The sequence below is a fragment of the Centropristis striata genome, chromosome 2, assembly GCF_030273125.1.
Source record: "Centropristis striata isolate RG_2023a ecotype Rhode Island chromosome 2, C.striata_1.0, whole genome shotgun sequence".
NCBI classification, from domain to species: domain Eukaryota; kingdom Metazoa; phylum Chordata; class Actinopteri; order Perciformes; family Serranidae; genus Centropristis; species Centropristis striata.
In genome coordinates, this window is record NC_081518.1 from 12404174 (window position 1) to 12526069 (window position 121896).

At 37.3% G+C, this 121896-nt stretch overlaps 9 protein-coding genes across 11 annotated transcripts; all 9 read right to left on the reverse strand.

The window, feature by feature from the left end:
* Window positions 1-569: 569 nt before the first annotated feature.
* On the reverse strand, window positions 570-15198 carry LOC131992696 (AFG3-like protein 1). The gene is made up of 17 exons (XM_059358366.1): window positions 15051-15198; window positions 12717-12807; window positions 12516-12575; window positions 12311-12429; window positions 11763-11912; window positions 11575-11649; window positions 11094-11215; window positions 10725-10998; window positions 10104-10241; window positions 9731-9884; window positions 9519-9626; window positions 7149-7274; window positions 6892-7002; window positions 6421-6536; window positions 6085-6285; window positions 4833-5027; window positions 570-2395 (listed from the first exon to the last, which is right to left on the reverse strand). Exons 1-17 carry the CDS (start codon window positions 15168-15170, stop codon window positions 2168-2170), a joined length of 2388 nt encoding a protein of 795 aa, XP_059214349.1. The 5' UTR covers window positions 15171-15198; the 3' UTR covers window positions 570-2167.
* A 2662-nt stretch (window positions 15199-17860) lies between these two features.
* On the reverse strand, window positions 17861-29314 carry def8 (differentially expressed in FDCP 8 homolog). 2 transcript variants are annotated; one of them, XM_059357676.1, is made up of 12 exons: window positions 29169-29314; window positions 27424-27546; window positions 24250-24341; window positions 23974-24123; window positions 22488-22629; window positions 21344-21508; window positions 21097-21224; window positions 20432-20545; window positions 20033-20113; window positions 19365-19505; window positions 19037-19146; window positions 17861-18394 (listed from the first exon to the last, which is right to left on the reverse strand). In XM_059357676.1, the coding sequence occupies exons 2-12, from the start codon at window positions 27530-27532 to the stop codon at window positions 18301-18303; spliced, it is 1326 nt and encodes a 441-aa protein (XP_059213659.1). In that variant the 5' UTR covers window positions 27533-27546; window positions 29169-29314; the 3' UTR covers window positions 17861-18300. The 2 variants fall into 2 exon arrangements, with proteins under 2 accessions (XP_059213659.1, XP_059213651.1); XM_059357668.1 differs by having other exon boundaries at window positions 24250-24344.
* Window positions 29315-34162: 4848 nt separating this feature from the next.
* Window positions 34163-37463, reverse strand: mc1r (melanocortin 1 receptor). Its single transcript, XM_059352901.1, has one exon. It carries the CDS (start codon window positions 37461-37463, stop codon window positions 36486-36488), a length of 978 nt encoding a protein of 325 aa, XP_059208884.1. The 3' UTR covers window positions 34163-36485.
* Window positions 37464-39754: 2291 nt separating this feature from the next.
* On the reverse strand, window positions 39755-63166 carry tcf25 (transcription factor 25 (basic helix-loop-helix)). Its single transcript, XM_059355650.1, has 18 exons — window positions 62827-63166; window positions 61682-61828; window positions 61479-61550; window positions 61115-61239; window positions 60461-60526; window positions 59174-59256; window positions 58037-58167; window positions 56889-56988; window positions 55468-55561; window positions 55245-55337; window positions 53760-53865; window positions 53163-53322; window positions 52893-52980; window positions 51178-51336; window positions 51002-51092; window positions 48876-48955; window positions 48671-48746; window positions 39755-43555 (listed from the first exon to the last, which is right to left on the reverse strand). Exons 1-18 carry the CDS (start codon window positions 63046-63048, stop codon window positions 43385-43387), a joined length of 2064 nt encoding a protein of 687 aa, XP_059211633.1. The 5' UTR covers window positions 63049-63166; the 3' UTR covers window positions 39755-43384.
* Window positions 63167-65360: 2194 nt separating this feature from the next.
* Window positions 65361-68218, reverse strand: LOC131988079 (cytochrome b-245 light chain). Its single transcript, XM_059353090.1, has 6 exons — window positions 68017-68218; window positions 67704-67773; window positions 67008-67082; window positions 66803-66886; window positions 66615-66696; window positions 65361-66183 (listed from the first exon to the last, which is right to left on the reverse strand). The coding sequence occupies exons 1-6, from the start codon at window positions 68072-68074 to the stop codon at window positions 65998-66000; spliced, it is 555 nt and encodes a 184-aa protein (XP_059209073.1). The 5' UTR covers window positions 68075-68218; the 3' UTR covers window positions 65361-65997.
* Window positions 68219-69191: 973 nt separating this feature from the next.
* mvda (mevalonate (diphospho) decarboxylase a) lies at window positions 69192-75901 on the reverse strand. Its single transcript, XM_059352473.1, has 10 exons — window positions 75717-75901; window positions 75462-75532; window positions 73697-73811; window positions 72483-72629; window positions 71801-72000; window positions 71527-71601; window positions 71172-71390; window positions 70467-70582; window positions 70131-70239; window positions 69192-69684 (listed from the first exon to the last, which is right to left on the reverse strand). Exons 1-10 carry the CDS (start codon window positions 75790-75792, stop codon window positions 69607-69609), a joined length of 1206 nt encoding a protein of 401 aa, XP_059208456.1. The 5' UTR covers window positions 75793-75901; the 3' UTR covers window positions 69192-69606.
* Window positions 75902-77132: 1231 nt separating this feature from the next.
* On the reverse strand, window positions 77133-81039 carry pdcd5 (programmed cell death 5). Its single transcript, XM_059352498.1, has 6 exons — window positions 80832-81039; window positions 80125-80168; window positions 79729-79790; window positions 77981-78072; window positions 77815-77886; window positions 77133-77731 (listed from the first exon to the last, which is right to left on the reverse strand). Exons 1-6 carry the CDS (start codon window positions 80895-80897, stop codon window positions 77684-77686), a joined length of 384 nt encoding a protein of 127 aa, XP_059208481.1. The 5' UTR covers window positions 80898-81039; the 3' UTR covers window positions 77133-77683.
* A 1173-nt stretch (window positions 81040-82212) lies between these two features.
* On the reverse strand, window positions 82213-83922 carry LOC131989946 (5-hydroxyisourate hydrolase-like). Its single transcript, XM_059355331.1, has 4 exons — window positions 83713-83922; window positions 83068-83204; window positions 82802-82937; window positions 82213-82629 (listed from the first exon to the last, which is right to left on the reverse strand). Exons 1-4 carry the CDS (start codon window positions 83764-83766, stop codon window positions 82540-82542), a joined length of 417 nt encoding a protein of 138 aa, XP_059211314.1. The 5' UTR covers window positions 83767-83922; the 3' UTR covers window positions 82213-82539.
* Window positions 83923-86062: 2140 nt separating this feature from the next.
* LOC131993679 (neuronal acetylcholine receptor subunit alpha-7-like) lies at window positions 86063-118360 on the reverse strand. 2 transcript variants are annotated; one of them, XM_059359675.1, is made up of 10 exons: window positions 117941-118360; window positions 112022-112161; window positions 111444-111488; window positions 109811-109920; window positions 106101-106180; window positions 96591-96758; window positions 96268-96462; window positions 91565-91651; window positions 88431-88540; window positions 86063-87308 (listed from the first exon to the last, which is right to left on the reverse strand). In XM_059359675.1, the coding sequence occupies exons 1-10, from the start codon at window positions 117996-117998 to the stop codon at window positions 86766-86768; spliced, it is 1536 nt and encodes a 511-aa protein (XP_059215658.1). In that variant the 5' UTR covers window positions 117999-118360; the 3' UTR covers window positions 86063-86765. The 2 variants fall into 2 exon arrangements, with proteins under 2 accessions (XP_059215658.1, XP_059215665.1); XM_059359682.1 differs by lacking the exon at window positions 117941-118360 and adding an exon at window positions 117753-117903.
* Window positions 118361-121896: the final 3536 nt, after the last annotated feature.

Genomic DNA, 121896 nt, shown 5'->3' on the forward strand with positions numbered 1-121896 from the left:
TAATTTTGTTTTCATGACAATTTAAATTAAAACAAAGAGAAAACATGCTCAAAAACTATTTCAGACACAAGTATGGCTTGAGCACAGAGTTTATATATATTCTGCACATCACATATTTAATATATTTGAACTTGATATAAATAAACCCTCTTTCCCCCCAATTAGTGCAATAAGACAAATACTTGGATCTCAGAAGAAAATACTCTAATACAGATAGTATGTTATTTGAAAGCACCACTGATACTTGAATAAAAATATTGTTTAAACAGTAGCAATAGAATTCTATTATTTTAAGAATTTGTATATAATAAGAGAAACCTGATTAAAAAAAAGACAGAACAGTGGGGTATAAAAGGTGTTTAATATTGTTGTGAGCCACAACAGCTTCACACTTCAGTCGTCACATTACAATGAAAAATCCATAATCCTAACCGATACATAAAAAGAAATATTCAACAACAAGAAAGAACAAGAACAGTGCATTGTCAAGCAGGCACAAAACACACAGTTTATTCATTTACACTGATATACAACCAGCCTGCTTATAATGTTTTGTTGTCTTTTTCTGGATGACAAAACATGTCCAGTGTCGTTCTGGTCGGGGTCCTTTAACAATCTCTTGGAAAACTTGATTTTTTTTTTTTAATTTAAAAAGGGCCCACATGTTGCATACTGCAAGGCATTTAGTTCACGTATTTTTTTATTCATATTAAACCTGTTAGCTCAGCTCAGGAACTACTAGGTTTGGTTCTCAAATACATAAGATGAGAATGCTACATTTATACCTTAACATTCAAAATAAGCCACAGTTGAGTGAAAATATGACTTCTTGAATAACAGCAATTCACTGTCATGTTAATAATAATTGTAGGAGGGTTTAAAAGTATTGAGATGGAAACAGTTACCAGATCCTTCCATGGAAAAGCCAATTAATCCTCTCTTTACTCTGAGCCCCTTTGTGTTATCCACATGAACTACAGTAAAGCACAGAAAGCATCAACCTGGATGTCATTTCACGTGATTCACAAAAAAAAGGAGAAAACAGGATTGTAGCATATAGAATTAAATATGTCCAGAGGATGTGATTTTGAGAGGTAAATAGAATACAGAAACTATGAGGTAGTGGGTGTGAGTGAGTAAAAAGTGTGTGATATACCATTTTGCTAGCTTATATTTAACTCTCACTCAGCTCAGTTTTTCCCACTTCTTAAGTAACCGTCAACCTAATGTTATAGATGTCTACATCACTGTTGACTCTTGTTACTAGGGGACACTGAGGAGGAGATATTAATAATAATAACCTACAGTACATACTGTATGATCTAATGACATCTGTAATAGCGATCATAGTGCACAAAGCAAATTAACAGACACTTCAAGTTCAGCTGCCTTACTGATAAATGAATGAGAACCAGGTGAAGGCCACGTGTTTGGTCTTATAGGAAAGTTGTTCTATATATTACGTTCTATATAAATGTTGCTCTACATACTGCAAGTCTTGAAAAGTAGGTTGAGGGAGTCTTCTGCAAGACTATAATGGTGATAAAAAAGTTTTTAAGTTGAGAAACAACCTCCTGAAAGTGTCTTGACTGTACAACGAAGTGAAAAAAAGTTTTAAACCAGTCAAAAGTACAGTCACAGTACCTTTGAAACATCTTAGGAACAAGAGAAGAAAGCTGGTTTTCCCACTCAAGGGAAACACATTTTAAATATTTATCCATCAATATAATGAATTGGTGGCCAAGACTGAAACATTCTTATTAGATTAATAGATGTAAGGCTGGATCAGGGTAATAAGCCTTACAAACATTTCACTCATATGATACCTGTGATGTAACTAATGTCCCCGGGCAGCCACATGATGTCAGCTGATTCTGAATGTTATATAGCATTTCTCATTTCATTTCTGTTTTCCTGATAATTTTTTTCCTGACTACAGACTTTATTGTCAACTGATGAGGATATTTTTGCACTACCCCCTGGAATATAAAAACTACAATTGAAGAAAACTGCATTCAATAGGCCATTTAAGGCCTGTGCAACACAAAAGCATCCCTTTGCAGCTATCCTTGAGGTGAACATGGGATTTCAGTCTGGACCAGATGGTACTAAGCAGAAATATTCACCTGAATCCAGTGGAATATTTGCCTTGAGGCGGCGAGTCCTCCTACAGGTAAAGGGCTGATTTGTTTTGCCGATTCTGCGGCTGATTTTCTTCCCCTTTGTTTTTGTTCCAGTTCCTTAGCCCTTTGGGTAGAGAGGTGTCCTCCTCATATTCCCCCAGCCCGTCAACAAACTCCTCATACGATGACTTCTCATGAAAGGGACGAGTTCCCAACAGCTCCAACATGTCGGCTTTGTCTAGGATCTCCTTTTCTAGAAGACGTTTTGCCACCTGGAACACATGACCAACAGTAGTTACGAGTTAACATCTATAAAAATGCAAGTGTATTACTGATTGCTGACTTTAAGTACAGATTAGCAGTAGTCAGTGGTGGAATGTAACTAAGTACATTTACTCACGTACTGTACATTAGTACAATTTTGAAGTACTTGTACTTTAATTGAGTATTTTCATTTCATGTAACTATATACTTCTACTTCAATACATTTTGAGGCAAATGTACTTTTTACTCCACGACATTTAGATGTCAGCTTTAGTTCCTTTTAAGGTCGAGATTTAACATAAAAATGATCAACATGATCAATCTGAAGTGATTGGACATTTTTTTAAATTAAACCACATAAAAGTCTATTAGGTCGTTAAAATGAGCCCTGTCATTACATGCTGCTTACATAAATGCATCAGTACACATAATCTAATTATTTAGAATATATAAAACAATCTGAGTGGGTCCATTCTGCATAACGAGTACTTTTACTTTTGATACTTTAAGTACATTTTGATGCAGATACTTTTGTACTTCTACTTAGGTAGGTTTTGAATGCAGTACTTTTACTTGCACTGGAGTAATTTCACAGTGTGGTATTAATACTTTTACTTAAGTAAGGGATCTGAATAATTTTTCCACCACTGGTATTAGTTACAACTAATAGTAAAAGTAATTGTCACTATTACCAGACCAGAGGGCGGGAGCACATTACACCGGTTTTAAAATCACTGCATTGGCTCCCCGTGTGTTTCAGGATTGATTTTAAGGTTCTTTTATTAGTTTTTAAATGTCTTAACGGTCTTGGGCCATCTTATCTATCTGATATGCTTTTATCATATCAACCCTCGCGGGTCCTGAGGTCCTCTGGCACCGGCCTTTTAATCATTCCAAGAGTAAAAACTAAAACCTACGGGGAGGCTGCATTCAGCCATTATGGCCCGCGCCTATGCAACAGCCTGCCAGAGGACATCAGGACCGCAGAGACTGTTGATGTTTTTAAAAGGAGGCTCAAGACCCACCTGTTTGGTCTAGCTTTTAACTGATTATTTTACTACTTATTTATTTATTTATTTATTCCCATTGTATTTTAGTTTTTATCTTTTATTTTCTATCCCGTTGTCTTTTAGTCTTTTAGTTTTTATCCTATCCTGTTGTCTTTTAGTCCTTTAGTTTTTATCCTGTCCTGTTGTCTTTTAGTTTTTATCCTGTTGTCTTTTAGTCTTTTAGTTTTTATCCTGTCCTGTTGTCTTTTAGTCTTTTAGTTTTTAGCTCCAGTGTTCCCTCATGGGGGCCTCCTCACTGGGGGGGGTGTTGGGTCTGCCTGTGGGGATGTGGTCTTGGGGACTCCCTGGGCCCGGGGGACTGGGCGGCTCTGCACCATGTGTGGAGTCCGCCCTGGTCTACCCGGGTCCTGGTGGTCTCTGTGACGGCGTCCTCTATGGCTGTGGGCTCTGCCGCCTCTCAGTGTGGATGCTCCCACAGGTTGCTTTTTCCTCATCTGGATCCTCGGTGCCTTGCCATGTCTCTACACTGTCTATCAATATGTGCTGTGTGTGATTCTGAGTCTGTTTGTGTGCGTGCATGACTAAATGCGTGTGTGCATGTTTGTGTATGTATACTTACAGATGTGTATGTGGGGGAGGGAGGGGTGGGTTTTGTCATTTTTATTGTTTTTTTTTTTTTGTAAAGCACTTTGTGTTGCATTTTTATGTATGAAAAGCGCTATATAAATAAAGTTTGATTTGATTTGATTTGATATTTAAAAATAAATCCTGTTACAATACTGTAACTACTACAACTCCTGTTACTACTCTTTTATGCTATGTTGAATTTTATGACAAACACGAGACTGAACATGATTGACTGGGATCATGTTTATATCATGTTCATGTATTATTGTGTTGATCCATGATACTAACTAGCTTGCTGTTTGCAAATTTATCAGCTAATGTTCAAAGCAGTCAACGCCAGATCAACGTAGCCATATAGCTAATTAATATAGATCGCTAACATGAGCTTAGCTTAAGTAAGACTTAGCTAGTTTACCCTATCTATTGAAGGGTTTAATAGACAAACTTTTTCAGGGCTTTCGTGGACTTTTTGTTGGACACTGTGTTGTGGTTTGCGTTGGTCGTTTATTGACGTTAGCGAAATATATTTCTAAACTAATTAGCTACTGTTGCACACTGTTGGTGCTGAAAAGAGTCAAGGCACTCAGGAGTGCACATAAACACCACATCCCTTGAATTATTCTTTAAAATCAACTGTTATGATAAACCAAGGATCCCTGGGAAGGTCTCAGCTTCAAAGTTACATTTAATAAAAATCACGTAGTACCTTTAAAGTAATCATTAGTACTGTTCAGTGATGTGCTTTGGAGTAAGAGACTCTTCATCTCTACTTCTTTCCGAGCTTGTCGTCAGTGATAATGGCTCTTACCTTCTCCACCATTTCTTTCTTGTCAGTGACAAGCTTAAATGTTCGCTGGAAGGCAGCATCTATAAGCTGGCGGACCTCCTGGTCTATGAGCTGGGCTGTAGTTTCACTATAGGGCTTCTCAGTTACGATGAAACTCTGCTGAGGGAGGTCAAAGGACACCTGCCCCACTGCCTCATTCATTCCAAACTGTACAACCTAAAATATGAAGAGAAATGAGCAGTTACTCAAAACACAAACCACTTCTTATGTGCCTTTGGTTACAACATCTTTCTCTGACTTACAAAAAGTGCCAATTGAATTCTAATTGTGCACATACAGAAATAGGCTGGGCAGTTTTTTTTCTTTTCAAATTGTTACTGTTACAGTTTGTCTGCAGGAAGATATTTGTCAGCGTGACTCAACTGAAATAATAATATTGGTGTAAAGTGAGACCAGAGCTGCTGTTTCACATTTCTTAAGAAAATAAATCTAGAAACCCATAGTACACAGAATGAAATCCCTCATTTTGTAACTAGTGTAGCAGTTAATTTCCTTTTTTCAATGGATTCAATTTAAAACACTTTATTTGTCCCTGGCAGGCAATTTGCAGAAGCATAAAAGTAAAGTAAAACAGGTACACACAAAAGAACACAATATGAGAAAAAAAGACATCATAATATTAGTATAATATCTAAAGCAAAAATGAGCCGCGCACATTATAATCATAATGACAATGATATGAGAATGATGATCTTAGAGCAAGCATTTCAGCATAGTGAGAGTGTATGACTTGAATCACATCAAATTAAATTACAGCAGATATTTTGTATCACATACAGGTGCATCGAAATAAATTAGAATATCATAGAAATGTTTATTTATCAGTAATTCAGTAGTCAGTAGTCAGTAGTCAGTAGTCATTAGTCAGTAATTCAATTCAAAATGTGGAAATAAGACATTATATAGGTCCATTACACACAGAATGAAACATTTCATGTCTGAATGTATGTAATTTCTTCTAATTATAATGATCATGGCTTACATTTAATGAAGACCTAAAATTCAGTGTGTCAAAAAAAATTGAATATCACAAAAGACCAATTTAAAAAGAATGTTTATTATGGAAATGTTGGCCTCTGAAAAGAATGTCCATCTACACGCACTCAATACTTGGTTGGGGCTATTTGACTTGAACTACTTCCCGTGATATTCTTATGTATTGAGATGCACCTGTACAGTGGTGTGTATCTGTTAACATGCAGGTGGTGATTACCTGTGCATACGCAGACTGCGTGACCTTCCTGAGGTCATCCTGCGCCCCCGTGGTGATTCGCTTGAAGAAAACCTGCTCCGCCACTCGACCCCCCAGCATCATGCACATTCTGTCAAACAGCTGCTCCTGAGTGAACAGGTACTGTTCCTTAGGCAGATACTGTGCATAACCCAAACCCTTCCCTCTGGGGACAATGGACACCTGAGGGAGTATTTCAGAATATTATTATATAAAATTATTTGTTTGTAGAGGGTAAAAATAAGATCATACAAAGTTGCAGAAGAACTGAGATAGTCAAAAAGCGAGAGAAAAGGTGGAAGGAAAGGGTGTGACTACCTTAAGTAAGGGGTCTGCGTGTTCTAGGAACCAGCCCACCACAGCATGTCCAGCCTCATGGTACGCCACAGTAGTCTTCTCTGGGAGCTGCAGTACCTGACTCTTTTTCTCCAGACCTGAGAGCAAGAAGCAAATCTTACCAATCTGCACTGTGTGTGTTTTTACAAGCGGGAAGTTATTTAGGTCAATGTGCCCTTGAAGAATACAGTAGCTGGGGGGTGTCTTTCTGTTGGTGCATGAGCTGATGGCTTTATCTCTGAGTACTGTACAATAGAATCAAATCCTTATGGGGAAGTCTCAATGAGGTGTGTATTAGGATATACTGTAACTTAGTTCAAAGAAGGTTGTATATCGGATTAAAGCACTAACTAAATTTATGGAGTAGTATAACTTGAATTAATATAAACCAACGGTATATAATTATTTAAAATTAAATATAATAATTATAATATCAAGTACACGCCAACTTACCTCCAATAACTCTGTCGACTGCCTGCTCAAAGTGCTTAGTATTGACATGTTGGTTGAGGTGACGTGCAGCTATTAGAGCAGCTTCATTACACACATTAGCAATATCCGCCCCTGAGACACAGAAGGAGCCACAACAATCAAGTTAGACAGTGATGTGATGAGAAAATACAGCAAGAGATGCAGAAGACACAGTGTATGATCCTTGTGGATTAATCTGAAGACTGAGCTGTGTGAACACACATCTCTATTGTTCTTACCAGTAAAACCTGGAGTTAGTGCAGCCAGCTTCCTGGCCAAAGCCTCTACTTCTATACTAGTGTCCAACTTCAGAGGTCGTAAATGCACCTTAAAGATGGACGCCCTGCCTTTAATATCTGGTGGGCCTGTAGAAAAAAAAGAGACAAAACAAATCTATCATGAATTTTATGTTTCAGGACATTCTCTTTTTTCAAACATAAGAACGATAAACAGTGAGCAAAATACGATTAGAAGAAGGCTAAGCAGATAAATAACAGACAATGCAGAAATAACTCTTCATGTGATAATGTTAGTGATACAGAGACAACATTACTGTTAGGAACCTCATGAGGATGTCACATTTACAGATGATATTACAGAAGATTTTTCAATTGGTCCTGACAACTACTGCTCTTTCCCTGCATGTCATACAGCTCCTTCTTTAAAGACTGTAGCTACAGACACCAGGGTTGTCTATGTACTTTGGATTACTTCATGTCAAACTACAGCTACATAAAAGAGGAAGTAAAGGACACCAGCTACAGAAAGTTTAATTTTCAAATGTTGGTGCCAACAACTATGACATTAAATTGATTTTATACAGCTGCACATCAAATCCTGTCAATATAACTGGGCAGTAAAGAAAACATGGAAAGACAAACAGCGTACTGTCGTGGAACTCCCAGTACAGCAGCGTTAGCTCTTACAAGGGAACAATTGTTTTCATGGGCAAGCAAAGTCATAAGGTCAATGACACTAATCTTGAAAACAGCCTCTCAAAAATGTGATTATTCTGGAGGTCAGTTCTTAAAGTGGGAGCTGAGAGTGACACAAAGGTAGTTGAAGGTGTGTACGGGGCTTTGAATGACCCATAAAATCTGAGTTTTTAAGTAGTAGTAAGGCCTAATTAGACCAGAGCACAATACATTATTCATGCACCCTAAACTCGCTTATTATTATTATTATTATTATTATTTTCAAAGTTATGCAACTTATTACTGACTAAATATTAATTAGGAATGTGGGTGTTTTTAAGCAACACTTTACATAGGTAATAACAGAAGGAGTAAAGGAGAGGGAACAGATAGACAGATAGCAAGGAGCAGTGTGTCCCGTCCCTTATGCTGGCCTCCACTCATCTAATCCTTCTTTTATAGAAAGCCAGCTCTCTTGTTTTGACCCAGTTTTCTTTGTCAGAGAGAAAACTGCCCTGCCCACCATTGTCCAGCACTGCTGGCGTAAAGCAAATTAGATCTTAGCAGGCAGAAAAAGATCAACCTTTTTAACCACAAACATAAAAGTGCACAGTATGTATCACATGCTTTTAATAACATAACAAGAGAACAGGCGCAAATAAAGAACAGAGGCTAATCTAATAGGTTTGCCCCTGATTTTTATGAAACCATACAGTGTGTGTCAGTAAGGTCAAGCTCAGCAACTCATCTGAAGCAGGCGAAAGAAAAAAAAACTAACAAAGTTAAATCTGCATGCACATTAGTGCCACTGAATTGCATTTGTTGCATAATGCCTTCTGTGAAGGAGTAGATAAAAAACAAGTTTCCCAGTTTGAGCATTAGATATCTTGTCTTTACTGTATTCGGTTGAATGTAGGTTGCAAAGGACTTGGAAATCACTGTATTCCGTTTGTTTGTTTTTTTTATCCTTTGATTTGATCCTCAATTGTGAGAACTTTGTTAAGTCAGTTTCAACACAAGCACTGTGAATGAATCATTGATCATCCTTCCGATGTTTAATAAAAATGATGATTGAGACCAAAATTTAACTTCTTCTTTACCATATTTGTGGCACTTCTGATGTCAATTTTCAATAAGGAAATGCAGTTTACAGTTGCTTCTATATCAATTTATGGAAAATTGTAGGTGTGGAAATGAGGCGTGAGTACTTTACTTGAGTATTTCCATTTCATGTAACCATATACTTCTACCTCCACAATGATAGAAATTTATAAAACAGGAACAGGCGTACATGCATCTTTATATAAGACATTTCTGTCTTTGAGCATACACACTGTTTTAGCCGTTAATTTACAGATTTTTATGCAGTGTGCTTCTAAGACTAAGTGAGGAAACTGAGACGCTCCAAATGAACGAAAACTGCATTACAGAATTCCAGAGGAGAAGATGTATAGGAAAACCCAAAGGTAACTCTTCACTTGCAAAGGATTAAGTGACATTTTGAATCTATCTTAACATATTTAGAAATGATAATAGCTTTGATACACACAAGACTGTTGGAAGCAAAGCCAGAGAGAAATGAGGATAGAGAAAATATTTAGAGTATGCATAAAGCCAGTCCTCAGGCATCCAGGGGAGAACAGGAAATTAAAAAGCTTGACACTTGGCCGACCTCAGACATGTGCCACACTTTACCTATGTAAATATGTCGATCAAAGCGTCCTGGCCTCATCAGAGCTGGATCAAGAATATCAGCTCGATTGGTGCCAGCTAAAACGACCACATTAGTGCTACTGTTGAACCCTGTAATGACAAAAACAAACAGCATACAAACATATTGAGATATAACGTTGCACCAGGAACAGAAAAAAGACTTGAACACTGACAGAGATGACATAACAGCCTACCGTCCATTTCCACAAGCAACTGGTTGAGGGTGTTTTCCTGCTCGCTCTGGTTGCCAAAGTTCCCGTTGCCCCTCTTCCTGCCCACCGCATCGATCTCGTCAATGAATAGGATGCAGGGGGCATTTTTTTTAGCTGTGGCAAACGTATCCCTTATCTATTATAGAACAGAGCAAAGAAAAAGCATTAATCTTATAAATACAGAATTCATTACTACTGTGTTTGAATAAGTTCCTGTTATTATCAACAAATACAGTGAAAAACCAAGATGCTCTGCCCTCTATAATTATTTATCCAACATAACACTCAAAAAAAATTGTGTTTACAGTCGACGGGGCCAAACAGCAGCATGAACTGCATGTGACCCAGTACTGACCCTCGCTGCGCCCACGCCAACAAACATCTCCTGGAACTCCGAGCCATTGACGGTGATGAAGGGGACGTTGGCCTCTCCTGCAGTTGCCTTAGCTAGCAGTGTCTTGCCAGTACCGGGTGGGCCTGACAGCACGGCACCCTGAAAACAAAGATCTTGCTTAATGAACAAAACCAATAAATATTTCACCAGCTGGAGAAATGTCTCACTTTGAAACTTCATTCTCAGTCCATATTGTTATTCTATTAAGATATTCATATTCTATTCTATTCTATTCTTCCTTACTAGAGTTTGTCATAGTTTAGTTCATTCTTTTCTCATATAACATATTAATTTCGGTAAAAGATTGGCCTATTTTATTTCATAGGCTATTTTTATTTAAGATATTTTTTTATTTAAATGTGCACTTTTTAAAAAAGGTACTCCTATTGTTATACAGTATTTATGTTCACTTAAAAAATGTTTCAATAAAAGTACTTGTGACATGTCAAATTTGGCTTTGACTGAACATTTGCTCTCACTTTGCGCTAAAAATATTGGGATATATATCGTATATCGATATTCAGCCTAAATGTATCGGGATGTGACTTTTGGTCCATATCGCCCAGCTCTAGTATGGCACACCTTTGGGATCTTGGCTCCGAGGTCTTGGTACTGCCGAGGGTTCTTCAAGAAGTTGACAAACTCCAGAATCTCCAGTTTGGCCTCCTCACAGCCTGCCACATCCTTGAACCGGACGCTGATGTTGTCTTTTATTAACTTGGCTTTGGATTCACCCATGCTGAAGGGGTTTCCTCGCCCCTTACCCCCACGACCTCCTGCCAGTGGTCCCTGCCGCATGGCAAAAAGTAGAACGCCAACCAGCAGTACGGTTGGGAGGACGCTGAAAAGGAGTGTCCTATAGTGAGAGAGAAAGAAGCTCCATTAGTCTCACATCAACATGAACAAATCCAATACTGAAAAACAGTTTACATTAAAGTTTCAGGTACTTACCCGTCACTTTCACTGTTGTAGTATACAGGTATTTTCTGTGAGTCGAAACCCGATTCTTGCTGGGCCATCTCCAGGTTACGCTCAAATGAGTCAACACTGCCAATGTTGAACCACAAATAGTTCTGGAACACAAAACACAAAACATGCAGTATACAGTATAATCTCTACATATGCCTATTTACTTTCAATTTCAGAGCAAGAATAAATATATTTTTAAAGAAGAAAAAGACAAGGTTCAAACAGCTTTTTTAAAAGTAAAATTCAAGTCCTTTTCAAGCACTTTCAAAGTACCTAAAAAAAATTCAAGACTCTCGAAACCCTTATCATCACATTTCAATGGTTACGAGAAATGCCACTGTGAAATTAAATTTACAATTGGAACAAAACAATTAAACAATACAAGTAACCAGTGGATTGTACTTGTATGGAGTCTGCTTATGCATATACATACACAGTTCAAAATACCAACAGAGTAACTAACCACTTCTGATGTGTTCACTCCGTGGGCAGGAATTACTTTGACATATTGTTTATTGACAACCTCCAGGTGATCCACCTATGAGAGAGCACGACAACAACCAATTTGTTTTGATGGTTACAAAAACAAAATAGACAAAACACTCAAGATATTCAGAAGACACCAAAACTGGAAATCTCTCCGCCTCTTACCAAGCCTCGGTTCAAGTAATGATGCACAAAGTCCTTCCAGGAGATCTCCATCCCCGTCTCCCGGAAATAAAAGTACACAAAGGCTGAGGCCATGCCGGCAGCACCGATGGCAAAGTATCGAACAGTTTTTTCATCATAGGGAAAATCATCCTGTGAGAAAAAGAAATGATGTAAGAGAGAGGAGATTAAAGGAAAGGCTAAAACTAAATAAGTTACTATATGTTTTAGGGAAAATGTATCATCTGAAACATTTTTGTATCAAGAATCAATAAAATGTCACTACTAAAGAAATGTGAGCAAAATATTAAGTTAGTGAGACATTTTACAGTGGAAATGAGTGAAAATAAAATTGATTATAAGAGGACTACAGACCTTAATTGATGCTAAATTATAGAAAATGCAACTTAAACTTCCACTTATGAGTAAAATTAGGGTTATATTTGACTTAAACAGCATTTTAGTGAATATCATTAGTGTTTGTGTGTCGTGCACTTAAATAATTATTATGATAATATAGTAATCTGTAAAGTTCTGGCCATGATTCTCACCTGAAGGCGTGTCCACCAGTGCGACTCTTTCTTTTTTCCTCCTCCTCGTCTTTCGCCGCCATCATCTTTTGCGTCCTGCTCTTCCCTCACAAGAGATTCTGGTTCTTTGGTATTTTCATCTAAATAGCAACAGGAACATCAGTCATATACTGCAGAAGAAATGAGAACAGAGGCGGCTTGTGATGATGACTCAAACCTCCCTCACCTTCAGCTGATTTGTTGACTCCAGTGCTTTCTTCACTCTTTGGGAAAAACTTTTCAAAACCTAAACCAATTCAAAAACACACAACAACAAAATTGAGCGCAAATGGCCTCAAATGTGCCATTGACCTAAAAAGATTTAGGTCATTTTGTTCACTCTTTTTAGCTACATTACATGGTGCAACAGCATCAGGAGGCACATTACCTCTGGGTGGTTTGTTTGAGCTAAGTAACCTAGCGAGTGGGAAACTGTGTTGATACAATCCTCCACATCTCCTCTGGATCAGTGACGCTTTCTGAAATATGAGAAACATCATGATGAATATTATAGTAGTGAAGGCAGGGCCACAGAAACACATGTGGAAAAGAAATACACAGCAGGAAGGTATTAATTCAACATGCTACACTTCAGCGATTATGGATCAGTGAGGGAGATTAGCTATTAAGTAATATGAGCAATGTTTCCTGCAACACGTTCCTTTGTAAACAACATTATTAACAGGATTAGTGAAATCTCATTATGACATGGGTATACTGGAGTATGTCAGTTAACCTAATTTCATTACAACTCTGTTGCAGATAACTCACTTATAGTTAAATACACGGAAAAGCTGCTTCAAAGCTCACATGGTGTTTTCTCACATATTTGTCGCCTATTAATATCAAAACAGATTAAATTATACTTAAAGGGTAACACCAATTGAATTAAGAAAAGCTGCATGCACGTCAAACTCAAGAACTTTCCAATAATTTTTAAGCTTTTCCAGCTTCCTACAGATGTGTATACATTAATATACAGTGCATACACACAGTGGCCAATGTATTAGGTACACCTATACACTCCAATAGAACTCCTCTCCTGTTAAGTTTTAAATCAATATTTATGAACAAGAAATGCTCCCTCAAAGCCAGAAAACCAGAAAGGTACGCCTCAAACTGTGATGTTTTGTTTAGTTGTTTCCTACACCCAAATGAGCTTTAATCAAATGTAGTTTTCTTATTTCTGAGACAGAAACTGTGCCAATATATTCAGAACAGTACCCTGGTGCTGTCAGTGTCATCTACAACATCTTTCCCAATTCATTGTTTATGGAGCACTCCAGGCTTCATACTTTAGGACTTTATAAATCTCAGTTTTAGCACTTATTCATGTTTACTAATATGTTTCCCTTTAAATGTTATAAACTGCTAAAATTTGCATTTCTTTCAACTGCAAAACCTTTGATTGTATTCTTCATTAGAGCACGAATGATGCTGGATTTTTTTGCACTTATTGATGCCTGAGAGTAAAAATCTGGCAGTGTTTTAGTTGAATTTATTGTTACATTAACACAAATATTTTGTTTACATATCAGGATATATCTGAGTAACAGTATGTGTGTTGTAACAGTGTTGAATGAATTTACCTGCCAGAAGCAGTTAATTCAAATTATGAATATGAATAACTATGAATAAAAACAAAATTTAATTAAACCTTAAATTAAGATTTTAGTTAAATAAACATAAAAATGCAATAAAAACATGTACTGCAATTCCAGCCCATATTATCTGCTCACATACACACCAATATACGTGTAATAACACAGCTGTTGTGTGGGTTGGGCTCAAATTATAACTGAAACTTAATCTATAATTTAATCTGTAATCTAAAAAATGCAGAGTCCACCGGATAGAAGAAATTAAGGAGAACTCAGTGAACTCAATTGTCATACTCCAGTGTAAAATACTCCTCATGTGACATCTATATAGTGTATCTGAAATACATTTGTTATTTATTTATATAAACATGGTTTGGAACAGAATGTTCAGTGTTGATGTGCAGCTGTTTATCTGGTGATGCACAGACAAAAAAAAACAGTCTGAATTTAGCGTTTATCTCGTTTGATTGTCATACTTCTACTGAATAGTCTACTACAGCAGGTCAGTGGCGTGTCAAATACCGATTCAACCTCTATTGCATCTTATTTTGAAGGGAAAACAATGAAAAAAAACACCTTATATTCAAAAGTTTCAATGTTTTTTGTTTTTGTTTTTACCAACTAACGCATACAAACAAGTTTGATTACTATTCAATGACTTGCATGTCTGCTTACATCTGTTCAACCCATTTTTAAAATAATACGCACCTGAATTAATGCATAAGAGTGAACCTGCATGGGCTAAAGGCCCCCCTCCCCACCACAGTTACAGAGACACACCCCCTTCAAACAAACATTATAAAACTGAGGAAGCCGACTCCTAAACTAAACATTATCTCACGGAAAATCGTGACAGTACAAACAGCTGAGGAATGATCCATAAACAGTGCAGTAGTTTGTTTGTTTACAGATTTCGGGGGGTATGCAGCATGCACCGAGGAACATTATGTTCTTTCCCACGACAAAACCTAACATACAGTCTCACAGGGCTCCAGATCCTGAAGCAAACACTTATATAACGCATGTGGCAAGCTGTTGCAAAACCAAAAGTTTGCATTCACCAGCACAAAGTAGCGACTTCACTTATCTAACAAGAAGATTGAAAGGCAATATCACCGTACCGGTGGGAGAGCGCAGCCGGTGCGAAAAGTAGCAGAAATAGTGGACAGGTCTCGGCTCCAGGTCCGAACCGCCCGCACCCGGTTCCGAAAGGGCCCGACACCCACAGAGATCAGCCCCATCGTGTCAGCTACCTTGCTTCCCTCTGGAGGAGTGATCTCCACCAGAGTCAACAAAAGTATGGTAGGCTGCACGCACACAATGGCCAACACACATCTCGCGAGACTTCGTATACAAACTAACACCACGAGCTTTCAGATGTGGGACTTTTTTTATTCTATTTTGTCTCAAAGGCAGATTTTACTTATTTATAAATTTTAGGATAAATATTAGACAAAAGCCAACACAAGCTCAAAAATCGAGTACAAAGCATGGGCTCTGGCAAGAGAAAAAAAAATGTTATATGAGGGTTTTTAAGCCGCAGCCCTATGACGATGCGTTCACTGGGGTTATTCTGTACTCCTGCAGCAAAGTCATTCACACTCGTGTATGCATCCGTCTGTTTGCAATCAAACAGTTTATATTAATGCTATAGCTAATTCACCTACCATTAGCTATATATGCTGTATTTGAATTCCAACATTGCACAATGACTTTTGGATTTGTTCAAGTACAGGACATGCTGTACTGTACTTTTACATAATGACTGGCTGAAATCCAAATCCTCGACCTCTCTTCATGCACCATATGCTTTCCCATTTGGAGGCGAGACCGCTTCAAATGTCATCATAACTCATATATTTGACTTTATCTTTCAAGGTATATAGGTCAATAAAAATCTTAGGTGTTTGTTTACATACAATATGTAGGTCTATAGTAAAGAAAAGGAAGAATATCAAACAAATAAAAACAAATTTATAATAAAAATATAAAGTAGTGCAAGTTGAAATAAGGGATGAATATTTATAAATTGACGTAGTATGAATTAGGCAGTAAATACAAAGATAAACTGTGAACACGTTTAAAAATAATTATGTCTAAATGTAAATCACAGGTATAAATTAGTTAGAAAGGAGGTACTGCTTTTTCTTTAACTCTATGATAAGATATTTTTTTCCATGAAAACTTTTCTCAGAATTCATAGATAATTATCTTGTTCAACAAGAACAAAAAAAAGGTAAAATATTTTTGTTTTTCTCAAGTAAATCCAATACACTTCCATATTTACTCTCACCTGTACTTGGATTGTAGGCTATGCACATTTTGTTTTTAATAAAAATCAGTGTTTCACATCCAGTTGTATTACTATGTTTACAAATATTACAAATATAAATAAGCATAAACAGCAAAACAAACTGGTCAATATGAGAGTAATAGCATGGGCCAATCTTGCATTTGGGGGCTACTTTTGCCAACAGCTGAAAACCCTTTGTAGTATTTCACATAATAGTTACATGGATGGATTACCAAAAAGGCCGACCAGGCAGAAGTGCCGGGGCCAAATGGTCAGGTCAGAGGTCCAGGGAGCCCCTGAGTATTAAAGTGATGGCATCAACATGTCCTGGAAGGTCAAAGGGCTCAGTCAAAACAAGGGATGTCACAGTGACAATTTATTATAATTTAGTAGCTGCAAGAGGAATTTTACACATCTGTGTCACTGGGGCCCAGGCTGTCATAATTCATCCATGAAAATGTGAAAGTTTATCTGGAGTCGACAAAGAGCTGGCTGCAGTTTTTAATGCATTTCTTTACTTTATTCATGCACTAATCCACATTTTACAACAGGGCATGGCTTTTACCAACACAATGTATTTCCATTAGTTTGAAATAAATAAAAAAAACAGTACATCATGCTGAAAGATAACACAGCCAAAAGTCATTATTTTAAAACAAATACATTAGGTCAACATTTACACATTACCAATGGTGTCACTTAACATCTCTGGACAGCATGTGCTATAGGTACTTTAAGACTGAAACCATTAACATGACGGTACATGAATTAAGACGTTTGGATAACAGCTGTATGTAACCTGACTATCTTAGGCACACGATGTTCATGAGTATTCACATCTATTTGCTACACATGGCACTAAACTGAACCAGATTTAACACAGATCAAACGGTCTAAAATGAGTTCACAGTTTTGAATAAAAGGAAAGCACACTTAACTTCCAGTTTCATTTTCAGCTGAACAATTCTCCTTACAAGAACATGCATGCTTTGATTATATATATCTGTTGGCAATATATGTATTCATATTTTAAAGTATGTTTTTAGTTATGGTATAGACACAACTTTTCTAGTCAAAGAATTGCAAGCAACACTTTTTTTCCTCCCAGTATCCAGGGTGGCAGTTAACTCAAAGTTGGCCTATGCTAAAAAGATATATTCCTAGAAATATATTTAGTTTAGGACCTTGTGAAATGTTAAACAGATCAACAGATTATGACTCTGAAAAGGAAACAGGCATAATATAAGCATAGGACAAGAATGGACTGCTTTGTACTTGTGCGATAAACAGTGTTGGGACTGGTGATGTAATAAGTGTAAAAAAAGGGGAAGAAAGCAGGATGTTATGATTACATAGTCTAACAGATTTAATTGCTTTATAATTACGGCTTTTCTCATACTTACTTAAGTACACTAACAATGGGATACTTGGAAATGTTAGGGCAAAGACTTGGCTTTCAAAAGGATGTTTACAAGTTTTTGTTATTAAAATAAAAACATACAATTGGACGCTGAAAGGCAAATTTCTGGTTAATAATGTTTTGATTTAGTCTTTGGAAGCTGGAGTTATAATCCTTAAAATTCAAAACTATTTTTTTAATATATGGCAACCTTAAAGTTTAGTATTCAGCAAAGTTGGCAGTATAGGTTAACGCAGTTGAGGCTTGTAACAGTTATTATACAACAACTCCTGCATGCATAATCATCTTCAGTTGAGGTGTCTGTTCTCTATAGGGCATTTATTTTGTACATTTATACAAGCAGACGCACACACTGATGTGAATCACTCACACAAACACACGTACACAGTGTTCAGTACATCCAATTTCAGTTTGAATTAAAAAGTGGGATAAAAAATATATATATATATTAATTTCCAGATGGGTTTCTAAGTACCCTGCTTCATTATGTAGTACACATGAAGATAAAGACACTACAGTACAAACATACGCACAAAACAACAACAAAAAAAGGACAAAGACAAAAAAGCGAGTCTTCTGTTCGACTCTCTTGATCGATTAGAGCATAACATGAGGCAAAGTGCAACATCCAGTAACATCGGGGGGGTCTCCTGCAGATTTAGGCATTTTTTACATCCGGCTCGTCGTCCTGCTTGCGTTCAGTCATCCGGGCACATCGCGGACAAGTTGTGGAGTTGTCATAGTAACAATCTCTAAAGAGACACATAACACACACCAACAATTTGTTACATAATAATAGGTCATAATAATGTCACAATATCAGATGATAACTACATGATTATTGTGGCCAAAAGAATTCCCAATAACAATGTAGAAATTGGAAAATAATGCCATCAGTCAAATTCACCTAGATCAGGCATGTCCAAACTATTCCACAAAGGGCCGTGTGGCTGCAGGTTTTCTTTCCAACCAAGCAGCAGCACACCAGACTTGACTCAGTTAATCAACTGATCTCAGTCTTCAGACAGTTGATTGGTCAAACTGTGTGCTTTTGCTTGGTTGAAATGAAAACCTGCAGCCACACGGCCCTTTGTGGAATAGTTTGGACATGCCTGACCTAGATAGATCAATGGCCAATAGTTGTTAGCTGATTTGAAGGTCTTTTGAGGGATTTCTTGAAGTTTGAGAGTGAGAATATGTATATTATGAACATGGTATCAATATTTCATTTCTTAAATATCACAGTTATTATCAATACGTTTTATCACAACACCCAGACTGTCCTGTTTTGCTATCTACGGTATATTGAGTGGGACAAACTTTGTTAAATGTTGAAAATATAGCTTCACATTATTTGCTGTATTTTTCAGTCAGACTGGTTGGTGGTGACTAACCTGTGGAAGACAGCAGAGCAGTCGTGGCAAACTGAAGTGTGACTGTCAAAAGGAAACAGTATGTCTCCTTCCTTACACAGCTCACACACAAATCCTTTGGCCTGACAACGCTGCAGACACACACACAAAATAGGACAGAAAGTCAGAGTTTCAAGGAGGTTACATGTTCTCTACTCCTTATTGTCTTCTTTTAACACTGTTGTAATAAAGTACCTATTACCTAACAGAAGATACTGTAAGATGAACGTGTGACACACAAACAGGAAATGAGAGTACTAACACAACAGAAGTAATTTGTTTTGTCTTTGTGCTGCTTGTGTGAGCTCACCTCACAGTCTAGTTTGATGTGCTTAGCAAACGTGGTGTGGATCTCTGTGAGGGAGCAGCTGAGTCTGCCACTGGAGATGTCAATCAAATCCTGTAGCGAGTACATATCATCATTCTCCACAAAGTGCTGCCGGTCTTGAAGCTGCGGAATACAAACACATAAGAAAAATTATTTGTGAAATTGTTAAAAATGCTTTCCAACAGAGAAAATAACCTTCATTTTCATAAATATCAAACCATTAATGATTGTTTTTTGTACACTGAACCAAAAAACAGTACCATAATGCAGCCCCAGTGTGTGATTTTAGAAAGCATGCCAGCATCCTGGGAGTAAAGGAGGCGAGACGTGTAACAAAACAGCATCTGCGTCTAGTGTGTCTCTCTCTGTGTGTGTGTGTGTGTGTGTGTATCAATTCAGCTTTGTTGCTATCACTGTTGCCAGCTTAACCACAGAACAACTCTCTCCCCCATTCTACGTCTGTACATTGTACAGCGCAACATTCCTGCCTTAGACAGTCTGTGTGAAAGCGGCTTCAAATACATTGTCTCAATCTAGCAACAGGAACCTTTCCAGATGCAGCCCAATGTATCTTATTCCACCACACGATGGCGCTGTTGCAACATATTACTTATTGGTGACATATCGTGCCAGTGTCCAGAGACGCTCACCTGTAGTAATAGCCGAGCCTCCATGGCCTCCTTACAGGTAATAAAATAGGGTTTCATCAACAGAATATCTTGACGGAGTTTCTGTAAAAGCAAAACCAACACACACAGTGCTGTCACTCTCACCTAATGCAGGTTACAGAGTTGATTCTCCAACTCGCAGTTTCAGCATAATAGTGTCCGACATAGAACATTGTGTGACAAAGGGCCTTGGATGGGTCGGCTGACAAAACAACTGTAAAATTAACTTTAATGGAGGTGTAAAGCTACAGTTATTTTAGAGAAGAATCAAAGCTTAAACTGAGAATAGAGAGATGTGAAAGATATTGCAAAATGTAGATTATACAGTATTTTATCTACACTGAGAAAAAAACGTGCCTCCAACAAAGTGAAGCCACCCACCCTGATCTCCACAAGTTCCTCCACAAAGTTAAATAGCAGCGGGTTGATTTCTTTCAGCTTCAGCACAGGTCGCGCTATCATCAGGGCCAGGTAGCGCATTGAAGAGCGACAGACCTGAAACAGAACAGATAATACGCGAAATGGATTAAACCTGTATCTCACCCTCTGACCCTAAACCTGAGAGTGGGGATGTAAGTTAATGTTACTGATGGTTAAACAACATCAAACTGACTCCCCTTTAGTCATTCTTTTAGACTTCTCTAGAACCACAGACGTCACAGTGAGACTGTTTTTTCTGGCTGTGTAGTACTTCCAATGACTGGTAAATTGACTTTGACATGTAAAATTGGTGCAGAGCACTCTAAAGTGTATTTGATGCTTCTGTAATACATTCTTGTGTTTTATTCTGATGTACAGCAGGAACATTTCAGAAGAGTACAGTTGCAGATTTGAGTCTCAACATAAAGAATGTAAGCAGTCTCATCAAATCACTCAAATGCTGCTTTATTTGTAATGTATTCAGTATTTAGTTGACCCACATCATACAATCACTTGTTTCAAAGGGGAAAAGCCTAAAGTTACTTATACTTCAATAGATTCATAGATTGCTAAGAAGGCATGTTTTATTTTATGTGTTGAATTTTGTGGCAGCTGTTTGAGGGTACCTTTCGTGTTTCAAACTCCCAGTTATGGATGACCCGAGCTGGGACGATGGCAGAGTCGTTCCAGTGGCATGTGCTGCAGTAATACTGGCCTGTGTAGTCACATTGTCTGGCTTCAGTCGGCACGCCCCCTACATGATGAATATTGCACAGTACAGTTAAACTATGACACAAAATAAAGCAAAATGTATGTGAACATATTTTACATTTGGGGATCCCTATTTCAACCCTATTGCCACTTTGTACTCACTCAGTGAAATAGGTGTGCGACATTCTGCACAGCGGTAGTCTTGCCGGTCTAGTCCTATCTCAGGGCAGATGCTAAGCTCGTACTCCGACTGGTGGCTGACCTTTGACCTGACACAGGGCTTGGTAATCAGGTTCATACACTTACTATGGCAGCGATAATAGCAACCTGAAACAAGAAATGGATAATCAAATGGCATGAAATAGCATTAACACTATACTAATCTCTACACGGATCTGAATATAGAATTTGTGGGCGACAGGATTTTGGTATCAGAAGTGTTCTGGTTTTCCATTTGTAGTGCAAATAGTATTGACCAATCCCCTTGAGTGTGTTTTGGATGGCCCATGGGAGATCAAAAGAGGCAGAAAGCATTGGTTGAAATGCAATCTTGGACCACATCAGCTAACTTCTGAGGACAAATGAGCCTTTTTGTTGTTGTTGTTTTTTTTTAAATGTATTTGCATTCATATATCTGTCATAAACTGGCTAGTTAAGAAACAGTCCAGTCATAAACGCCGTCTCTCAACTCATAATCCCTGTTCACGTCTCAGGTTGCTACTTGGACTGTGTCTCTGTCTGACACATGTGACAGACACATGTATGAGGAAGTCCTGGCCCGCATATCTCTTTTCCAGATTTCCACTGGCTAAACCAGAAATATTGGCCACTGCATCCAGAGTGTTCCAGGATTGACACTTCAGCCAATGGGTTTGATATAAATAGCTGTTTAATTAATTCAGAGAGCTGTAAAAACATGCTAGCACCAAGTCGAGCATATAGCAATTAAATCTGGTTCTATTAGCACTCCTATTACAAGGACAGTCAGTTAAATAACTTCCCCATCTCTGATTGTTTCAGATATTTTGAAACGACAGTATGCATGTGGAGCTTTGAGAGAAGAGATGGTGATTGGACAGTGGGAGTGGACATAAATCTCTGATTAAGCATCACATAATGAGACTGTACATGAAGCTATGAGAGAACAAAAATTATATTCAGATAGAGATAGTATGATCTTGCATGGACGCCTGACTTTTGAACAATGTATGCCCTTAAAACTATTCTATGCATAACTGGGATGTTTTGCAATTTTGGTACTAAAATATCTCCACAATGCCAGATAAGAATGTAAACTGTGTCTCACCTGTGCAGGTATACCAAGTCTGGATAAGGCCCCAGATGATTGTGCTACACTTGTCACAGGTCTGTTTAACACTCTTGCTCTTTTCCTTGGAAAATCGGTGCTCCAGCAGGATTCTCAGATTAGGCTCATCCTCCTCTGGGTCCTTTTAAGGGACAAAGTGTAAAAACAAAAGTCACTAAGGCCACCAAGACCACTACCATAGCAGTAACAGATACAGCTGTAACAGATGATGATTAAATTTGAACCTTGTCAAAGACTAAAATATGATTTACATATAAGAGTTATCACGTGTGTTTTGGCCAAAAGCTGGATACGATACTGTACACACTCAATAAATTAAATCAAAATGCAGCATTTGCACTTTTTGTACTATTTTTATGTATTTTTATAGTCCTTCAGTTCCTCAACTTGTATGACCCTTCAAGAAGCACCAGATAAATATGTATTCTCTACGTCAAAGGACTTGCATCACATGCAATTTAAAGTTAACAACTGTGTACATGACATTCAGCTGCTTGTAATGATATGGTTCATGGTTTTCACTGTAAAGGTTGTTCAGCCCAGCAATAATGTTACTAACTTCATACTAACCCCCACATGCTCTCGCTCTCTCCCACTCTCTGTCTCAACAACATTGTAGTTTAAAAAAAACATCTTAAAATACATGTTCTTAAAATAAGTCACTAATGCAAAGATGTTTTGGATGCTACGAAACAAGCTAAGTGATTGAAGTTTGAGGTAAAGTATGGTTAGAGACATCGTTCAACCACTGCAGCCTAATTCATAAGAAAGTTTGTTTTAATGATCTAACTTTTTTTTTGTAATTTTAAAGAAACTTTAATCTGTGATACCAGAGGGCTTGAATGAACAATTCAACATGGAGAGATGCCCCTAGAGAAAAATATATCCTACGGGCACGTAAAAGCTTAGGCTGGGCCTTTTAATATCAAACGGATTCAAAATCCAAACTGGACTAGCAGACTGATTAACAGATTTGTTTATTTGAGTGTTCTGCAAGACACTATAATTGTAAGTAATTATGTACTTTCTGTTATTTAAAGAAAATCTCAAGAAAAAGATATTGTGCCACTTGAAACATGAGAAGTCCAGGAAGCTGCTGATGTTGTTGATCTCCACCTATGATCATTATTCTCAACTACAGGCCAATAGCCATATAATTTAAATGTTCTTCGACACAATTGCTTGATTATTCTTCGGCCCTAAATTCCATATTTTGCAAATGCACCTGAATGCGGCATGAGTTTCAGGAAATGCCTCTCCAGATATATAGTGACAAGCTGTGCTTCTCAGAATACATTCTCTCTGCAAACAATTGTTTACAGCTTTGCATTCCACAAGACTGAAAACATGCAAGTGAAATTGGTCAATCATGAATATCTTGAAGTGTGACTGACTGTCCCTTTGAATCGGCATCGGCAACCACAATCGTGTTATCCACTTGTCCCTTCAACCCCTCAGTTCCAACCTTAAGTTCCTGGAGTTTGAGACGAAGGTGGATAAGTTTCACCACCGTGTCCTTCTGTCTCTCCGAGTGTTCGGGCAGCTCCAGGATCAGCTTTTTACACTCCTCTATGGCCATTTTTAGCTGTTCAATGTCGGAAGCCACAAACGAACCCTGAGACAGGTGAGCAAGAGCAAAAGCATGTACAGTCAAAACAAATGGAAGCACTGTTTTAAGTTTCATTTGGTTTGACAACTTATTTGGAGTTGAGGCAGACAGCAGACGGAATGCTTTACTTACCATCGGCCTTGAGAAGTGGTCCTCAGCTAGACCAAGGTCCATGGTCCTGTCTGAACTGTGGGTTCTGGTCTCAGAGAACAGGTCAGGCCTTGCTTCTAAAAAGAAGACAACGTGGCATAAAGCACCATTCTTCTAGTAGGCATTAACACTGTGCTCTGGTAAGTGCACCCAGTGATGCATGCTAAATTCACTCACATGACTGTGTCCACTCCAGTCAATCCCTACACTCCGATTCACCACTCAAGACGTCTACAAGGACTCAAAATGGACAACTGAAGGAATCCTATGCATGCGTCTTATCAGATCTGGTAATGTGTAACTGAGTCTGGTGACAAGACAGACTCCTGCTGTCATTAAAACTGCAGCTCAACTCGCTCAATGAACTTTGAAGTATAAATGACTTTTGCTCTGAAGTGTTTACATCAATCTGTTGCAAAATCACACAGGCATACATGGCATGAAATCTTAAATGACATCTTAAATGATCCGTATAGTCACATGACTTTAACCGCAGGCCTGACTTTGATTATAGTATAATAAGTGAAATAACAACATTTTTGTTTGGGCTTGTGTCCAATTATTCACAAATATAACTATGACATAAAGGAAAAATGATTTACATAATATGATTATACGACTAAATTAATATTACTTGAGTTTTTATGGGATACAATGAGTGGTTACTAAATAGGGATGAGCATTTGCTTTCTGATCCATGTGTCTGTTTTGGGCGAATTATTATATAATGGCTATCAGTGAATGACTGAGGAAAGCAAAGGCATAGAGAAAAAGCGGAGGAAACATTAAGAGCAGGCATACTGTCACGTCATACTCGATTAATTAGGGTCTTACTTAGGTGAAAGAGAGAAAAGGGACTAGAGCCTGACCGATATTGGATTTTTGAGGGGAAAACGGTGGCCGATATAGTCATTTTTTGAGCTGGAAAGAAAATAGCCCTTTTTTATGTGGATTTTTCACCACTCAGCAAAGGTACCCAGAGGGCTACTTTCTCACACATAAAACTTTCTTAAATAGTGTTTCGCATTGTTACACATTACACAAACTATGTATTACATTGTCAGCCAATTCTATAAATGATAAGTGAGAAAATAAAGAATAAATAGGCATAAAATAAATAGCAATACAGACATTATTACTGCTCAGTGTCAGTCAATTGCCTACAATTATATCACGCCAAGCAATCGTTTTGCTGCATTATATATTGTGTAAAATTTTTTTATGACAGCGCATATCAGACAACATATACACAGATTCCGCTATGCCTTTGATGGGCCAATATCGGCCAATAATATCTGTCGGGGTCTAAAAAAGACACAGTGGTGTCTTATTTTAACACACTGGAAGTGTTTAAAAATTTTTAGCTTTTGTTTATTTAGGGAAGATTCGCTGTGAGCAATGCTCTTTTTTTCCTGATGTCTTGTTCACATTCACATCTGGAAGCTGCCCAGTAAAACATTCCACGCAATGCAAACATGGAAATTTTCTGTATGTGTGATGCAGCCTTGAAATATCAGCCAGGCCACGCCAAGAAATGTCCCGAACGCAGTGAAAAGAAAAGCAGAGAAACTACAGACAGGCTGCAGGCTCTCTGCAGATACGGACACTGCCACACACTCCTCGTGGTTAATGACCTACTCATTGTTCCTTTAAATATGACGACTGACATTACGATTTTGAAAATAAGAAAAATGCAAAAAAAATTCAATCTAAAAGTGAAATGAAACAAAAATGCCTTTGATTTATAATCTTTCAAATAGTACATGGTCAAATACTTGACAGACTTACTCTCCATTTTACTGAAAAGGTGCAGACAAAAGCTGTTGTTACCTGCGTAGACCTCAGAATAAAACATGTTGAGTGAATTCAGCTTCTCAGTGCCAGACAGAAAGAGACAATACAGCAGAAAAACGCATTTGACACCAGAGAAATCAGCTCAGTGTGTGAGGCTCGCATGTCAAAATGGCTGTACTTGAACAAAAACAACTTAAATTCCAAAATCCTAAAATAGAGAAGTATTACTAAAGCACTGCTTGCACTTATGCTTTTCATTTCCTCTGGTTTAGCTGTCGTTTTTCCAACTTCCTTTTCCATCAGCTTAGAGAAACTCACAGTAACCCAGTGTGCTTGTTCTAAACTAGATGAAAACTGGTGAAACAGTGTAAATATTTCAGGGAATTAATTTGTCAATATGAGTTTCACGAGGGAGTCACTGCTTCAAACAGTCAGCCATGGTGACATGATCAGAGCACATAGTAGCCACTGTGTTTGGCTTTGTGAGGAAAGAAAGTCTTCATCTGCAAGAACGTGACATTTAAAAAGTAGAAACCATGACCTCAAAAAACACCTCCCACTGTAGCACCCATCTCCTCATGACAGCCCACAGGCAAGGAAAATGTGTTATTTTTACATAACCATGGCTAATAAGATCCTAAATTATTTGGCCTCTTTTCACTGTCTGCCAAACTAGACATATTTTCAGAGCACAATAAAATACTGAAACAAGGGCTGGATGTCTGCCAAAGTGGACTAGACATACACTTCATAACCAAGGTCAAAATTAGCATCATTAAATTAGCATCATCCAGATAGAGGCTGGAAGTCATCATTTTCGGCTGCACTTATGCATGCTGGCACACATTTTCTGGGATTTTCCCGGTCCCATCAGGAACAGAAACAGGGGTAAATAAGACTTGTTAAGTGCTTGAGCCCTCCACCATGTATCTTGGCCTTTCCCTACAGTGAAATGTAACATACCACAGATAAGGTCCAGTTGCATTCTAAACTACTACTTCATGATGTCTCTACTGTAGCAAGTAAGAAAAAAATATAAACCCATAAGGTGCAGCGAAGTATGAGTTGGTGTCAGTCACCAGCAAAAACTTATTTTTTTATGTGGATCAGTGTAGCACTGATGACACCAAACAACAGTCGCCAAAACTGTCCAATAAATGATGATTATATGACTTCATGTTTACATCTTTTGTTCACTGATAAAAAAGTTAGTGTACATGGAACAAATATAAACTTGAAGCATCAATATAATTTTTCTTGAACTGAAGTACAGGTGTTACAGTGACCTTAAAGTGAGGTTATGTTCCACACTTGAGATGGCTGTGTTATGATTTTCCTGTGACAAACTTTGACAGACTTTACCATGCAGTGGGGGCGTCTTGCCTCCTTGGGGATCATCTTCTTCCTCTCCACGATCAAAGGGATTGAGGCGGGTTTGGCGGAAAAGTGCAAGTCTCTCATCATACTCCATTTCATCGGCTACATCTAAAGAAGAGAAAATATGTGGAATATTTTAAATATCATGGAAATCAGATACCTTATGTGTCAGAATTGTTATTAATGGCTGTGCAGTGTGCTCCCATTGAGATAGCAAAACCAGAAAACACATCTTTCAACCTGGCAAGGTTGAAAGCTTGCTAGCTGCCTAGCTGAGGTAAGACTTTACAAAGCCACATAGGACAATATCAACCATTTTGACTAGGGAAGAGTAAAACTCCCTTTGACTAGTAAAGTTGACTCTTATTTGCTAGATGTTCAAATTGAATATTGTACTGCTAAGTCAAGAGGTTTAGAAGCTTGTCCATAGTTGTTTTAAAAGCAAATTGTTCATGACTCAAAGGTGGACCCAGGACAGCTTTCCATAACCGCAACAAGGAATTAAGGCCTTTTAAAGAGCCATCAATGGCAAGCAGCCTGTAATAGATCTGAAGTAGCTAAATGATAACAGGAAACATCAACATTGAAGTGAATACCTCAGCTTCAACGGTTCCCTCTTCCTGTATTCCTGTTTTCCTCTTACCCAAAGACTGTGGTGTATACAAATAAAAACTGTTATTTACATTATGAAACTATTTTGAGGATGCATGTGGGTAAAAAATGGCATTAACCCTCTCGAGTCCATCTATTTATTGTACACATATTTTATTTACATTAATAACTTTATTTATATACGATATGTAGACAAGCTGAGAAAGCCAGTTGAAAGTGCAATCATAGGAGCTTCAGTGTGTCATTTATGTTTCTAGACCATTTTTAAAATGTGAATTCTCTTTCTATAATGAAAACTATTACTATTTTTAAGTCACATGCAAATAGACTGTTTTAGTTTTATTATTTCTGCTGTTTTTGTGTGTATAAATCAGACTGTATAAAATATAAAATGTATATAATATAATGTATAAACTGTTAAAAAATGGTACATTTCCATAGACACCTGTGTCTTTTGTTTGTTTTTTAGGTTCCTGGCAGCTTTATACGCCTGTTAATTCAAATAAAATAAAAAATCTGACTGATAGCCAAGTTTGTGTCGAGAAAAAGGAGCCATGCATGTGATGTAAAGACAGACTGAAATATGCTAAACAGAGACAGAAACGAAGGCATAGGAAGTTCATACATTTGAACCAAAATCTCCTGGACTTCAGAGGTTTAAAATTAAAACCAGAGCACTCATGTGAAAATCATGTGCCCTAGATGGACAATAACAACACTTTCACTCTGATGCACGTTATCAGGACGCAATTAGTATAAAACAAAATAAAACGACCCGTTAAGAACATTTAATCCACTATTAATCAGATCTGTATCAGGCATTTTTTCCTGAACATGAGGTCAAACATGAGTTTGAAGCTTCACCAACCAATCAGGGCTGTTGTTGACAGTCCTCCCCATAGCGGTATCTTTTTCTCTCTCGCGTATTAACGCTAAACATACTGAATATAGATGTTCAAAACTATACCTTCAAAAGTAAAAGGGCATTATCAACATCAATGCACAGATGTCAACTAACAGCTAACGTTAGCAAGCTAACTAGTTAGCTTTATAAACAAAACAATCGTCTACTTAGATGCTAATGCTAATTCAACTGGTCGGTTTGGTCAGAAGCTTACCACGTTGTCGACCTTATTTATCATTAAGGACTCGGCACCGGTAAATATGATTTATTGTCGACGCTTGTGGTTCTCCCTGTTTTGTTTCGTCTCTGTCATCAGCAACATCACAAGGCAAAAAGCGTCAAGTCATCCATTGTTTAAAAGCCCATTTCCTGTTGCTACTTTCAAAATAAAATCCTTCATAGCTACCATGCAGTAGCATTCTTGATTAATACAATAGAGTAAAGAATACTTTCGATGAAATATCTATATTTAATAAAAAACAATAAATAAAGACAACACTCCCCTACCTCTCGTATTAATGTGGTCTATTAGGCTACACTGAAAACATATTTGATGCTTTTACTTTGAAAATTAAACCTACTTTCCATTACCATTACTATTGCCATTCATTAAAAATTAGATTTTACCCTCAAAGTAACTGGTCCTGTAAGATTTTCTGGGTTCAAGCTTCACTATATTTAACCACCAATTACTTGGAAAACTATCGGATTACTTTAATGTAACAATAAATATCAAATTACTACTTTATGTTACTGCTGTATCATATATTTCAATCATTGATAGTGACATTTTAAGTCATGAAGTAAACCTTGGGTGTTTGCTGTCCCAGTGGATAGGATGAGGATTTACATGATACTAGTGTCTCAGTATTACATGTCCTTAAGGTTAGTGTTAGAAACAACAGTTACAGGGAATTTGGGGATATGTCCCTGACCTGGACTGTAAGTAAGATAGAATATCACTACATATCAGCTCAATACTGCAAAAACAGTATGTATGATTTATGGAAATTTAGTTAATTTACACGTTTGTCATGTTGTATCTTCAGTATAAACAAACTGCAATGACCACTTGAAATGAACTGAAAATTGTTATCTCAGTGTATGTAATGCATTAGGTCTGGTGTAATTTAAATGTGTGTGGAGCCACGGCTTATGTGAATGTCAACAACCAGGGACTATTTTTCAGCATTTCAGTGGAATATGTGTAAATAACTCAAATAATTTGAAGTTAAAAAAGAAAACAAATTGTGAAGTCTTGAGGCTATGTAATTTCATGCATATTAAGTTTAATTATCCTTAGCAGCAGCTGACAGTCTTTTGATTACTGGATTCCAAAAACACTATTCAATAATACGTTTTCATAAATAGTATGTTTTTAAAACCAATGTGGTCAGTGATTATTTAAAAAAAGAAAAATACCATCAAACATAATTAACAACAGTTTGGCAATTCCTGGAGGCTGTGCTCATGTGAGGTTTTCATCAGAGTTTTGAGCATTAGAGCAAGGAACTAGGTCTATAGTACTGTATATCTACAACATATGGAGCCTCTGAAACAAGTCAAGTCAAGTCAAAGTTTATTTATAGAGCACATTTAAAAACAATATCAGTTAACCAAAGTGCTGTACAGTACAGAAACAAGATCAATCAATGTCAAGATCAAAAGCGCAATGTAAAACCAGACGAAAAACAAATCCCCTTTGCTAAAGGGTCATCTTTGAAGAATAGGCAGCCATGAAAAATGATTATGTTTCAAATGTAAGGACAAAAAAACAAACTGATGAACTTGTTGCCTGAAGAAAAGTCAGTATTTGAAAGATTTCACAGAATCTGCACAACAAACACTACCACCGCCACTCTTGATTGCTTTCATCAATAATAAATAAATAAAGCCTTATCTTATCTTATTTTAATTTTAAAAAAACATGTATACATGTCTATAAATTAAAATAAAAGAAAAACATTTTTTTTAATTATGTGATATAATTTAAAAAAAATACAGATTCATTTCTATTAAAATTTTATTTTATCATTCATTTTTTCCATAATTAGGCTGGGTTTGGTTGTCCCAAACAAAAATCAGCACAACTCATATTTATGGTAAATGTATACAAAACAATTATTATTAATACCATTGCATTTATCATTTTATTATTTTTTATTTATGATTTTATCAAAATGCTAAATTTCTGAAATATATATACACATATTATTAAAATTTCTTGTTTTTGTGTGTGTGTGTGTGTGTGTGTGTGTGTGTGTTTAACATATCTAACTGTTGGTACTCTACTAATTAATCTGTTGGCTGTTACTAAATGAGAAATTAGCGTTATTTAGTAATATTATTACTCTTCACAAGTCTACCATACTTTGCCACTTATTGTCTCAAATATGATTTTTTTTGTCCCGTCTCATCCTCCTCTCACTCTGTGTGTTATAGAATAAAAGTATTATAAATAAAAGCTGTCTAGAATGATTTTGCTTAGCCTGGATGGATATGGATGGATGGATGGATGGATGGATGGATGGATGGATGGATGGATGGATGGATGGATGGATGGATGGATAAAAGCTTGCATATGATCTGCAAAATGAAATCTGTTTTTGATCTGTGCCAGAATTATTTTTTTCTGAAGCATTTTCGGACAGCAGTGTCACTCTATGTTAGATGTAAAGACAGCCGGCCTTTTGGCTGATAGACCTGTTTGTTAGATTTGCCAAACAACTATGCCAATGACTTACGAAATGGTAATATGCTGCATAGAGCAGCTGTAACACTGAAGCCATCTAGGTATCTGGCATCTTGAATGAGGTCTAGTGTGATCTGATGGAAACTCAAGCAAGTAAAGGTCAATCAGTAAAGCTGGCTTAACCTCTGTGACAGGGTGCATTAAAAATGTATAATTCTTTTCATTAAAAAAAAAAAAACTTTCTTTGGCCTTTGTCTTCACTCAGTATTTTGACATAATATATTTGGAGTATGGCAAATGCAACAAAATGGTGAAAATACAGTCACTCTCTATTTTTTATAAAGAGCACTCAATGAGCGAACTGGACACACACTCCATCTCTGTACATCTGCTAAAGGTATTAAACAATATTTTCCACTGCACTCTGAATTACAAATTATAGCTATATATTATATCATCTGATGTCGCAACCTGATATGCATGAAATTCAATATCTGAAGTCATCATTCATAAACAATTACATTATGCAGCGTGGCAGCCCAGTTCTGTGTTTTATTAAGTCAACTGTTACAGTAATGTATCAAAATGCAAGTAAATACTGTCAATATATTGGAGTTCAGTGCTCGCTGACGTGCAGAGGAAAGAGAAATCTGTGTGATCTGAGCTCATTTACGCACAGCCAAGCTGGTTCTCATGTGCGGTGAGATTGAAATGAGTGCCCATGATTAATTGATCAATTATGTATGTATTATTGTATGATTCTGACTGCACAATCTGGTTATACAGGTAACAGTTCACCAGGTGTGTTTTGGGGCATAGTTAGAGCGTGAGCTAAAGATGTCTCTCCGAACAGTTGAGGCAGAAAGCACTGGTAAATATCATAACACAAGTAAGTCACTGTCAGTAGTTAAATTCACCGCGCAGGAGAGAGGGTTAACGGCTGTAAACTGTGTGGCACGCGCTCTCACGCTGCGCCATCGCTAAACTCTGGTTTTACGCACAAGGGAATTTAGTTTAACGCTTAAAATGATGCGTGTAAACCCGGTGGCCTTGTATCTCTGCTACATTTAGGCTAACTGTGAGAGAACAGATGATTGCACTTTTACCAACAGTGGTTTTAAAATTAAGCTCAGATGGAGGTCATCCGGATGCGGCGTTTTTATTCCAAAACACTTGACTGGATAATTTGGAATCTTTGCATTACAGTTCACCTGTCTGATGCGTTAGAAAAGTAAGGAATTTCTTTAGATCATACGTGATCCTCCGTAATGTTATAATTAACAATAATATACAATTAATTAGGTTGCAGCCGCGTAAGAATCGTGCGTAAAAAAGGTTAATTCTTAATTTGGAGACGCTCGTATCGTTCCTGCTGCAGCGAAGGGCACGCTTGAGTAAATTGGGGGTTTTTTTCAGCGACATATAAACATGATGGTCAATATTTAGAGCAAAGTGAAAAAGACTGAACTCAACTTACATGAAGGATAGAACCTCCCGGGTATCTTACACAAAATAAATCAATAAATTTAATTAAATTGAAAATTAGTAACAGCAAAAAAATAGTTATGGGGCAACTACCATCAAGAAATTATCATTTGGTCAGAGTGAACTTATACTTTAAGCCACATATCACCAATCAGTACAGTGAAGGGCTCTTCATTCATTCTTGGCTTTATGTTTGTTGATTCCTAATTATCTGCAGCGACATAAGTTGTGCCAAGAAGTCCAAATAATACAATCATGGTAATAAAATATGCTTACCATCAGAGTGAATGAAAAAAAAGTAAAGTGAGTGAGTGCTCCTAAGCATGGTGTGTTCACTGGTGTCTCAAAAGGATGGGTAAAATGCAGAGGTTGAATTTTCCCATTGTGGGATTAATGAAGTAATCTTATTTTATGTTGGTATATTATAATCAACCTAGTTATTCGTGGAATATTTAAAAACAATTAAGACTTGTAATTTCTTCCTTGAGGACAGGATGAGGATTCATATTTATCTCTGTTGGAAATCCCCTTCTCTTCAATGATGTTGTTTATTGCCCAGCAACAGAAGTTGATCATGAGTTAAAAAAAACAGAGCATTTCAAAAACTTCTCTGTGTTATATATCAATGGTCCTTCTGTCTACTCAGAGAAAATATTGTATTGCATTTTTTTTCTATGAAGCAGAACAATAAAGTGTGAATGTTGCATGTGAATGAGTTTAAGTTTAAGAGTGTGTAGTTAAATTTGTGTTCTTTCTCTGTCTTGGTTTATCATTTGCACATATTGCAGATATATAAATGAAGCCGTGAATATGTATCTCTTTCTTTGGAACCTTTGGAACATGGTCTACTGCACAGCCATCTCCTACAAATACTGTAATTGGACCTTGTTAGCATGCACATGAATGAAGCCTAATATTCAGCATCAAAAATAACTAAACAAGCATACAGTATGTAATATAAGAGGAAAATATATAATGAATAGTATATCATTGGAAATAAATTAGAGTAGTAAACAATAATAACAAAGCCCTTGCTGTTTTGGCCTCTTTATTTGAGACACATAGATATAATGTAAACAATTTGACAGATTACATATAACATATAACTGTACAACATAGTCCTGTTTTAGTTTCAAGTTAACATGGGATGCATTTTGACGTAACTTTAAGTTAAACATGCAGAATTTACAACCCGGTGTACTTCAGAGCATATACTGAAGCACACCACAGTCTCATTACCTTTAAAATCGTCTTTTAAGATTTATAGCAGATACCAGACTAGTTTACTCACAATCCTCCCACACCAAGAAGAGAAAAAAATACAATGAAGTTATGGTATGAATACAAGAATACCATGTACTGCACTACAAAATAAAATAAAATAAACATAAACTGAGTTATAATTTAAAAATCAATAAAACAATGACATTGAACTAAGTGAGAACAGTGTGGGGCATGTAAATGATATATTACTCAGCAACAAATACTCTGGCAAGCATTATTCAAGTACAACAGTGTACAACAGTCTATATAATTGACAATACTGGATAATACATTGTCACACTACATGGTAGCCATCATCGTTAAGTTGAAATATTTTTGTCTTGTCAGACAGCCTCCATAATATATTAGCTAACTCAGCAGTGTGTGTGAGAAGATTCATGGCTCATATACAGACATATGACTGTATTTTAGTGTTTCTAAAGGTCAGGTAGAGTCTGAAATGTTGGTCATATTTACAATAAATCCTTAGGATCAATAAAGAATAGGATATCATGGGATATCACTTTATATTTCCAGAGCAGTAAGTTTCATAATACATTTAGGGACATATTAGCCTACTGACACCATTAATAAAGTCTGCGTTGTCTTTGGACTGTTTGCCTGGACTTTCGTACCTTTGGTCTAATAGCAGTTTAAAAGAAAAATCTATTTTACAAAAACATCGACAGCCCCCCTGGCCCAGAGCCCCTTTTTGACCCCATGACTGACATGAGGCCCCAAATCTTTTAGAAGCTGTCCATTTGCACATTTCCAGGACCACACACTAACTTTGATATGCCTTCTTTCATAAATCCGCTGATGCCCCGGGCCTCTGGCCCACTAAACGAGGCCGTTCATGTGATTTTGCCCATCTCTTTTGTTTTTTTCCTCAGTCATCCGAACATTTATTTCTGGAGAAATAATTCACATACAGTACAACGCCAATAATTAGACTGCAACGAGCCTCTTTAATACGCTTCATGTCATTAAGACAAAAGGTTGACTTCAATGCTTTTGTCTCGTCTGTCATCGGGTCTATTTCAAGCACCCAGCTTGAACTAATAACCCTGGATAATTCATTGCGAAATAAAAAATATTTTTGTATCTGTTTTAACAGCAGTAAATATTATTCTCGTTAGAAAATAATGTTTCAGTTTTTCGCATTATGCGATGCGCAAAGCTGTGAATTATTTCTATATAACAGCGTTTAAATGACTCAAGGTCCCAAGGCCCGGATATGGAAATTAAACATCTGTGCTCACGTGGGAATTCTCTATTACCCGTCACAATGTCTTTTTAGCATTGCATGTCAACGCTTGTTTTGTCAATCGTTGAGTATAGTTGACTTTAAAAAGCTAAGATATAGATCCAACTCCTTGCGCAATGCGGGCTCATTTGTTCATATTTCAAGGGCCAATAACACATTACTGAGCAGGCTGAGGTCTAATGATAGTCTACCCACTGACTGTGTACCCCATTGGCTGTATAGAAATGCAGGTACACTTTACTAACATCCACTTTTAATTCAATGAAGGAAGAAATTCACTTCAGAGATGGCCTATAATTGATTTGACTATTTCCAACGCATTTTTCCAGTTTATTTTCCTGTAGTGTGAATAGCCTTTAGAAGGAGTTGAGAGTGATTTGCACTGCTTAAGAGGCCCTTTATATACTAGAAAACCCAAGCTGATTTAGAAAGTGAAATACTTTTGTTTTAACAAAAATAAAAATGATTGCCAGTTATTATAATTCAGTCCAGTAACCTAATGAGTGCCATAAATAAGAGTATCCAATCTGAGGATCTTTCGTAGTGAAAGAGTCACTATTGGATGAAGTGTCCAGTGTTTCACAATGCAGGGACCTCTGTACTCAACACTACAGTGAATAAACCCGCACATCGGACTACAGGCCATCCGAAAATCCATGATGCGTTGCACATAAGTGTTTATCAGAGATACAGTTGCGCATGGGCATCACCTGCATGCCTCAGTCACTGCACCTCAGCTTCTGTGCACAACGTACATTCAGGATAAAGACGAAGCAGACATTTGCGATACCCTGATGCTCTCGTTCTCCACCTAAATGTGTCGCTCACACACCGAAGCACCAGGAGCACAGCACCAGCTCCTGCAGGGTTTTACGCAGCTCCTGGCTCCGGTAGGCGTAAATTAGCGGGTCGATGAGCGAGTTGCAGATGATGAGGATGAGGAAAAGGTTAAAGTTTCGAAAGAAACAGTTGCAGAACGGACTGGTGGGGCAGGTCAGGATGAGGATGAGGTGGAGGAAGAAGGGGCCCCAGCATATAATGAAGACCCCGAGCAGGATGGTAAGGGTCATTGCTCCCTTCATGCTCGTGGATTGGCGCCTGTTTTTGTTAAAAGCCACGATGCGCCGGGAGTGTACGTGCGCCAGGAGGAACATGTGTAGGTACAGCACGGCGTTAAACACCAGGGTGGTGCAGAAAAAGGTCACGAGGCATACAATGACGGCATTGTCGGTGTGGTACACGATGAAGAGGATGCTGGAGGTAATGCTGGCCAGCCACACCACCACAATAATGATGATAGCGCGCTGCGTGGTCATGATGCTGTGGTAACGCAGCGCGTAAAAGATGGTGATGTAGCGATCCGCGGCGATGGTGCACAGAAAGGAGAGCGAGGACACCACGGAGCTGCAGATCATCACATCGATGATGTTGTCCAGGTGGCGCAGCATGCCGGGGTGAACGACCATCAGGCCGTGGTCGTTGAGAAGCATAAATATGGTCTCCACCACGTTGCTGACGCTGACCAGCATGTCGGACACCGCCAGGCAGCAGATGAAGTAGTACATGGGCGAGTGCAAGTTGCGGTTCTTGTAGATGGCCAGGACCACCAGGATGTTCTCCACCAGGCTGATGATCCCCAGCGCCAGGAAAAGCTCCTGAGGGATGCGGATCTGCACGCAGCCCGGCGAGTTTCGCTCTCCGGCGGTGGAGTTCGTCTCGTTGTCCTCAACGTAGTCATTTAGCGGCATGAACTCCACGTGCAGGATGGATGGGTTATGCAGGGAGCTGTTGGTCATCTCCATGTCTGACTTCTGTGTGTCTCACCAGATGTCTCCGAGGTTTGGAGGATGCTTCACCATCAGCTGCTGCCCGCTGCGCACCAGCCAGTTGGATAAATCAAGCGAGTTGTTCAGCTTTGAAGCCTGTGAAACTTTCAAATATCCACAAAGAATAAATCTGTATTTTTATTTATTTATACCATTAAATAAATATGCTTCTTCTCGGTTGCTGGGTTGGAGTGAAAAAAAAAGGCACAGGAGAGTTTGCGCGTCTGTTCGTGTGAAAAGTGCGTCTGCTCTGCGCAGGTTTTCTTCTTTCCTATGGATGCAACTTGTCCAGCACCAAGATCCATAAAATGTCCTTCTCCATTAAAAAAATGCACTCAGACTTCATGTTTTTTTTTTCACTCTGAGGGCGCGCAACCCAGCCATCCACTTTACTCCTGCTCTCAGCTCAGACTGGTCTGACCAACATGGCGAGAGTGAACAAAGTGTCTTTGGTACCTCGCTAACTTGCTTGAACATTTCTCACATTAATGCTAGATTCTTAGGGACCTCCGGCAACTCCTCCTCTCACGCAAGCGTCAGCTGGGCTGCGGTCCTGTCTCACACGCGCGCGCGCAGTTTGGGGGGAAATATGTAGAAGAAAAGCAGGGCGGTGATGGGCGTTGTTCATCTTTTATCTCTTTGGTTTTATTTGAACAATTATAATGACAGTAATACATTATCCGCCTCAAATAACATCAACTGTACCATGTGATTAAAAAAAACTTTTTTAAAACTCCTGTATCAAAGTTAAAGGATAAAGGATTTAAGTGTATCTTAATAAAATACTCACATGCCCATACAATCACTCACATTGATATTGCAATAAAAATATTATGGGAAAAAACTCACTTTGCTTATGGGCATGTCAGGCATGACAATGGGTGTGTGTGTGTGTGTGTGTGTGTGTGTGTGTGTGTGTGTATGTATGTATGTACATATATATATATATATATATATATATATATATATATATATATATATATACATGCATACATACATACATGTATCATTAATTTTGATATTTTGTATCATTCATTTTGATGTATTTATGAAAGAAGCGTTTTACTGTCGTTGAAGTAGGGCTAGATTTAACTACTTAACTTAATATACTTAACTGAATCATAGACTGTAACAGCAATTTCGTTGAACTTTTAAACGTGTGTTATAACTTTAAATTGATCATGTTTTTTTTATGTTAAATCTTGACCTGAAAGTAACTTAAACTTGCAGCTAAATAGTGGAGTACAATATTTACCTTAAAATGTAGTGGAGTAGAAGTAAGTTACATAAGTAGAGATACTCAAGTACAAGTATCTCTAACTTGTACTTAAGTACATTAGGCCTACTTATGTAAATGTACTTTGTTACATGCCACCACTGTAAAAAATATATACATCTATGCTGACCTCGCAGACCCAGGTGTTTACAATTGCTTGCAGCATTTTAGCAGCAGAAAACAGTTCTGATAAGTCTAATTCTATAGTAAAAATTGTTGCTGTTGCCCTGACACTTTAGTCAAACAAAACTTCATTCAACATTAACAACAACATCATTAACAACAAGCTGGTGTTTGTTCAGTTGAGGATTACTTCCCTAAAGTCACACTTTGTGATGTAAGTGGGATAATTGACCCACATATTGTATATGTGCAGGGATCCATGAGTTTTTCATTTGAGATGCACTGCAGTTGTTATTTCAGGAGTGGATGCATGACTTTCTTAGCATAGGTAATATATTGGTGTAAATATAAATATATAAATAAAAGTTTGGGTATACAGTGTGAAGAGAAATCCCAAACTGACAATCCAGACATCACAGCTAAATGTGAACAGCCCAGTCAACTTGTTTTTGTTATTTGCAGCTTAAAAGTTGTCCAAGTATCTAGTTTAAAACTACATGTGATTTAAAAGTTATTCAGTATTTCCACTGGTTTAACATTATTTATGCATGTTTTTTTTAATGTGTCTATCAATTCATATCAAAAATAGATGCAGAAATAAGCATTGTTTAATATGTGTTTCATACTTTAAAAAAACCCTTTTCTTTAATAAAATTTCAATTAAAAAAATTATAGCCTTTAATTTCAAAATCCCACAGGTGTCACAGGGGTAGTTCAGTCAGGTTTTTTTTTAATAATCAGAGTATGTTGTGCCATCACTGTAGGCCATAGATTTTAAGCAGAAGTCACTGGGCATGTCAGACAAAAAATCTTTATTGGAGAGTGTAAAATTGCAGTTTTGCTTCACAAAGGGGTCGCTGGAGTGGAAATTCCATTCAAGTAGAGGGGGAGTTTAAGTTTTCTTATTTAGCAAAAACACCAAACTTTCTCTTTTTGGCTTCTTTGTTTGTTTCTTTATAAACTGAAAAGATTTGGGTTTTGCTCTGTTTATTAATGGATTAATCAAGAAAATAATCTTAATTTGTATTAATAGTGAAATCAATGATCATTAGCTGCAGCCCTACAGTGCATTTTGACAGAAGCTGGCTATGCAAAGACAGTTTCCCTCTTCTTTTTTTTTTTACAGAGTGCAGGATGAGGATAATTATACAGGTATTTTATCCTGAGGTCTAGTATCTGTTGATGATTCATTAAATATATAATAATGATTAATTGTCACTGGCAGCAGTGGTAAAATCACTAAAGTTGCCTGAGACAGTCTCTGACCCTCGCACACAGCTCCCTCTGTGTCACTGAAAGCCTTTCTATGCTGCCTACTGTCACATGCAAGGTTCTCAAACTCAACCATAGCTTCAGGTGAACTAGAAACAATGACATCATTTGACAATGAAGCACAGTGCTATCATGTGGCTTGCTGAGTGTCAACATTAATGTATAAACAGCTACAATGTGTTGGCTACGATGTCTTCAGTGGCTAATATTTATGCCCTCTGTGTGACTAGGAAGCCTATAAGGCTGACACTAAAATTAGCAGATTTTCTTTACAGATAAATTAAGAAAGATTCCTAAAATTAAGAGCTGCAACCGGTTAGCTTATGTGATATCTTTTTGTTTGGGAGGTTTGACAGGAAGACTAAATTAAATACGTCGTCATGAGACAGATTCTTCCTTCTGCCAGATGGAAACCATGTGGGAGCGTTGCAGACATCTCAGCGTCTCCAGATGAAATTATGGTGAAATTCAGCAACACAAAATTGAAAAGCAGGGGAAATGGTGCAACATAAGTGATGAAGGAATTGAATGTTAAATATTTTGCTGCTCTGCTATAAGAAGTACAGTTATAGCCTCAGGTTTTACGGGCAATGAATAAGCTTTATGAGTGAGGTCATGAGTATCTGACTAAGTGTGCTTAGGAAATATTAAAACCAATTTAGACAGAAGTTATAAAATATCTGCCATACCCTTGCACTGAATACAACTTGATGGATTAACAGCAGACTACTAAAAAACTGGGTGGAGTAAGCCACAAATGATCAAATGTTTGCAAGTCAACTCAAAGTGAGAATCAGATGCAATCAGAGTGACGGCGAGGGAGCAGAACAGAACAGGAAAGCAGCAAACATCCTGCCGTCATTAAAAGTTTTACACAGGAAAAAAATAAAATAAATAAAAAGCAGACTAGAAGAAGCCCAAGAAAATGTGATTAGATTTTCAAGACTTCAAATAAGACAAAGAACAGATTCCTTGAATAGCGATAGTTCAGAATCAGCCAGAGATAAGTGGGAACCTTATTCATTTTAATGGAAAATTTGATCTAAATACTGTTTAAATGCATCCACATCAGGATTTTACGGAAGAGGATGTGGACAGACAGGAGGAAAAAAATAATGGGGAGAACTTTTTTTCTCTAACTTTTTGTGTTTGGTAAAGTTAGAAAGATATTCACAGATTGGTTGTTCCTGTGTCAATAAGAAGAAGAAGATTACTTTATTAATCCCATAATGGGGAAATTCACACCATGCAAGGAGCCGTGGGCAGCACATTACTGCACCCGGGGAGCTGTGCAGGGGGGCCCAATAAGTCATCAGAGGAACATTGTTTTTAGAGAAACTTCCAACCGAACAGTTAGGTAGACTGCAAGCTACAACTTGATTTTCATCAATATCATAAAATGAGCAATAACCACAATATTTAAGGGTGTAGTAGCAGTAAAATCCCCCTACACATAAATGAGATATTATTAGTAGTAGGCTAGTACAACTATTGATTTGGTAAAATCTGCTTTTATGTAATTTGTGATTTTTTAAGACATTTTTTATTAGACGTATTGAGGAAAATCAGGTTGTAGCTTGCTGTCTACTTAACCGAACTCAAAAAGTTGACTTTATTCTCGTCATTTCGACTTTTTTCTCAAAGTGCCAAATGATTATTTTTCCTCTATTTTTTTTCCCTCTTCTCATTATTTTTTTTCTCCTACCCTGCCCTCATCCTCTTCCGTAGAGTCTCACCAAGATTTGTATATGATTATTTTTCCCATCAGAAATTACATTAAAAAAATTGTGGCATTGTTTTTAGTACTAAAGTAATTAACAACTTTTTTGGATTCCCCTTACATATTTATTATTATATTTTTCATTATTATTATTATTAGTTGTTGTTAGGAAAGCACCATGGTCTGAAAACAGAGTAAACATAGTTATTTATAAAAAAGAGCTTCACATATAGCGGCTTTTATTTGATTTGTTTTACTGAACTTTTTCTTTTTTTTTTGTTTTTTTTTTACATCAGAGTAAAATCTCTATAAGATGATTATGGTACAGGTTCCCTTTCAAATATTGAACGTAACTTCACCAAACTATTTTGGTGGGGTTCAAAAAGTTTTTCTTAAATAAAAATGTTTAAACATCTGAAGGGAAGGGTATGACTTTCTGAATATGTGCTATTCCTAATACACAGAACAAAATAGGTTAATGTTCCATTTGCAACCGATTGAACAAATTATTTTCCAGCTCATAATTTAAATATTTCCACATGCAAGTAATGCAAAAAGTGTATTCAACATAATTAAAAAAGCCTTCAACTTTCATCTCTGCATGTATTTTATTGAAATTTTATATGGACTTGAATGTGTTGAACTGATTTCTCAATTATGTGTTTTGTGTTAGAAGAGCTGTGGTCCAAAATCAATGAGAATAAAAATCTTCTTTCCGATTCTGTGGCGACCCCCAAAAAACACTGTTTAAAGTGCTGCCAAGCTAAATGTTTGATTTAGACAACACAATAACGAGGAAATCTTTGTTCTTATTTCATAAATTAGTCCACTGTTCGTAAACAGGAAAAAAACTCTCTGAAGGCCAGAATCCAGAGAAAGAAGAGTAGTTCCCATTATGTGTTATTGCTCTTCATTGTCAGCGCCGGGAGATAGTGAGAAAAATCCCCCCATGTTCATAATGAAAAGGCTTGTAATACCAAGTCACCCCTTCCTTTTGGTTAAAGGGGGAACTTTGTCAGTTTAAAAAATCTTAGTTAAGCGAAGAAGTTAATAAAATCTTAGCAAACACGAACAAATCTCACAAATCCAAAAACCACACCGTCATTTAGAACTGGGAAAGATGATATAGAGGGGGAATATTGTGAGTATATGGAGGCATTTCCTATTATGAGCTGAGAACACTAAATGGTAAAAAGATCAAAAAGAAACAACAAATGTTTTTGTACAAAATAAATCTCTTAGACATGACAAGTTTGAGAGTTATTCTATGGTTTCTGGCTTTGAGAGAGTAGCTGATTGTTGATTGAACTACGCCATGGAAATGACATATTGGATTTTTTTTAAATTTAGGACTTGTTTCTCTTTAAGAACTCTGAAATTGTGACAATTAAAAAAAACATACTATTTAACTGTCCCATACCATCTCCTTTTAATCATTATAAACACAATTAAATATTTATTTTTTCCTTAATGTTATTTTTTCTCCACCTCTGTCTCCCTCCTCTCTCAGTCCCACTCCTCCTCGTCTCTGTACGGGTTGTCCTCTCTCGGTGGCTCTTGAAACCTGATGTTTGCCAGCATGTCCCTCATTGCCACCATGAGACGATTCACTTCCTGGTTCAGCTCCTGACCGGCTCGAGCCACTTCCATGTCATCCTCCTGCCTCGGTCCACCGCCCTTATTAAGAAAACAGATGTCAGTTAATATACACATTTCTAGACATTATGTTAGCATCTAGCATAAGTCATTGCTGACATGGCGATCTAATGCATGACATTGACATATCCGATCATTTTCTTATGTTTTCTAATCATTTGGCTGACTGCCGAGGTAAGCCCTACACACGGGTGTGTATGTGACTGACTGAGTGGGTGGGTGGGTGATCACGCTTTGTTCAGTGGACGAGGCTGCTCGTCCACTGTCCTCTTCTACATCCGCAGCGCACGCCTGTTTTCAAACACGCTGTTATCTGCCTCATGAGGACAGTTTTTTTACTTCCCTCATTTCATTTCAAAGGTCTTTATTATGGCCCAAGGACCAAGTAGTGTAAAAGCACTGTTGTTCCTCTAAGGTTTATTACATCATTAAGCGTATTATTACTTGTTTGTATTACTGGGACAAAGAATTACTAACTACTAATAACCAAAATATTCACATCATATATTAGCCATATATAAGGTTTTGACCCTAATCTTGTTTTAAGTGTATTTAAAGAAAATCCTGCAGCAGTTACTACTGGTCCAACAGTCTCACATGTTTGGTGCTGACAGCCACTAAGGCTGCACGATATGAGACAAATATGCAATAACATTGTTTAATATGGCAATAACGATATTCCTTGTGGTAAATTAACAGATATAGTGTTCCCAGTTCTGCCTTTTATTTATTGGACATTTAACACAAAAGGCAACAAATAAGTGCAGTTTTCTACTGATACTCTCTTTCAACTAACTCAACTCAAAATACAATGTTGCAGTCTTTTGAAATGTGTTAATCTTGCAAGTTGACATTACAGCAATCATTAAAAATCCCAAAAGGATAGGCCATAAGGATTTGTCTGGCTGTTTTTTTTATAATTATTATTTTGTTGGGTGCACAATGAAACATTGAATGTTTGTATGCTGAACAAAACAGATCAATACCGGGGTAATGTAGGGTTGTGTTATATAACACAGCAACTCTATTTTAACAGAAAAAAAATGGGCAGCATGTTTTCCCTTGTCTTAACGTTATTGCTTTTATCCATATCATATCTCTTCCTCTCCATAAGTGGATAACACGATCAGGATGGATGGAACATCTGCCTCAGGCCAGTCTGTTAAGTTTCAGCATGTATAGCTGACCCACTGGATGTTCAGTACCTGCTGTATGTAAATGTGGCAGCAGTTATTGTGCTGTACTGGCTGCATACCGGCAACAATGATGGTTTGGACACAGGTCTGTAAGTCCTTACACATTTAGGTACACCTCAAGTCAATCTTGAATCGTAACTCGTAAAATACAGAAACTTGTCTTATTTTAACCCTGTTTGACATAAACCAGATCTGTTCTGTGCTTGGTCTGGCTGCATTAACCCTTTACCAGCACCAAGTAGCCTTTGATTCTAATTAAATATAAGTAAACATTATGGGCCATTAGCTATATTATCTCAGGAATCTTACACTCTTCTCTGTTTAAAAATGAATCAAACCCAGTGAAAATGGGTTCAGTCTATTTGTTGCTTTCAGCCAATTCATTAAATACGCTGCCACTTTTATTAATGTTTTAATTTGCTCATCCTTTGTGACATATATTCAATTGAAAACTGCACAAATACAGTACATTTTATGTTCAAACCTATTTTTTAGTAAATATACACTCTCTTTTCTTGTGCTCAAATCATTTCTTTTTTACATTCAGTGCTGCTCGACTTAACATTCCATTCTATTCCATTCCATGTCATTTAGCTGACGCTTTTGTCCAAAGCGACTTACAGTAAGTGCATTCAACCTTAAGGTACTAGCCTTAGACCACAGGAATCAAGTAAGTACATAACTTCAAGAGCCATCTGTAATTGCTACAGAAGTGCTTTACATTTACGTTAAACAAATGTCTGCATCCTTAAAGTCTAACAAACGTGTTGAATGCGTTCGTATATAAAACATTTGCAAAGTAGAATTTTAAAGGCAATGAAGTGCATGCATTCGGTAATCATTTGGATGCCTTAGCTGGCACATTTATGTTTCTTGTTGCCGTACTGCCACCTGTAGACCAGTTGAATAGTGTGAAACCACAGGCAAAGTGTATCCAATACCCACATGCTAATGTGTGTGCATAAGGACAAACTAAACGAGGGCCCGCTCTACATCAACATGTGTTTGTCACTGTATGCTCAGCCATAAAGAATTAGGGGTAAGCAAATATTCTGGAGTAAATGAGCAGAAAGAGCAAACACTAATTTGTTTCTGAGGACAATGTGGAGTAAGATAACTCAAGACTTGACCCTGAGTTAAACTGAACAATATATTACTAGTATTTGAAATAATTTAAAATCTAGTACTAGTTTAAATTTATACAATTCCTAAAAACTGAATCGACTGGCTAGATAGCCTCAAAGTATCATTCACAAGATAATCCACTTTTTTCTTTCAAATGTGCAGTCTCAAACACAAAGTACTGTCAGGCTTCATAAGTGAATCACGGGGGTCCACAAGGTTAGCTAGAGGAAGATAAGCCACAAACTCTGATGTCTGTGTCTGTTAAAGACATTTTCATCTGCAATATAGGCTGCAGGACTAGCTGCACAGTGCAGTGAAATTCAGCCATCACAATAAAAGCCAGCAATTGTGGGAAAGGTTGAAATAGATCAATGATTAAGTAAGCAAAAAAAATGGAATGTGCTCCACTAACACTAGAAATGTTTAAAAGATCTTGTTCCTATAAATAAAGGTAAGAATATCCCTGTTTTCAACTGCATAAACTTTCTCCAGGGACTAGGAATCTGCTGAGGGACTTGCTGCGTTTCAACCACAGGGATCAGGTTCTAAACTTGTTTTTTTTTACCCCACAAATAGACAGTTGGGACTCTGTTTCAAAATGAAAATTAAAACAGAATACATTTCAGAATAATTGTACGTATGTATCTATAAAAATAATATAAAAAGGTTTCCCAGTTTGAACATCAGAAATCTTGTCTTTGTACTGTGTTAAACTAAATTTAAGTCACAATTCTACAATGTCATTTAACAGATGCTTTTATCCAAAGAGACGTACAAATGAGAGTAATACAACACAAGCAAGGATGAAGTCAAGAAACATAGCAAGAGTAAGTGCCGTGGGTTGAGTTCGAGTCCATTAGGACACAAGTGCTTTATAGGTCGCAAGAGCGGTCAGTGCGATACTTGTCGTAGTCGTCAGTGTGTGTGTTAGTGAAGGTGTTCAGTAAAGAGTTGGTCTTCAGTCTCTTCTTAAAGATTGAGAAGGACTCAGCGGAACGGATGGAGTTTGGAAGTTGGTTCCACCACCGGGGCTCTACAGAGGAGAAGAGTCTGGTTTGAGACGCAGAGGCCTTCAGCGGTGGAGGAGCCGAACGTCTTTCACTCGAGGAGCGTAGTGGACGGGAGGGTTTGTGAATCTGAACCAAGGAGTTTAGATAAGAAAGGGCTGTGCCCGTTGCTATTTTGTACGCAAGAGACAAGGCTTTGAATTTGATGAGGGCTGTGACTGGGAGCCTGTGCAGAGAGATGAGGGGCGGAGTGACATGTGCTTTCCTGGGCTGGTTGAAGACGTGCAGCCGCGTTCTGGATCATCTGCAGAGGCTTGGTGGTGCAGCAGGAAGACTCGCCAGTAGCGAGTTGCAGTAGTCTAAGCGGGATAACACAAGGGCCTGAACCAGGAGTTGTGTCGATTGCTTGGTCAGATAGGGTCTGATTTTCCTGATGTTGTACAGGGCGAATCGACAAGATCGGGCGATTGAGGAAACATGAACCCTGAAGGTCAGTTGGTCATCAATTTATGACACCCAAGTTTCGTGCAGAGCTTGTGGGTACAAGTTGCAAGGATCCAAGCTGAAGATTGATAGGCTGATATAAGGTCGGACGGGGTGGGATGACAAGGAGCTCCGTCTTTGAGAGGTTAAGCTGGAGGTGGTGTTCTGTCATCCATGTGCAGATGTCCACAAGACACAAGGGATTTGTAAATCATAGCTTCTTTTTTTAATCATGCTTTTCACAGTCAAAACCTTTTTAAAAATCATGGTGAAAGTACAGGAACTTTTGGGGTTGTGTTCAGATGATCGACACTGATTGGTCAAACACACAAAACATGGCCGCTTCAACCCATTTTCTGCTTCATTCATAAAACAAGGACCATTTTGGGGTGAGGGAACAACACTGATAGCATTAAAAGAAAGTTAAGCTTTGCTGTTGGCTTCCAGACTCATTCTTTAAACTTCATAGCTTGGCCTTATAAATTAACAATAAAGAAATATATGAATCAAACTTCACTAACAGAACAGAGACAGCTAAGCCGAGGGTAAAAACAACTTAGCACTTCATGAATGTTGTTATTGTTGTACTGTTTTCCAGTGGCACTGTTCCCAGGAGGACAGAATTAACTGTGACATGGTCATATGCCTCCTTTGATACTTTTCAGTTGTCATCCCCTGAGGGTAGCCATGAGATTTCAGGGGGAATATATTCCATCAGTGAAGCATGCTAAAATGTTTCCAAGAAACAGTTACATATTTTCATCAGCCCTGCACGGTCTTGCTGTTAATTAACACTTTATGTTATTTCAGTAGTCGTCAAATAGAAACCCCAATTTTAACCACTGACTACATTGTGCAACTTCAATTATATCAGAAAATAAACTCTATAAAATCAGATAATTCTTAGGAGATCTGACAGGAAATCAGAGCGTCCGTTGAATGGTCAATGAATTATTCACCGACTCTGTGGTTCTCCACAATTTGTTTCAATTTGCTGTTTTAATTTAGACTCTAGGCTCTCCGGAGGCGTGGGTACGGGTGTTAATCATATGATGTGTCCAAATCCACACCATGGGTTCTTTATCAGTCCTCGAAAGTTTTTATTAAACATCAGTGCAGCGGCACCAGGATTTGCCTTAAGATGATCACTGCAGTTTGTGTGCGTTAAGGAGGGTAATTGTAATGGAGATGTGCAACATAATTTATTTTATTTTATGGTACATTTGCTCTGTATTTTGCTCCATGCATTGTATAACCCCTGATCAGTTCATTTTTCCAGACAAATGTCATGCCTAAGCTATCTTTTCTTGATCCGTGCAACTCACCTGAAGGTTGAAGTTTGGCAGCAAAGATCGGAAAAATAGCGACAATGTACTCTCATTGGTTGCACCGACGTGCTGCCTATATGCAGAAACACACACACACACACACACACACACAAATTAAATTAAGCATGTTTGTTTGTAAGGCAATATATTCGCTTCTTCCACTGATGAAAGTTTATGTGCATGTGTATGGGTCTGCTGTTACCTCTCTGGTCGGGTGTATGACATCACTGAGTCCAGTGGAGGCAGAGGGTCAAAGCCCATCACAGGCTGACTGGTCACCTCCTTAAGGTGTCAAACAAAACATAAGATGAGAGTCACCTCCTCAACGTTGCCTCAGTTGAGAGATACATTACTAAAAGAGGTGAACAGCACTCTATTGATACGACTGTACTACTTTAAAGCCAGTTGTTATGTGCTTTGTAAGGATTTGTATATCTTAGATTACATTACAATCTGAAGGTCTGTGAGCCTATATTGGTTATCTTTAAGTCTTCTTGGTGTTCCTTTAAGTGTTTTGTTTTGTGTTGACCTTTTAAAATGTTCTAATATACAGTCATGGAAAAAAATATTAGACCATTATTTCCTTCAATTTCTTGTTAATTTTAATGCCTGGTACAACTAAAGGTACATTTGTTTAGACAAATACAATGATAACAACAAATATAGCTCATAAGAGTTGAATTTAAGAGCTGATATCTAGACATTTTGCGTGGCTTTCTTGATAATAACCAAAATCATTGTACCAGGCATTAAAATGAACAAGAAAGCAAGGAGAAAACAAGGGTGGTCTAATAATTTTTTTCCATTTTTTTCCATGACTGTATATGTCAGCAGTTGAATGAAAGGATGACTTTCATTTGTCCAATGATGGAAGAATCAAGCAAACAAGAAAAAAAACCCTGTTTCTTTAATAATAATAAAAAGTCAAGGCTGGCCACAAAGTGGTTTGTCTAATAACAGTTTTGGAGCCTATTTTGGGCATGGTGACTTGTTGGTAAATCTGTTATAGTTCATATATATACATATACACACAGATCAAATTCAAGAAATATACACATAAAGCAGCAATGCTTTGTGTATCCATCTGCACTATCTTGTATTATTTCCAAATTTCAACATGTATATTACTGTAAAAACATTTTTTTTGATAGTTTGATATTTCATCTGGTTATGTCTTTTGTAAGCCTAAATGAATGATCAAACTTAAACCGACAAAGATTTAATAAAATGCCATGGGCAGTTCTTCCATTTGAAAATGACCTCGGCTGATTTTAGTGACAAAGAGGAACAGTACGATTGTTGTCTGAGCCTATTTTGGGTTTAGACAAACAGATGCTCAACAGAGTCAGGTATTGTGCAGAACATGTCACAACATGAGGCAAAACAACAAATCTGTTCCAGCATTTAAAAAAAGCATCACAAGGCTGTGTATGATGACTGCATGACCAAAACACGACTGTCAGTGTGTCAAGTAGGCCGACTACCACCAGGCAGGAAGCACGTTTTATATATATTCAAATGTTTAGAGTTGCAGAGCCATAAGCAGGTGTTGAGGTTTGTTCTATTTTGATATTTCTGGACTTGGTTTGATCATTACCTCTGTCAACACACAGACTTTTCAACTTTCTTAAAAAGTTAAGTCATGATAATTATATTCCATGATTACCAGGGTTGAAGTTATCAATATTCTACTGTGATTGAAGGTGTTTTTTTTTTGTTTTTTTTTAACTCATTAGCTAAATAATACAAAATCATATGCATCAATTAATCTAATGTCTTGCCTGGCACCACATGGAGGAGCAGTTTATATGTTGACTCTATTCAGTGCTGTGTTGGTCATACTACAGAATGATTAATTGCTTGTTTGTAGTGAATAATACAGAAGATAAGGAACTTCCTGCATACTGCATCGCAATAACGCTTAAAAGAAATGGCAATCTGTAAATTTCCTAGTTTTTGGTATAAATGTATACATTCAAAAACTTTTTCTTTTAATAGCCACAAGTTGTTGCACTTAAGGAGGACCATATCTTTGAATGTGTCATCTCAAACTTGATACACAGACATTTTAGTGTTAAATCAGATTTAAACTAGGAAGCGATAGAGCATAATCTCATATAAACTGTATCCAGACAATCTCAGTAAGGATATTTGTTTCTGAAGTTTGATTATTAATTTCTGGCTATCATCTGACTGTGACGATATTTGGAAAATTGACAAGACTGATCATTTTGATGCCCATCACACCTCTAGTGTCTATGTAAGTGGCCTGATGCCATTGTGGATAAAGTGAAATATATTTGTCTGTGGTTGCTGATAGTTTCTCACAAGAGGCAGACTTGAGGTGGCTTCTTTGATCTCAGAGAGGAGGACATGACGATGGATGTTCCTCGGTGCACTCTGGTACCTCTGCTTTCTCCTAAAACAGAGTGATGCAGTTAAGCTAATGTGTGGAACACAATTGCACAGAAATGGGGCAGCAGAGCAGCTCATGGAGACTTTACTTATTTTGGCAGTCCTCCACTAGTGTGTCTTTGGCATCAACACGACGCAGCACCTCTTTCACAGACTCTTCCAACCACAGCATCACTGCTGCCTCCCTCCACAGGCTGTGAGTCCTCCCCACATACAGAGCCGTCAGTTCAGCCAGGGCTGGTGGCTGCCTAGAGACAGATAGGGTCAGAGGAGATTTTTAAAGTTAGGGTAACAGAAATATAACAGAGAAGCAAAATGGATACAAAGGGAAGACAAAAAAATAAAGGTCATGAAAAGATAATATAATATAATGCATTGTAAAGATTAGTCTGCCAATTAGTCCACAGACGTAAGAAAAAGCAACATGACATGGGAAGAGGGCTGGTGGTCACAGATGTAAACGCACTCAGCAGCCTACAGTACACAATGCCTGCCTTTTAACCCCAACTTTACTTTCAGTTATAACAGAGGGAAATGTTCTCCCCCCTTCCTTTTATGGTCCTAACTCAATACTAGAGTACTTTCTTGTTTAATGACTGAAGCGTTCAAAAGTTGAAGCAGCGTGTGTTGGGCCAAGCAGTGACAGTCATCCCTGCAAACCCAACCCCTGAAAGTTCCTGTACTTTCAGAAAGCATGACTACCTGATCAGGTCTGATTAAAGGGGTGAAATGACCACAGAAAATGTTCCCTGCACTCAGATTAGACCCTGGTCCTTGTGGTTCGAAACAAAATGGTAATTTATCAAACAAGCGTAAAAACGAGCGCAGATCTGAGCATATATTTCGTCTTACGACAGGGTTCACGTGGGATTTATCAAACCATCATATCGCTCCAATCACTGCGTAAGAATGATTGGCTGTTGATAAATGTGGCGGCTCGAAACAATCGTAATTTAAATACCACGCCCTAATATATACTGGATTCAGATGACTCGCCTCCAGAGATTACGACACCAAAGGACGCAACACGGCCAAAAAGAGGATTTTTCCCCCTAAAGTCAGCTTTATTAGCAAAGAGCACCGTTACATTTAACAACAGGAGCAATATAGACATATTACAGAAATACGCAGCGACAGAGGCTTATGAAATAAAAGTACTTATAGTTATAAACTCAAACAAGTTCAGTGAATAATTTACATTGGGAGCACAGACTTAAAAGTTTTCACAGCTTTTCGGTTTTCGGTTTTAATACAAAAAGAAGAGGAATTTCTCAGAGGCAGAAAGTGAAATGCTGATGTCGTACATGAGCTGAGAGCAGACGTGAGATCTGATCGTACCCTCTGCTCACGTCCAAATTGATAAATGCCGAGCCTTGTGTAGAAATGATCTTACGCCCACTTTACGATCACTTTCTGTAGTACGTTCGTTTGATAAATGAGGGCCAATGAGTTCCCTTAAGAAGCTGCCTACTCCCTGGGGAAGGTTGCGGTACTAAAGGGTTTTAAAGGCTCCATTGGTCTGCATGCCATAAAACGTTGCATCTGATTTTGTCTGACCCGGGGACAGGACTTAAGAATAACTCTATAGAAATAGCTAATCTTCTTGCTCACAGTCTTGTTTGCTTGTGTGGTCATAGAGAGGCACCATTATTAAATTGAGATCGTTTCATAATCAAGTTAAAACTCCTTGTAGTTGCTCGAATGGCTACACTGTATTAAGTGATAAAAGATAACATTCATTAATATAATAGGGCTCAATTTCATGGCCAAACTTGAGGGAGAAAACAGAGGGAGCATACATTACCCTATCTGGCTCTTTGGACCGAAGAAGGCATGTGAGGTGACTGTGGCATCAGGCTGCACAGTACACAGATCCAGTAGAGGAATCAACACTGCAGAAAACACATTTTGACAAGATGGTTAGGCCAAGTACGACTTCTCTCTTGTGAATTGCAGATAACCCTCACTGTTATTTAGCACTTTTAAGTCATGCTTTAAACACTGTGAAGAACTTGCTGAGGGCTAATCATGCCTCAATATTCACAGACTGGTAGTGGTTCATTGAGAGTCTGACCTCCGGGGAACATGATGAGAGCATTCTGTAGCAGCAGGTCAGCTTTGTGTCTTTGTTTGTCACTTTCTTCCGGATCCACATCTTCCTGCTGACTGAGATGGAAATGGCAAAGTGCAGTGGAGAATGCAAAGTTTGGCAGCTGGGACAGATTTCTGTGCTCCTGAAAAGCAAGAAAAAAAATGTTTCTTTATCAGACTAACAAGTTAAAACAAGTACACTAACACACGTGTATAATACAGTCATGGAAAAAACCCTTGTTTTCTTCAATTTCTTTTTCATTTTAATGCCTGGTACAACTAAAGGTTAATTTGTTTGGACAAATATAATGATAATAAAAATAGATCATAAGAGTTTAATTTAAGAGCTGATATCTAGCCATTTTTCATGGTTTTGTTGATAATGATTTTGGTTATTATCAAGAAAACCATGGAAAATGGCTAGATATCAGCTCATATCATATCATTATATTTGTCCAAACAACTGTACCTTTAGTTCTACCAGGCATTAAAATGAACAAGAAATTGAAGAAAACAAGGGTGGTCTAATATTTTTTTCCATGACTGTATATACACATCTGCACATGATAGCACACTTTACCTCCCAGTCCTGATGTAACTGGAGGAGACCCTGGTACTCTCTGCAGCGTAGTGTCAGGAAATCAATGAGCAGGAGCATGCAAAGGGGGTCGGAGTCTGGATCCAAACTAATTAAAAAGGGGCAGACCAGAAACCAAAAGCAAATGATGATTATAGGCTCTTGACCAAAAGACCCACATATCAAATATCTTAATCCAAACACAATAAACATCTCATCCCTAATTAAAAACAACCTGTTGGAGATACTCTAACCTGTCCTTAAAAGGCAGTGTGAGTTATAGCTGACTATATATAGCAATGATAATAAAAAATGGAGATGTGAAATATCTTGGAATATGGATGCAATTCAAATCAGGGTTTTTTTCTACCATTAGAAAAAGAAAAAGAATCCTTTTTTAAAGCATCTAAGCTAAATGAAAAGAAAAAAAAACTTTGCTGGTATGTTTTGGTGTTTCACCGAGAGAAGAAATGACCCGCCTGAATCTGTCTCTGATTCATCGGTTATTCAAGTTTAGGCATGAGGAGTGAGATTGGTTAAGGTTATGGTAAGAATATCAGGGTAAGCCAATCAGAGGTAGAATAGGGTGTGTCATGCCTTCGCCATCCTAAATCATGTTGAGATTCCTCTGGGTCCAGATTGGCTGCGTTCCTGCTGAGACAGTGGCCAGAGCTGACTGCAGCCACGATAAACAATGCTTGTGATCCCCTGAGATGCACAGCAGGGCGTTTCAGAAGCAGCTCTCTGCTCTGCTCCACTAGGAGTAAGTGCCTTAAGCTATTGCTGATGCACTCAGAAGAATGTTGTGTCAAATTAATTCATATTCATTTATTTTGTTGAAAGGTATTCATCCACCACATGTTTAGACACCTAAATCATAAAACACAAAGTTAAGAAAAATGGAAATAAGGGAAAGAATAAAACACAGGAATGACAATGTATATGTGAGTCAGACCATTCCTCCAAAAGATTGTTATCAATCCTGTTGCCATTTTAAGCTGACAGTGATTTGTTCACTTAGAGAGGTCCAGCTGTCAGCTTTTATTCCCACACTGCTCCTTTACAAAAGGACCAGAGCATAGCTGTCATTAAGTAAAGAAGCCAGAGTTGAGATGAAAATCATAGATAAGCATTGACAGCATCATGTGGTTAAGCTGTAAAGCTTATTGCAGACTGATAGCCGCAGTGCCTGGTAACAGCTCTGTTTTAGTGTATATAAAGCCTTACAAAGTGTTCTCTGTACCAGCATGATACAGGACATTCTAGGTTATGTAATGAGCTTTTTGTATAATGTTTTGTTTTGGGATTTGATAAACTATTTAAATTTCATATAGATATTTTGTCGTATGTATGTATTGTATTGCTCAGACACGTTATTTGTATTAGCCTGTATTTCACCATGCAACTATTATATTGTCTTTTTTCCTGTATTAATCTCTTCTAAAATGTTTACTGTTTCCCTTTAACTCTTATCTTTCGCCTTTATACCTCAGGATCAGTTTGCAGTACTCCAATGCGGTCCGTGGGCATCCTCTCTTTTCCAGAAACATCATGTGCTTATAAAGAGCCAGATAAAATGCCCTGCAAACAGAGATGATTGAATCATTTAATTACTGAATCTTTCAAATAGGATTTAAGTTACAAAAATAATCTAAAGTCCAACAGATGTTGAACAAAAGCTAAAAAAAAAGAGGAAGAACAAATGACTGACCTGTTTTCGGGCCGCAGATAATCAAGTCTGCTGTTTCCTGAGGTCAGACTGAATAAAGGGTGAAAGGCGCACTCAAAGCTGTACAAGGCCCTCTCTGAAGAAAAAAAAAAATCCACAACAAAAATATAACATTTGCACTGAAGAATCAGCAAGCTATGTATAACACAATACACAGGAAGCAGTCGCGGACCCAGCCACACAACGCTGCAGGTGCTGGGCTGCATCCACTTTGTTCTTTCATCTCACCAGCAGAGCTTTGCATCCCAAAGATCAGAAGGGAAAATCACCTTCTTACTTTTTATGATAAAGTAAGATAAAAAAGTTCAACAGATGTTATGTTTAACAAAATTAAAGTAGCTTTTGTTCAATGCAGTGTTCTTCTCCAGAAGAGGGCCTTAATAACAATAAATCTGGTTGTACTTTGCCAGGAGCATGAACACTCGCAGTCTTTAACAATCGCCGTTTTGTTCATTTACATCTTAAAAAGCACACTGATGCTAAGCTATGAAGTAAAGTGATATCTCCCAAAAATAATGAGCAGTGATTTGACTACACCCCCTTTTGCATCTTATATCAACACATTTACTCCTGGCATTAAACTGTGTCTTGTATCCAGATTGTACCTAAATATGATGTAATCATGGATTCCATTTACACTAATGTGTGTCTCCAGTGTCCACGTTGAGATCTGACTGAGCTCACTTCACTATAAGTTTGGTTGTGATTATTATATGATTATTGTTCTTTAATTTAACTAATTTAATGGTCTGCCTCTGAACAAGTTATATACATATATATATATATATATATATTTACAGTTTAAATTGGAACAAAAGAACAACAAAGAGGACAGCAATGGCAAAGAAAATGTGGAGAAAAAAGCGCAGTGTGTAGAGACAGCAGCATATTTACACATTTCGTAGTGTGAATTTCAACCACACAAGAATTGTTATTTGTTCGAAAAGTGGAAAGTTGGTTTTGGTGAGTTTTATTTTGTTTTGAGTGAATGGAGTGTGTTTTACTATGACTTAACAAGGCAACTGAGCTAACTTAGTCTTAGTTTGGTAAAAGAGAAAAGGTGTATGTTTGAATTTTTCTGTTTCACAAGAAAATAGACTTAACATGCTAAACATTTTTTAAATGTGTTAATTAGACTATAAAAACGAATTTGTGGAACATAATGAACTTGCCACTCTAACACATCTCCCAGCTACGACAGTGGTCGGGGGACACAAACTAACAGATTTATGACACACAGTGCTGATCTCCTTACCTGTCCCCCAACTAAAAAGAGGTTTATTAAAAGGTTAAAGAGTTTCTGCGTAATCGTTTGAAATCTGGGTCATTGCTGGCCCCTTAATACATTTACAGCCTTCAGTTTAGAAGTGATGTGATTTACAGAAGGATCGCATGACCCTCACCAATGAGGTCCCTGGCCATCTCCTGATCCTCCTGTATGCGGCAGACATCAGAGAGCTGCAGCAACGAATCAATGTGGTAGGGGTTAAGCTGCAGCAATGCCTGGAGAAAAAATGAGAAGAGACAAAGATCAAATGTTTCGAGATGGACAAAGACATAAAGTCAGAACACAGGAAATGCTTTTAACTGGATACATTTGAATGAAAGACATGCTCACACAGCCAAACCGCCACTGGCTGCTTTAACTGTAAAATACAAACTCTTAAAGGTCAACGTCTAACTTCATCTTAAGGGGCTGGCAGCAGAACTTTATGCGTGCTGAATGGGTGTTATTCTTATTACAGCACTGCTCAGTGCTAACTTCTCTCCTTTAGTTTTAAGTTTGTAGTCTTATATTACTGTGAACAAAGTTATTTTAATTGCAGTTGTCAATGGTTTATACTGATAATAATTCAACAGGATTGTTTCATGCTGATTCAAGAGTTTAACCATCTAGAATAAATAACATTAGGAATGGTTAATAGTGGGATTGTTATGCATTATTCTGTAATTAAAATTTAGCTGATAATACTAAGCAAAATTGCTTTCATCAACTTTTCCTCTTTTTCCATTTCTTTAGTAACAGTCAACTAGATGCATTTTGTTATTCTGTATTATCTGCAGACCAAGCAGCCATAAGCTTTTAGTTCTATCAATTTATTTCAGTGGTATCAAATACATTCACATGTCAGATTTGTAAGATTACGTAAAAGCATCTCATTTGAATTATTCAATTAAACATGTGAAAGATCAAATATGCATTAACATAATTGATGGCATCATGTGGCCAAGAGAGATAATTGCAGATAAGAAAACATGGACCTCTTTTGTATGCGCTATCGTCAGTTTTTAAAAGCACGTGATGGATTTAATGATCATTAAAATGTGAAATGGTAATACAAAGAGTTTTAATTTTACTATGATTTGATGTGAAACCTTTATCTGTTCTATCTCTACTCTACTCATCCTGCCACCACCAATCAATGATTATTTTATACATACCCAGCAACATCAAAGCTGTGGTTTTCGAATCAAAATTTCAGGCATTGCGACATTACGTCATCAAACACTCTGACACCAGAGTGCGCAGCAGAGATTTACTTATTTTTACCACAATGTTGTTGGGATCCATGGACTCCACAGCATCCAGGAACTTGAACTGTACTTGCTGGTAGTCCCGACTGTGCTCAAATGTGAAGTACTGGATGCCATCCTTTGACTGCAGTAATGTCATTGAGATTCCTGTGGAGACATCAAACACATGAAGAAAGATGCCACAGGGTGGTGAATTTCAAAGATATATTTTAATTGAAACTAATTGGACTGGACAAGCAAAAGCGCAAAACGGATGATCCCTTGAAATTGGTATACGAATGTTAAAATGCATAAAAAACTTAATGTTACAGTTTTAATGTGCATGTAATGTTTGAAATCACAACCAAAGCTAAAAACAGAAGCTGATAGAGTAAAGCTAACAGTAACAGATGAATAATAAACAGTAAGTTGTTTAACTGCAGTTGAACAATACTTCTAAAAAGAAAAACTTATTATTGCTCAATTAATAATCAATGAATAAGAAACAAACGTGATTTAATGAACATATAACTGGCCACAATTTTGTCCTTGCAGTTTGCATTTTGACTCTACCAAACCTTTTTTACTGTGTTACAATAAATAGAAATCATAGCGTATCCTGGTCCAATGACAGAATAAATCAGAGACATTTATAACAAATATGCAAGACACCCCATATTTAGGCAGTTATACAACATTGTTATAATATTAAGGACATGTTGTAATAGTTTCATTAATTACAAAGAAACAGTCTGAGTGAGTCAGAGAATGTATTAAACAATGTCCTGTGTGTCTTCTTCACTTTAACAGCTGCCAAAGTAATCTAATCTAGCCATTTCTCGATCAACTTAAATCAATGGTGACTTTCAGTTGAACACAATGAAGCAGTCTCTATGATGACGTCAATATAATAAAAGAAATAATAAATAAATTTTGCTATAAAAAGGTATTTTTTGAGGCCATCGCCATTTTTAAATAAAATTGTTGTGCTTCCTTTGGACTACAAGGGGCAGAACAATCTAACAGCATGTAAGCAGCAATTTTTTGTTTGAGATACGTTGGGAAAAAAGGGGCTAAAGTTTTCAATTGAGGACATTCATCAAAATTGTCAAACAGTTAGTTTCTGGCATTTAAAAAAGTAACAGGCTATAATTCCAGAGGACTTTAAGCCTACCTGGGCGGCTGAAGCGAGGCCAGCTGTCCTTAGGATTGGTCATCCAGGTGCTACGGTGAAACTGTCTGTTTCTCTGTCTGGGTCTGTCAAAAACAAAACAACATAAAAAAGGGGAATATGAATATACAGATGGTGTGGGTCGTTTAAATACAAACAATTTTTTCAGTTTTCTTCAAAGACAAACTCGACCCCCTGTTGTTTGTATACAAAAAACACATCAGAGAGAACAATGCTGTCCTCTACATGCTTCACCGTGCCCTTGCTCATCTGGAGGAAACTTGTGCTTATGTGAGAATCATGTTCTTTGATTCATCACATCAAGCACATTCAACACCATCCAACCCAACATACTCAAAAACAAGCTCACAGAGATGGGAGTGGATCTTTCCTTCATCTCCTGGATCACAGATTACCTGACAGGAAGACCACAGTATGTCAGGTTGGGGAACTGTGTTTCTGGGACATTAATGAGCAGCACAGGGGCTCCACAAGGGACTGTTCTGGCTCCATTCCTGTTCACACTGTACACAGCGGACTTCAAATACAACTCTGAGTTCTACCACATCCAGAAGTACTCGGACGACACTTCGATTGTGGCGTGTATCAGGAATGGACAGGAATCTGAATATAGGGATCTGACAAAAGCCTTCAGTAACTGGAGTCAGAAGAACTACCTCCTACTGAACACCTCAAAGACTAAAGAAATGATCATAGGTTTCCGCAGGTTCAAGCCCCCTCTTCAGCCAGTGAATATCTGTGGAGTGGACATCGAGGTGGTGCCAAGTTATAGGTATCTAGGTGTATACCTGGATAATAAGTTGGACTGGTCCCTAAACACAGACACTCTCTACAAAAAGGAAGCTCAGATCTCTTGACATCTGTAGTAAGATGCTGCGGATGTTTTATCAGTCTGTGGTGGTAGTGTGTCATTTTATGCTGCAGTCTGCTGGGGAGGCAGCATCAGACACAGAGATGCAAGGCGGTTGGACAGACTGGTCTAAAGAGCTGGTTCTGTGGTTGGAGCCAGGTTGGACACACTGGAGGAGGTGGTGGAGAGATGACCTGTCAAGATGTTTGAGGCCATCCTGAAATACCCAGATCATCCGCTACACAAAACCTTTATGGACCAAAAAAACAGCAGTGGACGGCTCCTCTCTATACAAAAGATCCCTCACGCCTACAGTCATCAGGCTGTCTCATTCTTCCAGAGTTACCAGACTAACTGAATTTCCCCTCGGGGATAAATAAAGAAAATTTTGATTTGATTTGATTTTGATTGATTCTTACCTTTGATCCCCCTGAACAGCTCGAGCACCAAAATATCTCTTGAGCTCCGTCTCTGGGTTGAGGTTCCTAATGAATTGAAGGCGATAACACAACACCATCATCACAGGTAGTTTGTCTGACAGCTCACTGAAATGACCTGCTACAGCATGACTAGTTGTGTGGCCAGATGTGCAGCACATTTCAACAAGTTTTAACATAGTGCAATTCTGTGTAGATTCAATGCAGCATATCCCTTCAAAAAGACAGCCTCCAAATAGTTTTCTTGTGTAAGCAAAGCGCCACCACATGGTGGCAATGAGGAATTACTGTATATTTCAGTAAGTGACGCTACTCAATTGACCTTTGATCAAGACAAAACATGCCAGCAGAAGAAGCAAAAGCTATTTTAGTATCACTCTAGTCGACAAAATTGTGTATGATTGTGTTTCTTTTGAACCAAGTAAGCGCTTATATTTATTTAGCTGAATAACTACTGGAATGAAACCGAACAATACAGTAGAAACAGTAGAAACCAGAGTGTTGTCTACACGTTAATGTACAAATTAATACTTCTGTCACAAACCAAGTCAAGTCTGGTTGGTGTAAATGTTTTAAGAAATTATAACTGGTCTGAAGTTATGTATTTATCTACATATGAGATGTTGGTCGTCTCACCTGTGCTCCACATGTAGCACAGCTCTTCTGTCGGAGCCTCCACAATCCTCATTTTGCAAACTCAGACCATTGGACTGCTCCAGGTTCCTCAGCAATAAATCAATGTTGTCATCTGGTACAGCATCCTGGAAATCATTTTTGTTAGAAAACAGTGAAACAAGGTTTAATTCTTGTTTGCATGCCAAAAGAAGCTACAGTTTCATATATTATGGGTCTAGTTTCTGGCTCTGAGTGATTGTAAAGGTGTCGTTATCACTGAAATTATTTTTATTACATGTAAAGATTGTTAACAAAATTATGAATAATTTTGTTATTTATTTAGTGTAGTTAATGGGTTTCCAGAATCCCTTCTCCACAAAATTACCTGTCCATCTTCTGACGTCACTTTGGTCTTCTTCTTTTTCTTCTTCTTCTTAACTCTGTCTCCAGACAAAGACTGTCAGATAAAAAGAGATTTTTTTAGGCAGTTAATTATATGCAAAGATATACATTTAAGCGAGGAGAAAATTTAAGTTAACGTAGAGGATCAGAGACACAGACATCCTTGTCACATTGCTTCATCTTTACCTGGGTAGATGTTTTCTCTTTCTGTTGATCTGGTTTCTCTGTGTCTCTGTTATCATTATTTTCAGTGCCACTTGTTTTCTTTCCACCTGGTTTCTCTGCCTCTTCATCAGGTGAGACTTTCTCTGTCTCGTTGTCAGCATCACCTATCTAGTAAAAATGTTATAAGGGCAAAATGATGTGATGGGTAAGGCAGCGCTGTGCAGTGATGTAAAAACTCCATAGTAACATTGAAAAAACTTTGTTACACATCAAGACGACATCATCTTTTCCTAAAACCATATCACAGTTACAATAATCCAATGCCAACCACTACTTACAGACAAGTCAGATATCAGCTTGATATAATAATGAAGAGAGAGTGTTTGCTTCAATACGTAGAGCAAATCTCTTTTTATCACTGCTCAAATCAATTGTCTAAGTTTATTTTTATAGGTAAAAGTTTAATCACAATAACTCTTTCTATGTGCTTTCAATTGCGTTGTACTATACTGATATCACCTTTATCAAAGGCAGGACTTGTATAAATCCACAATTAACTTTATATAGTTTTGGACATTCATACCTGTCCAAAATATGATCAGAAATGCATTATTTTCATCTTAAAGAGAGAGAGGCAAGTTGCACACTATGCAGATTTTTTAGTTATATGTATCCATTACTAAGGGTTTCTACACCTTTTCTAAAGTCAAAATTTTCCTAACTTTTCCAGCCTATAAAAAAGATGTCATTGTGCTATAAACAAACAAATGTATGTTTCTTGACAGCTTACAGAAGGGTGACAAAAAAGAAAACATAAAGTTTCGTGTTGCTTGCAGTTTCAAGCACTTTTTAAAACCTGACAACACCACATTGAAATGCAAGTGTTTTCAAGGATTTCCAGCACTTATAGGAACCGTTAAAGGCTGGTACAGTAGACCTAAACTGTTCTTATTCCTGTAGGCTACTTCTCAGTTATTCTAAAATAATAGGCAGCTGGCTAGCTAACTTTAACCTCTATGTAATGAATCTGGTTTTAGTTAAATCGGCTGGAAAAACTAGCTAACGTTAACGTCACACGGCTAGCTTGAGTTAGCAAGTTTGTCAACAGAGAGCTACCAGGAATAAAAACACACTGGCGTAAAAGTGGAATTACACCGTCACCTTACCAATTCATAAATGTTGCTGACGTTTTTCTGAGCCTTGTTTTTCTTTGCCTTTCGGTTGCTGGCTTTGCTATTAGACGGGTGAGAAACATTAGCCGCCTCCAGCTGCTCCTCTTCACCCGCAGACTGCTCCTCCGGCTGGTCACCTAAAGTTACATCTCCCAGGTCCAAGGCCTCCTGACCCCGCTGCTTCCCTTTGAGCCTTCGCAGAGCCCGGGTAGACATTGTCTACTGATCATGGGGCACATACACGGAAAAATTCGCGATTAAAGTAGTGTTAAGTTAGCTGACAGACACAGCAAACCAATGAAATGAGGGTCAATGCCATTGGTTTCTTTTTCTTCTTCTTCGGCGTTTTTCATCGCTTCTGGCTGTTTTACTGTCCCCAACAGGATTGATGGAGAAATGCATCAACAACCTTTTTACAGGATCTAATCCAGGGGTCTTAAACTCAAATGGACCGCTGGAGGCAGTATCAAAATGACCAAAAAAAGACAGAAAATTACTAAAAAAAAAAAAAAAAAAAGGACACAAAATGACAAAAAAGACACAAAAGACCAAAAAAGACACAAAATTACAAAAAAGACACAAAATGACTGGAAAAAAACACTAAATTACTTAAAAAAGACACAAAATTACAAAAAAGACACAAAATTACCAAAATACACACTTAATTACCAAAAAAGACACAAAATTATTTAAAAAGAAAGACACACAATGACAGAAAAAACAAATTACTTAAAAAAGAAACAAAATGACCAACAAAAGACAGAATTACCAAAAAGACACAAAATTATTATTTTAAAAAAGACACCAAAAAATACACAAAATTACCAAAAAAAGTAATTAAAGGGACTTTCCACACACAACACAGTTAAATGGCATTCATATAAAACTCACATTAAACTCTCATATCAAGGTGGGGGCCACAAAATATCATCACAAGGGTAACAATTGCCCCGCGGGCCGCAAGTTTGAAATTACTTTGATTGATCATCAGTGTCAATATAAGTGTGCCAATTTAAAAAAGTTTTCTTTAGGACCACATATTAAATCAGCCACTATTGAATATTATGAAACAATGGGACCTTGGGCACAGACATGCAAAAGGCCCCACCACCTCTCCTTAATAGGAGTAAGACAGACTTGTAGTTGTTTAACCTCTATTTTTTGGTGTTTTTGTTTCTTTATGGTTGTTACGTGTCTGTGGGAGTTTGTGTCTCTTTGTGATCACTTTTGTGGTCTTGTAGTTTCTTTTTTTGTCTGTGGTTGTGGTTTTTTGCAATTTATTGTGTCTTTTCACAATCATTTTTAGTATGTATTTTCTTTGTGTGTCTTTGTATTCATTTTCTGTCTCTTTTTGGTTGTTTTGTCCATTTCCAAATCATTTTGCATATCTTTGCAGCTGTTTTTGCATTTCTTTGTAGTTGTTTTAGACATTTGGTGTTTCTTTGTGCTCTTTTTATGTTTCTTAATGGTCATTTTGACTTACTGCTTGGTAATGGTCTCCTTGAAAAGCCTTAAAAAGCTTTTAAGGCTTTTGAGTGACATTTTGCAGGGGAAGGCCACTGGTGTCCCATACACTTTAGGTCTCTGAGCTTGTGCCTAGAAGGACCAATAAAGACCAATAAAAAAGGCACAAAAGAAGGCAAGTGATATAAAGCAGTTAAACAGATTATTAGAGGATGAAGAGTTGAATAGTGTGACAAGCACAAGTAATAGTATGGGAAAACAAAATACCATGATACATGCAAATAATTAAGAAACAGGACACCAGTTGCATGTGTTGGGGCACCAACATGCAGAAAGTTTTGTAGCTTTACTTAATTCCTTTAAAAAGTCTTACACAAGCCTACTGCTCCGTATCAACCTGCGGTGTTTGTAGTTCTCTTGTACAGCAGCAGGTGGCAGCATTGGCCTGAGTAAAACCGCCTAAAGGATGCAGGCGAGATTAAAAATGTACTACAAGCTGGGAAATATAGTGAATTTAGAAAACATCAATTTACTTTTTTATTGCTTACGAAACAAAGTGATTCTTTTATTTTTTAAATAAAAGACACTACAGGAACCTTACTTAGAGGTATTCATGAGGCATACATATCTGATCATAATACTGTTAAGCCAGTAAATACTTAGATTAGATTGGTGGCAGGTCTCTCATTTCAGCCCCACAAACTAAAATGAGGAAGTATCATTGCACCTCTGTGGTATCCAAACAGACTACAGCTGCTTCACAGGTCAGCTGTGGGCGACAAAGAGTGAACCTGAAGACAAGACAATAGAAATGACACAAACATGCAGAACTTGTCTGACAACTAACCAGATGTATTAATAAACTAAAATGAACAACTCACAAAGGATGGCAACGTGACAAACAATGAGTGACAAGAAACACTCAATATGCAAGAGGGAAATTCTGATGTAATGAAATTCAGTGTTTTTGCGTAAGGGGGAAGTTGCAAAAGTCATTACTTAAAATAATCCCCCAAAGGAAACTTGAGTAGACATGTGAAAGTACAGACTCGGACAGACCATGATTCAGGTTCTCGAGGGATTTATTTACAAGACACCAAAGTACAGGCAGAAAATAATAGTTAATGTCTAATATCAGTCTGAGACAGCTAAAAACCCAAAATGTTCATTTATTCCATGCAAGCAGTGCTATGTAGCTCTCCAGTATGCGATAATTTGACTTCAAGAAATAAATGAAAGAGTGCAAGTTCATAAAACAATATATTGTCAGGCCTATGCACAGCAACACAATACAGTGGATACAAAACGGAATAAAATAAACAGTATGGTGGTTTAAACAGAAAACAGGTTTTGATTTGCACTTTTATGACAGCATAATAAAAAAAAAACAGAAAACAATCTTTTTACTTGACAACCTTTGTGTTTGGTTGCCACTTAGCAGCTGTAGCATTTACATCTATCGTCTTTGGCTGTGGTTTGTTCAAAAGTTAAATTCTTCATTTGAATTCTAAACATTTGTCTTCAAGATATTTCTCAGGTCATGCAGACTGAGGTAAGGAGACGTGGACCCAACATGCAGTCCAGTCACATGTTTCACTTAACTTCAGAAAACTATGAATTTTTCCAGAATCACCGAATCTGGTGGCGTCCCACTGTGATCTCAGGCGGGGTGGGGAAACAGAGGATGGGAACATGGACTGGTTAGTCGCCAACAGGGATTGGGTTGTCATAGGCTGCTCCCTCCAGGTCGTCGACCCGTTTCCTGCGCGTGTCCGGAGGGGGTCTTGGTGGGGGATTTTGAGGAGGTTCCTTCACACTTTGTGGTGGCTTTCGGGTCACCTCCTTCCTCGGAAGAATGGGTTCCCAGTGTTCACCTCGGATGGCTGCCTAGAAACCAAGAAGATAACAAAGAGTACAAGTCAATAATGGTTGACTGTAGTAAGATCAAGTTAAGCATGGAAACTATTGTTCAAACCCCAGCAACTATAATGTAGGAATACAAAACACTGGCCCTTATCATGTACACTAAAAGCTGTATGCATCATTAAAATTAGGTAAACGGTGCAGCCTAGAAAGCTTTATAACTTTGGCTGCCACAGTTAGTAAGAATTCAGGCACGTCCGTGACAGCTCAGATTTCATAACTGCAGAGCCATGTCTCAAGAGAGGTACCAGTAATGAAACAATCTCTTCCTTGTTTCCATTTCCTTGTTTCCGTCACCTGGCCACTTCCTGCCTCATATTACAGCTTTAGTTCACGACATTTGACCTGCCATAACAGCAGCAATAACATTCACGTGGTGAAAGCTGCTAACTTACCGCAAGGTAGATGAGGCTGGCTATGCCGAGGCAGACGCATCCGAGGACAGTAGCCAGCATAAAGCCTCCAGGTACACACAGTCTATGAAAGAGAGAGAGATGACCTTTAAAGACAATAGACTCTAGCTGAGAGATAAACTGTGAATGAGAGGAATGCTGTCTAGCAAAGTGAAGTCTGATGAACTCACGCTGCATGTAAAAAGGCTCTGACATAATAGTTTCTTGTCAACGGCCCAAAGGATTTCACACACACGGTGAGACAATACTGGCCCCTGAGGGAGAACAAGACACAGGAATGAAGAAGAATGAATGGCAATCATCACAGAAAGTGTTCTATGGAGTACAGTCTCCATGTTGTAACTAACTAAAATATATGAAAAAGAAATCACTTACGTTCTCTCCACACTTGTGCCCTTGGTTCTTTTGCTTCTGGGATACTCAAGTAGACACACGAACGCCCCAGCAGCACTATCTATCTGTCAAGGCTGTTTCATCTCACATGGTTCAGTAATTCACACAATAACTACGATAAGACATCAAAGTAAATTTGAATGAACATCTGTGACTGTGTGCAGGTTCAGCAGGTGTTGAAGATGATAGATGGACTGATATATGCAGAAAATGTAAAGAATGCCAGATGAAAAAAAACTTCTACTTCTAGCATTGTGTATTCACCAATAAAAAAACAAAAGATTCACATGTGATAAAAATATAAGCAGCCACACTTGAAACATATTACATAAAGGTTCAACTGAATATACAAGGAAAGCTTTGAATGATAGCTTGCCAAAAGTATATACCATTAGTGGCTTTAACTTCCCCAAACCACACCTGTACTTTTAGGCTTGCGATTGTTGAATTTCTTTACAGCAATTGTACTTAAAGGCTGTCATATAAAGGCTGAACAACAAGTATTTTGCTACAATTTTATTCTGCACAGACTTCAGTTTTGCTAAAGAAACGTCACTCATGACAGTAAATATCTAAAGTGGGACCACTGAACTGCATAGTGAACATTGTCAGGAAACTTGAGTTTCACTTCTTTAGATTAAACTCATCATTCTGGTTTATGCAAAGTTTAAAGGATACACAGCATAAGCAGCAAACTGCCAGCCTCTGAACTGACCAGCCACCCCCACCACGCCTCCAGTGAGGAGAACTGAAAGAAGGAAGCAGAAAGATTAAAAATCAAAACTTATGACAAACAATATATAATAATGACTCCACTGAAAGAGACAAGCTTATGTTAAATTGAACTTAACTTTGAAACACTTAATTTTTAATAATTTTCTTATTAAAACCTTGCAGGCTTGAACCAGTGTACAAGGCTTAAAATGCAAAATTTAGTTGATCACACAAATATTTCTATGAAAAAAAGATAATTAAAAGTTTTTCTACTCACTGAGTCCCGAAGCCAGAGCCTGCTCATTGGCCCACATCGCCCACTCTATTTTCCCCATCGAGTTGACTTTATCAGCTCCTCCGAAAACTGCGGGGACTCACCAGAGACTCACAGCTCTGATTGTTTCTACAAGGAAGAAAGTGTATTTACGAGATGCGAGGTGTGTTAACGTGCAGACTGAAAGACAAGGCGTAACCAATCGCCATTTCAGACGTCATTTCCGAACAGTGCAGGACTAAAGTGGGAGGGGCGGAGCTAAACAATCCAACTCACCAGACAGGTAAAGTAAAATATTAAACCAGCTAATGAACAGTTGTGGAAGTTGTAGAAGTAGCAGTAGAACTTGTGTAAAAGTACTAATGCCATACTATGAAATTACTCCACTGAAAGTAAAAGTCCTGCATTCAAAACTTACTGAAGAAAAAAGTACAAACGTATCAGCACCAAATTTAACTTAAAAGTAAAAGTAGTCAATAGGCAGAATGAACCCACTCAGATTGTTATATATATTCCAAATATATTATTGTATTATTTTTGAAACATTTATGAAAGCAGTATTTTAGTATTGTCCAGGTAGGGCTAATTGCAACCTACTTAATATACTGTTATGTGGTTAAATTTATAAACATGCATAAATTGATCATATTTTTCATGTTAAATCTTGACCTGATAGTAACTAAAGCTAAATGTAGTGTAGAGTAAAAAGTAATTTCTATAGTATTTGCCTCTAAAATGTAGTGAAGTAAAAAATATTACATTAGATGGAAATACTCAAGTAAAGTACAAGTACCTCAAAATTTACCTAAGCAAAGTAGTTGAATAAATGTACTTAGTTACATTCCACCAAAACCAACTAATGTAGTACGTAAAAAGCTTGTAAATCTTGCTAATTGCTGTCCGTTTAAAGCAGATTATTGTTTATAATGTTTAAAAACATATCTCTTCAAAGACATCTGATTTTTGCCATAGAGGATAAAGGAATTATATTTTTATAGTTGACTTGGGGGATTTTTTTTAAAGAACATTTTTAGTCCTTGCTGAGCTACATATGTCAGTCTGAACATTTCAGAATGAATGTTATAAACATGTTTTTTGTTTTGCCTTTTCTTTTGCACCCGTCTCTTACAGAAAACAAAACTGGATCTGGAACCAGAAAAAGACACAGCAAGAAACAATTATATTGACTAAAATATATTTATTTAGTATTACACAGGAAAATTGACAAAATTTAAGTACCGGTATGTGCTGAAGGTCTGAAATTATGTTCTCATAACATGAAAATGAAAACATCCCTAAAGTGACTATAATTATAACACCCTCTTTAAACACATACATACATATGTAAATGTAAAGCCTCATAAGCACAAGCATGTGCTCAGATCGGACAGAGATCTGTAGACAGAGAAATGAGCAATAAAGAGATAGCAGTACAGTTTGATACATTTACGCATCCACAACAGTAAGAAAGGTGTCTGGTGTTGGTGTGATTTGTAAAAACCTAGTTACTTCTGTCTAATGCCAATTCCATTTAACGCTCAATTGACTTCCTTATTGCTTATTGGAACTTTTTCCATTTAGGGCTGAAGGCCATCACACAGTTTCCTTAGGCAACCCATCTGATCCAAGTAGATGCTGAGTTAGATCCTCCACACGAGGGCCTGGTCCAGCCTTAAACACAGAACAAGAAAAGATCACGCCACTTCCTCATACCACAGAAATAAGTGTCTAGGTCTTAAAATGTAAAAATGCAATTTAAAAGCTTGTGCTAATAAAGTCTGGCGGTCAAAAGTTGGATTAACTGTTTAGTGTAACATCAGGAAAGTATATCACAATTTAAACTGAATTAGTGCAACACAGTGTTACGAAAGAGAATGCTTAAAGGAAATGGGGACATGAATTTGAAACCTGTCTCGCAATCTGACAATTGATATATCTGCTCTTTCTACTGTATATTGTGCAGCTTTAAGCAAACACATCAAGACTTATGGATCAAAAGCAGATCAAATTGATATTAATTTACTTTTTATTTATTTTGTTATTATTCATTTATTATTAAAGTAGACTGATAAAACACCTGAGCTACATTGTGATTACACCTGTGGGTATGTGTGTACCTTGGTACTAATAATGTAGCTTAATCCCTTTGGCATGGGCTCTAGACCAATGGCCTGTTTCAGCTCCTCAGCAAGAGCAGCACTGTTAACTGGAAGACCTTTAATAAACCTGCAGAGAAGGAAGAAACATTCAATGACTCATTTCAGAGACTGGAAGCAAACACACCTTAAAAAACAACATCGTAAAACTGCTAAATTGGAGCCCAAAACCCCATCTATCATTGTGTAATAATGCAAATGAATTCTATTTGAGATAAATTAATGAGTTTGCAATACATGTTGTAACATTTTGCAGAGGACTGTAAAGCTAAGTAAGTCTGGTAACTGTGAACTCACTGTCCCCCGTTGGTCTCTGGGGGGAAGAAATGCTGAACGGCCTGAACAAACTCAGGAACATGCTGCTGCAGAGTGAAGATCACAGCGTTGGGTCCTGCATCAAATGTGTAGGCCAACTAAAGAGGAACAAGCAGACTGTGACCGTCATATAAAGAAAACCCCACAAGTTTCACATCTTCATTACAATATGTCAGAAATCCAGCTGCATGAACAGAGGCAAATTTCTAACACAAGTATGTATATGCACAGTTCATTTTTCACCTCCTTGTGTACTCCTTTTTTATTACTTTTATGCTCCTTTATAACACCTTTATTGGATTTTGTTTTTATTTCCGGAAGCACTTCGTAAATTTGTTTAATTGTATCATTATTATTATTATTATTATATCATTATTATAAGACTTACACGCTGCCAGCCAAAGGGTCTAAATAGCTTTTGAAGAAAGAGTGCAACTTACCACGTACACACATAACTGAGCCATTTCACAATTTCCTTACCTTCAAAGCCACCATGTTTCCATTCAAAGAGCTATCTTAATCCACCACAGTTTGAACACATTTGATTTGCTTTCTTTTGTTGTCAGAGTTGTTTTTGTTTGCTATTTAAAAAAAGTGTAACTAAAAGGAAGTCCAACATTATACAGAGAACAACTATATCGATATTTTTCTGCCTTTTCTCAGAAACAGAAGTCTCATGTTGCTTACCCTTGTCTCCCCGTAGTGTCTGTTATACCGATGCACCAAATTGATGACCTGATGAGACACACTGTTGAGGTAGAATATAGGAGGATATGTGTCAAGGCAGGTCGCATGGAACTGGTTACTGTCCTTCATGGTTAGTTCAGCAAATGCAGCAAAGTCCTTTTTTCGCACCGCTTCAGTCATCTCTACCATGCGGCCTGGGACGACTGACTCGGCTCGGTGCTTCACACAGAAAAGACCGACATTAGACCCTCTTATGAGTAACAATAAGATAACTTCAACAGTATAATTGTCCACTTTTTAACAGTATTGACATTAATGTCAGTACACTGTTAATTAATGTAAGTGTATAAAGTACCTTTAAGAGACGACTTGTTTGTACGCTGGTTTGCATCCCAGAGGTGCTCCCAATTGGCTTCCTGTCAGCACTGGCCTGCGAAAAAAGTGCATTAATTACACCTGATATCAATTTTTACGATTTTAAAGTAAAGTGTGCATTTTGTGCTCTGCTTGTTCTACATGTTGTGCAAGATATTGTCATTTATATTCGGAAATTATAGTATGTGGAAATAGAGCACATAACTGACAGAAATTATTCTTTCAGTCTATCTCAAACACACAAACTGACATACCACAAGTACAAGGATTCTGAGCTCAGGCCAATGAGTCTCTGGCTCCACCTGCTGGGCTAGACTGTCCTTGCCATCGTCTTTCTGTCCCATGATCCACTGGACAAACCCTCCATACATACTGCGGCATGCGCTGCCCGAACCTTGCCGAGCAATTCCCGACAACTCCCCCTCCACGCCAAACACCCGGGCCAGAGTGTAAACTGCAATGCAATGACGAAAGAGTGGGTAAAATGGAAATGCATCAAATATGAGATAGACATGGCATATTGAAGAATTTTTTTAAATTTTTTTTTATTGGATCTCCATTAGCACCAGCACATTAGCATAGCTATTCTTCCTGGAGTCCAAACATTAAATCAAATTGTCCATTGTCTGAGATCATCAACAAAAACAAAAACAACAACCGTCAGTACAGTCACAACACATAGACAATCACAAAAGCTAACAAACATGAATCACAAGACATGATGCAACACTTGTACTGTAAAATTAAGAGTCCATACACAACATACAAACACCATAACATAACATACAAACAGATACCAAAAAATAAATAAAAATAGATAGAGGAAGAATGTAGAACACACAGGCAACAAAATATGATGTGAACTGTTCTTATTATAAGCACCTGTTGAGCTTTAAAGAAAATTAGTACTATGGTGTCATTAGTGCACACTCTCACCGAGACAAGCGAATCCAGCAGCTGAGGAGGCAAGCCCGGCAGCAGTGGGGAAGTTGTTAACAGAACAGATGTGGACTTTGTGAGACAAACCAGCTGAATCCATAGCAGGGTCCCCATCATTACGCCTCTTCCTTGCTAGTCTTCGAACTAAACACAAAACACAGAAAAATGAACATGATGGTTTTCTCTCTCTCTGCGTTTTTGTCCTCTTTGTGCTTTTAACCCTTGTGTAATGTTCATATTGTTGTTACTCAGCCAGCGTTTGTGGGTCTGATGGACCCGTTGCATTTTGTGGCTTTTAATGCCTCACAATCAAACACTTTTATGTTAAAATACTGAACAGATGTTTACCTTATCCCAATTACAAGCAGTATAAACAATATATATGGTTAATATTTGCCCTTTACCTTTGTTAGGTCACATTTATAACTTATTATTTAAAACATAATAAAGAAAATCAATTAAAATCAAGATATGAGTGGAAACACATTTACAAGTGAAGCAAGGTTTTTCAAAACTACTGACTTTTATTTCTTTGAACTTGAAATTTAACCGATTCAGGTGCACAACACAAGCTGAACACATGAACACAGAGTAAACATATCTGTCAAGACAACACATCAGCCCCATTGAACACATGGCCTTTAGCCACTAGCCTGTACAACACATGAGGGGCAGAGCTTTACTGTGTGTGTGTTGCAGATATACTTTTTGCACTTGATGCATGTATATTGTGTTTTGCTGTCCATCTTGGGTCCTTGTGTGGGAACTGCTTCTTTTGTGTTTCTGCACCTGCGGTTCCCACACAAGGTTGCAACATTGTTTGTCAACACTGTCTGCTCTCATTTTCTCGCACATTTGACCCTCTGATGTTCTGTGTACCTACACTCTGTCCTCCTCCTGTCTAGGCCTGCTGTGTGTGTGTGCGTGTGTGGGTGCGTGTGTGTGGTAAACAGAACATCAATTTCCACACTTCTATTAGCCCCGGGTCCAGTGGACCCGGACATCTTATATGTAATAGAAATGTGTAGGGGGGGTGTATGGTGTGTGGTCATTAAATATGTATTCTGATATATGTTCTTCACAGAAAATGAGCCAAAGTCAGTGAGTCTCAGTTTGAAAAATTAATTTTTCTTTTAATAAAAAATGAAAACGGGTCCCACAGACCCGAACACCACACAGGGGTTAAGAGGAAAAAAAACAGGCAGACTCACTCTCTCTCAGACAGGACTGTAGTCTTGCATGGGTTATGTCCTCCTCTTTGCCATTGAGCCATATGCGATCTTCCTGAAATGATCTGCTGGTTGCAACTGTGGTGGTTGTTTTTAACTAAATAGAAGACGGGAGACACAGCAGATCCATATCAATTGTAGCCGTCTTATCAATAATAATAAACCAAAATCAAAAGCTTTAGCCTCAAGATCATCCAGGCACAAAGGCAAGGTCAATATTTTCCATAATCAAAATCATGCATTTATACTATACTATCTTGCAATGTTTCCATTATAACCTTTTACAGTCTTTATGTCACACAAATGTGGATACCATATTCTAACAGCAGCTCTGCTACAAAGTTTCAGTAACACTTTACAATAACCATCTAAGTGATGTTTATAGATGGTTTATAAACCAATTATTATTAACCATTTACAAAATTCTATACATATTTAATCTTTAAATGGTTTCAAGCAATTTCTTAAAGGTATAAGAATAATTTTGAAATCATTTACATACTTAATATGGTGTTAAAAATGTTATAATGAGTGTAAAGCTATTAATAAACTAATAATTATGTTTGTTTATGGTTAAGTAATCTATTTGGCATTTATAAATTATAGTTCAACCGTATTACATTTTCTATTCACCATTCTAAATGGCCAATATATGGTTTATAAATGATGATTAAACATTAATAAACTATCTGTTTACCATTTATAAATGGCCTATTTACCATCTATAAATGATGGTTATTGTAAAGTGTTACCAAAGTTTCCACTACAGAGTTTTCCAAGACCCAGGTTACAATGCATGAAATAGTGTCTATTTCATGACTGACCACCCAAATTGAAACTACCAGTTAACACAAGCATGCTGTAAGATGCATAAATGGAATAGCCTTCTTCTACACTTTTATTTGTGGAGTAGTGCTGTGTAGTGGCAAAAATCATACAGGAGTTAGAATTCAATATTGTAATTGCAAAATCAAAATCAAATTTCATTAAAACTGACATAGTATGAAGAACACACCACTATATGTATAAAAAATAAATAAATCTGAAGATAGATTACAATGCCTTTTCTATCTAAGTAGTCCAAAAAACAAGTGGAAAAACTTCTTTAAGCTCTAACGCTCCACATATGTGGTTCACCCTACTCAGCAACATTAGACTTGCAAGCTCTGTTGACTTAAAAAAAAAAAAAAACTTACTTACTTAACTACTTATTTAGGCAAGTATTTAGCTTATGTAGTTTGTTTTTGATGTTTTTTCTATTTAAATTTTACTACTTTACTACTTTTACTACTACCTTTCAATTATATGTTTTACTCTTTCTATATTTAATTAATGTTTTAATCTTGTTTTTATTTAATTATTTTGTTAATTATAGTTTTGTTTTAATGCCATACTGTGAAGCACTTTAAGATGATTTTTTTTGTATGATAGATGCTATACAAATAGTTCTTCTTCTTATCATTATTAATATCTTGTGTAGGGGCTTTAAACAAAATTAACCGTTGTCTGCCACAATCTCTGCATGTTAACTGTTAGTTTAAAGCTTTTTGAGAATACAGTATCACGAAACATAATATTGAAGTGTATTGATATTTTTCTTTTTAACCCCCTAGTGTTTATATGAGGGCAAGGAAACTGTGGCAGCTTGGGACAGGTGCAGCAGCACTTTGGAAAGCTAGACAGTTCCCTGCAAACACAGGATTCATAGTCTGACTGATGACAATGCTGCTTGCTTCAATAACATTACCTGGTCTTGATGCAATGTGACGCTCAATGATGAGTTGATGGGTAGAATCAAATCTTCATTTCTCTTCCCCCCTGAAAAGTAAGTTTAGTACAAGGTGCATAACTGAATACAATGAAACAATATAAATATGCTCGACAGCACATCCACTCTTTCGTGCTGATAATTCACTGAGACATGATTCACAAGAAACACGTGTAAATGTTAAGTTTGGATCTTGCAAACCTACTACACAGGATAAATCGAGAAGTAACTTACAGTATTTGATGACAGCTATATTAACAGGAGCAGTGCATGTGACCATGTTTGGCTTGTCCATACTGTCCCCGGGCATAGCTGTAAATGTAAAACCGATGTTTGTACTGATAAAAGTATACCTGAACACTTTGAAATACACTCAACCAGGCGCCTTTCGTGTTTAGCAGTCGCAGTTAAGCTAACACCGACTGTACAACCTTACTATAGCTTTGCTTCAAAGCGACTCGTGATTGGCTGGTGTTGAACATGTGGTTAACATTGCGACCAATCAGCGTGAAGCCCTTTTGATGAAACAGTCGGATTAGCCAATCAGAGATCATCTGACCACGGTCGTGCGAAAATGGGGCAAGGGCAGGGACCATCCCACACCTGGCTCAGTTTATTTACTTAATGACGAATTAAATTCATATAAATGAGAAAAAAAAAGCCAAGGAAAAAATCACTATGAAATCTTTAAAAAAATTTTTACTGTAAATATGGTAATTTTATATCAAATTCTGTTGTAAGATACAGTGCTTTTATATTTTAATTATAGATCTAATGTTAGTTGTTTTTATTTTTAATCAATTCAGATTTTATATAAAATATTCAGTGTGATGTGTAATGTTGCAGTAAAGTACTTTTTAAAAGGTAATTATTTACCTTTTATTTTGTACTACTTCATATCTAGACTGCATTTCAGAGAGAAAGTGTATACATATTTGATGACCTTATCAACTATGCATTGCTATATACTAAATTAAGCAGTATGTCTGTACGTTCAATACTTTAAGTACATGTTGCAGATAACACAGCAATTTTACACTTTTGTAAATTATGGATCTGAAAATTCCTTACACCAATGGTGGTCTCTCCTCTTCCGCTTGGCAATGCAGGAACACAACATGCAAATAAATGTTTTCTAAAATGAATGCTGCCTGTAAAGCTATGTTAAATTGACTTAACTTAACCAAGGCAATGCAGCAACAGTTATAATAAAAGTATTTTTCTTTGAGTAATTCTGCTTTACTAGATGTTCATTGTGGAATAAAGCTTGCTTATTACCTTTAGTGTTATTCGACTTGATACAGAACATTTCTTACAGATAAAAAAAAATAAAATCACATTCCTCCTTTACACTTTTATTTTAAAAGTAGTTGGATACACTTGGCGATCTTTTATTTCTTGAGATTGTTGATTCAGCTGAAACAGAAAATCATCCATAAAGAAACTAACTTTTTCTATGGTGACGAGGATATTGAGTGATGATACTACAAAGTTTTTCTATTCTTGCGTCAAGAATTGTAACAACCCCGACTAATGTGTGCCTGGACCCAAGGAACATGGTCTGTGTAAAACAAATAGAAACCTTTTTAAAAGGATTGGACTCTTAATATAACTGATCATTTAAGAAATGGTTCACTAGAAAAACAAACATTTGAATTTAAGGCTTTTTTTATTTTTATGTAAACTTTTAAGATACATGGGAACAAAAAGAAAAGTATCCAAGTGCAACATCCAAAGCTAATGGGATGTTGGCCTGGAATCAAGAACAATGTATTGTATGTTCACAGAACCGTCTGAATAAAATGCATCAGCAGCAGCGCATTATTCCTAGCTTCTTGTGATTAAAGAACAGAAGTCATATATGGTGAAATTAAAGAAAATAACAACTGAGAGGGACGAGGAGTCAAACAGTGCCATGATGTGTGAGGGGTACAACACACGCAGAACAAATTTATGGCCACTTGACTGAAAAGAGATCACGCCTCTTATTTTTGTCACTGTGTGTATTTTATCCCCCAGCCACTTATGCCACAGCGTCAACTCCACTTTGTTCTTCCCTCTTGGTATGAAAGTTTCCAGAGACACACAGAAACTAGTGTGGCTTCCCAGGATTCAGCTCACAGGTCAAAGATAGTATCAAAGTCCCAGCAAAGCGTATCCTCTCTCAATTTCTTGGCATGTTCCAGGGTTCTTGTTTGAAGTTAGTAATCATCCTCATCATCTGAATCCATCACCCTCCGCCTGTTGAACTGACATACAGAGCATAAATGATGTAAGATGGACAAGAAACTGATAATGAATCAGACATAGGTGATATTTCAGTGGAACTTACTTTGACAGTTGTTTTCTTGTCTGTTTGCTGACTGACTTTTTCTAGAATCTCGATCAGGCCCGACTCCGAAATCTCACAAAAGAGAAAACTCATTCTTTACACTGCTGGCACAATGAAGAATATCAACATAATCAGTGCTTCATGCATCAGAAGGTCATGTTCTTACCTTTCCTGCCAACTTCCCAAAACGAGCCATTTGAATGAGATAGTTTTCAACTGCATTGGCCTTCTCCGGCTTCACCAAAGCAAGATTGCTCACTGGAAAAACATAATTATTTTACCACTCTGTGTTCAAATAAGAGTTGCATTTTTAGGTGTAAATCTCAGCCTATTCATCACACAATACAGTTTCAGTAGAGACCTGGACATTTCTTTCAAAACCCAGTGAGAGGTGTCTTCCAGAAATCCTGTAGGACACCTTTATTAGAGTCAACAGAAATCTTTCATTAGATGTGTTACAAATTTTGTTATGATTCTTTTCTCCAACATTCATAATGCTGGCATGCCGGCGGTGACTTGCTGATATACAGTACAGGCCAAAAGTTTGGACACGCCTTCTCATTCAATGTGTTTCCTTTATTTTCATGACTATTGACATTGTGATTCATCAAAACTATCAATGAACACATGTGGAATTATGTACTTAACAAAAAAGTGTGAAATCACTGAAAACATGTCTTATATTCTAGTAAGGAAAGGGTGGTTACTTTGAGGAATCTAAAATACAAGACATGTTTTCAGTTATTTCACACTTTTTTTGTTAACTACATAATTCCATATGTGTTCATTCATAGTTTTGATGCATTCAGTGAGAATCTACAATTTAAATAGTCATGAAAATAAAGAAAAACACATTGAATGAGTAGGTGTGTGTCGAAACTTTTGCCCTGTACTGTACAAAGGCAATTTTACTGCTCAGAACAGTATTACAAATGTGTATCCTCATCATCAAGCACTTACTTTTTTCAATAATTGACTGATGGCTGATGTTCATTTAGCTATTTCTTGTTTTTCTTTATTATTTATTTAAATGGTTAGTAGCTGCCCCCCCTGACGCTCTGGCCTGGCCTCGCCCCCCCCACTGCGACGTATGTTGTTGTTGTGGTTGTCACTGTCATGACGCGTTGGTTTATATTGGGTTAATATTACCATTTAAAAATTTTTTTTTTATTTATTTAATTAGTTATTTTATTTATTCTTGTTTATTTGTTTTCTCTCATTGGCGCTTCTTGCTTTGTTTGCCTATTTATTTTCATTGTGTGATACATATAAATGAGCCATGTTATATATTTTTATAAATATTTCGTAGCATCTGCCCCTCATCCACATACACACACGCACACACACACACACGCACACATACACCTGTGATGCCTCTGTGCAAATCGTTTGTCATTCATGTTTTTCTTTGTTTTTGTTTGCGCTATACGTCTACCGCCTCTACTTGTGGTCCACATGATGTAGTGTATTTGTCTCTCATGTCACCTGTTTGTTACGTCATTTCACCAATAAAAAAAAAATAAAATAAAAATAAAAATAAATAAATGGTTAATAGCTGAATACTACTGAAAATACAGTACTATTCAGCCATTCATTTTTTTTTTCAGTTTTCATCTCTAGAATCGTTTGACAATGTAATAAATATTATAATGTATAATTGTGTAAAATATTATTTAATAAATGTATTTGCTTGTATTTGTTCTGTGTACCTTTACATAGTCACATCAGTGCAAAATACACGTAAAACGTTAATTTACATTCAAGCTCAACAATTCACGATATGGGCTGCCAATCGGTGAACTTTTCCCCTATAATATCAGCATCGGCCTCAGAAATCACATGTCGGTCGGGGTCTAATTATTCCCATAGGAATCCCTTTATGTAGGTAAACAACAAATGTGAGAGCACACTTACATCTGGCACGGGCAGACTGGTCGAGGACTTGAGCCAATATAGAGTTCCTCATATCTGTATCTCTGCAAATAGAAAGTAACAACACATTAGCACTACCTACTACTGTTTGGATCTAGCACAAAGAACAGTAATAGGAAAACAAGAAGACAAATGTATTGAACTGGCAGGGCATCAGAACACTGGCTTGGTCCCACAACTACCCTGACAGGTTTAATATTTTAAGTACAAGCACTGTAAAATTCACTGTGACTCCGTAAGAGTAATCAGCTCTTTCACTGCACAAGTTCTTTAATATAAGGCCTATGTATGCGAGTACTAAAAACTGTACTGGAATTAAGTAGAATTGAGTCACTACAATGTCTATGTGTATGCTTTAAATTGATTAACATAGCTTACCTCTGTTTGGCCTCCTCTGCTTGCTGCTGGTTATTTGAACCATCCTGGAAGAACATGTGAAACATCACATATTAGTTGTATTCATGCATGTATCTAACTGTAGGACTAGACAGTCAAAGGATTTCATATCAACCAAATATTCTCTTAAAATTTGATAATGACCTCACAATCTAGTCTTAGATCAATTAGAATTGATTTATTCCTTTGTTGGTTTGTTTATTTTCTTTTTTACACGGTGCATGTTCGAAATAAAGATTTCAGTCAACCAATAAACAAAGAACTGCCTTTACCTATTTGTTAAGAAATATTTATGTTGTGAAACTGTCATGTTAACAGATCATCTAAAAACCACTCAACTCAAACTAAACTCGCCATACTAGAGTATACTTGTGAATTTGGCCAAAAACACTATAAATAGATACATTTTTCATAACTCGTTGTTCAGTGTTAACCCTGTCACTGTCAATGGGGTGTGATGTAAAGCGAGCCGATGATGGTTATTGTGACTTATCTAGCTAACAGAATTTAGTTAGTTGCACTTTATTTACATTTAGCACATCTCTCATGAATGGGCTATGTATATTACTTGAGTGACAGTTAAATTAGTAGAGTTGTGGCGGCTGGTTTAGCACCACTAGCTAGCAGTGAGCTCAGCATCTCCTTATAAGGCGGCCGCAAACACGCTTCGGTTCATGTTTGGTCCTTACCCCGTGCTTTGCTTGTAGCTCCGCCATTCTCTGCCGCCTAATTGCATCTAATTCGTCGTCTGCCATGGTTTACAATAGTAAAACTGGACCGAGAAGACTGAAAAGTGATCGGGTAACGTAATAAAATGTACCCTAAACTGGCATCAGAGGCAAGGCCCTACTTAGTTCAGGCGAGTGAAATGAACATCGAAAAAATCAATCGAAGGATCGGGTAGAGCAATCGAGCCCAGAGTAAGGATCGCATAATAAAAACGAGTTGTGCGCAAAATAAACCAAAATAATATATTAATAATGAAAAATACTGTATTATTTAAAATATTACACATACATACAAATATTAATATTGGAAGTTGAAATCTATAAATTAATAAAATGGGCCGAAACATTTTTACGGTATTATTCGATCCTTAATGGTCTTGAGTGGTAAATTACGGTGAATTCTATGTAAAAAATACAAAAAATACACATCATATTGCTGAATGAAAAATCAAGGCAACTTTCTGTTATCTCGCAGCAAAACTAGATTTAATGTTGGGGGGGGGGGTTAAATCAGATATAGCCCATATATACGTTTAAATGCAGGTATTTCCTCACATTATCAGTATTTTTAAAGAAATAATCTGTAAAATATCCTTAACTAACTAAGTTTTACCGTTTTTTTAGATTATTGTTAATTTATCTTTTTGACATTTTGAGCTATGATTTTGAGAGTACTCATACAGACAGATTGACAGTTTTTATAGACTTTTAGAACAGTGGTCATAAAATACACTTTATTTAATGTTTTATTTTAATAATACAAAACTTGAATATTAATCATTCATTTATACAGAGTGAGTTTTTAGGTTCTGAAAAAAATGACTACAGCAGCTGATTCACATGCATGTTGACAAAAGAAAAAATAAGATGACAGGAAAAATTATTTATTATGTCATCTTAGGTCAATTAGGCTATAGGGTTGCAAGTTGTATTGTGATTATTCCTTATTCCTTGAGTATCTAATACATTAGCATGTCTGACTTGACAGATTATGTCAAAGCATTTAATTTGAAATCTGAGGCAAAATGCTCTATAAAAGCAAAGGTCAGTTTTTTATTTATTTATTTTATGAGAGTCAGAATGATTCTGTTGTTTTTGCTCTGCTAACAATAGTGATGTCAGTTAGAGTTGGATAGGTCAAAGCCATGAAGTATTAAATCATCCATCTTTGCTCACTAGATCTTAGCCTTTAAGTACAGATTATGAACTCCTGTTTAAAATACAAAAATGACAAAATGCATTTGTTATCATATATAACTTATATATATAAGTTATTGGTATTAGCTGAAAAAAAATCCATACTGTGCATTCCCAGTTCATCAAATCAAGTCAATCAAATCAATCAAATCAAAATTGCTTTATTTATCCCCAATGGGAGATTCAGTTAGTCTGGTAGAATCTCTTGAAGAATGTCATTGTATGTTGCAATAACTGTTTAAAATGGGTGTGTAGTCTAATAATTACCTTACAAGTAATATGCTTCTTTTATTGCAGAAAAAGGAATATTAGTTATAACATATTAATCAAATTGAAGAATCACTCAAAAGGAGATACCAAAGGTGTAACAGTTCAGCTGGTGCTGAGACAAAGTTGTTCCTCCCTGTGGTGTGGCGGTGTAGCTGACAGTTGAACAGATGGAGGGAGCCTCAGGAGCTTCATCACTTGACCTCTAGCTCCCTCTATATGTACTATAAGAGAACCGACTCAGGAGCAGAGGGACATGGTACTTTTGGCCCGGGTCATTTATAGTGAAGACAATCTGCAACAAAACACCAAACATGAAAGAGATTAACATTTTTAAATCAGGATAAAAATTCACTAATCTCGTAACAAAAATATGGTGACACTACAAGCAAGTAAAGCAGCATTACACCTAGGAATAGAAGCTGAGGATGTTAACGTGACACACAACATTTTAGGCTTTTCTTCACCTCAACATATGGGTAGAAGCAGGTCTCTCCAATACTCTCCCAGTACTGAGCTGTCTCAAAACGCATTCTATACACACCAGGAGTAAACATTTGTTTTGTAATGAGTCCTGGGCAACGTCCATCAGCATTAGTCGTCCTGTTGAGACAGAGTATGATTGGAGAGCATGAGTGAAAATATACATCACCAGTAATTTTTTGAGATTTTCCCATAATTAAACTTCGTTGCTATGAGTGTATTATTAGGGGTGTTCTCCTCAGCTTTTTACCCAGCGGTTATCAAACTCCAGGCATCAGTGGAGGGGCCTTGTCGATAGAGACTGAGGGCCATGTTGGAGCCAGGGACACCCATCCCAGTGTTCAGCACATGGGTGGTCAGGGGACTAGGGCTTGCCATTTCTGTGATCTACACAACCGGGAGGTAAGACATTAAGTAGATCTGCCTTGCAAGAAATCACATTAACCTCTTAAAACCCACCTGCTTGGTAGGGTTAGGGGCAGGGGAAGGGTTAAAAAATATCAAAGCTTAAAACTGCAGAATTGTAGGACCAAATTGCAAGCACAAGACTTCATTTAAAAGGTAACATCTTCTAGTTTGTGCAAATGTCCTACTTTAAACTTTAAATGTCCTACTTTAAACTTTACGACTAAAATTACATAGGTTGAAACAAACAATAAGTTTTATAGTCTACACTTAAGCCTATCCCCATCTCTCCTGCAATTTGAAACAATGGAAAAAAAAACCCTTGCAAATTGAAATTCATGTATAAATCCATAGTAAACCAAATAGGAACCTTAGAAATAATATTTTACCTTCCAATGTAAAAACAAACCGAAAACAAACACACACAGTACAATACATCATATTGAGTATATATGACTTCACATATCTGTTTTGCAAGTTGTGTGCTTACCTTATTTCCAGGCAAAATATGACCCTTGAGTTGCTGCAGCCTGTGTGCACTCATGTGCACTGATGAATACAATCCTAGCAGAGGCCAGCAATTTAACCCCCCCACAAAAAACAATTGTATGGTTTATTAAGAAGAATCAGATGTTTGTCACATTTTCCTCATGCAGTTCTGCACACTGAGCCTATTCAGCACGACATTCAGTGCACATATGTTTATCCTTTTGTCAATAAATGACTGGTTGTGCAAGAGTGCTTTGGTTTCAGCCCTTTGAACCCAATGGAGAATCAAAAAGGACTGCTCAGAGGCTGGGGACATGCAAACAAATACAATTAACCTGTTAAACCCTAGCCTCTTTATATCTCTTCAACTACAAGGTCTATTTGAATAATCAATGTATCATAATAAATGGGACACTCGTGATATTTATTTTATTATTATATTGGTTGTTGTTGTGTAAGTATAATTGAATTGAGTTAGAATCGTTGATCTGACTTTGGCATGACTAATTATCTTGTCCTGTGTAAAGACTATATTTATGAGGCAGCTTGTTAAAATCACAGATAATGGTATCAACAAAATATGATACGCTTACAAAAATTGTTGATGAATTGTTGAATTGATGTATTATTGTAGACAAAAAAATACTCAATAGTTTATAGAAAGTCCAAACTACACATAAATGCATCTGTTTTAATCCAATAACACATTACAGAATAACTTCCAGGGGCTGTTTTCCTGCAATATATGTACTTCTGAATACATTTAATTAAAATTACTTGTGATCGGGCAAGTTATAAAAGCTGGAGATTATCTTCCTAGATGTCTTGTGTCAATCATAAGATTCCTTCTTAAAGTTTCAACAACCACAGAAGTTGTTCAACTTATCCTTGGAATTGTTTTTTTTTTCATTTATAGAATGGGGAAAGTGATGTGCAAGCTAGTTCCCTTAAAAATTGATTTGTTGTCTCAAGGCTATATTTTCTGACTCTGGTTGGAACAACTTTCTTGTTCATTCTCTCTTGCAAGATCAGATAGGGGCAATCTGATGACTCATTGTCCTCCGAATACAGAAGTTTTACTTCTGTGTTTTATCCACCCAGAGTTATTTTTTGGGGGGTTTGCTAGATGGATGTCAAAAAGCCAGCCGTATCAGTGCATCTCTTTTTTTTTGTTTCAGAAAGCAAAGGTCAAGGTTATCATTTGTAGAACAAATCGAAAAACTCAGATGGAGCAGCGGTATAATTATATTAGTATACAAAATACCGTTATATTCAGCAAGAACACATTTGGATATGCTGTCCTCATTTCAAATAGAAAAAATACATTTATTTATGAAACGTCACAGTACAGCAAAAACAACATAAATGTGAATTAGCGGAAAAGAAAAGCCGACTTTTTGACCTCACAGTAAATATTTTATTATCATAAAATGTTATACTAAAAATAAGCAAGAGGAAATAAGTAAAATCAACACTAATTTGTATTAATAAAAATGCAATTTACAACTTCACACAACTGTTTTGGATATACGAGTTATGAGTACTCATGTGATACAACAATACATTTCAATACAGGATATTGTAATTGTTAGGTTTTGTATAAGGAGAAGATTTTAGTGAGAATAGATGCATCATAATGAATAATACACACGTAACATCACATGACAAACCACAGTTGCATTCTTCGTTGGTGAGCAGACGACACCATTTAAACAACGTTCCAGAGTATTTTTCATTTTATACTAGTATAAGAGGATGACATTTAAATGTTGTCTTTTAATATGCCATCAGGCTTTATAATATAAAAAGCCAAATCTGGTCATTTTACACGACCACAATGTGACCATATATTTTGCCTGAAGTTCTGAATTTAACTTCTTTCAAGTTTGGTTAAATATTTAGTGATATACAAGTCCCATATAGCAGACTTTAAGGGGAATTCTTTCATTTTTCAACCTCAACTGTATTTTACCATACTTTTGTGTCTAAATAACTAACAGGAATATATTTTTGAAACTGGTCCAGTATTGAGAGAGAGCGCTGCAGCCGGCAGCCATGAAGCAGACTAAAATGTTAATGCATGGGGCAATTATATACCATCAATGTGTATCCACTTTAAGTGTTTGTTCTGCCACTGGCTCAAATTGTTATTGTAAGTGTGTTCAAAAAGGCCCACCTAAAAATCTGTTTAAATGTATGTGATATAAAGAACATTTGGTAACGCTTTATATTAAGGTCCTTGTAATAACCATTAATTAACAAGTAATAAGGCCCTTGTAAGTCCTTACAAGATGCTTATTAACATTATTGTGTGTTTATAAGCTTATATAAGTGTTAATAATGGCATTACAAACACCCATGACCCACCCATTATGTCTTTGCCATGCCTTTATTAATCTTATTTTGTTTGCTTATTGATATTAAAATATACTTTATTGCTCATCTATGATAAGTTAACTATAAGTTAACTATGCTTTTTGCAACTACCGGATCTAAAGCGAGAACAATGCCTTATTACTTGTTAATTAATGGTTATTAAGGACCTTATTATAAAGCGTTACCGAACATTTTTACAGCTATACCTTGCTGTCAGACAGCCCTTAATGATGGAGAACTGAAGCTGTTCCATCTCTGCTCTCTTCAAATCCACCAGCCTCTATTGACAAAAATGGCCATTTCACCTCACAGATCACAAGAGTTGCAGGCCTCCCGCTGCCTAAATCTGTTTGTTAGTTTGTTAGTTTTGCTGGTTACAAAGCCAAAACATCAAAGTTACACAACAACTCAAACAAACTAATTGGTCAGCTCAGCAGCGGACCAGACTCCCCGTATTTGTCAAAGCAGTCTGGTGCCTTTGAAGGTACTGTGTTGCTACACTCTCTCTTGATACTGTAGCAAAAAATGTTGTCCCCAAATCACTTAGACACAAAAACATTAGGAAACACAATTTCCCCTTTAACTATATCCAAATTAGCGCACCATGAGTTTACAAATTACTATTATGTGATAAGAGAGATTGGTATCAGCTTTTATTTCTGTTTCCTGATGAAGTCCTTAATTGAAAAAGTCTTTGGAAATGGCATCAACGAAGTTGGGTGCTGACATGAGGATCCCGATGGTGCAGAGGATAGTGAAGAGTGAGAAAGCCATGAGACAAAGCCGGTCGATGACAGACGCAGCAAATTTCCACTCGTTGCACACAGACTCGTCCTCGTCTTGGTCACGGAAGCGTTTGGCGATATAGCGCACCTCATCCAGGATCTTGGCCAGCTCCGGTTCCACTCCGCCCGCTGAGGAGCTCGGACCTGCAGGGAGGAGAATCTCATCCTCACCTGTTCGTGCAACCAGCCGTCCACAGAGAACGCCGGAGTCAGGAGAGGTGGCGACTGTGGAGTAGGGGATGCTCTCCAGGGTACGGACGCCAACATAGAGCATGTTGCCGTTGGTGGATTGGGAAGCTGAGGCGCTGGCGTTGAGCTCCATGCTGGTCAGGCTGTTCCGTGGAGCTTTGTTATGGCAGGCTGGACGCACTTTGTCCTCACCAGGCCGCTTCATGCGCAGGAACCAGGCACACCAATTCAGCAGGAACACACGGGTCTTTAGGATCAAACAGAAATTAATTAGAAATAAAAAAAATAGGCTGGAGGTACCACAACTTTTACAGAAGCCAAATTAGCTCAACATTTCAGAGAGATCCTCCACTTGTTAGCTTCACTTTTCCTAAAACTGTCCAATCACAACAACGGCTTGATTGTTAATCAACATATCTGAGAGGCTGAAATCAACATTTTATGCTATTTTTGCATTAAAATGTATTTTTAATGATTGATAGATTATCAAAGTGGTTGGCTATTAGTTTTCTGACGAATGACTAATCGATTACTCAAGTAATCTGAGCAGCTCTAATCACAATAAAAAGCTGATTTTACCCCAGAAAACACAAGTTTCTGATTGGTATCTTGGTATATTGGTCAACAATTTATGTACAAAAGATTTAATCATTTCACTGCAGATGATATATGTCTTTTGACCTTTACATTATGTTATTATATCAGGAGACCATCTGAAAGGAAGACACATTAGACAGTCTGTTTTTATATTGCCCAATTGGCTACCTAAAAGGGGTGAAAAGTCTTTTACAGACTTCACCTCAGCACCTCAGACACAGAAAGTTAATAAATCTGTTGCCATTTTCTGACCTGCAATGTGCACAAAAGTGCAGTTACCCATTATGGCCACATGGTGCCATTGTTCCCATGTAAATGCACATTTAAAATGGTTTTCATAAGTTTACAGTACATAAAGCATTGGCTATGTTATTACTTTAATGTTCATGCAAACAAAAACTGCACAGTGCAAATGTTATGGTGATTCTCAAAGTAAACTTGATTTCAATCAGTACTTTTTTAACAATTCAGCACATTTTTACCATACCACGATAACACTGAACTGCGTGATAATTTGGGTAATTTTAATCATGATATGAAAATGTAGCACATTTCTGCCTGTTAGACATGCTTGATGGACACTCATAAACCACTGTAAGTGAAGTAAGATTGACTATAATATGATTAAAAACAAAACAAAAGCAGAGCAATCAAAGGATGTTTGTCAGGATGTTCTCCACAGTTTTGGGGTGTGGCTAGATGGTAAAGTGGCGTTAATGATATCATAGTACTTATAATCACAGATAACTGTGTAACATGAAACAACACTCACCCACTTCGGCATCTTGCTTCCATCAGGGTCATGGTGGTGATACTGTAGGACCAGAACTGTAGCGATTACTGAGAGACCGACAATGACCATGGTGGTGGCAAAGTACTGGGCTGGTTGGAGAAGAAATATCAAGATGTCAGGTAGTAAGATATATGCACAAGGAGAAAGGAGAAAACAGAAGGATACACCCCAGATTTCAAAATAAGGTTGGGACACTGTGTAATACATAAATAAAACAGAGTACAATCATTTTCTAAACCTTTTGACATATTTCTAAATTGAAAACAATACAACAACGATATATTTAATGTTTTACCTTATGGATTATTGCAAATATATGCTCATTCTGAATTTAGAATACAGCAACACATTTTTAAAAAGTTGTGGAAGGGGCAACAAAAGACTGGGGAAGTTGTAGAACACTCAAAAACATTTATTAGTAACTTTTCACAGGTTAAAAGGTGAAAGTACCACAATTGAGTTTGAAATGGTCATCGTTGAAAGGCTCAGGATGGAGCGAGGTTCACCATTATGTAAAAAACTGCATGGGCCAATAATTCAACAGTTTTAGAACAATGTGTGTCAATGCATTCTTGCAGGAATTTATGGATTTCTCCATCTACAATCCAAAACATCATTAATAGATCTGGAGAATCAAAGTAATTTCTGAATGTACGGGACAAGGCCAAAAAACATTGGATCCCCGTGATCTTCGATCCTTCAGCGGCTCTGCATTAAAAACTGATTGTTTGTATGTGTAGTAATGTGTTTATACTGATTATATAAAGGACATTACTACATAGGCTGAGGAACACTTCAGTTCGTCACTGAAACTACAAACACAAGTTAAGACTCTACCATAGAAAGAGAAAACCATGTCTCAACAATTTCCTGAAACGCCGCCAATTTCTCTGGACTGCATGTCCTCCGAAAAGGACCATCCAGATTGTTACCAGCGCAAAGCAGCAGCATCTCAAACTTTATTTATTTATATAGCGCTTTTCATGCATAGAAATGTAACACAAAGTGCTTTACAAAAAATAAGGATAAAAACAGACAATAAAAATGACAGAACCCACCCCTCCCATCCCCACATACACATCTGTATGTACACACACACGCACATAGACACGCACGCACACAAGCACACACTCAGACTCACACACTCAGACTCACACACAGCACATATTGATTGACAGTGTAGAGACATGGCAAGGCACCGAGGATCCAGATGAGGAAAAAGCAACCTGTGGGAGCATCCACACTGAGAGGTGGCAGAGCCCACAGCCATAGAGGACGGCGTCACAGAGACCACCAGGACCCGGGTAGACCGGGGCGGTCTCCACACATGGTGCAGAGCCGCCTAGTCCCCCGGGCCCAGGGAGTCTCCAAGACCACATCCCCACGGGCAGACTGAACACACACCCCTCAGTGAGGAGGCCCCCATGAGGGAACACTGGAGCTAAAAACTAAAAGACTAAAAGACATCAGGACAGGATAAAAACTAAAAGGCTAAAAGACATCAGGACAGGATAAAAACTAAAAGGCTAAAAGACATCAGGACAGGATAAAAACTAAAAGGCTAAAAGACATCAGGACAGGATAAAAAACTAAAAGGCTTAAAGACATCAGGACAGGATAAAAAGTAAAAGACTAAAAGACGTCAGGACTGGATAAAAACTAAAAGACTAAAAGACAACAGGACAGATAAAAACTAGAGTAATCAGTTAAAAGCTAGACCAAACAGGTGGGTCTTGAGCCTCCTTTTAAAAACATCAACAGTCTCTGCGGTCCTGATGCCCTCTGGCAGGCTGTTCCATAGGCGCGGGCCATAATGGCTGAATGCAGCCTTCCCGTAGGTTTTAGCTTTAACTCTTGGAATAATTAAAAGGCCGGTGCCAGAGGACCTCAGGACCCGCGAGGGTATGATAAAAGCATATCCGATAGATAAGATGGCCCAAGACCGTTAAGACATTTAAAAACTAATAAAAGAACCTTAAAATCAATCCTGAAACACACGGGGAGCCAATGCAGTGATTTTAAAACCGGTGTAATGTGGTCTCGCCCTCTGGTCCTCGTCAGCACACATGCAGCTGAGTTTTGTAGTAATTGTAAATTGTGGATGCTCTTTTTGGGATGACCAGAGAGCAGGGCATGACAATAGTCTAAACGACAAGAGATAAAAGCATGCATCAGCACCTCCGTGTTGGCCTGAGAGAGAAACGGGCGGACTCTGGCTGTGATCTGATCTGCGATCGTATGGGGGTTTGTTAGTGCTCCCCTCTGGCATCATGGGTAATTGTTACATGCACCATAAATGCTGAAATGTACAGACAGGTTTTGGAGCAACAAATGCCACCATCCACGACCCTGCTTATTTCAGCGATACAATCCCGAGACACATTCTGCACGTTACAACAGCATGGCTTCGAAGGAACAGAGTGCAGGTACTAGACTGGTCCACCTGAAGTCCAGATTACCGGTTTCCCATTGAAAACGTGTGGCACATTATGAAGCATAAATTAAGACAACAGAGATCCCAAACTGTTGAGCAACTGAAGTCGTATATCAAGCAAGAATAGGAAAGAATTTCAACAATTAATGTCCTCAGTTGAAAATGCTAATTAAGTGATGATTAAGAAAAGGTGATATAACACAGTGGTAAACATGTTCCTGTCCCAACTTCTTTGAAGGCATAACATTTAGAAAGATTGTTTTGTATTGTATTGTATTTACAATAAATAATAAAGTGAATTAGTTTGAACATCAAATATTTTGTTTTTGCATAATCCAAAAAAAGGATTAAGAAATGATTGCACTTTGTTTTATTTAGACAGTCCCAATTTTTGGGGGGAATTGGAGTTGTAAAATAAAAGGTTTCAGTAGATGGAAAAGAGCAAGTTAACACATCTTGTGCACACTTTTCATGTCATGTGACACAGAGACAAAAAACTACTTTTCATTTCACATCTCTATATAAAAAAATCAAAATATTGGATGGCTTTTTAAACTTAGTAACCCTGCGATATGAGAGAACCCCTGATGAAAAATGACTACACAAATTTTCACCCGTGTCTTCCCGCTGATAGCAGTTGACATCCGTAGCAACTGCTTTTAACTTGAGCCTGGCTTACCTATTAAAGGCACCGAGTCCGATGTGGCGGGCATAATCTCTGCAACCAGCAGCATGAAGACAGTCAGGGAGAGCAGGACTGTGATGCCTGGGGAGGGGACCAAATCTCAGTGAGCACAACAAAACTATTAAGTGCAATGCAACATATTCAAATTACACAGTTATGACAGGGACTCATGATTCTTTGATGTGAAATCTGACACAAGACTGTGTAAACTGGATGTTATGTGACAGACAAACACACTTTTTCATCCTTAAATCTGACTTTGTAGCAATATGCAGAAGATTTAGTGGGCTTCTCCCAGATTTTGAGGATCATGAATACCCTTTGTTTAGCTTAATTCAAGTGTTTCTCATTGCATTATAAACCTTTTTGCTGCTCACATTTTGCTCCTGAACTGCTCCAATAAATTTGGTGCATTTGTGATGCCTTACATTGTTATGCTAATTTGCCTTGTTTCAAATGTTATGGCACTCCTCCACAATATGGTACAGCACTGCAGCCAAATGTGAAGAAGAATCACCAAAATTAGAATTGTGTCGCTGTTGAAGCTCATAGTGTGTCACAGTCACTGACTACATCTCCTGAGCAGGTACAAGCACAGAAGCACAAACAGGTATGCTTAAAATACCAGCGAGCAGAGTTTCCACTAATGAGCTGACATCGCTAAGCCACTGGCTTTTTGGCTGTCTTCCTTAAAAAGACTGAACTTCTCAGCAGGATTAAGAGTCACTTTTTAATTAACTGCAGGCACATGGTTAAAATTCAACACCCCTGACAAACACTTAACAGCTGCTTTTATGTTTTCTTAATTATTTTTAAATCTGTGTAACAACGAGGACCATGTGAATCTTTTTATTGACTATTTTAGAGAGAATAATATGAAAACATGAGTTAACACAAATTATAAGAAAAGCATGGAATCTTTCTGCTTAGTTGTTTTTTAGCCATGAAAATAGTTGTGGGTGAGACTAAAAAGCAGTTACTCTGCATACAATTATTGACCAGACATTAATTTGCTTTTTTTTTTTAATGTAAATGTTATTTTCACCTCTCTCACACACTTCTAGGTTGTCTGCGTAAGCAATACATTGCTGACACGTGACAACCGCTTCCTTAAGGTTAGGCACCAAAATTGCTTTCCTAAGGTGTGGAAAAAAGATCTTAAAAATCTTCCAACAACGGGACTTGAGCACCAGTTCCTGTTAGAAAATCCTTGAGTTTTAACATTACGTTGCTTCTTCCCTGGTAAAAAAAAATGGGATACATACAACACATTCCAGGGCATTTTCATAGGAAGTCATAAACTGTTAATGAGGACAGCCTGAACAAAGCACTGCAGGACTTTTGACCCAGGAGACCACTGTTTGTGTACCTGATGAAACCAAAAAGTAAACAGTGACTTATTTTGACTTAAGTACGTAACTACATTAGTATGTAACCATTACCATTTCTTAAACCTAACCATGTAGTCCTGTTTCACAACATTCAGTAAAACAGTCATAAATGTATTTCTATGAGTCAGTGGCAAACAACCTAAATTTAATTCTATTCACTCCCATTGTATGTGATTCAGGCAGATATCACAAAGGTGAAAATTTAAAAAAAGAATAATGTGAAAGTAAACCCTTTAGTGAGTAGGTAAATATGGGGAAATACGGTGAAGAGTTCACAATAGATAAAAGCCATTCTTATAATGGATTAACCCATTGATTGCACCAAATAAATAAATAAGTAAATAGATTAAAGACAAATCAAAAAAAGTTGGAGACCTTATTAAAACAACCAAACAGCAGTTTGGTTCATATTCCCTGGATTGCACCAGAAAAACAAACAAAAAAACATCAATTAGGAAAGCAAGTTAAAACAGATGTATGTTTCTTTAAATTAACTCTTCAGATGTTAGTATTATAATAATTATGTGAAACCTAAACACAGTGCTGCTGATGAATCTTCTAATACAAACAACCCTTTTACAGCACTGATATAAAAATGCAGATGCAAAATGCAGAGAGTAGAAGAGAAAATATCCACACACACAGTAATATTCCCGTTTATCCATTTGTGCATTTTACAAATGTAATTCACATGGCAGGCCAAATTTATTGATATTAAATCTGGGAATAAAGCGCTGCTATGAAAACACATTACTCAACGAGTGTTCACCATTTTCAAATAATAATGATAATAATGGCAAACGCTTGGCGGGGCTCATATATTAACTTCATATACAGTAGATCTGTGACCACACACACACACACACACACACACTCACACAGAATATAACTCATCACGTACGCCTATTGTGTGCTGTGAACGACAGAATAAAAACCCTTTCAAGCACATTTAAGGAGCATTAAGATCTTCATAACAGCATATTACACTTTGCATGAGCAATTCTTATTTCCTCTCTCTAAGAGATATCAAAACATCACAATGCACACACACACACACACACACACACACACACACACACACACACACACACACACAAACACATCTGGCTCTAAAGCACTGTTTACTTAATGAAGGAATCCAGCTGCGATGCGGGACTCTAATGATATGAAGAAGGCACGGACTGCATAAATCAACACCCCCTCCCTCCCCCACACATTCCCACATATAGTACACACACGCACACACACACAGCAGATACTGTCTCAACTAAGCCTGTGTAATTTATGCATGAAATGAGCTCAAACGTTCGAGTCAACTGTGACAATTGAGATAAGATTAAACCATTTTCTCGGTCCACTGACAGTTAAGTCAGTCACTCAGTGCTGATTATCAGATTACTTCACAAGGCCAGAGAGGAAGTGGATTAATGAAAAACTATTGTTGTTTTTATCCACATGAAGATTGAGCACCCGAGAGACAAACAGTGTCAGATATAAAGTTACTGCAGATGGAGAAAAATTGGAGAATAATAGAAAGGTTAGCTCTGTGTCCAAACCACTTTGGCTGAAACAAGACTTGATCTGATTATGATCTCATTCAGCTGTATTCTTCCACCTGTGTTAAAACACAGTTAAGTCAAGATGGCAGGAAGCCTGGGAACCTGGAAACATTTGCATATAAAATTACAAGATATAGCAGCATTCATGGTTTCAAAGGTTGTGTCATTATGGCAGTGATGGTGTCAAATAAGAGTAAGAAGTAAATTAATTTAAAAAAATCTGTCACCTCACTAAGGGCACTCATCAACAAGAAAAATAAACTATTAAATAGTTCCAATGTGAAAATCTGATATGGGGCAAAAGCTCAGCTCTTATGTTATGTCAGGATCTGAGCAACTTCGTGTTTAGAGCAGAGGTGGACAAATATATCACACAGGCTGAACACATACACATTTTATTTTACCAGTGCAATGGCAGCATCAGAGATTATGGTGGGTGAGTTATGTGTGTTGAGTTGGTATTGATAAAAAGTTGTCTGTTGAAGTTGAGAGCTGCACTGCAGGTCACTGAGGTCAGTCCAACTGAAATTCTCCTATAAGGCTGATAAATAATGTATAGGAGGACATTTCTGATTCATATGGACTACAAATTTGAAACACTTCTCCCGAGCAGCTGCCAAGAGACAAAAAGATGTGGCAACAAGAGAAATGCATCTTTGCTTCAGTTTACAATAAAAATAAATGGATACAGCTTAGACAATATTGTACATATGCTCAGTTACTCTCATTAAAAATACTATGTGGAATTTTCAAAAAATCCTTGTTATTATTGGTGCTGGTGGTCATTGAGTGAACTGCGGTCAGCATTCCATTGCTCACATAAGACATTACAAAGTAATCGCTTGCAGCACACCATCTTTTGTTGTTACGAGTAACATAATGTTTAAAACTTAACTTTAAAATCAATTATTTAGTTATTTGTTACCATATTTCCCTGTTTGTTTTCTTTGGCAGAGAGGACAGCCCATGAGACACTGAACTTGATTAACCAGCATCATGTTGACATCTTGTTCAGGTTTAATCATTACCACATAAAGGTAAGAAGAAATTTACACTAGATCAGTGCAGCGTAGCTAAGTTACAGCTAGCTGGATTGCCCTTAGCTGAGCTTACAGTCAGTTAGTTGGCCGCCTCTGCATCGCTCTTGGTTAGTAGAAAGGAATTATTAGTTGTGCACCTTTGCTTTGTACCGCCATATTTACTATTGATTAAAATCAACACCATTTGATGCCCAAAACCAAATAAAGTTCCCTCGAACTGCACTGCCAAGGTTGAACCTAGATTCCCCTCCTGATGTCGGTCACATTCCAGTTTAACACAACAGGCTTCACTAGATTTCTTCTCTTGCTTTTTTTGGTGCTTGCATGGACTTTGTGTTAGACTCTGTGTTGTGGTGGGTCCCATTTGAGGGAAGAACCAGAAGCAGGACTGAGCCAAGCAGAGCGGACAATTTTTGGTTTTGTAAAGGGAGTCTGATGCTCATAGAAATAGCCACTTTTGTACTCAGGGGCCGCCAACCTCAACACAAAATGAGAGTGCCTTGAAGTTGCTTTAATTTATAAGTAGCTACTTTGAATAATCTAAAATATCCAATATATTCTGGTTTGTTTAACACTTATTTTTACTACCTAGTTCCACATGTGTTGTTTCTTAGTTTTGTTGTCTCAAAATTATTAATTACAATACTTGGAAACGTAATGTGACAATATCTGTGTGTGTGTGTGTGTGTGTGTGTGTTCCTCCTAACCCAATGAGATCTTCTCCCCAGAGTCAGCAGGCAGAAGGAAGACGAGCAAGGCCAGAGTGGAGATCAGGACACATGGGATGAGCAGGTTGAGGCCGTAGTACAGGGTCCGTCTCCGCATTACCACGGTGAAGGTGATGTCAGGGTATGTCTCCTCGCAGCATTCGTAGGAGCGGTCGTTTTTCCGCCCTGGAACGTCTGTGAGCCGAAAACATAACAAAGTCTACTTTGACAGTAATGGAGCAAAAAAAGTTATTGGAGAAATCACCAGTTTGAATTCTGAATATCAATCCTCTGCACTTCACAGGCCTCCAGCACCCTCTCACCAACAAGATCCCACTCTCCGTTGGGAATGTAGCCGCTGACATCCGCCTCCAACATCTTCAGGTCTAGAGAGAAGCTCCCGTAGGTCCAGGAGCCAAACTTCAGATCACATCTTTGTTCATCAAAGGGGAACCAGCGCACATCAATGTAGCAGGTGCTCTTGAAGATCCCTGTTGTGGAAAAAACCATGTAAAGATCAAGACAGTAATTTGCTTTGATATTTTCTGTGCTTCACCTGTAGACAGCTACTGAAGAGAGAGAGACAGAAACAGAGTGATACTCGCACTCTGATATAGATTTAACTACTCTGGAATAAAGGAAGCAGAGGGAGACTGAAAACAGAAACGAGTGGAGCGAGAGAGGCAGCAGGAGAGGTTTTACTCCGACGAGATATGGAGTCCAAGTGCCATCCATCGAAATGAGAATAAAAAATCCAATATGACAATGAGATGAAAGTGGCCGGTAATCCTTCAGAAAAGGCAGGCACCAAACTAATTTCCATCCATATTTAAGAAAGATATGAGATGTCGGCAGTAAACAAGGTCTCCCTGCTCTCTCTCAGTGCCATTCAGATGATAAACTTCAGCAGGGAATGAAAAAAATAGAATGCCTTCTATTTACTGCAATGAACCTCAGTGACAAAGACAAGTTATGAGGACCCACCGGCGAGGTCACATCTGCATACTGTTTTACTCATTTAATGCCGCTGTGTTGAGCTCAAGCAGCGACTGACCATTTTTGAGCCAATATGGCATTAAATGGTAGTTCGTTTGGAACAAAGTTGAGAGGCAATTTGCTTGAGACAGAGGCAATCAATCCAGAAGAAATTCAATGATGGAGCTATTCACGCCCGTATTGATTAAGATGCTCTGGCGAAGCAGGCCCGTTTTTTTTTGCATGGTAAGAGAAAAAAGGGGGGAAGAAGAGCCTGCCAGGGAGAGTAGTAATCACCAGCTGTGACAGGAAGACCTTCTGTTTCAATGTGTGTGAGTGAGTGAGTGAGTGTGTGTGTGTGTGTGTGTGTGTGTGTGTGTGTGTGTGTGTGTGTGTGTGTGTGTGTGTGTGTGTGTGTTTTACAGAAAAGACCACACAGTTTGGCAGTAGTGGGTCAGAAGGGGCTTGTTCAAAGTATGATAGTGATGGATCCTTGTGGTCAGAGCATTTGAAATTAAATTACTGGGATCAGGGCATCAGGATTTTATTAAAATGAGGAGGAAGGAGGGGCCTCATGGGAAATCAGAAAATTAGATCAGAAATAAATATAGCAATTAAAAGTTCTTGTAAAGGGGCGTGCCCAGGGAGTGGCCTGAGGTGGCACAGGCCACTCCTGAAATCTAACTGTCCACCCGTAGATGCCACTTCATTATCTTAAACTATGATTTGTTTTCTGCCTCGTCAGAGGCGGGACCTTAGTTCTTATGGCTGCAGTCACACTTAGCAAATTTAAAATTTTATGATAGCATAACGGGGTGAAGAAAATATTTGCTTCTGGTAGAAAAGCAAATTTCGCATCTTGTAATTATGTGGAGTTCATCTGTGGTGACCTTTACGTGTGAAGTCACAGCCTCAACTAATAATAGACATTTATGTGGTTGAGCCAATTGTCCTGAATTCGCGTATGTGTGATATTCGGATATTCGCAAGTTTTGTTGGCACTTTATGCTGTTACTGTGGATTTGAATGTTCATTGTTTTCTTTTTTATGGGATGCTAATAATTACCCGCTATTCATTTTGACCAATTAATACTATTAGTTATGCGGTTAATAATATATATATATTGTTTAAAATTTTAAAGTAAAAATAAGTTATGGGTGTGACATGTGCAACCATTTGTACTTTTTGCTTAGCTTATTGGAGAATTTAAGCACAAGCAAGTTGCATTTTAGCTGTGTTAACTGCTTGTCAGCCCAGGATACTCAGATGTGTTGCTATGACATGCGGTGGATGGATATGTTCCATTAATATGCGTCTTGGGTGATCCAAACAGTAGTTTTTCACCCAGGTGAAATGTGTTTGTGTATCAATGTGATTTAAACATAACAAAACTTCTGTTCCTCACTCACGTCACCCTCATAACTACTTTACTTCTGGCATTTCCACACATTTATTTACTTTTTAAACTTTCTTTTATAATGCATTACCAGAATGTTTTTGCCCTAAACCTAGATCAGTTGTTTTGTAGCCAAAATTAAACGAAAATGCAGCCTATTCCCAAACAGTATTTGCATTTATAATGGCATGTGTGCTATTTTTAGAATGCTCCACTCTGTAACGCAGACCGCAAGACGCTCATATGGGTTGTTCTGACAAAAACGCTCATATGGGTCATTAAGGATGGTAATGAAAACATCATCACCTATTCTGACATTTAGGTAAGAGATCTTGTCGGACCAAGTCATGGTTTTGTAGGTCACAAGTTCAGTTGTAAGTCTTGTTCTGTTTGTCTCTAGTTGATCGGTCCAACCCTAAATAATGGAAAGAATTTCACGTTGTTAGTCTGAAGAAATGGCCATTTCCTGTGCTTTACACAGCAGATACGGTTTGAGGTGAGTAAAAACGCATTAAGGGGGTAAAGGTCACATCTGGATTTGGGGTCCTTCACATTTTTGTGTTGTGAGGTTAGTGTGTCTGACACATTACTTCCCTTTCACTTGTACCCACATCTGACTTAGTATCTGGCTGGTTGCCATTGGTTGTAATTCTAGAAGTTGATATGTATTGACCAATCCATGTTTCTTTGTCCTTAGTTTATCTGTATGATTTAGAGATGTGATATGATTTTGTTTGCCAGCTTTGTGTGAGTTCTGTCTCCTTATTATTCCTCAATCATTAACAACTTTACTTATCTTTATATTCAATCAGTGTCTGTGCTTTCATTTCATGTGTCCAGCGTCTTGACAGAAAATCCACAACAGTCTCTGCACTTAACCCTCTGGGCCCACTAAGGACATTTTCAGCCATTTCAGAAATTTTTCACTTTATTTTTGGCAATAATTTTGGCTGTGATACTGCAAATGACATGATTTTTGGAAGAAGAATTTCTTTCTTGATATATTTTGAAATTCTAATTGAATTTTTTCTTATGGCTCTATAATACACTGTGTACAAGCTTACTACCCTTTCGAGCCCTTTCGGGCTGAAAATGTCCACCTCCAAAAGAATGCTATAAAAACTTTACAGATTAATATTTTTTTCTACTTTTTTCTGCATAAACCTCTAAAACAACTTCTGCCCTGCTCAAAACTACCAAACATTCAAAGATTTTGAGAATTTTAACCCTTTAAATGCCAGTTTGATTGCACAATGTCACTGTTTTTCAAAGAAAAAACACAAAAAGAATAATAATAAAAAAAAAAAAAAATAGATAATTTTTGGCTGGGGCATTGGTTTTTATCACAGCCTTGGGTAGGTCAAAGATTAAGAACAAAATTGATTTTGATGCATTTTTAGTTTTTGTGTAGTGTCAGATTTAAAATGTAAAAACCCCTTTTTGGCCACTTGATAGCAGACATGTCCACTTCTAAATAACGCTTTAAAAATATTACTGAAATATATGTTTTTCAAACTTTTTGGGGTTAAATCTTTTGATCAACTTCAGTCCTGATAAGAACTATCAAATATTCAATTATTTTCAGGATTTTAACCCTTTAAATGCCAGCTTGATTCCATGATATCACTGTTTTTCAAATAAAAAACACACAAAAATTGAGTTATTTTCCCTATAATAAATAATTTTTGGCTGGGGCATTTATTTTTTATCACAGCCTTGGCTATGTCAAAGATTAGCAACAAAATTGATTTTGATGCATTTATAGTTATTTGTGTAATGTCAGATATAAAATGTACTACCCTTTTATGGCAGACATGTCCACTTCCAAAAACACTATAAAACTATTACTGATATATATTTTTTTCAACTTTTTTGGGTTAAATCTTTTGATCAACTTCCGTCCTAATCAAAACCATCAAATATTAAATAATCATCAGGAATTTAACCCTTAAAATGCCAGTTTGACTACATTATGCTAATATTTCTTATGAAAACAAGATTTGCTGTGTTTTGTTAGATGTGTGTGTGTGTTTGCTGTTTCGTGTGTCTAGACCTCACTGTAAAACTTGTAATGTCTAATAAAGTTACTCCTGTTATACAGAGCCATATATTAACTCTTTCAAGTCAATAAAAACATGGTCCCTCTTCTCTTACTGCACTTCAAAGAGGTCACTGTTGAGAAAACAAAAACCACGGTTTGGAAGTTTCTGCACCTGGCTGGAGTCCTGGCACAAACTGTCTGGAGCTTTTTTTTTTTAAGTGCCCATGTTTTTATTGACTTGGAAGAGTGCATATATGGCTGTATATGACAGTTGTAACTTTTCAAGTTTTACAGTGAGGTCAAGACACACGAAACAGCAATAACACACACACACATCTAACAAAACACAGCAAATCTGCTTCATAAGAAATATTAGCATAATGTAGTCAAACTGGCATTTTAAGGGTTAAAATCCTGATGATTATTCAATATTTGATGGTTTTGATTAGGAATGAAGTTGATCAAAAGATTTAACCCAAAAAAGTTGAAAAAATATATATCAGTAATAGTTTTATAGTGTTTTTGGAAGTGGACATGTCTGCCATAAAAGGGTAGTACATTTTTAAATCTGACACTACACAAAAAAACTATAAATGCATCAAAATCAATTTTGTTGCTAATCTTTGACATATCCAAGACTGTGATAAAAAATAAATGCCCCAGCCAAAAATTATCTATTAAATGGAAAATAACTCAATTTTTGTTTGTTTTTTCTTTGAAAAACAGTGACATCATGGAATCAAACTGGCATTTAAAGGGTTAAAATCCTGAAAATAATTGAATATTTGATAGTTTTTATCAGGACTTAAGTTGATCAAAATATTTAACCCCAAAAAGTTGGAAAAAATTATATATCAGTAATATTTTAAAGCGTTATTTAGAAGTGGACATGTCTGCCATCAAGTGGCCAAAAAGGGTGTTTTTCATTTTAAATCTGACACTACACAAAAACTAAAAATGCATCAAAATCAATTTTGTTCTTAATCTTTGACCTACCCAAGGCTGTGATAAAAACCAATGGCCCAGCCAAAAATTATTTATTATATGGAAAATAACTCAATTTTTGGGGGGTTTTTCTTTGAAAAACAGTGACATTGTGCAATCAAACTGGCATTTAAAGGGTTAAAATCCTCAAAATCTTTGAATGTTTGGTAGTTTTGAGCAGGGCAGAAGTTCTTTAAGAGGTTTATGCAGAAAAAAGTAGAAAAAAATATTAATCTGTAAAGTTTTTATAGCATTTTTCTGGAAGTGGACATTTTCAGCCCAAAGGGCTCGAAAGGGTATTATATTTTAAATCTGACACTACACAAAAACTAAAAATGCATCAAAATCAATTTTGTTCTTAATCTTTGACATATCCAAGGCTGTGATAAAAACCAATGCCCCAGCCAAAAAAAATATATTATATGAAAAATAACTACATTTTTGTGTTTTTTTCATATAAAACATCAGTGACATCATGCAATCAAACTGGCATTTAAAGGGTTAAAATCCTCAAAATATTTGAATGTTTAATATTTTTGAGCAGGGCAGAAGTTGTTTAAGAGGTTTATGCAGAAAAAAGTAGAAAAAAATATTAATCTGTAAAGTTTTTATAGCATTTTGTTTGGAGGTGGACATTTTCAGCCCAAAGGGCTCGAAAGGGTATTACATTTTAAATCTGACACTACACAAAAACTAAAAATGCATCAAAATCAATTTTGTTCTTAACCTTTGACATATCCAAAGCTGTGATAAAAACCAATGACCCAGCCAAAAAATATATATTATATGAAAAATAACTACATTTTTGTGTTTTTTTCATATAAAACATCAGTGACATCATGCAATCAAACTGGCATTTAAAGGGTTAAAATCCTCAAAATATTTGAATGTTTAATATTTTTGAGCAGGGCAGAAGTTATTTAAGAGGTTTATGCAGAAAAAAGTAGAAAAAAATATTAATCTGTAAAGTTTTTATAGCATTTTTTTGTAGGTGGACATTTTCAGCCCAAAGGGCTCGAAAGGGTAGTAAATTAAAGTGGGCCCAGAGGGTTAAGTCTCCTTTGAGTTTTGAGTCCCAAACAAGTCCCATAGCATTCTTCACCAAATACAATACCATTTTGACAATGGAGTAGAAAAAATACATTACATTTACAAGTATTCTGAATTAATTAAAAAAAAAAGTATTTGTTCTTCATACAGAACATAGATTAATATTGTAACAATGATTTACAGAAGGCAGGTTTGTTAGAAAAAGTACAAGGCAAAGGTATCTGAAAAAGTACAGACAAATAGCCACATAAACACAAGGGAAACACAGAGAAATCAGGGCTGGAACGCTTTGATTCGCTTCATATTTATTTATGAGAACATGACTCTGAATCACAGACAGTCAGTTATTGATTGTGGTTTAATGAAATGTGTAATTATGGGATGATAAAATAATGATACCTCATTGTAGTTACTGTTCTCTGAAATCTGGTGTCTTTCGATTTATGTGACATTAGGCAAAGGTTTTGATGCAAACTATGAAAGGGAAACTTCATTGGGGAGCTAGTGCTGTAGGGCAAAACATTTTTGTTGCAGGGCCAGATGTGGCCTACAGCTGCTTTACTGAAAGGATGAAGGAAATTGTGGACATCAGCAATCTTGAAGCTAAAAACTGTTGAGACAAAATATCTGGAGCACACAGACATACTGTCATTAAAGCCCTCAATCAGGTGCAGCATTTAATGTTGCAGTATGGCAGAGAACATTTTAAATAGTCAACGATGGGAATATATCAGGACCGACAGGCTCTGAGCTAATGTCATACTGCCACTGTATATGTAAATATATATCATAAAAACATCATAGTAACATCGAAATCGAGATTCATTTCTTCATTACTACAAGGTGAACAGCATGCACAAACTGAAGGTGGCTTACAATGATGCTTTGCGATTACTATTAAATAAGCCAAGATGGCACAGTGCAAGCCAGCTATTTGTTGGCCTGGGTGTGCCCACTTGTGAAGCGCTTTTATGTAATCTGATGTATAAATTTATGAGTCGCCTTGTACAGTCCGAAAATAGTGTGATCGTTGCTCTTACTAATCCTCAGGTTAGCTCCACCCGCCTCTCCTCGGTATATTGAAGACACTGGCGTAACAGTTTATTTTGGTTGGTCTGAAGATCATCTTTTTGTATTTTTTGGTTTCTGTCATATTTTTGTCTGCTGTATAATTTATTTTATTTGTATTGTTCCTGTTTTTAATATCTGTCTCCTATGGACCCTGAGTCTTGAATAAAAATTTGATTGATTAAGTCCATATGGTTATGTATGTTCAATCCAGTTTTGGAGGCACCTTAATGAAATAAATAAAAAAAAAGATATAAATGTCATCCTTTTTGTTTCTGCTGTTTACAACTAAAGAAACATTCAGTTTAATTTCAGATGGGTTTTAAAGGTACAATGTGTGAGATTTGAACAGAAAATTAGTCTATAACATCGAAAGAATTAACCAACATTTTCAAGAGAATGTGAAGAAGTTAATATTTTGACATTTTGTAATATGTCCATGGTCACATGGTTAAGTGAAACATCTATGTATTGTGTTGCTGAGATATCTATCGAAATTAGCATGCTAACCGGCTAGCGCCCGTGTGTGCGGTGAGTCACTGTATCCTTGAGTTGGACATTTTGGTCGTCGCCATCTTGGTTTATGGCCAACGCCATATTGTTTTTTTTTGCAACCAGTGTATGCACAGACTGGATCGATAACTGATGCTTTGTCATCAGTTTCACTACTCAGAGTGTCTTTTAGTCCAACACTGAACAAGACATTATTAGGTTTTTTTGTGAAACTGAACACACTATGAAAGGGTAAAAGTTCAAAGACGAAAACACACAGGCCACCGTGGTAGTGACATGTTAACCATAGGGTAGCCCTAAAACAAACCCTGTTTTTTCATCCATTTTGCTCTAAATGGGAGCACATCTTACAAAAGGAGCATCATGTTGTGTCCAAGAGACTTGAAACTAGTGGTTGAGACCATGAACTCATTATGAGAATGTTTACCTAAGTGATAAATCAAGTGAGAAGTAAGGTTATTTTCTCATAGACTTCGATGCAGTCTGACTTTTTTCAACAACCAGTAGAGTCACCCTCTGCTGGCCAATAGAGAGAACACAGGTTGAAGACACTTCAACTGCACGTAGCTTAGTCTTATTATGTTTTAGATTGTGTGATGCCACAATTGATCGAGGACTTTATTTTGAATTTATTTCAAAATTTAGATTTTTAATTTCTTCTTTATTTTAAGCTCTACCCATAACTATGTGCTGCTAACTTTTTATCACATATATAATTTTCACAGATTTACTTTCTATGTGCTTCTATGTGCTCTTTCTGACTCTGAAGATAGACTACGGTATATGGTTAAGTTTGTTTATGCAATAGCATTTCTTTCATATGCTAGTCTTTAAATTGCTGCTTACATAGGTTAAACTGTGACTATCAGACATTTACCAAAACTAGTAGCATCTGTTGGGGTATACCCAGACTGCCTTGCGCGCTCGAATTTAATTTCGAACTGCAACGGAGTCTGGAATCCAGGAAGGATTCTTAGCCCTGTTTTAGGGATCCAATCACAGAGCGGGGAGGGACGGCAAGACGATGACGCGTACTACTCTGCACTTGGAAGCTTGTAGTTTTCCGGATCCAACATGGCTGCTGCAGATGCGAAACTCTCTTTAACTGTAGATGGTGTTTTAAATAGTTTAGAGCGAAAGTTGAAAGGCGGAAGGTCTCTCGGCGGCTCCGCTGAGATAACCGGCGTTATGGTAGCGGGGCTATTAGCGTCGCTAGCGGCTATTAGCGTCGCTAGCGGCTAATAGCTAATAGCCGCTAGCGGCTAACAGCCCCGCTACCGCGGACAGCGGAGCCACCGAGAGGCCCGCAGCAGCTTGTTTATTGCCCATAAAATCAGTGGATGTGTGTGGCTGAATGACATCAGGGGGAATAAAGCGTGAAAATAAATAATCTTGCAGAAAGCGAGAACTGGAGAAGCAAAGCAGCAAACAACACTCTCTCACAGACACACACACAACAAACATCCATTTCTGTTGCTCTACTACGTCATCTGGTATAACTGATCTGATTGGCTAAGAGCTACCAACACACGCTTTTGATAGACATTCTAAGCGTCCAATAAACGGCTCCGGAGGATCGTAAACCACACCTCCTCTACGGAAAAATACATTGCTCGTTGCCAGACTAGCCCACATTTGAGAATAGTCTGGTGTTAGCCAGGCTAAGCATCTGTGACAATTAAAAAAAAATCTTCTGTGTTAAATAGCAGAGGGGACGGAGCAACGATCCAACGTCCAACATTACCAGTGAGTAAACATCTGGTTTTGTCTGATAGTGATGTGTGAGGGCTGATTATGACTCTCACCTGGAGGTAAGTAGGAACAGGTGCCAGAAGGGTCGACCAAAATGTTGGTGTGGAAAGTAGCATCAAATCTTTCATCAGCACTGTGGACAACAAGAAGCTACGTCAGTATTTACTGCTGAGTTATCTGCAACCAAAGAACAGCTTCAGGGGAGACATTTTAATAAATTCATACACTGATATAACCTTTGCGAGAACCCCTTTTAATTATAAGGATGCAACATAAATTTGGAAGAGCCACAAACAGAGATGGAACAGATGTGGGGGGAAAATAAAAATAATTCTCTTGTTCATTATTGCAGCAGGTACACAGCACACCAGGAGTCACAACTGATGCAACGTTTCCCTGGAGATGGTTATTCAGTGGTTACCCTCATTCTCCCCTGCTACACACAATTCACTCCCTCTAAATAAACTCCCCAGAGGTTGAAGCATAGTTGAGCTGGAGTTGAAAAGAAAAAAAAAATTAACTTGCAGCGGCGTCTAATACAAAGAAGTCTCAAATCAAGCCTTTAGTCAGAAAGACAATGACAAATGAAGTACAATGCTTTCCCCCTCATTAGTCGATGGGCGAGTAGAGTGCTCTAATGCGATTTGTTCAGATCTTTCTTTTAAAGATTGATAAATGGTGATCTGTATAGCATTTTCCATTAGGGACATATAATAAAATGCTCCTTTTTCTACAAGTTTATTCATTTGTCTAAATGATTTATTGCTTCAAAGCCCTCGTCTAGACTGAGATGAATATATTTAAACTGCAGACCACCACTAACCTTGAAATACAACAATCCTGTCTGAGAACCAGCTTACCTTACAGGACCAGCAGTGTCAGTGCAATATTGTTTAACCCTTTTGCTTTACGCCGGTGGGTGCTGCTGATTTTTTTTCTGTCAGAGGCAACAGCTGACTCAGTTTTAAGGCTACACAGAAGATATCAGTATCATATGAAACAGGAACTAGATCTCAATAATGTATTTGTACCAACCATATTGTGATATCTTGTCAGGAAGGAGCTTGAAATAATGCTCCAAAAACAGGCTAGGAGAAATGTGCATAGCCATTTTCAAAGGGGTCCCGTTTATAGACATGCCCACTTTATGCTAATGCACTGCAGTTTAAGGCAAACAAGTTTTTCTCAGGTAGTACAACTGTGTCATTTCCGCCTATTGTAAAAAAATATATATTTACATATTAGGGTCCCTAAACAGTCATGGAGGTGCATAAGTTGGGAATCAATGGAAAACTGAGACTCTTAGGGATTCAATGAGCCCAATGAGCTCATTTTATTCATGTGTGATGATGTTTGTTCCAATAGTAGGCATTTCTTTGTAGTAAGAGGATATTTTAAAACTTAACCTTAACCAAAAACAAGATACCTAGAGCATTCAGAGGACTAGTGGCTTTCCTATTATTATTTTTTATTGACAAAAAAGGGTGTTTCTCAGCAGTTTCCAGAACAGAAATGATCGTCATCTTGTCGCCAAAAAGAGCATTGAATGGATTTTTCTATGGGGTTCCTCAAGGTCTTAGTGTCTTAATTTGGTATTTAAGAGGGATTTTTTTTTACTTCTATTAAAATCCATTCCTGAGTTAAAAATATAAAATATATAAAAATATTGTTAGCACCGAACGCTGCAACAGCTTATGCGACATAATTGAAATGGGCTTCATAGACTCATCATAATGTTCTAAACCCTTATACACTTTAATCATTTTAATTAACTCATTATTTTGTGTCACAGATTTAAGAAGAACTTGACACGGTGCTGAGTTCAGGTTACCAGCTTTCAGATGATGTACACTTCTTCTATGTGGCGTCACATACAGTCACCTACTACCTCCACTAAAGATCCCCTGTCCTCCAAACATTACTCTCTTTCTGGAACACATATAAGGGGTTAATTTATAGGAACATTTATGATTAACCCTTCACTGTTGTTTAACAAAGAAATACATGTTATGCATTTTTTATAGTCCATGCTTGTATCAGATAAAAAAATTATAAGTATTCAAGTTTTTTTCCTCAAAAGAATATGAGACTTTTGTGTACTAATCCTGATGTATCTGTCTTTCATTCTGTCTTGCGGGTCTCTCTCTGCAGGACACTCAGAATAAGTCCTGTGGCAACGTGGGGTCTTGTTTCATGAAGTCTTTGCAGACCTCATGAAACAAGAGCAAAAGTCTGAATATTTCATCATATTCTGACATGTAGCCACCTGATTATATTTATTTTATACAGGTGGCTTTTATGTTCTGGTGAACTCCAGGCAATTCTCCACTCTGGTATGAAATAAAGTTCTATATTTTATGGGAGAAAGGAAAAAACTGCTTGTGTATGCTGTCATATGTCCTCTCTTCTTTAAAACTAGAATCCATGTTTCAATACTGTTTCGCCAAATTTGGGCCATTTGTAGACAAGATTTAAAGAATGGGCTTAAATTACGGCAATAAGTGTCAATTATAATATATTATATAATATAATGTTTGTTGCAACATGTTGGTTGGACCAGCAACATGAAAGCACAGCTTAGTTAGTTTTAAAGTTAATTTTCTTTCATTAGTCTCTCTTATCTCAAGGTTGTTGTTTTTTAAGTGTTTCATTAACAAATATGTCACCTTATAATAAAAAGAAGAATTTATGAAAACATTAAAAACATGTAGCTCTGTCAGTGTCAGCTGAATTAGGGGAACCAAAAAAGCCAAAACTAGTTTTCAAGGAAAGGAGTCTTGAAAAATGGGAGGCACTCACGCAAAGTTTTTATTTTATTTTAATTTAGAAGCATATTTGAAATTCAAATTAATTCACAAGGCATTTAATTAATAAAACAAACCATTTTCTCACAGGTGTCTTTACCTGCCGCTGGACTACTTCTTGTTTATACCAAAATAATTAAAAATTCTCTTAAATCACTCAATCAATTACATTAAAAATCCATCCAATTAAACCAAAAAAAGTACCATGTAATTCAATCTAAAAGAATGCATTATAAGACATGTATGTAACTATGTCTACTATACTTTAGCTAATTTAAGTTGATTACATTATTGTCATTACTCATTCTGTGTATTTAAAATTTGTTTTTGTTCCAATTAATACTTTCTATGCAATTGAAATGATTAAATTTTAACTTGATGACATAATCAGAACACATTACGATTTAAATGTCAAACAATTAAATTAATTACATAAACTTTATCAATGTGTATTAGGTAGATTAGCTATACTTACACACATTTCTGATAATCTATTTGTTTCCTTTGTATTTAATTTAATGGATTTTTTTGGTTTATGATACTTTTTTTCCGTTGGAGAGTTTAAATGTAATTGAAATGAGTAAACCTGCCAAAAACAATTTTTGAGTGCTTCATCATGCATGTACATTTGAAGTGCATTACAATCATGATGTGGTTTTTGAATGGGGCCTAATGTTTTTCTTCCTGACAAAATTTCAAGACAACATAACAGAAAGAAAGAAAGACAATGATTCCTCTGTGCTTCAAAAAATAATTTCCGCTGTGACTAATGTATCACAGTCGGTGTCACTGTAACAATCTTGTTTTTAACTCTGGAAAACAAAAATCCAAAAATGCATCCTCCCTCTGTGATCTCTCCCATTATATTGTGCAGAGGACAATGCATGCATGCTGAGTCTGACACCATGCATATCCAATTACAGCGCAGCACCCAACGGATCTGTCCTTACAATACCGACCTGTTATACAGCAGAATGTCTGGCTTCCAAATGAGATGGTCCGGAAATCTCACATTGGTTACACCTGGATAGTCTGATGTATTCCACTGGAGGTAATAATCATGCCATTCCTGTGGGATACAGAAACACATCACACTTTTCATATATTTTTTCATAGATATGTTAAACATGTCTTTCAAACCTGTATGGCACTTTGCGTTTGGCAAGCCTCATTTGAAATCTCAACCTGGGTTTTACTGTAACACTCATGTGTTTTTAGTGGCACTGACAGTAACTATAATGGGTAAAATAAATGTATGTGACAGCAGCTGTGGGTAACATTATGCAGTGACATGCTACACGAATCGAGTCCAATGCCTTTGCCAGATTTCAGTGACATCTGGGGAGGAATAGGAATGTGCTTTTTGCTATTCAAAAAGCATGAAGTATACAGCATTGGGTAAGCTTGTATTATATCACACAAAACATTATAATTATAATTATAATATAATAAAATAAAAGTGGACCTAGTCACTGTGACTCCACCCACTGTTTTGTGGACTGCTGCTGAAGCGTGTCACAACTCAATCAATCAATCAATCAGACTTTATTTCTATAGCACTTTTCATACAAGCGAGATGCAACACAAAGCGATTTACATAAAAAAGAAAGGAGAAAATAATGATAATAAAAAGATAACAAAACATAGAAACAAACACCCTCCGCCCAACTCAATCCATACCGAAAACCTTATTTGTCCTACTTCTTGTCAAAGAAATTTGATGACACAGCTGTACTGAAAACCTGACTGCATAACTTGCTTTATTGTCAATTTTACTGGAAATGGGACCATCATTTACAAAAAGAACATCATGCTGTATTGAAGAAGACTTGAAACTAGCAATCGGGACCATAAACTCATTATGAAAATATTAATCGAGGTAACAAATCAAGTGAGAAGTAGGGTCATATTTCTGTTGCCTAACATACAATCTGGCTACTTTTTGCAACCATTCTTTGAGCCATTACAAAGAATGCAGGTTAAAGGCACTTCAGCATAATTCTTGCTTATTCTTTATTCAAAAAGTGACTTTCAAAGGTGAACATCTTCAGGACATTTAAACTTTCTTTCCCACACAAGTAGACTGTGCCAGCATTTTCTACATCAGCGCCAACAGAAGGTAGATACTGTGGATGCTGTCTGTGCTATCTTGTGCTTTGAGAGCTGAAGTCGATGTGCAGGGTGTGTAGTGGAGAGAGATTGAGTGAGATAGCTGCTGTGATTTCACAGGGTGATTTAAAACAGACCAAACAGCCTAGATGCAGCGTGCTGACGGTGCAGCTGCAGGAAACCAGTGATACAATGGACAGGCTGCGATAAAACATCTGTGTTCACCTCACTGCATGGAGGAGGAAGATGTGTATGAAGGTGAGAGGGAATGGACTGGGCTCGCTTGGACACTGAATGCAATGCTTTGTAAATCATGTGCAACCTCTATTCACTTTAACAGATTACAAATATATGATATCTAGTGTTTAAACTGAATATTAAACTGAATTCTGAATTTCATGCATTCTGTTTTTATTTACATTTTACATAGCATCGCAGCTTTTTTGGACTTGGTGTTGTAAATTGTACAGAGAAAGGTCTTACCAGCTTTAGCCAAATGTTGGTTGTCAAAACCTGGTTCTTCTCATCCTGTTTGAAAGTAATGAAGTGATATTTATTATTATTTCTCAGCTTAAGTTTCATAAAGGAACAATCATGTACTCAAAAATAAATATCCACAGTGGCTTCACCTCTCAGCGGTAATGGAGAATGAATTGACTGTTAAGCAGTGGGGACTGATTATCAGCAAGGCAGCAAAAGAGAATAAATCAAAGTGATTTTGATATTTCAGTGAGCTTTCTTACAGAAAAGCTTGTTTTATTTCATCAGTCATGCGGAAGTTTCTGCATCAATTTCACTTTGAATCTAGGACTTACAGATATCTGAAGCCAGATGTAAATGACTGAATTATCCAAAATGCATGCATGTGCAATAAAGACAACAGAAACACATAAAAAATACATCATTTTGCATGAGAATTGATTATAGCTGTGCATCAGAATCTTTGTGATATGTTTACTGATGATAACTGATTATCACCTAAACTTAAAGAGTGAGTTATTGGAACACCACCTTGCATATGTAGGCCTATGTATGTAACATGAGAGTCATGATTTACGTACCACATCCATGATCTGCATGAGGGTGAGGCCGAAGTTAACAGTGAGACTCTCAGAGTCATTTTTGACTGGTCTCACCAGTGTGTTGTAGTCACTCATCAGGTCATGGTACAGTCTGCGCTGCTGGACACCCTGAAGAGAAACTACAGAAGACACAGAAACCTGCACAGTCAACATACTTTCATAGTCACGTCAGAAAACTAGAATTACCGCCTTGCAATAGTTAGTCTCTCCCAACCAGCCAAGTCGCAGTTTACATCCATGTCTGTCCAGACTCATGGCAGGAGACAAATCTTTAATTATGGGTGTAGACACCCCTCTCGACAACAGCAACAAATATTAATCTTACCATTAACAGACTAGCAGGGAGGTAACATAATGACGTGGAAATATATGAAGCCTTTGGGAATACTAACATTTTCCTCAGACATATTATTACATTTCAAAGAAAAGCTTTACAATATATCCACTGAAAAATTAACTTTGATGTTCTCCATCAAATTTAAAAAGTCCCCAAACGCGTTACACCTTGTGAACTCTGACATTTGATGACAGCAATAATGTTTTCACACAAACTCTGTCACAATTGTGTAGTGTATGGATTTTTGAGTTATGGCCTAAAACGTATTTTGTGACGTCACAAATGTAGTCAGTTCATCTTTGAGTCCAAATTGATATTTGAGCCAAATTTTAAGAAATTGCTTTTAGGCATTCAAAAGAATGTGACAAACAGACGAATGTCGAGGCGGGCGGGCGGACCGACAACTAAACACTCCTACAACATAATGCTGGCGGCCACAGGTGGTGCTGGCTTAGAGACACAAAAATGAGCAAGACAGACACTGTCAGTCACACAGCTATTGCCAATTCCTTTTCAATTGCACTTCTAAACTCCCATTCACACAGCCATCCTGCAGGACAAACAACCTTTATTTCTGCTACAAACTGAATTGATGACTGTCTGAGACTGCTTTCAGCTCAGTGTCTGTCCAATACAACTGACTTCTATTTCAAGCAAGAGCAAAAAGCCGTTTATTAGAAACAAAGAGAGACAGAGCTGAGCTTCACCAGCAGAAAATCCAAAGAGAAGGACTTCATAGTACTGAACTTTTTGTGATCAAGTGTTTTTGACTACTCAGCATGCATCTAACAGAGGATTTAGATAACTGAAGTGCATGTGTTTAAAGTGATGAAACCCCAGAGTAATAACCAGTTAACCCCAAAGATATAGCCAAAATATCAAAAACAAGAGTATGTAGCCAGAAAAGCAAAGTGGTGTTTTGACCTAAAAGTTAGAGCATGTCTTCCACCCATAAAATGAACCCATGTGTTGTTTGTACAGCAGCTAAGAACATCCCATATGTACGTTTGGAGTTAGCGGCGCCCTCTACCGCTGTAGTAAGTGGAAGTGACTTTGCGGAGAGTAAAAGCAAAGTGAGGAGGAAAGGAAGAACGAGAAGATCCACTTAGGGTGGTAAGACAAACACAGGACTTTAACTCAGAATGTTTACTTGATGGAGGGATGAGATAGAGGCAAAGCTACATTAACCACATTCCCACGTCATCCAATCTCTCCATGAAATTCTGGCTCATTATCAACATTTCTTTCCATCTATAATGCCCAGCTCCACTCTCAAGACTCTTGTGAAGTCCATGTCTACACTAAAGAATTACTTTGCATTTCAGTTCAACGCACCATGAATTGATTTGTATAGCGCTTTACAGAAGAAATACCTAACTGGGTTGCATCTGAAATTAATGGGGGTGCACTAGTAGCTACAGTGCAGGCTGGCAAGTGGAATGGAAAATAGTGTGAACAGATGATGCTGGAAAAAAGCTGTTGGTGGTAAGCAAACACAGTGCTTCATTCCTTTCAACAGTTTACTTGATTTGCAATGTTTTCTCAAGAGCATCATATGTTTTACAACTATATTCCAGGATATATCCAGTGCGATTTCTCTTACAGAAAGACTTGAGAATAAAATCTGTTTTACTGTACAGTCATTTCAGCTTGGCAGATATGAAATCACTCACTAGGACCACTACTTTTTGATTAGACAGACCCAAAGCTACTTTCATCCTGCTCCCAAATAATCCAATATCTGCCTGAATATCTGGCTAATTATCGCGCCTCTTTATGTTCATAATTTTGCTTCATCTTGCAGATACCCACCATCACTCCAGCTCCAATTTACACCACTAGTGCAGTGCCCATAGGAAGTATTTATTCATATAGTGGGAGATTAAGTAGATAAAACACTTACTTTTTGTAAAGTACGCACACCATCCAGCACATATACATTGAACATTGATATTTGCTGGAAACTATTCAAATATTATTGGAAAATCGAACCTTGTAGCACACTTTAAAACTAGGCTAAGATAGGTAGGCTAAATAAACTTACAGATGAGATGAGTCAGGCATGGAAATCCAGAGCGAATTGTGTTACTGACCAAGTGTAGGCCTATCACACAATGAGGCGAAGCTCCCCTAAAAGGTGTCAGATCGGAAACAGTGCAATGCCGCAACACGTCCTCCGTAAATAATATTTTGAAAAATGAATTCAAAAATCTTCAAAATAGAGGATGCATAAGCCACATACGAAATCTTAGGTCGGTCAGACCGGTCAGTGAGATATGCCCTAGACACACATCCACATCCACACACACACACACACACACACACACACACACACACACCCACACACACATACGCGCTTCTTGCTTTTATAGATAGATGTGACTCAAGACTCTTGTTAAATTTATGGCTACACTTAAACCCCTCACTTTAGAATAAATTAGCATTTTATTTAAACATATAATGAGTAGGTTTTTCCTGAAAAAGTATGAAAGTATGACCTCTCTCAGTCACCATTTATAACCCACTAGAAATGTGTAGCAGTTTTTCTGCAGTGACCCCACCCTCTGTCAGAATAGATAATTCCCACTCATTATGCCTTTAATGTTTGATAATGTTGAATGTGTGATGAAGTCTCTTTTAGTTAAATCTTTGTAACCAACAAAGTCTACTGTAGTGAAGTACAGCCAGACAAGGCAATCATCCAAATATAAAGACCTGGATTAGATTCATCTCACTGCAATCTCAAATAAGACCCGTCTCTCATTTTAACACACTCTCGTATCCCCTCTTGAGTTATGGAGCGTTTTTGGCAGCATTTATTCACTTCACTAATGGCCGCGGCCCAATTATCCTAAACCACCTATGAGAAGCACATTATCCCGATGATTTGGCAGAGATGCTGTTGTCTGCAGGCATCTCTCCATTCCTCTTCCTTTTGTTGCATCCGGTTCTTCATAAAAAAAGAAACACTGAAAGATTAGCTGAAAGCTTGTCTTTGTCCACGGCTCAATCCCCTGTAGATGTGCCCCCTTTAAACCTCACCATAATCAAATTTCACTATGAATATCGGCAAAATGACATCAATGTGTGTTATTGTCCTAAGATCTTTCTGTAACACATCCCAGTACATTACTGGCAATCAGACTACAATAGGACCATTGCTGATATGTCGCCAACATGTTGCTGAAAGTGAGCTGGGAGCCATAAAAATGGAGAAGCAAAGGCTTTCTACCTCTTAATCAAATTGAAAAGCCTTAATAATGTCACAGAGATGGACAAGTGCTTTAAGTACCCCGGACATGTGCTGAGACATTTAAATGTGCATGCATGTGCGCGCGCTAACGAGACCTCTCTCCATCTGCCTCTTTAGTACTTCACTCTCAGGGAAGCCTCAATTAAGTGGCTCCTGTAAAGTGCAGACTGAAGAGTCTAAGTCAGTGATTACCATTAACTGCCTTAATCAAAATATTCAAAATTCAGAGCAGATCTGAGCAAATCTGATGAGACACAGCACGTCTTGAAGGCTTCCTGAACTAATTATCATTAAAAGAAGAGATTGTTTTATCAGTGTTTTTCAAATTTGCAAGGGGTGACCTGTGATGTGTTCTTTTAGATGGAGCACAAGAAGCAGCAGGGTGTGTTGTTCACACACTGTGGAAATACATGTTGCAACATAGTTTGAAAGGCACAAACAGCGTTATTCTGGTTTTAGTACAGAAACTGTTGTTCAGCGATCCATTACAATGGCGGTCTTTGAGTGGTGAACTGAGAATGACATTTCCTGCAATTTCAAGCTGTCGCTCAGCCTGTTTGTGTCAATCTATCTATCTCTCTCCCCTCCCCTCTCTCTCTATCACAGTCATTTTTAACTGTGGGAAAGGAAAAAATGGGAAAACAATGCAAACACAAATGAACTGCAATTTACTTTCCTCATTTCTATCTACAAAAAAACTGCCTGCTGTTTTCATTGATGCCAATTATAAGAAACTTCACGTAGCATCAAACAGTAAAAGCTGCATGAATTTCAGTTCTGACAGAAAAATCAGCCTCACACTACAGACAGAATGAAGAGTTTATAAGATGATGTAACATGTATTGTAATCATTTTTGGCCTATGGCCCCTTAATGATAAGCAATAGGCGTTTTCTGACCAAACAGACTAGACTTCACTGTCGATCTATTTTCATTGCTGTAGTTGCTGTCGTTTTGGTTATTTTGGTGTCTATTGTTTACACCGCTAACAGATTTTTAACAAGACTAGGTAAAAACCTAGTATATGGCTGGCCGCGTTTGGTCAATGCGATTTTGTGATTATATTGTCAATGTGTTACAGAAATAGTTATTGATAGTGTCTATGCTGTGACTATTTTGGATATTAGTAGTTAGTATGATTTTGTCTCAATACAAACAAAGTGACAGACATGGGGAAGACAGAGTCTGTGTGGATTGCCAAATAGAACGTATATGCGTCGCTCACGTGTCACTTTCATGGGGCTTCTGAGTTAGAGGTACAGTAGGCTACCGCTTTTGCACGACTCTGTGCTTGTGCCCTATTAACTTTTAAATGAAATGAGTGAAGTAAAATAACTGTCGTTATGACAACGGACGAGCAGCTTCGCCCCCTGAACAAATAGTATAGTTTTCTCAGTCACATACAGACCAGTGTGTAGGGCTGACCTCTGGCGGTCATACAAAAATGACAGTGGCTGGTGCTGCATTGGCTCTGTTCGACTAATCACCATACACCCACTTCTTTGGATCAACACAGCATTCTGAGAGCTAAGGTCATTCCGGGTTCTTGTGGTGTGAACACAATAAAAAGGGTGGTTTTTAGAACTATGAAAAAGTTCTTTGGATCCGAAAACACCTATTGTTTACTTTGGATCCCTCATCAATATTTGAGACCTCAGTGTGATCATGGAATGTCAGCAGTTCAAATAAAGAAGGGTTTTTTTATGAAGGGGTTAAAGTATCTAATGGTTCATCGGGAAAAACTAAAACACAAAAAATCACTTCATATAACAGTCCCCCGCCAATGCAATCACCCATAAGCACATAACTGATGGCTGCACGGTTACATCAAATAGTAATTCAAGTCTTGTCTTTTATACAGTTTCACCGCATTCAGCCTTCTGTATCGTTAAAAATGTATCGTTAATCAATCAATTAACTAACTTCTTTCAAATTTCCTCATACAATGTGAGTCCAGCAAGACAGTGCTAAAAATGTTTAAATTATAATATTGTTTATTTCGTGTTTTTTATACGTATATGTAAGTGATGCAACAACAAATAAATAATAATAATTATGATAATAATAAAATAATAAATAAATAAATAAATAAATAAATAATAATAATAATAATAATGTTACCTTAACTCTGTGTTTGGTACTACAGGTTTGCAATTCCACTTAGGAGGCTGGCAAATCAATCCTGGGCAGTTTAATTACACACATGAAACACAAAAACCGCGAGAAACAGGCGGCCCCCAGCGCACTCATAAACATTATCCAGGTTTTTAGAAGTTAATTAGTAATTAAAGAGCACGGTGACCGCCTACCTTTCACTGTGACAGCGGTCACTGCAAGGAAGAACAGGAAATGTTGTCCAATGTCCATGATGTAAACCGAGAGAGGAGTGAGAGCAGAGATATTCCTCAGTTCATCTGTGAACCCGACGGGATGCGGGGATGATATTGTGTGTATGTGTGTGATGGGGGTGTAGGCTATTAAATAACCCCTCCTCCTAATGAATGGCTGCTGTTTGGCAGGACAGCCGAGAGATTTGTTGTTGCATCAGGGCTCTCAGCAGTTGACTCTCTGATTGACCATGAGCATTCTAACAGAGTAACCTATGTTTAAAAAAGTACATAAATGTTATTTCCATCTCAATACAGTCTACTGCTGCCATGCATGTTTTGTCTATTGGTTATGAACTAATAGCTAACTAATTGCTTTTCAACTGCAACATTTTTCTTACTTTTCAAATAAGTTTAAAGAATTTGAAAGCTGATGCACAGGGATGCTGAAAAAGTTGTACAGGATTATACTGAGCTACAATAAATACACATTTTGCATAACAAGGTGACATCTGCTGGTCACTGCACAGAATTACAACTGTATTCTCAAATTGAGTTAAAAATATTTAACTTAGTGAGGGTTATATTATATCAAAGTATTGTATAGCTTTTTAGGGACAGTACTTTTAAAAAAATGTGACACAAAACAGTAAACGGAAATGTATCAAAATCAATGTTGTTGCTAATCATTGACATATCCCAGTCAAATAATAAAAAATACCCCTTAGGATTTGTATACAGAAAATGGAGAAGGGTCAAAATTTAGAGGGTTAAAATTCTGAAAATTAATGAGTATTATGTAGAATATGCATCTTAAAAGATTTATCTCAAAAAAGCATTAAAAAAATGAAAATAAAACATTTTCCAAAACAGGTTGCAACTGGTTTATGTTTGAATTGTAATATTGAATAAAACTTCTGGAGGTATATACGGTAGAAATGAAGTAATACTGTGAAATGTTGGTCATCTAGTCGCACATTAAAGATTTAAAATAACCAAAACAGATGGTGAAACCTTATTATCAGTGCAGTAATAGCTCCACTTTGTGTTTCCTTTACAGTGAAACATTAAATGCAGATTAATGCTCAAAAACCCCAAAGGAGTTTCTATGTACACTACTAAAGACAACTGAAGGACTAAGAACACAGTAATTTGATTCGTCTGATGAAAAACTCATAAACAGATGGTGAACTGTGTTTAGATATGTACCCTCCACTACACGTGCATGAGCTGATATTTGCATAAAGACCTGAAGGTAAACACCAACATAAATGTTATTTGCTCTCTAATGTGTTTGCTTTGGAACGTGGGGTTTAATTTAATGGCGCTATATGTTCTGCTGTGGACAGGTTGCAAAGACTTGATTAAGAGGTACCGTACCTGTGTATGTGCTCTGCATGTCAAAGGATTTGCTCCATCAGCCTGTGACCAGGATGTAGTCACAGGATAATTACACTTCAAAACCCATTTCATCATCCCAGTTGGTCAGAGAGCTTGGTCTAATTAAATGTACCAACAAGATAATATACTATTAGACTCTGAACACATGTTGGCCATTATTCAACTGTGACCTACATGTGTGATTGGCAGGGTGTACGCATATTTGAGTCTGACAGTTAATATTTATTAAAATGTGATTGGAGCTACTAATTAGTCCGTCAGGAAAATGAAGCTTTGCTGTCCATGTTTACTGATTCATCAATGTTTCTTATGGAGCGTTATGCTTTTAATAATTGCTTTTGCTAGTTCAATCTCCAACATCTGCAAAACGTGTTTCCAGTGTCTGGGGAGGCTACTTTAAGAGGTTGAATTTCCCGGTTGTGGGATTAATAAAGTAATCTTCTTCTTCTTCTTCTTCTTCTTCTTCTTCTTCTTCTTTTTCTTCTTCTTCTTCTTCTTCTTCTTAAAAGCAGAGCTTGTCAAGCTGCAAGATCCTTCACACTGGAGAAGTTGTGCTACAGCAAAGAAATCTGAAGAATCTCGCTTTGGGTATCGAAAGTGGTTTAAACTACTTTGTGGTATAAAATTATAACAATATATAACGCAAATGTAATGTCACATGCCAGCAAAAATGCCACTCAATGTCACAGGTCATACAAAAGTAATCCTAAAGATATAATATCCCACTAAAAGCCATTTATCTAAAAGAAATGGAACTGGTGTTTTGGGCTAAACGTCAGTTTTGTTACATCTGACTTGGACAATCTTAGCAACTGACTTTTGCATGCATGCACTACACAAAGGTCAAATGTCATGGGTATCAAAGAAAAAGAGGGCACGGGTAGTCAAAGCTAGTTCAATTCCAGAAGAGAATCAATGGTAAATAATAATTTAGCTTTCATGGCCAAAAATAGTTTGAAGTTTCAGTAGTTAACGACTCAAGAAAAGGCAAAAAGTAATTGTATTTCTTGAATTACTATGCAAATAGAATGAACTTCCGGCAAGCTACTGTAAAATGTAGTTTATCTAGACAACCACAATTCCCAAAAAGTTGGGACGCTCTGTAAAAGAGCATTAGATATCTTGTCTTTGTACTGTATCCCATTGAATGTAGGTTGCAAAGGATTTGTAAGTCATTGCATCCTGTTTTTAATATGTTTATTAGTTTTCAACAAAATAAAATTACTTTGAAAAGTAATTCAGATTTCCTGTCTGATGAGATCAGAAAGGTAAAATGATTGTCAAAATAACCCAGTAGCGTAGTAGTGTCACCTCCATCATGTTGTCAATTTAAATCGAACAAGGTTATGTTACTTCTGGCAGCAGGCTTGTGAACAGAAAGTTAAGCAAGTAAAATTTAGGAACCAAGGCGACTCTTGGGAACCGTTATTTCACAAGTGTGGTGCTTTAACAGCAGCTGCTAGGACAAAGTCTGCCTCAGACTGCCTTCCCTTGAAACTGAAGGAGCTCGAACATCTGTACCCCTCACAGGCCACAGAGGCAATGAGGAATGCAAAGTTGTTAACTCGAGTACAAAATTAATCCATTCCTCCATTCTCTGCTGAATAATAAAGTGATGCAAGCTTCCTAAATAATGCATTCTGAAGAAAGCTTAACTAATGTTTTGCAAATAAAGTAAACAGAAATGTTGGGGTCAAGGGTTAGTAGAGGGATTGTATGCCGTGTAACAGTAAGAAAAGCACAGTGAAATAATTTTGATATCCCAACATGCGTTGAGCTACTCTAAATGACTGGAATAATAATAGATTGGCAGGTTTGGCTTAACAAATAATAGAGAATTGCCTGTCTCTCTGTCCGTCCGTTCGTCCGACGTTCGTCCTCTTAGAACAGACAAGACTAAGAACTGCAGAGGACTTTTCAATAGATAACCACGGAACACTGTTAACACTACTGTCAATTGTGTATGTTATTAATTTATTTGTATTCATTATGTATGTTGTATGCATAGGTATATGAATATACCTATATATACGACAGACATACAGACATAGTCAACTGCCTGCACGATATCAAAACCTGGACTGGATGTCATCCAACTTCCTTAAACTCAACAACAATAATACAGAGCTCTGGGTCGGAACTCCCAAGGCACATACTCCAGAAGGTTTGAGATCTCCTCCTCACAGCTGCTCCATCTCCTCATCCCCGGTGGTCCGCAACCTGGTATGTGATTTAAAACACAAGTACAATACGATAGACACACACATACACAAATTAACAGCAATATTTTACATGATTTTTAACATGATGAATTATTAAAACAGCTTAAGGATAAAGAATTAAGTAATTTCCCCCTGGGGATCAATAAAGTACTTCTGATTCTGATTCTGGTTACCAACTTGAAAATGTAATGATTTTATTTTTTTTAATGCATAGTATAAATAGAAAAATTGAATAAACCAGTTTAAAACACCTGTAATTATTTGGTCTTTTTACATTTTACTCACTGTGGTCTTGTATTTCACATGCAGCATAGA

Coding starts and splice junctions, on each gene's coding strand:
- LOC131992696 (XM_059358366.1), bottom strand. CDS start 15,170: ATGGGGCTGATCTCTGTGGGTGTCGGGCCCTTTCGGAACCGGGTGCGG. Junction 11,913..12,310: donor ACTGGTGGACACGCCTTCAG/GTGAGAATCATG, acceptor TTTTTCTCACAG/GATGATTTTCCCTATGATGA. Junction 5,028..6,084: donor CGCAGTCTGCGTATGCACAG/GTAATCACCACC, acceptor TTCATATTTTAG/GTTGTACAGTTTGGAATGAA.
- def8 (XM_059357668.1), bottom strand. CDS start 27,532: ATGGAGTATGATGAGAGACTTGCACTTTTCCGCCAAACCCGCCTCAAT. Junction 24,345..27,423: donor CAAGACGCCCCCACTGCATG/GTAAAGTCTGTC, acceptor TCTTCTTTTTAG/AAGCAAGGCCTGACCTGTTC. Junction 21,225..21,343: donor TCGCACACCTATTTCACTGA/GTGAGTACAAAG, acceptor TTCATCATGTAG/GGGGCGTGCCGACTGAAGCC.
- mc1r (XM_059352901.1), bottom strand. CDS start 37,463: ATGGAGATGACCAACAGCTCCCTGCATAACCCATCCATCCTGCACGTG.
- tcf25 (XM_059355650.1), bottom strand. CDS start 63,048: ATGTCTACCCGGGCTCTGCGAAGGCTCAAAGGGAAGCAGCGGGGTCAG. Junction 61,551..61,681: donor AAGAGAAAACATCTACCCAG/GTAAAGATGAAG, acceptor TTTATCTGACAG/TCTTTGTCTGGAGACAGAGT. Junction 53,323..53,759: donor AGTTACATCAGGACTGGGAG/GTAAAGTGTGCT, acceptor CTTGCTTTTCAG/GAGCACAGAAATCTGTCCCA.
- LOC131988079 (XM_059353090.1), bottom strand. CDS start 68,074: ATGGGGAAAATAGAGTGGGCGATGTGGGCCAATGAGCAGGCTCTGGCT. Junction 66,697..66,802: donor AGAGCCTTTTTACATGCAGC/GTGAGTTCATCA, acceptor TCTCTTTCATAG/ACTGTGTGTACCTGGAGGCT. Junction 66,184..66,614: donor CCAGCCTCATCTACCTTGCG/GTAAGTTAGCAG, acceptor CTTGGTTTCTAG/GCAGCCATCCGAGGTGAACA.
- mvda (XM_059352473.1), bottom strand. CDS start 75,792: ATGCCCGGGGACAGTATGGACAAGCCAAACATGGTCACATGCACTGCT. Junction 70,583..71,171: donor GACACTACGGGGAGACAAGG/GTAAGCAACATG, acceptor GTTCCTCTTTAG/TTGGCCTACACATTTGATGC. Junction 69,685..70,130: donor GCTACATTATTAGTACCAAG/GTACACACATAC, acceptor TCTGTGTTTAAG/GCTGGACCAGGCCCTCGTGT.
- pdcd5 (XM_059352498.1), bottom strand. CDS start 80,897: ATGGCAGACGACGAATTAGATGCAATTAGGCGGCAGAGAATGGCGGAG. Junction 79,791..80,124: donor GCAGAGGAGGCCAAACAGAG/GTAAGCTATGTT, acceptor TTCTATTTGCAG/AGATACAGATATGAGGAACT. Junction 77,887..77,980: donor TTGGGAAGTTGGCAGGAAAG/GTAAGAACATGA, acceptor CTCTTTTGTGAG/ATTTCGGAGTCGGGCCTGAT.
- LOC131989946 (XM_059355331.1), bottom strand. CDS start 83,766: ATGAGTGCACACAGGCTGCAGCAACTCAAGGGTCATATTTTGCCTGGA. Junction 83,205..83,712: donor ATATTTTGCCTGGAAATAAG/GTAAGCACACAA, acceptor CCGGTTGTGTAG/ATCACAGAAATGGCAAGCCC. Junction 82,630..82,801: donor GCTTCTACCCATATGTTGAG/GTGAAGAAAAGC, acceptor GTTTTGTTGCAG/ATTGTCTTCACTATAAATGA.
- LOC131993679 (XM_059359675.1), bottom strand. CDS start 117,998: ATGGACATTGGACAACATTTCCTGTTCTTCCTTGCAGTGACCGCTGTC. Junction 96,759..106,100: donor CTGTTCCTACTTACCTCCAG/GTGAGAGTCATA, acceptor TTTCCACAACAG/GGATCTTCAAGAGCACCTGC. Junction 96,463..96,590: donor CGGAGAGTGGGATCTTGTTG/GTGAGAGGGTGC, acceptor TTCGGCTCACAG/ACGTTCCAGGGCGGAAAAAC.